The following is a 141,873-nucleotide window of genomic DNA, read 5'->3' on the forward strand; positions in this document are numbered from 1 at the left end:
TTTCAACAAAATAAACCTCCTTCATAAAAGCCAATCTATTTCTGCTATTTTGCATAATGGCAGCATTAGCAAACTGGAACAGTATGGTATTTGTTTTAGCAGCTAGGAAACTAATTCACCAGCAGCGATGGGTGAAAAGCTTTGTCCTTGAGCCTTCAAGGATTTTTCCTTTTTTTGAATTTTAAATCGAGGTATAATTTACTGACAATTATGTGCACATATATTAAATGTACAATTCCACACATTTTGAAAAATGTAGACATCTGTCTAACTGACACCCTGATAAAGTTACAGCCCATTTCCATCACCCATAATCTTCTCTCTTACCCCTTTGCTGGCAATCAATCCACCCCCAGGCACCCACTATTCTCATTTGTATCCCCTAGGTGAGTTTTTCTTGTTCTAGAACTTCCTATAAATGGGTTCATACAGTATGTACACTTTTGTGTGTCTGGCTTCTTCAGCTTAACATAACATTTTCAGGTTTCAGCTTCTTCCCCATCATTCATTGCTCATTTTGGTGATTTGTTGCTTTTCCAGAGAATATTCCATTGTATGAATACATCACCATGTTTATCCATTCACCGCAGACGGATGTTTGAATTGTTTCCAGTTTGGGGCAATTATGAATAAAGCTGCAATAACTTTCTTGTACAAATCTTTTTAATGAAAAGAGAGTGGAATCGCTGGCTCGTGACCCATCTGTCTAACCTCCTGCCAGTTCTGCAGAGCGGCCGTGCCATCGGACACTCCCAGGGTAGGGTGGACGGGTCCCTGCTCTCAGGCCCCTGCTCCTGCAGAAGATCATGGTTTTACAGGGCTCCTTGCTTCTGGTAGCTGGTTTCTCCACAGCTCATTCCAGGCCTGTGCTGGGGAGAAGGTGATTGAGGTTCAGAGGGGCCGAGTTCCCAGGCAAGAACCCCAGGAATTCTGCCCCTTGCCCGCTGGAGCCGAGCCACCTCCCCTCTGTGTTCCTGGGTTGAGTGGTAGGGCTCTCCAGGTTCCTTCCTCAAGAGGGAATTCTCCTTCGGATTCTGCAAAGGGGCCCAACTTGACACTCAGCTCAGAGCCGGGTCTGGGCTGAGGGAGGATCTTGTCAAGCCAAGGAGGGGAGAGGCCAGGGCTGTTTGGGAGCACCCTGAGGTTGGAGCCTGTCCACTCCAAGGTTCTTCAGAAGAGCTGCTAAGCCCGACAGGAAACTGGGGAGACAGGGTATTTGTAAAAGAGTGGGGGAGTTGGGGGAAGGTCAGGGGCTGTGGAAAAGGAGGGACAGACTTTAGCTCGACACGTGGGGACAGCTTGGCAGTGACCTACCTCCTGGGTAGCTTGTGACTTTCTATTGCTGGGCATGCAGGAAGAGGTTACACTTTTTGGCAGATAGACGGGCATCAGGGAAGGTTTGCTCAAGGTGAGCTTAGTACTAAGATTCCAACAACTCTTGTGTGGTAGGAAGTCGGTGAAGGGAGAAACATGCCCCGGTAAGGGCAGCAGGGGAGAGGGCTTCTTTTTGTCCTTAAAGGACAGCTGAGTATGCCTTGAGGTGGTTGGTGGGAGGCAGCAGTTAAAAGGGGCAGGGGTGTCGTCAAGATGCAGCCAGTCTGGGTGGAGAGAGGACCCGTGTGGGGAAATGGTGAAGGCGGGATGGGGCAGAGGGCAGTGGTGGCCAGCAGGGAGGAAGCCACTGTGGTGGTTAGTTGGGGGGAGGGAGAGAGCCGTGAAGGCTGTCTGTGGGGCTGGGCCCCCCTGCGTCCAGGGGTGGGGTGGGGAGGGTTTACTGGGCTGTGGGGCAGAGCCCCAGGTAGGGTACTGCCCTGCCTCGTGGACCCCTCCCTAAACCTCCCCCCTGGTCCCTGGTGAGATTTCTAAACTGTGGACTTCACAGGCTAGTCATATGTCAAAGTGATTTTGGAGAAAGGAAAGACGAACTTTTGACTGCACCACAGATGAACATTTAAAATCAAAATTGCCTTGCTCTGTACAGGGAGGACAGCCCCCAGCCAAGTGGGGTGCAGAACACACACGATCAGCAGTAAGGGCTTTCTGAACCCTGCCGTCTCATCACCTGGCAGAGGTGGACAATTTGTCCCCGGTCTAGGTTCTATGACTTGGTAACAAATGGCAGCAAATTTGAGCGGTTTCAAATGGCCCTCCTCATTTGTTATCTCTCACACTTCCTGGGGCCTGGGATGTTGGGAAATCTCAGCTGGGTGGTCCTGGATTAGGGGCTTTGCAGGATGGTGGCAGCCAGATGGTGGCACTGCCCAGATTTACCCCACAGCTTGGTCATGGAGCCACCAGGAACCTCCGAAGGTGACCTTGTTTGGAAATAGCGTCCATTGCAGATGGGATTAAGATGAGGTCACTGAGAGATCCTCAGAATCGGGTGGGCCCTAAATCCGGCGAGAATGTCCTTAAAAGAGTACACAGCTACAAAGACACAGAAGAAAAGTCCATGTAAAGACGGACGGAGAGTTTGGAGTGATGTGTCTGGAAGCCAAGGGACACCTGGGTCCAACGGAAGCTGGGAGAGGCGAGGAAGGATCCAACCCAAGAGCCTTCAGAGGGGGCACGACCCCACTGACCCCTTGACCTCTGACCTCTGGCCTCCAGAACCATGCAAGAATACACTTCTGTCGTTTCAAGGCACCCAAGCTGAGGTACTTTGTTATGTCAGTCCTTGGAGATTAATACACACTTCTGCACTCTCATATTGGGAAAGACCCCGGTGGCAGGGAGCTGACACGGCTGGGGCTCCTGGGACACTCCCCTCCACTTCTCTCTGCACCGACCCCCCACGGGGTTTTTCCATGTTGCATCCTGGTAGCCCCAGTTCTTGCCAACTGGCATGGGCTTACTGGTCTACCAGCTACCTGGCTCTGACCGCAGCCTGTCAAGGCTCACAGTGCCCCTTGGAACTCATTGCCCACCTGCCAGATTTCCTGGATGCCCCCTGCCCTCTGGCCCCTAGCCGAATCAATGGGAGCCTGGAAAAGAGTTGTGGGGGCTGGCCCACGTGTGCCCACCAGCCGCCGGGACGGGCATACTAATTGCCTGTTGCCCCACCTCATCTCAGGTGAATCCTTGGGTGACTCGGCTTTGCAGGGGCCGAGGCTGGGCAGGGAGCTGACCCTGGAGCCTCCTCTTAAGTAGAGACACCCCCCCACACACACTCACCCTACTACCATCACTCATCACCCCCCAACCACTCTGCTTCTGGGAGCAAGCCAGGCGTGGAGAATGTCAGCTCGGCAGCAGGGCTGATTGCAAAACTGCCCTGAAGAAAGACTGGCGGCTGCGGGCTGGGTGCCAGGGGCGGGGCGGGCCAGCACACACCTGGGCCCGTCCCCAGACGCACGTGTGTGGGGACACAGGCTCCCATGCAAGGGCACCTGTGACGGCATCCACACACTCCCACCCTCTGCCCTGACCATCCTGCTTCTCGCGGCCCCTCGCCCTGCTCTCTTCCATTGCACATGGAATCCTTTTATAGAGTGATGTGTTTTACTATTGTTTTCTGTCACCTTCCCCTGCCTAGAGCGAGCACACAGTGAACACTCTATGAATGCTTATTGAACAGTGGGTTGGAGTGGAGCAGGTTGCTCAGTGCAGGTGACAGGTTGCAGGGCTTTGACGGTGAGCAGAGGACAAGGATCACAGGGGTACGGGGAGGGTCTCCCAGCTGGCTGGGCCTGGCGACTGCGTCACCTCTCCCTGAAGCCGAGGCTGCCGGCTGGCCCGGATGCCCTTTGAAGCAGGTCTAGGAAGGAGCCGGTCTGCTGGGGGTTTAATTAAAACCTGCCCCTCTGCCTGACCCTGCTCTGCAGTCACATTCTCCACTTAATTGGGGCTCTTTGGGGCAGCCAAGGTTAATTAAAAAGCCCGGCTGAAGCCATCACAGTGTCCCCAGCCGCTTCCATGGGCACTCCATGCACCCCACCCCCACCCCAAGGGCCCAGGGTGAGCCCTGCCCTGAGAGCTGCCGCCAGCCGGCCTGGGTGGAGCCTGGGAAGCAGACCTGCTGCCCATTGGCTGTGTGTCTTCAGGCGAGTTGCACCGCTCTGGTCTCACCCAGGAGGAGGGCCTGTCTGCATGGGTGCTCTGAGGTTCTGACGGGCCTCTGCAAACCCCACCCTGGGACGTGGCACCAGGAGGCACCCACCCGCCTGCACCAGCTCCCAGTGCAGGAGTGTGGACGCGGCCCCTGGCTCCCCGGCCGTGGGGCGTTGACTGACCCCTGCACTCCCCAGCCCTCCCACCCTTCCCCGAAGGCGCAGCTCAGCCCCCCATCCGGAGAGGCCCTTCCCTAGGCTCTCAGCGATGGCCGGCCGCCTGCCTCCCCCCCACTCGCCGCCTGCTAGGACCGTCTGGGAAAGGAGATGCCCAGTGGCCTGGAGGGCGCTAGGTGATCGGGGACTCCTGGGGTGGGGGCTTGAAGGCCTCCTGTCCCCTGGGTTTGGCCAGAGTGAGGGAGAAGGAGGTAGGTTGAGGCACAGAAGAGAATGGCGGGCTCTCGGCTAGATGAGCCTTGTTCTGCGCCACCTGTCGCTGGCAGGATGGCTGCCCGGCCCGGAGCCCGGCTGCCCGGTGAGTGCAAGGGCCATGGTTCAGTTCCCTGGGGGCCACAGCTGGCCGAGGGTGTGGGAGAGCCCGAGGGGAGAGACGAGAAGCCAGGAGGGCCCAGCCGCTGCCCTCACTTTGCGGTTGCTTCTGATCGTAGAGAGAAACCATCTCACAGGAAAAGGAAAACCTACAGCCAACGATGGGATGAATCATGGAGATGGGCTGGCCTGCATGCTGGGCTTCCTCTGTGTTGGGCCTGCTGCCCGTCCACCACCTGGGGCCCCAGGCTGCAGGGGAGCTCCAGAGTGCAAGGGGATCCCCCAGGTTGCAGGGGACCCCAGAGTACAGGGAGGTCCCCCAGACTGCAGTGGCTGTCCCTGAGCTGCAGGGGGTTCCAGGCTGCAGGGGAGCTCCAGAGTGCAAGGGGAGTCCCAGACTACATGAGGAGTTTCAGGTATATTTGGGGGTGGAGGGGCTGGTCCTGCAGGGTCTGGAGGGCTGTGTCCCCAAAGCACGGGGGGCTGCTGTAGGGCTGGGAGTATTTTCATGCCCCACAACCCAAAGTCGTGCTCTTGGGTCTCCAGGCCCCGCTGGTCTGTGGTCCTCAGAGCTCAGCTGCTCAACTCCCAGCTTCCCCTCCACCCCAGGTCAATCTCCCTGGGTGCCCCAGAGATCCAGGGAGAGGGTCCCACATGCTCAGGTCTGCAGACTGGCGACATGGCAGTGCCCCCAGTGCCCACAAGGTGGGGCTGTGCCCCGTGGCCCAGAGAGCCAGGGGGTAGAAGTTGTACCCACCCCTGGCCGAGCCCACCCTGCCCTCCCCATCCAGGGCTCCCCAGCCTCCCTCCTGCTCGTCTCCCCTGGCTGGGACGCTGGTTTCCGAGTTTGGACAGCCCTGCCCCAGCTCCCCGGCCCGGCCCTCCCCCTGCGGCCACAAGAATGACTTACCACCTGCCTGTGCATAGCCCGCAGATGCCGGGGAAGCCAGACTTAGGAGCGGTGCACAGCCGCCTGGTGTCACTGCAGAGCCCAGGATGGGTCTGGCTGGAGCTGGAGCTGGAGAGACAGCTGGGGCTGGCAGGGCCGCTGGGCCTGGGGACAGGAGGCTCCCTCCTTTTGGCTGGGGTGCTGGTGACCAGCAACTCCATCTGCGGGGCAGAACTTCCCACGCCCCACGCTCTCCCCTTCCCACCAGGACTGGCTGTCAAACAAATTGCCAGGGAATGGAACAAAACACCTGGCAGGCTTGTGGGCAGCTGGGCAACTCAACAGGTCTGCAATCAGGTGGGGGATTTGGGGCTCAGGGGGCTGCAGGGCATGACACTGGGGTCAGCAGAGCTTCTGCTACACAGAACCGCACTGTGTACACACACCACCTCGTCAGCAGCCCTGGTGCCTGCCGTGCAGGTGGAGAGTGAGAGGCTCCAGAATGCAAACAGTGCTGGCCAAGGAACTGGGCTCAGTGCAAGCCACTGAAGTTTCTAGAGCCAGGTCGGTCTGGAAGAGTTGGCATCGCCTCCTCCCACGTCAGAGATATGAGGTTACACTGGAGGAGGCAGCATGGTGGCACGCAGGCTGTGGCAGAGGCCAGGAGAAAGTCTGGGGCTGGAGGGATGCAGCAAGTGTGGAAGAAGGCAAGGGTGAACTGGAGGGGGGATTGGGAAGGTGTGAGATGAAGCCTCTGCTTTCCTTATGACTTTGCCCCAACTTGCTGGGTGCTTTGGAGCATGAGAATCTAGCTCAGAGGCTCCCCTGCAGCCCAGAGTCAGACCGATGCTGAGGGGTGCAAGCTAAGACAATTGAACTCTGTCCTGTGGGCACTGGGGAGCCATCGAAGATTCTTGAGCAGAGGAAAGTGTGGGCTCAGGGCCGTGCAATAGGGAAGGCTGCCTGACCTGCATCTTCTGTCGGTCTCCACTTCTGTGGTACTGGCCCAGGCCTGGGCAATTAAAGAAACACTCTGGGAAGGAGCATGTTTGATTTACAAGACTCATTCCAAACCCCACACATCAAACAGCTTGCCCCAGAGCTCCTGGCCTTGCCTCTCTGCTGGCTGCAGAACTGGCTGGGCTGGGCCAGAGCAAGCCTTGTGTATCAGGGCCTCTGACACGATGGCAGAGATGGAGAGGATGCAGTGTGATGGGGACCCTGGCATCCGGGCTGGGCCGAGCAAGGGCAGGCCAAGGCGACGAACTCTAATGAACTTCAGGCAGTAGCAGAGAGGAGCTGAGAGGCCCGGGGAGGGAGGCTGGGCCCTAGAGCTGCTGGGAGGTGCTGCACGGGCCTGCCTGCCTCTCTACGGGTCCAGGATGACAGGTGAGGGGAGGCAGTTGGGGAAGTCCCCTCCTCTCCAACAACCACCTCTCCATTGCCCCCACCCGCCTGCCCATGCCTGGAATTCCACTATTCACCCTCTTGCGTTAAAGCCTGGGCCTCCCCACATTCCAGTTTTAAACTCTGCAGATGGCCACTGGGGTGGGGACGCAGAGCCCCTGGGGAATGGAGGGCACGAGTGAGCCTCTTTGGAGGAGCCTCCCTGCCAGGAAAGCCTCACCTCCTCCTGGAAGCCCTCTGGGATTACCCCCAACTCCATACACACACATACACACCACGTCTACCCACCCTCGGCACCCATTGCTTAGGTGTCTGATCAGTGCCAGCCAACAGGCCACCTGCAGGCAGAGTCATCAGAGCTGGCACTTCAGGGACAGGCTCCCCCAGAGCTGTGACTCGGTGGGGGTGGCAGAGTGCCCTCTGTCCCTCCCAGCCCAGCACCTCCCGGCCTGTGTTTGTGTGGACAGGAGTCCTGGCACCATAAACACCAATTTGCAGGGCTCTGAGAACCAAATGACTATTTACTGTGTGCTCCAGAGACTCAAATAAAAAAAAAAAAAAGGAAAAGGAAAGGGGAAAAAAAAATGACAGTGAGCCAGGAGCCAGCCTGCAGCTAAACAGCAATTAGCACCTTCTGACTAGCTCCCCTCCCAGCTGCCAAGCAGCTCCCAGCCTCGGTTCCCTGCCCAGGGCTTCCCCAGCCAGCCAGTGGGTACCCACCTGGCTGGATTATGGGAGGTTTGCAGTGCCAGAGCTGGGTTAGAGGAGGGTGGAGCGGTAGAAAGAGTACCTCGATTACTCACCTCCTCCAGGAAGCCCTCCTAGATTACTGCCTTCAGATGGCTGACCCAGGGACCCTGACAGAGGGTGGGGTGGGAGGTTGGGCCCAGGCCCCCTGTCAGGGATGGGTGGTTGGGGGCGAGGGGTGGAGTGTAATCCCTTTAGCTGATCCGCCCTCCCCGGGTTTATGGTGGGAACAGGGAAGGTGGCCAGTATGCATTTGTCCTTCTGGGCCAATGGGGGAGTCTTCTCTGGACCAGACCCCCCGAGGCCAGGGCTGTGTCCCCCCAGAGGCCCTGAGGACATGTGGAAATCAGTCCTGATTCTCTTCCACCCCCAGCACAAGTCAGATGTGAGCCCACAGGCCCTGCTCCCTTCCCTCCCAGCCCCTGAGATAGGAAGGGCAGGAGGGTGGGCTCGGGGTGCCCACAGCCCCTCTCAGCTCTGTCCCCCCAGCAGTCCCCGCTGAGCCCCATCCTCTGCCCAGTGTCTTTTCCGGGACACTCACCACTGGCTCTGCTTTTTATTCCGGACGAGATCCTGTCTACACGGAAAAGGGAGCAGGTTTGCTGTCTGCAGTCTAGCTTCGAGGGTGGGCTGTGACAGGGACAGCAAGCTCTGCGGTCACCTTCAGTGGAGTTTTGTGGCCCAGCCAGTCTTGCCTGGATGTGACAGCCCATGTGGACGAGTGAGGAGCTGGCCTCCCTGGGGGTCGGGCCCTGCAGTAACCCAGAACTGCCCAGTCTCGAAGCATCTTCAAGTTCATGGTCAGATGGGCAAACCAAAGCCCCACAGGCCTTGCCACAGCTCTGGGCTCTGTCCCCTCACAGCGGTCGAGCCCACTGCTCCCGAATGCCCAGCCTTGCGAGCCAATGTCAATGCCTCGTCCTGGGGAGTGAAGGGGGGGTCTCAGACTGTGCAGTCAGCCAAACTAGACCTCATCAGCACCCTGCTCTCCATGCACCCACCACCACTCCCCCTTCCTTGCTCCCACCTGGCTGAGAGCATCTTCCTGCCTGCAGGCTCAGCCAACTGGGCTGACCCACCCAACAGCAGGGGCCGGGGGTGCTGGGTCTGGGGCCTGGCCAGAGGGGCTGTCCCGAGGCATGAGGGGAGGCCCTGCAAACTCTAATTGGCATCTCTTGCCTCCACGGGCCAGCAAGGGAAGCCGGGAGTGGGGGTGAGCTGCTGTACCCAGTGTCTCCCAGGTCCTGCACCTGCCTCAGGCCCCAGTAGACAGTGCACAGGATCAGGCCCGGCAGGCTCAGGACTTCTCAGGGCCTGGGGTCTCGGCCCTCCCTTCCCGTCACCTGGGGAAGGACAAAGCAACTGTTCTTGGCACGGGGACCTGGAACTGGTCCACACCTGCTGCCCAGACATCCCCAGCCTGGAGGTTCTGACCCGGCCCCCCCTTGAGGCCCCAGAAACTGGGAGTCTAGGGGAGGGGTTACTGAGAGAAGGAGTGGGGGTAGGGCCCCCTGGACCCCAAGGGGGCTGGCCCCACCCCCTGCACCACTTCAAAGCCCACTGCCCCCCAGGAGTGTGAGATTGTGGAGGGGGCTGGGGGCAGAGGGGCGCCCTGGGCGGGGCAGGGCCCACCTCCCCGCCTTTTATATGGTTATTCCTCTGCTGTCTCAACTACCTGCGAACAGGCCGGCCAGGCCCATTTCCTCCCTCTTGGGGTGGGGGTGGGGAGGGGGCTGTAAACCCCCTAAGAGGTGGGGGCTGTTTCGGACAGCCGTCCTGCAGGCTCCGTCCTCTCTTAGTGCTGGGGCAGCCTGTGGGGTGCTGGGTGGGGTCCACGGGGAGATGCAACCCCTTGGCAGGCGAGGGTGGGGGGTGGCACAGACCTCGGTTCCGGAAGGGGCGATGGAAGGAACGTTCCAGGCCAGCCAATGTGAGGAGCGGACTGGCCCTGGGGAGACCCCCTCGGCCCATCCTCACTGTACAGAAGGGAAACTGAGCTCCAGACAGGGGAGGGTTCCTCACAATCCATGGGTGAGTTGAGGGGTTTGCTTCCCCACGCAGGCTCTTCCCAAGCCCCTTACCCATAAACGGAGGCCCCTGGGGCTGCAGGAGCCCCAGTTCTTTGGGAACAGCACATCCCAGGGTTCTGCCCCTGCCTCAACTTCCTAGACCAGCCGGGTCCCTGCCTGGCTGTGTGTCCTCAGCCTAGTGTCTCTCTCTCTCTGGGCCCCGACCACCGAGACAGCCAGGGTGACTCAGGGCTGTTTTGCAGCCTCTGTGCCTGAGAGAGCAGGTTGCGGGCTTGTTTTCAAACCCTGCAAGGTGTTCTCACGTTGTCTAAGCTCATCCTCACTCTCCTCTTTGGGTGCAGTGACCTCTGGGGTGTCATGTCCCCAGGCTTCTCTGACTCCTGAGGCTCCACTCTGCCCTGTGATCGTGGGGGTCACTGCACCCCTTCCTGGGCCCACATTGCCCCCACCCCCAGGCACCACCTCCCTCACCCATCCCAGGCCTGCCTCCCCCAACTGGGTCACTCCCCACTTCCTTCCCTGTCCCCCCACTGGGCACTGCCACCCTCCCCCCACTGAGCTCCCCTCCCAGCTCCTTTCATGTGGGGAACCCAGCACTTGGGCACCTACAGGTGCCAATTAGGGTGGCTCCTGCCAAACGCCCTGACTCAGAGACTTGTCTGCGCGCCCACCTGGTGGGGCCAGAGTAGGGCAGGTGTATGATGGGCCTCTGTGACAGGCGTCACCCAGACCCGGCCGGGCAGGGAACACCCACCCAGGGATGCCTGCCCATCGCGGGGCCTCTGTGTACCCGCCAAGGAGCACCACCCACGGCTTCCCGACCTGCCCTCTGCTGACCCCCCGTCCACCGTGCTGTCGGGCACTGAGGCTGGGGGCTCGCCCCACCTGGCCCGGCCTGGCCCTTCAGCAGGTGACTCATCCATGCCCCCCATGGAGCAGACGGGTGCCTTGGCTGCTGCCCTGTGTGTTGGATGACTGGCTCCTGCTTTACGGTGTGTCCGCCACCCAGCTGGCCCAGGCTGACCCCTCAGGACCTCCTGTGAGCCCAGGCCTGCTTGCGTGGCAGTCGCGGCTTGGCCTCACATGGCACAACGGTGCAGGAGAAACTCCCCGGAGCCTCAAGCTCAGCCCCCCTGGGCCAGGGCCCCACTTACCCAGCATTCCTCTCGACTCCCTCCCACACCCACCCCAGGTCTCCCCCAGCCCATGTCCTCGGCCTGGAGCGGTTGTTGCTGGGTCAGACTTCTATGCTGAAACTTCCTTGCCCAGCCAGCCCCAGGAGTCAGCTCCCTGAGCCTTTTCGGGACACCCCAGGTCCCACTATAGAAGACTCCTGTATGGGGGTGAGGGCCGGGGGAGCAGACTGGTCGGGGGATGCGGGAGGTGAGGGGAAGTCAGCAGGCAGCAGGACCAACCAGCCAAGGTGATGAGGGGTGTTCGGTGAGGATGCAGGACAAAATGGGGTGCCTCTGAGATTCTGGGGAGCATGGGAGCCTGGGTGCATGTCAGGAGAGCAGGGAGCTGAGGGGGCTGAGTCAGGGATGCTGTGTGTTTCCCAGGCTCTGGCCCTGGGCCCCCCTAAGCAGATAACCAGGGTGGATCACAGCCAGCTGAGGTCCCCAGAGGGTGCCAAGAAGCCAGCCGGCCGGTACCCGCTGTGGAAATGGGTGCTTGGAGAGCCATGCGTGGGCCTGGGGTGACTACGGAACCATTCGGCAAGAAGCAGAGCAGGGTTCCAGGCCCTGGGCCTTGCTGTGCGCCTGGGACAAGCTGTGTGCCGCTGCTCATGGGGTCTCCAGGTGGGTGTCACATGCACAGTCAGGTCGGCAGCCACCGGGCGCGCCCCCAACCAGACCAGGCCCTGCAGCCCCACGGGGTGCCTGGCCTGGTGGGATGACAGCATGATTTCACAAGGTTGGGGACTTCGTGCTGCAGATAGATGAGCGTGGAGGGCCTTCTCTGGGCTCCTGGGGACTTGGGGGCTCTGTTTCCCTTCCTTCCAGGCTGGAGCTCCCTGCCGGGCTCTGACGGGGATCTGAGGAGGCCCATGCACCTGGGTGGCTGCTGTGATGACGCTGGGCTTGGACTTGTCCCCACTATGCAGCCCCTCAGCCCTGTCCTGGGAGAGCACAGCCAGCCTGCACCCTTGGCGTCCTAACCCCTAGGTTTGCATTCAGGCTCACTACCACCCCCACCTCTACCCCACCCGGCTCCCTCCGGCCAGCGTGAGGTTCCCAATTACAGGGTGCCTGGTTAATCATTACTGCAAACAGACTATCCAAGCAGGGTAGGCGCCTCCTCTGCTCCCTGTGCCCCCACTCCCCCCGACCTCGACCTCTTAGCGCTTTCCTTCCAGCCAACTTGCAAATGGACAAGTGCTTGGAGGCTTTTGAGGGCCTGACCATTTGGGGGAGAGGGGAGGGGCTGGATCTCCTGCCCTGAGCCCCCTCCTCACTTGTGTCTGGCCCCAGCCTGTTCTCCCCACCCCCCACCTTTTCGCCTCCCCCCAGCTTTCTCTCTAGCCTGTGGGCCTGGCAGGGTGTCAGGGCAAGCCCAGAGGTGATCCAAGAAGGGCCATCCCCACCCTCCTCAGGGTCCCTCTCACGGCTAGGGGGAGGGGAGCTGGGGTTTGCCAGGGAGTGGTTTGTGAGACAACAAACCACTGTGCTTCCTGAGGATGGGCTTTCCGGTGCAGCAGGGGTCCCCGTGGGGTGGAGCCTCTCCAGGGTAAACTGGGGTGCAGAGAATACCCCAGCCTGCAGGCCCTGAGGGGGAGGTCGGCCAGGCAGAGTGTGCAGAACTCAAGGTCCAGGGAGCTGGGGATGGGGGTGGTGCATGGATGGGGTCCAGGGCCCTGGGACCTGGGCTGTGGTCCTCTCCCAGCCCGCGGAGGGCAGGGAACCAGCCAGGACTCGGATGTGTGTGGAGGGGAGGTGGGGACTGAGGCTGGGGTTCAGGAGGTCAGCAAGTGTCCTTATCCCAGGAAACTCCAGGGCTACTGCAAAGAGCATGTGCTCAGCTTTCCATGGGGACGGGATCCCCACAGCCAGATGCCAGCAGGGTCAGCATGTCACACCTTGGAGAGAGGGCCTCTCCAGGTCCTGGCTTCAGAAAGACACTCTCCTCCCACCCCCAGGGGACGGCCAGCTCTGCAAGGACCAGCTTGTCTCTGCTCTTCTCGGCCATGCCCCCCAGGGATGGAGAAGAGCTAGCAGTGGGCAAGCTGCACCACCAACCTCCACCAACACCGTGTGGAAGAAACAGGATTTTCAGGCCTTGGGGAGGTCCCCAGCTCCTGGCAGCCTCATTTCCCGGTGCCCCATCCCAGCACTGCCTTCCACACCCATGAGAAGAGGGAACAGGTACAGGGGGCCCAGGCCAGGGGTCCACTTCCAGGCTGACTTGCTCCCCCTCTGGTCTGGCTGAGACTCCTGGGCTGCCTGGGATAGCAGGTCAGGGGAGCCCCTGAAATCCCAGCCCATAGGTGGGGGGTTCGAGATGCCCGTTGGCCAGGCCCACATTGCACTGGAGGTCACCAGGGTGCAGCCCCCAATCCCTGTTCCCCTCAGCTCTGATTGGTGGGGTGGGAGTGGGGAGTTCTGGGGGACAGCTCGGCTTTCTGCAGCAGCTCTCTGCCAGTGGAGGATCCACCGTCCTAGCCCCCAGGGTTTAATTCACTGGTATGAGCCCACGGACTTAGAGGAAACAGGAAGCTAGACCCAGAAGGAAGCAGCCCCCTGATTTCCAGACTCCAGAGCAGGGCCTCTGGTTAAGCAAGCATATCCTGAGCATCTGCCATCCCTCCCAGCTAGATCGGGCTCCTTTGAGGCTCCAGTAGGCCTGATGGGGACACCCACCCAGGGACCACGTCCCCAGAGCCCATCTAGCACTGGGCACATGGCGGACACTCGGCAGCTGGTGCTAAGTGGATGAATGGATTCAAGGTCTGAGCGTTTGGGGTCTGACTTGGGTTTACTGGCCTGTCTGGAGTCCAGGTCTCCTACTTGCCTTCACTCGGGGCACCCACTGGAAGCCTCCTCCCCAGGATAACAGGAGCTAGTTGCCCCTTTCCTTGGTTTGGCTGTCCCCTTTCCTCCTCTCCCACCACGTGAAATTCTGACCTCTGGAGACCACCTCAGCAGTGACCCACTGTGCACACCAGGGACCTCCCTCCCATCTTGGTCCCTGGGTGTCAGCCACCCCCACCCTCGGGAGAGCCAGCCCCTGCCACTGGCACCGTCCCCACCTCCAGTGTGCCACCAATGTGCCAACCGGCCACCACCAATTCTAGCACAGAACACAGGTTTGTTTGGTTGTTTCTTCCTTTTTTTTTTTTTTTTTTTAAACTTTCTCCATTGTTTGAAACTCACAAGCTATGACTAAAATAATTTCTTTCATAGAAAGAAAAGGAAAAAAAAAAAGTCTGTCCATCTAACTCCAGTGTACGGTGGATATAGCAGCAATGGAAATAAAATTAAAACCAAAAAAAATGCAAAATCCAAGGCCTAGCAGGGCCCATCCCTGGGCTGGGGCAGGGTCTTTCGGGGGCTCAGGGCATATCTTTGCCCCACCTAGCTGCCTCGAGGGTGGGGTCCTTGGGGAGACATTTCACAGTGACAGAGGTTGAGACGTTGGATGGAGGGTCCACTTATTCTGAGTTGACCAGCCAAAGGCTCCCAGGACCCTCACCAGGGGCTGGCAGCTGGACCTGGGAGGGGCTCAGAGTCTCCCGGGGTTGGGCTAGGGGGGTTGGGGGTCACTTATCCTGGGATGGCACCACTCCAGCTCAGGGCTTCGTGCCCTCTCTCTGCAGCATGGGCCTGGGTTCGAGAACTCCCAAGCTGTTCCACCTGCGACTGATCCGCTGTCCCCTGAGCCCACCAAGTCCTCCCAAACAACCCAGCCTAAAAGCAAGCCTCAAAGGCAGAAGGGTGGAGCTGGGAGAGGCCCAGCCAGTGGCTCTGGGTAGCCTTGGGGGTCTGCCCCCCTCTACTTGTCTTTCCCTTACAAGGGGCTGTGGGCCAGTTGGAGGGAGAGCTGAGGCAAGGAGGGGAGAAGTGGGCGAGGGGGACGGGTGGGTGGCTGCAGTCTCCAGTCCTCTCTCACGGGGATGTGGCACAGTTGAGGAGACAGGGAGGAGAGAGAGGGCACTTTCTGTTAGCTGCAAAGGGGAGGGTGCAGTTGCAGGGCTGGGGGCTTTGGGACCTGGCCAGGATCCCGGAACCTTCCACCAGGCCTCTTCTCCCTCTCCAGGGGCAGGGCAGTGGTCTGCTCTCCCGGCTGGGGCATAGGAGGGGCAGGGTCCTGACTCCCAGAGGGCGTCAGCAGAGACTTCTGGGGCAGGGGACGGGGAGGGAGGTGATGGCCTCTGGAGGTAGCCCCCCAAATCCCAGGAAGCCTTGGAAGCCCCCAAGATGCCACGGGGAGCCACGGAGACTGCAGGCCACTGGAGCCCCGGGGCCCCCGGGCTAGGAGGGGCGCAGAGGCTGCAGGCGGTGCCCGCCCCCCTGGGCTACTTGCAGGTGTGCACGTCGTAGACGCGCGCGCACTCCTGGCAGCTGACGTAGCAGCACCAGTGGAAGACGCAGTGGCACTTCTCCTTGCGCCTCTCGGTCCGCGTGTTGTGGCCGCGGCCGCAGCACAGCAGGTCGCAGCCGTCGATGCCGTGCGAGCTGACGTTGCAGATGCGGTCGCGCGTGCCGAAGGAGCCCGTCTCCGCGTTGGGCTCGCAGAAGTTGGGGGAGCTCTCGTAGTAGACCAGGTCGCGCTCCGTCGGCACCTTGAAGTAGTGGTAGCGCGGCCGCAGCGTCTCCACCCAGCCGCGGGACTCGCGGTGCTTCTCCACCACCATCTCCGACGCGCTGTCGTACTTGTCCTTGAGGAAGTCCCCGAGGACGCGGAAGTCGGGCTGGGACCACCAGCACGTCTTCACCTCGCAGCTGCCCGACAGCCCGTGGCACTTGCACTTGAGGTGCATGTGGCTGGCGATGGCCTGGCGGAGGGGCGCACAGGGACATCAGCAGGGCCCGCGCCTCCCAGTTCTGGGTCCTCTGGGTGGGGGGTGCACCTGGTCTGCAGCCCCTCCCCCCTCCACGCCCCCTCCCCCTGCTCGCCTGGCAACCCCCCTTTTCTTCTTCCCGCCCCCTGCTCCATGAGCCCCTGTCCCCGGGCCTCCCCGGACAGAGGTGCTACGCTCTCCCTGCGCCCCCAGCGCCACTTGGGCACCTCTGGGATGCCCTTTTTTTGTAAAACTGATTTCACCTGTTTACTTTTTTAACGTGGCTAGGGGAAAACTAAAAAATTACATATGTGGCTCCCATTCTATTTCCACAGGACGGTGCTGCTCTAACGTTCCACCTGAGCTCTCCATCTGTATCTGCCTCCATTCAGCCTCCCTCCCCCTGCTGTTTTTGAACCCCTTCCTCTCATGTTGTTCGTTTCCCAGGGACATCTGTGATGTACACCCCTTCCCCAACGTCCAGTTCTAATCTCCACTTTCTTCTCTCTTTTGTGGCCAGCCTTTTTCGAAGATTTGCTGCCACGTCCCATCTCTGCCTCCTCAGCCTCTTTAGTTTTAGGTTTTAACTTTGATTGAAGTTACATATGCATATAATTTAAAGAGTCCAATAGTTCCCATGACCTGCTAAGAAAAACAGGAGTTCTGTTCCTGCACTCACACAGACAGTGCTTTCTCGATCCCCCCAGACGATCCCTTGCAACTCTTACACCGCTGACAACATGCATGCTTGTTTTACTTCTTGATCTTTCAGTGTTTGGCATTGTCTGCTGACTTCTCACTGTGGAAGACGGGAATTTAGCTGGCTTTCCCCACTCCTCTGCTCTGATGCACACTTCTCAACTCCACATCTTACCCTAAAAACTATAACGTAATTTCAAGTAGAGCAATATTCAGTGCCGACAGAATTCTGGCTACATCAGATGTCATGCTCAGTGGAGTTATGTGACATTATGATTACTTTCTTATGCAATTTGTTATTGTTTTTAGTGTACTTATTGCTCTCCCTTCATTGTCTAAATATTCTCTTCAAGATGTTCAAACACATCGGGTATTCTATCAATTCCATCTTTTTGGAGATATCTTCTTCAGAGGGCTCCTGGTAAATTTTGCAAAATCTGTATGTCTGAGAGCAAATCTTTTCTACTATTGCACTTAATTGATGGGTTACCTGGGTATAAAATTCTTGGTTTGGAATATTTATTTATTTATTTATTTATTTATTTATTTATTTATGCCTCTTTAGAATTCTGAAAGCATGGCTCCATTGTCTTAAAGCTTTCATTATTGTTCCTGAAAAGCCTGCGGCCATATTAATTCCTGACCTTTTGTATGAAACCCAATGTTTCTTCTTGGAAGCTTGGAGGACTTATTTGTGTCATAGGCACTGAATTCCACAGCCTTGTATCTTGATGTGAGGTTTTTTTTCCCTCTGTAGAGGCACTTAGTGGGTCTGTTTGATATAAAACCCATGCTCTTCAGTTTTGGGGAATCTTCCTAAGTATTTGCTGACTTCTTACTCTTTGTGTTCATTGTTATTTGTCACTAGGACAGATCTTCTAACTCTTCTGTTCTCTCCTATTTTTCATCTCTTTGTCTTTTCCCCACACTTTCTGTGAGAGTATCTCAACCATCTTCTAACGTCTCTGCTGAGCTTTTTATTTCTTTATCATATTTTTACTTCTAAGACTTCTCTCTTTTGTTGTCCTCTGATTGTTCTTTTTGAATAACATCCTGTTCTGGTTTCGTGGCTACAATGTGTTCTTTTATCTCTTTGGTGATATTGTGATACGGTTTTTTTGTTTTTTTGGGTTTTTTTTTTTGGCATTTTCATCTCTCTTCGCAGTCACTATTTTCCATAACTTTTATTTTTGCCTTTTCATTCTTGTCTTCATCTTTTCTGTTGTTGCTTTTGGAGTCTTTTCATAGATGTCCAGTGATCTTTGGCTGTCTGCTCATATTTAAAAGTGGGGCTATCTTTGTTGCTCAGATGTGGCCCCCTCTCTCTGGGCCCACTCAGCAGGTGAACTCACTGCCCTACCCCCTATGTGGGACATGACACCCAGAGGTGTAAATCTCCCTGGCAATGTGGGAAATGACTCCTGGAGATGAGCCTGGACCCAGCACTGTGGGATTGAGAGGATCTTCTTGACCAAAAGGGGGAAGAGAGATGAAACAAAATAAGGCTCCAGTGGCTCAGAGATTTCAAATGGAGTCGAGAGGTCACTCTGGAGGGTATACTTATGTGCTATATAGATACCACTTTTTAGTTTTTAGTGTGTTGGAATGGCCAGAGGAAAACACCTGACACTGTCAAACTGCAACCCAGTGACCCTGGTTCTTGAAGATGATTGTATAACTATGTAGCTTGCACAGTGTGACTGTGTGACTGTGAAAACCTTGTGGCTCACACTCCCTTTATCCAGTATATGGACAGATGAGTGGAAAAAATAGGGACAAAAATTAGATGAAGAATAGGGTGGGATGGAGGGGATGGGAAGAGTTAGGGGTTCTTTTTTGCTTTTATTTTTATTTTGGAGTAAGGAAAAGTTTCAAAAATTGATTCTGGTGATGAATGCACAACTGTATGACGGTGCTGTGAATGATTGATTGTACACTTTAGATGACTGTAGGATGTGTGAATATATCTCAATTAAACTGTATTTAAAAAAAATCACTGGACACCCCCCCCCCAAAAAAAAAAGTGGGACTAAAGAGTCTTACTGGAAGCTCTTGTGTATGGGAGGGACCTGTCAACTTTGACCCTCACTATCAAGTGATCTAGCTGTATTGTTTTGTTTGGGGAATCCCCAAGTTAGTATCTTTTTTTTAGCATAATTTTATTGAGATATATTCACACACCATACAATCCATCCAAAGTATACAATCAATGGTTCACAGTATCATCATGTATTTGTATATTCATCACCATGATCATTTTTAGAACATTTGCATTACTCCAGAAAAAGAAATAAGAAGAAAAAAGAAGACCCCAAACATCCCATACCCCCTACCTCTCCCTCTTCTTTATCACACAAGTTAGTCTCTTTACTTCTCTTTTAGGTTAGTCCAATCCCGCAGAGGACAGTTTTCTTTTTTCCTGCCTGGAGGATAATCAAGCTCTTTGTGTCATTGGTTCATGTGAGTTGGTTATCTTTGATTATGTGCTAGACAGTGTGTTTCAAAAATTATTTTTGGAAATATTTTGAAGCCTAGAATAAAGTTATCTTCCAACACAGAGAATTTTGTCTGCTTTTGCCAGGTGCCTGGGGATACCAGCAGTCTGGAATCACCTTAATGCAACTTTATGTCTTGAGATTATTCTAGCCTACACACATGCACAAGGGTTGGTCTACTTCTGGTTCTCCTTTATTCACCAGAGTCGAGCCTAAACTGAGCAGGGATTTACCAGAGAGCACATCATTGGTGGCTCCCTTAGCTGGGTAAGGCTGCCAGAAGTTCAACTCATCTTCTGCCCTCTCTTCCAGATCCACAAAAGCTGCCCCGGATGCCCGACTCATGGTCCTGTCTTCTCCTGGATCCTGGGCCACTAACTCCTCACCATAGAGTTGTTATTCGATATTTTAATACTTGTTATTGAAGTATACTATACATACAAAAAAGTATATATATGTCATAAGTGTAAAATATGACAACATTTCACAAATTGCCAGCCCGGAATACCAGCTCCTTAGAAATTCCTTATACACCCTTAAATTTTGGTGTCATGGCACAGAGATACCACGACACGGTAGAGCCAATTATTTTGACTATTTGGGGGTGTATTAGTTAGGGTTCTCTAGGGAAACAGAATCAATGAGAGTTATCTATAAATATAAGATTTATAAAAGTGTCTCATGCAACTGTGGGTATGCATGAGTCCAAATTCTGTAGAGTAGGCAGCAAACTGGCAACTTCAATGAAGATGTTTGATGATCTCCTTGGGAAATGAACTGGCAACTTCTGCGAACTCCTCGGGAAATGCTTTGCTGGTCAGCTGAAGAAGAAGTGAAGCTCCTCTATCTGTCTCGCTTAAAAGTCTTCAGCTGATTGGATTGAATCCAGCTGACTGCATTCTCTCATTGTGGAAGACACGCCCTTCGTTGATGTCATCAGTCACATCTGCAGCCAATTGACTGAAGATTTAATAAACCAGCCTGTTGGTTTATTAACCAGCCACAAATGTCCTTGCAGCAATGGTTAGGCCAGTGTTTGCTTGACCAGACAGCTGGGTGCCATCACCTGGCCAAGTTGACACATGAACCTAACCATCACAGGGGGGCTGATGTGGGTCACCACAAAGTTGATACAATCAGTTTTATGGTAAATATGGATGTGACTTTGGGCTGTTTTGATGACTGCACGAAGATAGATAGGGTTTCACTGTCACCTCCAGATGGACCATTATGGATGAAGGGTTATCTCAAACCCTATTCTACCGACTCTTTTCTCTTTTTCTTTGTCTACATTTGAGAAAGCAGGGAGCTGATTATTTCTTATTCTCGTTGAGTTTTCAATAACATAAATCTAAAAAAATGGGGAAAGTACCCCTTCCCTTCTCCAGGGCATAGATTCCAACAGTGTGGGTTAGTGTTGCTTGTTTTTCTCTTTTTATAAATTGAATTATGCAGTATGAAATCTTTTGTGTCCAGGTTCTTTCACTCGACATCTTTGTGGGATTCAGTCACACAGTAGTGTGTAGTTGTGGAAAATTCATTTTCATTGCTGTATAGTATTCCATTGCATGATTGTGCCACACTTTTCTGTTCATTTGATATGCATTTGGGTAGTCTCTGGTTTGGGTGTATTACAAAGAGGATGTTCTAGTACACACCATTTGGTAAACATACGTGTGCAACTTTGTTGTGTATATACCTGGAAGTGGAATTGCTCAGCTGTTGAAATACTGCCAAACACTTTTCCTCAGTGGTTGTATCCATTTACATTCTTGCCAGCAGTATGATGAGAGCTCCAGTTGTTCCAAATCCTCACCAACACTTGGCGTCTTCTTTTCATTTTAGCAATTCTGTTGGGTGTGTATTGGAATCACATTGCAGTTTTGTTTTGCATTTCCTTGATCACTAAGGATGTTGAGCATCTTTTCATATATCTATTGGCCATTTTGATATTTTCATTTCTGAAGTGGCTTTCAATTCTTCAGCCAATTTTCCTATTGGGTTATCTGTCTTTTTCTTATTTCTCATTATTTTTATAGTGTAGCTGTTGTATGTTTGTTGTGTATATGCATTGTGAACATCTCCTCCTGTGTGGGTTGCCTTTATGATCTCATAGTGGTGTTCTTTTTTGAGTAGAAGTTCCTAATTTTAACACAGTCCATATTATTACATTTTTTCTTTGTTGGTACTTTTCTTAGCTTAAGAAATCTTTGCCTACTCCAAGGTCACAAAAAATGTTCCCCTAAGTTTTCTTTTAAAAGCTTTATTGTTTTACCTTTTCCATTAGGATTTGTAATTTCATATGGTGTGAGGTAGGGGTCAAGGTTAATTTTTTTTTCCAATCAACTGATCACCATTTATTGAAAAGACCATTTTCTCCTCTGCACTTGCAGTATCTCCTCTGTCATGGTGACTGCATAGGTGTGGGTATCCAACAATTTTAAGAAGGTGCTTTTTGTATGTCATCCTGTGTCTTCAATAGGAGGGTTAGTCTGAATTATCTAGTTCACCATTGTTGGAAGCTGAAGACCCCTATTCACTCTTCCAATGTCTGTGATCTGTGTCTCGCCCCATGACTCCACTGGGCAAGACCAACCACCATTTTGGTGTGGATAAATCTAACAGATCCCCTCTGTCCTTACATGCATCACTTCTCATCAACCATCAGCCCTCCGTTGGCTCCCCACTGACCTTACAGTCAAGTTCTCTTCAACAATACTCACAAAGTCCTTCACAGTCTGGCCTCTGTCTGCCTCTCCATCTCAAAACTCTTATTCCTTTCTGCTGTATATGCTACCCAGACTAAATCACTTGCAGCCTTTCACTCCCAGTCTGTCTGGGAAGCTCTCTCGGCCTCCCTCACCTAGATAACTGCTGATTATCTTTCATGTCTCTAGTCAGAACTTCCACCCCTGCTAGGTCACCTTGCATGCATTTTACTATCATAGCACTGCCCGCACTGCACAAAACGAGAATGTGCAAGAGCTCCTGGAGGGGAGCTTCACCCAATATCCCCTTCCTTGTGATCCACACTTGGAATCACCCTCCTGTGGGGATGCACTTGACTTGACATCCTTGAGCCTCAGACCCCAGCCTGACTAAAATAAACTTCCCTTCCCTATCTGCTGTCCTGCCTCCACTGGGTCACCCCTTGCTCAGGAAGCTTGCAGGGGACCCACAGACATACCTGGCGCCCAGCCTCATTGTTGTGGCGGTTCATGGCCGAGCGGGCGTCAGGCCGGTTCTCCCGGGCATCTGCAAACTCCCGAGACACCATGCCACCGAACTCGATGTCCTCGCTGCAGCCGCCCCACTTCCAGCCCTCGCCCGGCGAGCCCTGATGGCGGCCACTGCAGCCGCAGATAGCAGCGGAGCCCTCCGCACAGGAGCGGGTCACTGCAAAGGCCACGCCGGCCGAGGCGATGGCGTGCACGAAGGCTGACTCCCGGGTGGCTGCGGAGAGAGGGGCAGGCACGGGGGGTTAGTGGGATCAGCAGCTGGGATGGCAGAGACGAGTATGGGCTGGGGAGCAAGAGGAACTGCTTCTGGAGAACCAGCTGCTGTCACTGAGCTGGGCACTGGGCACCACCGACAAGCCACGGTGGCCTCTGGGCACCCCCTGGTTTGGGTGTGGGGGCTGCGAGGCTAGCAAAGAAGTCAGTTGGATTCAGGGACCTGAAGGCTGCTGGGGTGGAGGAGTGGATGTCAGCATAGAATAGGAGAGCTCCCAAATAAAGTAATTTACCCTTCTACATCGTGGGGGTGAGGAGTGCAGCACCCTTGCAATCTGGAAAATCCATGCAAATTGTTTTTCAGGGTTTCAGGAAACTCCCTAGCCACATCTTGATGGGCAGACGCTGCCTCTCCCATTACTTTTTTTTTTTTAAAGCATTGTTACAGAACCTGTGTACAGATGTGCAGCATTATTTTTTTAAATTTGGTTTTATTGAGATATATTCACATACCATACAATCATACATGGTGCATAGTCAACTGTTCACAGTACCATCATATAGTTGTGCATTCATCATCCCAATTTTTGAACTTTTTCCTTTCCCATTATTATTTATATATATATATATTTTTTATCAAATTCAGTTTTATTGAAATACATTCACACACCATACAGTCATCCATGATATACAATCCACTGTCCACAGTATGATAACATAGTTATGCGTTCATCACCACAGTCTATCTCTGAACATTTTCCTTACATCAGAAAGAACCAGAACAAGAATAAAAAATAAAAGGGAAAAAAGAACACCCAAATCATCCCCCCATCCCACCCCATTTGTCCTTTAGTTTTTATCCCCATTTTTCTACTCATCCATACACTAGATAAAGGGGGTGTGATCCACAAGATCTTCACAATCACACTGTCACCCCTTGTAATCTACATTATTATATAATTGTCTTCAGGAGTCCAGACTGCTGGGTTGGAGTTTGGTAGTTTCAGGTATTTACTTCTAGCTATTCCAATACATTAAAGCCTAAGAGGTGTTATCTATATAGTGCGTAAGAATGTCCACCAGAGTGACCTCTCGACTCCATTTGAAATCTCTCAGCCACTGAAACTATTTCATCTCATTTTGCATCCCACTTTTGGTCAAGAAGATACTCTCAGTCCCACGATGCCGGGTCCACATTCATCCCCGGGAGTCACATTCCGCATTGCCAGGGAGATTTACACTCTTGCCTTTCCCATTATTTTTACATTGCATAGGCTAAACCATTTTTTAAAATTTTCAAACCAGCCTGAAAATCCATAGGGGAAGACCCTTCACCTTCATTTTCCTTTAGGGAATCATATAAGGACTTGGCCTTTTCTTGTGTGATGCCAGATTCTACTGGAATGCCTTTTTTTTTTTTTTTTTTAATAACAATCCCGCACATTTCTAGCCTTTTTGTGTCATCTGCTGGCCTTTGTGTGTTGTCTGTGGCTTCCAAAAACCCCAGAAATTCCCATGTAATGTCTTATGCCAAACTGTGATAAATCAAAACCGTGATGGGGAAAGTCGATATGGAAGAGAGAGCTGTATACAAATGGTCAGTGAGCACGTGAAAAGATTTTCAACATCATGTGTCATAGGGAAATGCAAATTAAAACTGCAGTGAGGTCCATCACACATCTATGAGGATGGCCGAACTTCAAAGACCAACGACACCATGAGGTGGTGAGGACGTGGAGGCCCCGAAAATCTGACACTCTACCGGTGGGAATGTGAAATGGTTCAGCCGCTTTGGGGAGCAGTCTGGTAGCTTCTCTTGGGTATTTATGCAAGAGAAAGCACATGGCTCACGGAAAGACTTGTAAGCAAAGCGTTATTTTTGATGACCCCTAACTGGACACACCCAAATGTCCACCAACAGGTGAATACATAAAAAATTTTATGGCACATCCATAAAATGGAGTTCTATTTAATAAAAAGGAACAACATGTGGTAATGATAGCACAACATTGTGAACTTAATTAACAGCACTGAATTGAATATTTGAATGTGGTTAAAGGGGTAACTTTCGATTGTATATATGGTAACTGAATAAAAATTAAAAAAAATTCATGGAACCACACAACACAGAGAATGCTAAGTTAAATCATGGGGTATAGTTAATGAAATAATTACAAAACTGTGCTCTCACCATTGTAATAAGTGTTACACACCAGTGCAAGTTTTCGGTGGTGGGGTGGTATATTGGAATCCTGAATTTCATGCAACATTGTTTTGTAAACCCACAGCTTCTCTAATTCAAAAAATATATATATGGTGGAGTGTCAAAATAATCTTGCTGGTTACAAAAAGGCAGACAAAAACAATAAAAAGAGCAATTACTGTATGATTTCCTTTCTATGAAATTATGAAATTTCTGGACCAATCAAATCTCTAGTGATCTGCCAGAGATTTCCCAAGGCAGGAGGGAGGGATCACCAGGGAGCACAAGGGAACTTTGGCGGGGGGTGTTTTGGGGGTGATAAGTGTTCATTATCTTGATTGTCATGATTTCATCCAGACCCATCAGATTGTGCACTTTAGCTCCATACAGTTTCAGGTACATGTTATATCTCAAGAAGGCTGTGGACAAACAGTAAGATTCCAAGTTCAAAATGAAGAAGAAAAGTCTTGCTCTGAGATGTGCAGGCTGTATAGTAGGAACCGGGGGGCCTGGGGAGACTGTGGGGACTGTTCAGTTAGGAGGTGAAGGAGGAGGGGTCCTTGAGGGTGCTGGGTGGCTGGAAGGCAGGGCGATGCTGGGGGGTGGGGCACGGATACCCTGCTGGAAGCCTGAAGGTCTTGGGGGGTCTCCTAGCCGGGAGTTGGGACTGTAGGCTGAGTATACTTCTCCTGCCTGGACACAGGTACTTCCCAGGGGTACCTCAATTAAAACCCTGCCAAGCAAGTATAGGGACGGTAAGGACTGCAGCTGACCTGGTGGTTGGCCAAAGGCCAGAGATGGTGAGAGGAGGGAGGAGGGGGGAGCCAGGAGGGGTAGGGGAGGGAAATAAAGGGGAGGGAGCTGGGAGGGGAGTGGAGAGGGGTAAAGAAGGTGTTCCAGACAGGAGCTGTTTGGAGCACCGTGAGTCAGCATCTTAAGTGGAGGGGTTATGGGGCCCTGCAGTCCCCAGGGGGAGGAGATGAGCTGGGTGAGAGGCTTCCAGTTCCGAGGCCTGCCATGTGGGTGCATGGGAGAATCAAGCCCCTCGGGTCAGTGTTGGAGACTGCGCAGATGGGGAGGGATGGTGGCCAGGGGGTAAAAGGCAGAGCATTAGCCAGGACCTGGGGTTTTGGTGGGGGGAGTTAGAAGAAAGCCTTGTACAGTGGAGAGGAGGCAGTTGGACCATAAGCTTAAGTGTAAGCATAAGTATGCGGAGAAAGAGTTGGGGGAGAGCAGCTCTGTGTGCATGTGTGTGTGTGTGCACACGCACTGCTCTGGCTCCTCAAGTGACCAAATCCCCCCAGCCTATCCTCCCATCATGCCACTGTGTCTGGCCATGAACAGCTTCCACCTGGACAAGAAGAAGTCCCTAACCGGGAACCCCAGCTTCCCCACCCAGGCTGAGCTCTTGCCTGAGTCATGCCCTTCTGGAATCCTCCAATTCTCCCTGCCCTCCAGCATACAGGGGGCCTTTTGTCCTTCCTGTGGGTTCTTCCCAGCTCACGCTACACTCTCTGCCTTTTTCCTCTCCACTGTGGGGCAGCAGATTTCCGGGTCCTCCCAGGTACTTACTGCTGGCAGCCCCCCACCAGCGTGGCCTTGCTTTGCCCACCTGGCCCTTCCCCAACCTGGAGCTCCCTGAGGACAGGGACTGTGCCTTACTTATCTTTTACTTTCTATCCAGAGAACAAGGGTCTGGGTTACAGGAAAAGGAGGGAGCCCTGAGCTGGGGCAGGGGGCCACTGAAGGCTCTGCTCCTCCAAGGATCTCAGGCCCCCCTCGCGTTGCTAGCTCCCCTTACCGTCCCTTCTGCAAAGCCTAGTCAGGCAGCCTCTTCCCCCCCAAGAAGCTTCAAGCATCCCTACCCACCGCCCATCATTTCCTTTAATCATACAACTGGTCAGTTCAACAAGCGGGCCTGGAGTTGGGTGCCCGAGGGAATAAATGCCAGCTGGATGCTCTACAAATGTCCCTCACATGGACACGATCCATGTCCCCTTGCTGTCTCTCCCTCCAACGAGGCCCACTGCCCTGATTTTGTCTTCTAAAGAACTTGGGCTGACCCTTTCCTACTCATCCGGGTGGTCTTAGCTTCTCCAGAGTCCCAGGCCTGGATGCCCCTGCAGCAATGGGCCTGGGTTGGGGGTTGTGAGTGAGTGGAGCAGCCTGTGAGCTGCCTCCCTGCAAAGCACAGGGTCTAGCTGACTGCACGTGGGGCGTGTCTGGGACATTCCAGGCCAACAAGGTCCCACTTGGCTTGCCTCCCCTACCTCCACCACTCTTGTTCTCAGCTGGCTGAGGCTGTCTTCCATGACCCTTCTCAACGCCCTCTGCATCTCCAGGCACTGAACACTGAGCCTACGGCTTTATACCACCAACCCCAACCCTTGCTTGCCTTTCTCTGGCCCCGGAGCTGACCCAGACAGATAAGGGGAAAGTGGAGCCTGGGGCCAAGCCCTCTTGGGCCTCACCACACCCACGCAGGGTTTGGAGAACCCTGCTTATCAGAACTCAGGCAAACAAGGCCAGGGCAGCCAGACACACTCGAGTGGTAGGGTGTGTGAGGAAGGGAAGGGGGAGCTTGGCCCTTGAATTTGGAGGGAAAAGAGCTCATGCTTGCCCAGCTCTGTCACTGTGTAAGCTTGCACTCGCCTTCTTCCTCTCTGGACCTCAATTTCCCATTCTGTCCAATGAGGAGGTGGGATCCTCTAGGGTCCACAGGATCCACCAGGGCTGAGGGAGCCCTGAAGTGAGCCTTTAATTTGGTCATGAAGAAAAGAAGTCTCTGACAAGAGGCACAAGGCTGCCAGGAGAGAAAATTCTAGTCTCTGGATCCACAACAGAGGTGGGTCAGAAGACCGTGAGATGCTTTGATCTGGTAAAGCTGAGGCCACATTGTTTCGAAGCATTTCCCCCAAGATGTTTGTCAGTTACGCTGGAAAACGTAGTAACTTCACATTGGAGAAACCTGAAAGACACCACCTTAACCAAGTTATAGACGCTGCCATCACCAGGAATGGGACAAACAGACATCATACACCTCACGATATGACGCACCGAGAAGGATATCACATCGCTTTTGAGGTGTTCTTACAAAAAATGCACAACTTGAATCTAATCACAGGAGACATCAGACAAACCCACACTGAGGGATGTTCTACAAAAGAACTGGCCAGTCCTATTCAGAGGTCTCAAAAAGTCTTGAAGGACAAGGAAAGACTGGAGGAGGCAAGAGGACATGGACATCTGCGGAAACTGGTGGAATCCGAGTGAGGACTGGAGTTTAATTAATAGTACATGACAAATGTACTGTGATTATGGATGATGCTAACATTGGGGGAAGCTGAGTGACGGGTAGTCAGGGAGCCCGCACACTTTTCTGGAGAGAAAATCCGTTACATTGATCAGATTTTCCAAGGGGTTTGAAAGAAAAAATGGTTATGAGCCAAGGGTCTAGAGTAATCTCAATTTACAGTGGAAGCAGGGCAGGCACTCCCCTGAGGTCATGGCCAGAAGTGAAGCTCGGTTTGGAGTCCTGGTAGCTGCCTCAATCATAGCAAAGCTGTTGACCAGAAATAGCACCTCAGCCAGAGGTTTCTGCTTTTGATAGCACTGCAGAACCGCTGGAGATAGGGGCGGAAGGAGGCATCCTGCCTCTGGGAGGCTTTGCCCCAGCAAAGGGAATCCCATCTTTGAGATGAAACTGAAGAATCTCAGTCACCAACAACATGCCTTCTTTTGAATGGGCTGTCAGAAATCAAAGGAGGAGGAGGAGACAGGGTTTATAGACTAAAGCTGCTAATTTGGTTAAGTCACCTGGGTGGATCCTGGCTGAACTTTAAGGCCTGCACATTCATGCCAAAGACTCTTACTCCCACACTGAGATCTGGTGCTGGGAAATGGACAGAGAAAAGGAAAATGAGTTTCAAAATGGTTCTGTAAGAGAAGAATCTTCCACCTGAGAAAACCATCTCCCCAGAAACTTGCCATGGTCTCGTTTAGCAATTATTTATTTAGTTCATGCTAAGTATCAATTATCCATCCATCATCCACCCACCCATCCATCATCCATCCACCCATCCACCTACTATCATTCATTTATCATCCATCTACCCAACCATCCATCCATCCATTATTCATCCATCCATTCACCCATCCATTCATCCACTATTATCCACCTGTCCATCCATCCATCTACCCATCCATCTATTCATCCATCTACCCATTCATCCACTACTGTCCATCCATCCATCCATCCACTGTCATCCATCTGTCCATCCATCCATCCATCCATCTACCCATCATCCATCCATCATCCATCCATCCATCTACCCAATTACCCCATCTATTATCTATCCATCCATGCACTATTATCCACATGTCCATCCATTCATCTACCCATCCATCTATTCATCCATCTACCCATTCACCCACTACCATCCATCTACCCATCATCCATCCATCTACCCAATTACCTATCCATCCATCCATCCATCATCCATCCATCCATCCATCCATCCAACCATCCATCCATCCATTCATCCACTACCATCATCACTACCATCAATCCATCCATCCATCCACTATCATCCACGTTTCCACCCATCCATCCCGTCCATCCATCCATCCATCCATGTATCCATGATCTGAGAATCCATAAGAAGTCAGGCACAAGGCTCAGAACTGGGGATTTGAGATGAGTAAGGTGCCCACTCTCGAGAATGGGGTAAGAAATCTGTAAGAAAGCAGATTGCTGTTCGATATGTTGAAATGCCTAACAACCGGGTTGTCTGAAAGTTGAAAGCACTACCTGTCATGGAGGTAACTGAGCAGAGGCTGGTTGACCCACTGTCAGGTGGAGAAAATCCCTACTTGGGGAAGGAGGTGGGTGGACCTTCCCCATGTCACAAGTCAGGATCTTTGCTGTGGAGAGTCATCTGCCTTTGGGAGTTCATAGTTCAGCAAGGGAGAGAGTAGGGGTGACAAGAACATAAAGCAAAGCTTGAAACCTTGAGATCTGAGGCAGGTCTTGAAAAGGTGCCCAGGAAGTTCTGTGAGGCAAGAGTCCTGGGTAGCTGAGGGAGCGCTAGGGAGAACTGCTCGATGGGGGCTCAGGCTGTACCCTGCAGGAGGCTGGGCTTTGGCAAATTACTTCGCCTCTCCCAATCTCAGATCTTTTGAACTAGAAACGATTTCTTTGCAAACTCGGATGTCACAGACTCATTAAGTATCAAGGATCATCTGGGGACTGTAAGAGGGCTGCTGAGTTTTTAAATTTTGTCAAGAGAGGGTAACACATGGGAAAAAAAGGACTATCACAATTATTTGGAAAAGGAACTTTTAGCACTAAAAAGCCCATATATTTCCAAAGTCCTGTATGTTGAAGAAATTTGGCTTTTGGCAAAAAAAAAAAAAACAAAAAAAAAACAAACAAAAAAAAAACACTCCAAGGACCTTATCTTTCGTGTTTCATGAAGCTGATCAGTTGGCATATATTTATTAAACTCCTACTATGTTCTAAGTGGATGAGAAAGCTGCAGCCTCGGTGCTCGTGGAGCTGACCTTCCAGTGGGGAGGTAAATGAAGAAGGCCATTTCAGAATGGACTGGACTGATAAATGCTGAGAAGATGGGTGACAAGTGAGCCATGCCAGGAGGCTGCCCTGCCCTGGGGTGGCAGGGGCGTTAGCGCCACTGATGAGAAAACTGCTCCAGGTGACAGGTCTTGGTTCTGCACTGGATGTGGGGGACGCTGTCAGTCCCCCGCAACACAGGTGCTACCCCCTCTCACGGCTGAGGGAGAGGTAGCTCAGAGAGGGTAAGCACCTGGCCCTGGGCTGCACAGCAGGAAGGCAGGGCCTAGACAGATGGGGTGCTGCCTCCCAGGGGCTCCTGTGGCTCAACCACATCTGTATTTCCATTGCTATGGCCTTGGGGTGGCGGGAGAGCCCCGCCTGCCCCCCACATCCAGTCCGGCATGTGGCTTATAGGACAGAGCTTCTCCCCACCCCTATACATGAGTCAGTGGAGACACTCGTGTGCTCTCTCCTGGGAGGGAAAAGCCTGTGTGGGGCTACCTGTGTAGGTGAAAAGTGAAGCAACAGCCCTAGGGCTCCCCATCTGCTACCCCACACAATCCGTGGGAGTCAGAACCCCCTGTGTATTAGGGGGTTCACACAGGCTGGGCCCACCCTGAGGACCGGGATTTGGTGGTTCTGGGGAGGGGGCTCAAAGGCCCCCAGGTGACTCCGATGCGTCACCCAGTAGAACCACCCAGAAGCTCTGTGACTGGGCCCCAGGTGTCGCGCATTCTCTGGGGCAGGGACTATACCCAGCAGGTAAGTGTGAGGCCACAGGTAAACTGCTGTGACCCCAGAGGGTCCCTGCCAGGAGAGCAGGACGAGGCTAACCGTGGGTGGGTGGGGGTCTGCTGACGCACTGTCACCCCTTCAGTGCGTCACACCTTCTGCTGACCACTGGGTGAAGGCAGGAGCCCTCTCTCCCCTGGCCTCCCAACCTAAGAACTCCTACCAGATGGTGGCCAGGCCAGTTCTCCCACAGCTGGACAGGGTAGGGTGTGGATGGCAGCAGGGGCCCGGGGTGGCACGACCTCCTCCCCTGGTAGTTGCAGGATGCCAACCTGCGATCCCATGGATGGCCTGCATCTACCACACGGGCATGCTGCCCCACAGCGCAGCAATGGAAGGTGAGAAGGCAGGCTGCAAGCTAGCAAATGCACTGGCCCATTTCCAAGCCAGAGCCAAATTCCAGGGGCGTGTGGAGTCGAGCCAGCTCAGTCTGCACGCTCGTGCCTTCTGTGTGCCTCGCTCCCCAGTCCTGGGGCAGGTAAGGGGGGCTCTGTCACTGCAGGGCCAGCCTGAGTGTACGGGAGAGGCTTCTCTACCCTCCTGCCCCCACCACCTCCAGCACTGACCCACGGCTGCTTTCTCTGCTGACCCCCTAAGCTGAGTTTATGGTTGGTGTTTCTTGGGACCTCGTGAAACATGCAGTCCCTCTACACGGCCCCGTGGGATGCCACACGGCCGCCACGGAGTAGCCCGCTTCTGCTGAGCCCATCCTGCCACTTCTCTCCTTCCTGCACCCTGCACATGCCAGCCGAGGGAAAAAGCTTCTGCATCCTTCCCCGTCCACGAGTGCACTTCTCCTTTCCCAAGTCTGCAGGGCAAGCCCTGCCCTTTCCCAAGCCTGGCTCCTGCCCCGGTCTCGGAAGACTTCCGGATGCTCCATGCACCTGGGGTCCTGTCCCCTGTTGCAGATGTTTGTGTGCTGGGAGCTGACCCAGAATGCCTCCTGCAGAGCTAAGCCCCTTCCAGCCTCGCTCTTCAGCTGCAACCCTGGACACCTGCAAAGGGTCCCAGAGAGAAAACAGACCCCTAACCCAGAGGCTCTCTAATGTCTTACCTGCCCTGAGCCCTGAGGGGAAAGTACAGTGAAACCCCTCCCCTCACTCCCTGTGCAGCCCCCGGGGCCTTGAGCAAGGGTGCCTATCTCCCGTGCCTGGTGCTCCACACCTCACTCTGTGTCTGTGGTGGTCCCAGGCCCGGGGGGGTGGGGGGCTAACTGTGGGGCCACCCCACCCAGGGCACAGGGCCAGGCTGGCCGCTGTGAGCCCACTCCCCCAGAAAAAGTCAGTTTGCTGGACATTGTGTGTCTTTTTCTTCCTTTCTGGGTTGCAGCAGTTCTTTGTATATTCTGGGTATTAAATCAGCCGGGCACAAAAGGACAAATAGCATATAGGATCCCACATCTATGCAATGTCTGGAATAAGCAAACTCAGAGAGACAGAAAGTAGATTAGAGATTCCCAGGGGCCTTGGCGAGTGAAACTGGGGAGGTTTTTCTCCTCCACGGGGAGATGGAAAAGCTTTGGCGATGGACGGTGGTGATGGTCTGGCAACTTTGTGATGGCAATGAATTGCACACTTAAAAGTGGATAAAATGGGACGTTGCATGTTACACAGACATCACCACAATTTCACACACACGGGAAAAAAGACGGTTCAGTGCTCCACACTTAAAAATGGTTAAAACAGGACGTTGCATGTTACAGACATCACCACAATTTCATTAAAAAGCAAACAAGGTGGTTCAGACCTCCACACTTAAAAATGGTTAAAATGGGATGTTGCATGTTACATAGACATCACCACAATTTTATTAAAAAACAAACAAGGTGGTTCAGAGCTCCACACTTAAAAATGGTTAAAATGGGACATTGCATGTTACATATATGTCACCACAATGTCATAAAAAAAACAAACAAGCTGGGAGAGCTTGGCTGCTCAGTGCACTCCCTCCCACGGCTGTCAGCCTGCAGAGGGACCCTTCTCTCAGCCACAGCGGTTAACGAGTTGGCACCCCTTTCTCCTTGCCCGTGCCCGGTGCTCTGGGCTCTCCCACCACAAAGCAGGAGGGACGGGAAATGCTTGTTCCCAGAGGACTTGGCCGCCACCATCCGGCCCCACCAACCCCCCTGGCCGAGGGCGCCTGGGGAGGCGGCCGGGGAGGGGGGTGCCACGACGTCCTGCGGTAATCGGGGGAGCCGGGCGGGCACAAAAGGCCGGGAGAGCCACCTGAGAGTGGAATGCAGGCCCCGCGTCCACCGTTGCCACGGCCGCTGACACCACCCGGCCGGCGCGGCCAATCGCCCTGATTACCTGCTGGGGCCGATGAATCCAGCTTTGTGAGGCCACTGTCACGCCGCGTTAGGCTCACAATGGCCCGCGATATTTTATATGAATTTCCCCCTCATCGGTGATTAGGCTATAGCAAGTAAGTCATAGCAACCTGGAGGTATGCATCAGCCCGCTAGGCCATCGGGCGCGAGGGGAAATCCCTATTCAGGAGCTTTAATACAACACTCTGAAGGGCGTGTGAATGGTGAACAGCATTTTCACTTTTGTCTTGTGCTTAATCTTGTCGTCGTCGCGGGACATTGTGCTGGGAGCCAGGCGCCGCGGGGCGGCGGCCGGGGGTCTCCCGAGAGTTAATGATATACTGAGGAGGTGGCTGGAGACGGGGGGAGCCCCCTCCCCAGCTCCCCAGCATATCGTAAATGGCAACACTTTCTGATGGGGGTGGGGTGGTGTCAGGGGTCGTAACCTGGATTCGGGGACACCGGTTTCCTAAAGGCCCCCCGTCTATCCGTCTGTTCCCTTCCCGAGACCTCTGCCTGGCGCCGTGAGCGTTGGACACACAGGAAGGGGGACAGACCACCCCTTGAGGCTTCCTCGGGGGGAGCTGGTGCCAGGCTGACCCCAACAGGCTTGGAAAGGCTGGGCCCGTGTCCTGCTGCTCCTCAGCCGCCCGTCCAGCTCGGTCCAGGCATGGAAAGGAGGGGACGTGGCTGGTCCGGGGGTGCTGGCTCAGGGCACCAAGGCTGAAGGTTCTGTGGGGACGCACTGGGTAGGGGTATGGCTGGGCCAGGGGAGCGGATGCCTGCGTGCCCAGCTTACACTCACGGAGCTCCCAGTGCCTGGTGGACGCCGGCCCAAGGTGGGGAGGCTGAATTCAAGGGCCCGTTCCGAGGGAGAACCCCAGGGTACACTGAGGCTGCAGTTTGCAAGCCAAGGACACCAGCTCCCTGCTGGGGAAGATCTGTGCCTGGCCAGCCTGGCACTGGGCTGCCATCCCCTTGAGCCCCTTCTCTGAAGTGCATGTGCCCCATGCTGCCTGCAGGCCCTGTCCCCAGCCCACTGTGCTTGCCCCGGGCTTTACCACTTAGCTGGCTTCCACATAGCTTTCCAGGGTCCAGTTCGGCCATCCCCCAGGTGCCCGTTGCTGCTTTCCTTCGCTTTCCCACGCCTGCAACCTCCCCAGTCCCCTTCACCTTGCCCAGGGCGTCCAGAGAGGATGTCACCAGCTCTCCAGGGAAAGGAGGCCCTCGGGGGCTTTCTGCCCTAAGGGACAAACAAGGTTCCTTGGTACCTCCAGTCACCACTGCACTCAAAATTCCTCACATGCTTTCTTCCCCAGGCAGGCCACCTGCTACCTGGCTTCACCTCTGCGTCTGAGCCGAACATTCCGTCCACCTTCCCGGAGGCCTCCCACGGGCCCTGGACAGGGTGGAAGGCGGTGAGTTTGGAAACAGGAGGTGAGGACACACTCTCTGTCATTCTTGTTCTCACCACTGTCCACACACACACACACACACACACACACACACACACACACACACACACACACACACACACACGAGCCCGGGCCGCTCTCTTCACACTTGGCTGCGCAGTGTTAGACTCTGATCAACGAGGCAATCTCAGCAGGGGTGGCCAGGCCCCCCGCCGACCCCGCCACAAAGCCCGGGGTGACCTCTGACACGATTAGGGGTCGCGCTGACCCTAATCCAATCAGATTGATTACCGGGAGCATGGCCCGAGGGGCAGGCCCTGCCGGGCGGGCCCCACAATGGCTTCCCCGGGGCCCGGCCTCTCTTTCAGGCACCTGGTGGGCTCCGTCTCCATCCGCGCCCCGGTCACAAGGAATCCGGCCATTTCTCAGTCCCCACAGCGGGCCAGGGCTCGGGGGCTCAGAGGCAAGCCGCCGACCCAGGAGAGGGAGGGAGGAAGGGTTTCCTCTTCTGCATTTGACCCAAACAGTAAAGGGGATACTTTTGTGCAAAAGGAAAGAGAGGAGGGTGGGGGTATTGTAAGAGAAGGAGAAAGGAGAGAGGACACAGAGAGAGAAATAGGAAGGTAAGGGAAGACACGGAAATGAAAGGGAAAGAAAATGCAGAAAGCCAAAGGAGAAAGTGGAGGGAGATGGGGGCCCACGGAGCAGAGACGTGAAACAAGGGCATGTTGACACATGAGGCTGAGGGACAGAGCATCCAAAGTCCTGGGACAGGAAAACATCAGCACTTTTTATGGGGAGAGTGAACTGGAGGGCAGAGGCTGGAGGAGGGTCTCAGATGCCAGAAGGAATTCAGACTTGATCCCCCAGGCTGCAGGAGCCCCAGAAGGCTTTCGAGTAAGTGAGGGGTGCACACAATAGGAGGGCTTCCCCCATCTGCTCCCCAGAACCCCAGCCCAGGAGCCGCTGTGGCCAGCCTCACCCCGCTGCACTTATCAGAGGTCACCCTTCTGAAATGCTCCGTGCCCCTAGCCCCTTTCTAAAGAGCCTGCTCAGTGTGTCCCAGCACCCCTCTGCTTGCCCCGGTCCCACGTCATCTGGGTCCCATCCTTTTGCCATGCTGCCCTCTCTGCTCAGAATCAGGGGAAGCCCACGGACAGGGGAGCCAGCCTGTGAGGGTCGGGTCCCGCTTGGACTTCAGTTTCCTTGTAACACAGAGCAACCCACGTGCCTGCCTCATCCTGCAGGTGTTTGGATTTGATTTGCTACTATACGGAAAACACTTGGGATGTAGCCTGAGCTGAATATGAGCCATATAAATGGGGTTTTAAAGAAAGAAAGAGAATCCTTCAAGAGCCAGCTTGAAGGCCTGTTTTCCATGAGACACTCCTGCAATCCCCAAGCGTGCTTTCTCACCCTTGCAGTCACTCTTTCAACATGCACCCATGAAGCACTGGAAGGATGCGGGCACAGAGAGACCCTGTTCAAACCAGAGTGGTGTCAACCTCTGTCAGCTGTGTCTGATCACTGCTGAGGGGGCCATGCAAACGTGGAGCTGTCAGAGGGGCCTGGATGCTGTCCCCAAGGGAGAGGCATTTAGGCTGAGGTCTGAAGGAAAGGAGGTAGCAAAAATGAAGAAAGACAAAGGCTGTTTCAGAAAGGAAAAAGTTGGTGTCTACTGTTGGAGAGCTTCCATTCTGGTGGGGGAACAGGCGACGAGCAGAGAGCAGCAGATGTCTGACAGTTTGAGGACTGGGTGTGTGGGAAACAGCAGGCATCTGATGTAATTCAACTTTGGCAGTACTGCCAACAGTAATCTACAGAGACAACACAGCCCTGGCCAAAATTCCAGAAAGCCAATCTTCAAATTCATGTGGAATTACAAAGGGACCCCGAGAGCCAAAATAATCTTGAAAAAGAACAAAAGCAGAGGACTCACACTTCCCGATTTCAAATTTTACTACAATGCTATAGTAATCAAAACAGTCTGGTACTGGCTTCAGCTAGATCATTAGGCCAATGGAATATAATTGAGAGTCCAGAAATAAACCTGCACATTTGCAGTCAAATGCTTTTTTGACCAGGATACTAAAACAACTGAATGGGGCACAATTGAATGGTTTTTTGCAGCAAATGGTACTGGGAAAACTGGATGTCCACACACTATATGCAAAAATCAGCTCACAATGGATCATAGACCTAAATGTAAGAGCTAGAACTATAAAACTCTTAAGACAAAAAGCAAAAGAAAAAATAGATAATTTGAACTTCACTGTGCTGATGTGAATGTATTATGTCCCCCAGAAAAAGTCATATTCTTTGATGCAATCTTGTGCAATAGACATATTAGTGGGGATTAAGTTGGAACGTTTGGATTAGGTTGTTTCCATGGAGATGTGCCCCACCCAACTGTGGGTGGTGACTCTGATTGGATAATTTCCACGGAAGTTGTGGCCCCGCCCATTCATGGTAGATCTAAATTAAATCACTGGAGCCATATAAATGGGCTGACAAACAGAAGGAACTCAGTGCAGCTGAGAGTGACAATCTGAAGAGGAGCTACAGTCAAAAGGGACACTTTGAAGAATGCACAGGAGCTGAGAGACTAGATGCAGATGAGAGACATTTTGGAGACAGCCTTTGAAAGCAGACTTTTGCTCCGGAGAAGCTAAGAGAGGAAAAATGCCCCAAGAGCGACTAAGAGTGACATTGTTGAGGAACTAAAGCCTAGAGAGGAATGACCTAGGAGAAAGCCATTTTTTTTTATCTTCATTTTATTGAGATATATTCACATACCACGCACTCATACAAAACAAATCGTACTTTCGATTGTTCACAGTACCATTACATAATTGTACATTCATCACCTAAATCAATCCCTGACACCTTCATTAGCACACACACAAAAATAACAAGAATAATAATTAGAGTGAAAAAGAGCAATTGAAGTAAAAAAGAACACTGGGTACCTTTGTCCGTCTGTTTCCTTCCCCTATTTTTCTACTCATCCATCCATAAACTAGACAAAGTTGAGTGTGGTCCTTATGGCTTTCCCAATCCCATTGTCACCCCTCATAAGCTACGATTATTATACAACTGTCTTTGAGATTCATGGGTTCTGGGTTGTAGTTTGATAGTTTCAGGTATCTACCACCAGCTACCCCAATTCTTTAGAACCTAAAAAGGGTTGTCTAAATTGTGCATAAAGTGCCCACCAGAGTGACCTCTCGGCTCCTTTTGGATTCTCTCTGCCACTGAAGCTTATTTCATTTCCTTTCACATCCCCTTTTGGTCAAGAAGATGTTCTCCGTCCCACGATGCCAGGTCTACATTCCTCCCCGGGAGTCATATTCCACGTTGCCAGGGAGATTCACTCCCCTGGGTGTCTGATCCCACGTAGGGGGAGGGCAGTGATTTCACCTTTCAAGTTGGCTTGCTAGAGAGAGAGGGCCACATCGAGCAACAAAGAGGCATTCAGGAGGAGGCCTTTAGGCACAACCATAGGGAGGCCTAGCCTCTCCTTTGCAGCAACCTTCTTCCCAAGGGTAAAACCTATGGTAGAGGGCTCAACCCATCAAACCAACCAGTCCCCTATGTCTGTGGTCATGTTAGCAACCATGGAGGTGGGGTAGGCAAATACCCCTGCATTCTCCACAGGCTCCTCAAGGGGGCACTGCATCTTTTTTCCTTGTTTTTCTTTTTTTTTTTTTTTAACTTTCCCTTCTTTTTAAATCAACTGTATGAGAAAAAAGTTAAAAAGAAAACAAACATACAATAAAAGAACATTTCAAAGAGACTATACAAGGGAGTAAGAAAAAAAGACAACTAACCTAAGATAACTGCTTAACTTCCAACATGTTCCTACGTTACCCCAAGAAAGTTACCTAATACAGCAACATTTCTCTGAACTTGTTCCTACTATATCCATCAGAAATTAACAGACCATAGTCATTCCTGGCATCCCCAGAACGTTAAATAGCTTATCTGTTCTTCTGGATTATTGTTCCCCTTCTTTAATTGCTCTCTATTGCTAGTTCCCCTACATTCTACATTATAAACCATTTGTTTTACATTTTTCAAAGTTCACATTAGTGGTAGCATATAATATTTCTCTTTTTGCCTGGCTTTTTCGCTCAGCATTATGTCTTCAAGGTTCATCCATGTTGTCATATGTTTCACGAGATCGTTCCTTCTTACTGCCGCATAGTATTCCATCGTGTGTATATACCACATTTTCTTTATCCCTCATCTGTTGAAGGACATTTGGGTTGTTTCCATCTCTTGGCAATTGTAAATAATGCTCTATGAACATTGGCGTGCAGATATCTGATCGTGTCACTGCTTTCCGATCTTCCGGGTATATACCGAGAAGTGCAATCGCTGGATCGAAGGGTAACTCTCTATCTAGTTTTCTAAGGAACTGCCAGACTGACTTCCAGAGCGGCTGAACCATTATACAGTCCCACTGTCCTAGTTTGCTAATGCTGCAGAATGCAAAACACCAGAGATGGCTAGGCTTTTATAAAACGGGGGTTTATTTCACTACACAGTTACAGTCTTAAGGCCACAAAGCGTCCAAGGTAACACCTCAGCAATCAGGTACCTTCACGGAGGATGGCCAATGGCATCCAGAAAACCTCTGCTAGCTAGGAAGGGCAGCTGGCATCTGCTCCAAAGCTCCGGCCTCAAAACGGCTTTCTCCGGACGTTCCTTTCTAGCAAGCTTGCTTCTCTTCAAAACATCACTCACAGCTGCACTCTGTTCAGTCTCTTTGAGTCAGCACGTTTATTGGCTCCACTGATCAAGGCCCACCCTGAATGGGTGGGGTCCACCTCCGTGGGAGTATCCCACCAAAGTCCCACCCACAGCTGGGTGGGGCACATTCCAAGCAAATCTAACCAGCACCAAAACGTCTGTCCCACAAGACCACAAAGATAATGGCATTTGGGGGACACAATACATTCAAACCGGCACCCCACCAACAATGAATAAGAGTTCCAATTTCCACATCCCCTCCAGCATTTGTAGTTTCCTGTTTGTTTAATGGCAGCCATTCTAATCGGTGTGAGATGGTATCTCATTGTGGTCTTAATTTGCATCTCTCTAATAGCTAGTGAAGCTGAACATTTTTTTCATGTGTTTCTTGGCCATTTGTATTTCCTCTTCAGAGAACTGTCTTTTCATATCTTTTGCCCATTTTATAATTGGGCTGTCTGTACTCTTGTCATTGAGTTGTAGGATTTCTTTTATATGCAAGATATCAGTCTTTTGTCAGATACATGGTTTCCAAAAATTTTTTCCCATTGAGTTGGCTGCCTCTTTACCTTTTTGAGAAATTCCTTTGAGGTGCAGAAACTTCTAAGCTTGAGGAGTTCCCATTTATCTATTTTTCTTTTGTTGCTTGTGCTTTGGGTGTAAAGTCTAGGAAGTGGCCGCCTAATACAAGGTCTTGAAGATGTTTTCCTACATTATCTTCTAGGAGTTTTATGGTACTTTCTTTTATATTGAGATCTTTCGTCCATTTTGAGTTAATTTTTGTGTAGGGGTGAGGTAGGGGTCCTCTTTCATTCTTTTGGATATGGATATCCAACTCTCCCAGCCCCATTTGTTGAAAAGACCATTATGATTCAGTTCAGTGACTTTGGGGGCCTTATCAAAGATCAGTTGGCCATAGATCTGGGGGTCTATCTCTGAATTCTCAATTCGATTCCATTGATCTATATGTCTATCTTTGTGCCAGTACCATGCTGTTTTGGCAACTGTGGCTTTATAATAAGCTTCAAAGTCAGGGAGTGTAAGTCCTCCCACTTTGTTTTTCTTTTTTAGAGTGTCTTTAGCAATTCGAGGCATCTTCCCTTTCCAAATAAATTTGATAACTAGCTTTTCCAAGTCTGCAAAGTAGGTTGATGGAATTTTGATTGGGATTGCATTGAATCTGTAGATGAGTTTGGGTAGAATTGACATCTTAATGACATTTAGTCTTCCTATCCATGAACATGGAATATTTTTCCATCTTTTAAGGTCCCCTTCTATTTCTTTTAGTAGAGTTATGTAGTTTTCTTTGTATAGGTCTTTTACATCTTTGGTTAAGTTTATTCCTAGGTACTTGATTTTTTTAGTTGCTATTGAAAATGGTATCTTTTTCTTGAGTGTCTCTTCAGTTTGTTCATTTCTAGCATATGAAACATTACTGACTTATGTGCATTAATCTCGTATCCCGCTACTTTGCTAAATTTGTTTATTAGCTCTAGTAGCTGTATCGTCGATTTCTCAGGGTTTTCTAGATATAAGATCATATCATCTGCAAACAATGACAGTTTTACTTCTTCTTTTCCAATTTGGATGCCTTTTATTTCTTTGTCTTGCCGGATTGCCCTGGCTAGCACTTCCAGCACAATGTTGAATAACAGTGGTGACAGCGGGCATCCTTGTCTTGTTCCTGATCTTAGAGGGAAGGCTTTCTGTCTCTCACCATTGAGTAGTATGCTGGCTGTGCGTTTTTCATATATGCTCTTTATCATATTGAGGAAGTTTCCTTCAATTGCTACCTTTTGAAGTGTTTTTATCAAAAACGGATGTTTGATGGCAAAAACTGGAGTGGCCAATGACTGTTACTAAATATACAAATATAAAAATGTTTTTGCATGTGGGAAAGCAAATGAATGTCAACCATGTAGAAATTTGAAAAAGGGATGGTATACAGGAAAAAACGTAATCAAAGCAAACCGGAGTTTATGGTCAACAGTAACATTATAATATACCTCCATTAAATGTAACAAAGGCAATACGCCAACACTAAATGTGTATGAGAAGGGGATATAGGGGAGTAATATGGGATTCTTGGTAGTGGTGTTATTTGCTGTCCTTAGTAGTATATTGTATTGTATGACATGTTATTTTTCTTTTTATCATTTTTCTTATTGCTAAAAAAAAAAACAATTTTTCTTGTAGTAATCAGTATGTTCAAATGCTGATTGTGGTGATAAATGTACAATTTTATGATGATACCATGAACAACTGATTGTACACTGTGGATAAAGGTATGGTATGTGAATATAACTCTATAAAATTGTAGGAAAATATATGTATAGGAGTAAAAGTGTTGGAGAAAACATGGTGAGAGGGATGATGCCTCACCAATATGAACTAACTACAATGTATAAACTCAGAATTGAATCTTAGAACATAGCCTAACATGGACACAATAATTGTAATAGTCCCTAGATTGTAAGCTCTTACAGCAGTTAACTCTATCCCTGAATTGTAAGGCCTATCTCTAAACTTTGAGATGCTGATCCCCTACCGTATGTTGTCACAAACATTGGGACTGGCGGTTTGATGTGCTGAGCCCTCGAGCATGGGACTTGCCCTTATGAAGCTCATTACCATAAAGGAGAGTCTAAAGTTGTATGTAATGGTGCCTAAGAGTCTCTCCCTGAGTACCTCTTTGTTGCTCAGGTGTTGCCCTCTCTCTCTCTCTTACTGAGCCATCTCGACAGGTGAACTCGCTGCCCTCCCCTCTATGTGGGACCCAACTCCCAGGGGTGTAAATCTCCCTGGCAACGCAGAGTATGACTTCCGGGAATGAATGTGGACCCGGCATCGTGGGACTGAGAGTATCTTCTTGACCAAAAGGGGGATGCAAAATGAGACGAAATGGTTTCAGTGGCTGAGAGATTCCAAATGAGAGGTCACTCTGGTGGACATTCTTATGCACTATATAGATAACACCTCTTAGGCTTTAATGTATTGGAATAGCTTTAAGTAAATAGCTGAAACTACCAAACTCCAACCTAGCAGTCTGGACTCCTGAAGACAGTTATACAATAATGTAGATTACAAGGGGTGACAGTGTGATTGTGAAGACCTTGTGGATCACACCCCCTTTATCTAGTGTATGGATGAGTGGAGGAATGGGGACAAAAACTAAAGGACAAATGGGGTAGGCTGGGGGGATGATTTGGGTGTTTTTTTTCACTTTTATTTTTTATTCTTGCTCTGGTTCTTTCTAATGTAAGGAAAATGTTCAGAGATAGATTGTGGTGATGAACGCATAACTATGTTATCATACTGTGGACAGTGGATTGTATATCATGGATGATTGTATGGTGTGTGAATGTATTTCAATAAAACTGAATTTAATTAAAAAAAAACAGATGTTGGATTTTTCAAATGCTTTTCAGCATCTATTGAGATGATCAATTGATTTTTCCCTTTTGACTTGTTAATGTTTGTAATACATTGATTGTTTTTCTTATGTTGAACCATCCTTGCATGCCTGGAATGAACCCCACTTGGTCATGGTGTATGATTTTTTTAATGTCTTTGGATTCGATTTGCAAGTATTTTGTTGAGGATTTTTGCATCTATATTCATTAGGGAGATTGGCCGGTAGTTTTCCTTTTTTGTAGCATCTTTGCCTGGTTTTGGTATAGATTGATGTTAGCTTCATAAAATGAGTTAGGTAGTGTTCCATTTTCTTCAATGTTTTGAAAGAGTTTGAGTAAGATTGGTGTCAGTTCTTTTTGGAAAGTTTGGTAGAATTCCCCTGTGAAGCCATCTGGCCCTGGGCATTTATTTGTGGGAAGATTTTTGATGACTGATTGGATCTCTTTGCTTGTGATGGGTTGGTTGAGGTCTTCTATTTCTTCTCTGGTCAGTCTAGGTTGTTCATATGTTTCCAGGAAATTGTCCATTTCTTCTACATTATCCCGTTTGTTGCCATACAGTTGTTCATAATATCCTCTTATAATTTTTTTAATTTCTTCAGGATCTGCAGTTATGTCACCTTTTTCATTCATTATTTTGTTTATATGGGTCTTCTCTCTTTTTGATTTTGTCAGTCTAGCTAGGGGCTTGTCAATCTTGTTGATCTCTCAAAGAACCAACTTTTGGTGATATTTATCATCTCTATTGTTTTTTTGTTCTCTATGTCATTTATTTCTGCTTTAATCCTTGTTATTTCTTTTCTTCTACTTGGTTTAGGATTGGTTTGCTGTTCATTTTCTAGCTTCTTCAGTTGATCCATTAGTTCTTTGATTTTGGCTCTTTCTTCCTTTTTAATATATGCGTTTAGTGCTATAAATTTCCCCCTTAGCACTGCTTTTGCTGCATCCCATAGGTTTTGGTATGTTGTGTTCTCATTTTCATTCATCTCTATATATTTAGCAATTTCTCTTGCTATTTCTTTCGTTAACCCACTGATTGTTTAGGAGTGTGTTGTTTAACCTCCAAGTATTTGTGAATTTTAAGTCTCTGATGGTTATTGACTTCTAATTGTATTCCATTGTGGTCAGAGAATGTGCTTTGAATCATTTCAATCTTTTTAAATTTCTTGAGGCTTGTTTTATGTCCCAGCATATGATCTATTCTGGAGAAAGTTCCATGAGCACTAGAAAAGTATGTGTATCCTGGTGATTTGGGATGTAATGTCCTGTATATGTCTGTTAAATCTAATTCATTTATCAGATTGTTTAGGTTTTCAATTTCCTTATTGGTCTTCTGTCTGGTTGATCTATCTATAGGAGAGAGTGATGTGTTGAAGTCTCCCACAATTATTGTGGAAACATCAATTGCTTCCTTTAGTTTTGCCAGTGTTTCTCTCATGTATTTTGTGGCACCTTGATTGGGTGCATAGACATTTTTTTTTTTTTTAGAGTATTTGCAATATTTTTAATATAGTTCGGCATGCAATCTCACAGTATTACAAAGGCATGCACACATAGTGATTATATCTGGGTAGCAGATTTGGAGCAATTTTTATTTCTTTATTTTTCTTTGACTATTTTCTTTATTCACCTTCTGGGTGAATTCTACAAAACATTTAAGAAGAAATAAATAACAATTCTATACAAACTCATCTACAAAACAGAAGAGGAAAGAATACTTCCAAACTCATTTTACAAGGTCATCATAACTGGATACCAAAACAGAGCAAAGACATTACAAGAAAGAAAATTATAAACTAGGATACCTCATGAACATAGATGCAAAAATTCTAAACCAAGTTTTTAGAAAAATTGAATCCATGTGTCCTTGTTTTTCTCGCCTCGGTGTCTTCAGGCTTCCCTGAGAGCTCCTATTATATAGAGTCTGCATCTTGCAGCTCTTCTTAGCTATAATACGCTCTATTTAGAGTGACTTCTCTGGTTATGCTGCTAAGGTATTGGGGAGGGGTAATCATTCTGTAATCCATGATTAAATGTTAGCCTTTTGGTGGCTTGTGTCCCAGGGCTGTGACCTTAACAAATGTTTTTAGTCTTATTTTCTCTCTTATGTGAGGTCAGGAAGACTAGAAGAGGCTGGAATCAAGAGAATGCCAATCTCCCTGGTGGGACAAAGCTCCAATGAGTTCTTTTTGCCTGGAAAGTATGGCCTTTGTTAGGGTGCATAGACATTTACAATTGTTATTTCTTCTTGTTGAATTGCCCCTTTTATTGTATGTAGTGGCCTTCTTTGTCTCTCTCAAAACATCCCTGCATTTAAAGTCTATTTTATCTGAGATTAATATTGCTACTCCTGCTTTCTTTTGGGCTGTAGCTTGCATGAAATATTTTTTTCCATCCTTTCATTTCAGTTTCTTTGTGTCCCTGTGTCTAAGAAGAGTCTCTTGTATGCAACATATTGATGGTTCATTTTTTTTGATCCATTCTGTGAATCTGTATCTTTTAATTGGGGGAGTTATAATCCATTTACATTCAACGTTATAACCGTGAGGCATTTCTTGAATCAGCCATCTTATCCTTTGGTTTATGTTGTCATATATATTTTTCCCCTCTCTCTATTAATATCCTTTATTGTACCCATACCGAATCTCTTTAGTACTGAACCTTTCTCCAGTCTCTCTGTCCTTTCTTTGTTTCTCTGTCTGTAGGGCCTCCATTTAGTATCTCCAGTAGGGCAGGTCTCTTGTTAGCAAATTCTCTCAGCATTTGTTGGTCTGTGAAAAATTTAGCTCTCCTTCAAATTTGAGGGAGAGCTTTGCTGGATAAAGTATTCTTGGTTGGAAATTTTTCTCACTCAGAATTTTAAATATATCATGCCACTGCCTTCTCGCCTCCATGGTGGCTGCGGAGTAGTCACTACTTAGTCTTATGCTGTTTCCTTTGTATGTGGTGAATTGCTTTTCTCTTGCTGCTTTCAGAACTTGCTCCTTCTCTTCTGTGTTTGACAGTGTGATCAGAATATGTCTCAGAGTGGGTTTATTTGGATTTATTCTATTTGGAGTTCGCTGAGCATTTATGATTTGTGTATTTATGTTGTTTAGAAGATTTGGGAAGTTTTCCCCAACAATTTCTTTGAATACTCTTCCTAGACCTTTACCCTTTTCTTTCCCTTCTGGAACACCAATGAGTCTTATATTCGGAGGTTTCATATTATCTATCAAATCCCTGAGGTCCATTTCGATTTTTTCAATTTTTTTTCCCATTCTTTCTTTTATGCTTTCATTTTCCATTGTGTCATCTTCCAGGTCATTGATTCTTTGTTCAACTTCCTCTAGTCTTGTACTATGAGTGTCCAGAATCTTTTTAATGTGGTCAACAGTTTCTTTAATTTCCATAAGATCATCCATTTTTTTTATTTAGTCTTGCAATGTCTTCTTTATGCTCTTCTAGGGTCTTCTTGATCTCCTTTGTATCCCGTACTATGGTCTCATTGTTCATCTTTAGTTCTTTGAGTAGCTGCTCTAGGTGCTGTGTCTCTTCTGATCTTTTGATTTGGGTGCTTGGGCTTGGGTTATCCATATTGTCTGGTTTTTTCATATGCTTTATAATTTTCTGTTGTTTTTGGCCTCTTGGCATTTGCTGAACTTGATAGGGTTCTTTTGGGATTTGCAGACCAATTGAAGTCCTTATCTCTAATTTAACAGATCTACAGCTTCGTGGAGTACACTTTCTCTAACTAACCAGCAGGTGGCGTCCACGAGCCACCTGTTCTCCACAAGCCAGTTCTCCCCTGCTGTGCCTTTGTGGTGAGTGGGGGAGTGAGTCTTGTGGGGTCCAATTGGTGTACCAAGCTTGCGTGTGTAGTTGGTGTTGCCTGCCCTGTATGTGGGGCGTGTTTCTGGGCAGTCAGGGAGGGGGGGGTGGCTCTAACAATCAAATCTCCCTGGTGATCCTAGAGTTTTAAAGCTGCTGCAGTAGTCTAATCCTTCAGTTCAGTCTTGCCACAGTTTGTCTCTGCCACTGACCCACAAGTCCTTGGTATTGGCGTATGGCTCCTGAGACTTGCAAGTGGGCCCCTCTTCCAGGCTGTGCACCCCGGGTCCTCTGTTGAGGGATGACTGTGCTATGTCACAGGTGAGTGCCGTCCCCCCAGGCAGTTCTGGGCTGCTGGGCTGTGTAGGGGAGGCTCCCAGTCTGCTGAAATGATGGCTGAATGGGGCTTTGTTAATTCACACTGCTCTACCTTCCCAACTCTGGGACAATCAGCTGAGGTTGCAGGGAAGGCTAATGTCCACGCCCAGTTTTGTGGTGTGTGCCTGTTATTTGAAGCACTTCCGTCACACTGGGTTGTCTGGGGCAGCTCTGGGCTATGGGGCTGGCAATGGGCAGGAGTGTTTCCTGTCCACCAGGATGATGGCTGTGAGCAGACACCCCCCTTTCTTGATAAGTTGTGGTGTTTAGTGAATTTTCTCAGCCACTGGATTATTGCCTTTTGTCTCAGAGCTCTCTTAGTTCTGCTCTTGTCTTGACCTGCCCAAATTGCAAGTCTTTGAAGCTTTCTGTATTGGGCTTCTTAGAGTAATTGTTTTAGAAAAGGAAAAAAGGGTTAAAAAAAGGGCCCTCCTCAGAGATCTAATGGGTTATTGAAATGCTAAGAGACAAAGCAATTAGAGCCATTAAGGAAAGGTCCACAGGGCAGAGAGATCAGCTTTTCTTCGGGATTTGCATATGAGCCTCAGGCCTGAGCTCTGCCCTTCCCCCTTTCTATGTTCACCAGAACTCCAAAAATTCCTCCGCTTTTATTTTGAGTTTTTCGTGTTGTTTTTTTCTATGCCTGTCTCCTCTCTGCTGGGCTGGCTGCTCTCAGATTCTCTGGTGTCTGGTCTCAGTCTATCTATGGTTGGAGTTTGGATCAGTAGAATGAGTTTCTGATAAGGGCTGCCACTGCAGTTCTCCCTTCTCCTTCCCGGAGCTGACAGCCCCTCCTCCCACGGGACTGAGCCTGGCAGGGAGGGGCGTGGGTCCCCTGGCTGCAAAAACTTACAGATTTCGCTGATCTCAGCAGTTCCACGTTTTCATGAGTGTTGTATGAAGTATGCCCAAAGTCAGATTTCTCTGTGGTGTCCAGTCCACGCAGTTCCTGGCTTTCTACCTACTTTCCTGGAGGAGTAACCTGCCACATGGCCATCTTGATCCTATCTTCTCCCCCATACTGGGTTTACAGGCTCAGAGTTTCCCAGAGCACCCCAGTTTTGTAGGGAGACTTGAATGGGGTATAGACAGAACAGCAGCTATGTGGTTACTGCTTTCTGGAAGATGCTAAAGCCCCAAACCTGTCGCTGAGATTGGGAGCGACTGGGTCGGTGTCTGCCTTGGAGGACACAGCGCTCAGTCCGCTCCGGCGTGTTGGACACCAAGTTGAGCTAGCGCCCGACATAGCTCGCAGAGCTTCATTCACAGAACCCAGCCAGGGAGGAGAGGGAGCGGAGCGGGCGCGCGGCTCACGTGACAGGCGCCTCACAAGTCTCGGCTAAGCACATCCGCTGTCTGCGCGTGTGCCAAGAAAGCCATTTTGAAAGCAGAACTCTAGAGCAGATGCCATCCACGTGCCTTCCAAGCTAACAGAGGTTTTCCGGACACCATTGGCCATCCTCCAGCGAAGGCACTGGATTGTTGATGTGTTACCTTGGACACTTTATGGCCTTAAGACTGTAACTGTGTAACCAAATAAACCCCTTTTTATAATAGCCAATTCATCTCTGGGGTTTTGCATCTGGCAGCACTAGCAAACTAGAACACATTTTGGTACCAGGAGTGGGGTGCTGCTGAGTTTGCAAATACCAAATATGTTGGAACAGCTTTTTAAATGGATAAGGGGAAGATTCTGGAAGAATTGTGAGGAGCTTGATAGAAAAAGCCTAAACTGCTTTGAAGAGACTGTTTGTGGAAATATGGACTCTAAAGATACTTCTGATGAGGACTTGAACAGAAACGATGAATGTGTTGTTGTGAACTGAAAGAAAGGTGATATTTGTTTTAAAGTGGCAGAGAATTAGGCAAAATTGATTCCTGGTGCCAGAAGGAAGGAAGAATTTGAAAGAGACAACCTGGAATACTTAGCTGAGGAGATCCCCAGACTATGTGTGGAGGATGTACCCTGGCTTCTCCTTGCATCTTATAGTAAAATGTGAGCAGAGAGAGAATAAACTTAGAACTGAACTCTTAGGTTCAAAGAAACCAGAAGCTGATGGCTTGGAAAATTACAGGCTTCCAGGGGGTGGAATCCCAGAACCTACAGCCCAACATGAGGTTGTAACCAAATATGGAACCCAGACGCCATTTCAGTACAAGCCAAGATTGGAAAAGGAGTTAAGCAGAAAGGATTTGTGAAAAGTCCTACTGTCTGATGGCTTTGACCCCTGTGTGCTTCATGCAAAGCCAACAGAATTTTTGTGAGATCTTTATAGACAGAGCCATTGCCGGTCTGGACTGGAGGAGACAGACAAGGAACAAACTGAAGGAAAAATTTCTTCAAAGACAGAGCCATGGAGGTTGAGGTCTGGAGTCAAGAGGCCTTGGAATGGGAGAGTGGAGAGGCCCACATGCATGGAAAGGTGAGTTTGCCCTGGAGGTCAAGGGTGGGCATTCCGCCTCGATGCTCTGGAAGAGTTTTGCCACCCCAGGTCCCAAAGAGGGTGGAGCACATTCCCAGGGAATTGGGGAGATCCTGGCTGCCACCCCACTGTTCTGAAGGGGTTGAGCATGTGCCCTGGAGATGAAAGGGAATCCAGGTGCTGCCCCGATGTTTGAGGAGGGTGAGGCCGAGAAGGTGGTCTCCCCAATGTGTGGATATGTTGGAGAACTCATCCCAGCATTTGGAGAGGAAAGGGCTGCCACAAAGGCCCTTAGGAAGGGTTAGACTCCCACTCTCTCAAGCCCCAAGGATGCAACGTTGTTCTGTTAATGACTCTCAGACTTTGAAATCTAATGAAGTTTGTCCTGTGGGTTTTAGGAACTGTTTTGGTCCTGTGAACCCTGTTTTCCTTTCAATTTCTCCTTATGGCAATGGGAATGTTTATCCTATGAATGTCCCTCCTTTGTATATTGGAAGCACATAACTTGTTCTAAGTTCACAGATTCACAGCTAAAGGGGAATTATGCCTTAGGACTGACCAATCCTATAATTGATTTTGATGGAATCTTGTACTTAACTATTGTTACTGAAATGATTTACATTTCTGTGATGTTGTGGGATGAATGTATTTTGTATATGGAAAGATAATGTCATTTTGGGGTCCAGGGGGTGGAATGTGCCAGTTTGAATGTATTATGTCCCCCAAAGGCCATTATCTTTGATGTAATCTTGTGTGGGCAGACTATCAGTGTTAATTAGATTATAATTCTTTGAGTGTTTCCATGGAGATGCGTCCCACCCAACTGTGTGTGATGATTCTGATTGGATAATTTCCATGGAGGTGTTGGTCTGCCCATTCAGAGTGGGTCTGAATTAAATTACTGGAGCACTATATAAGATCAGACAGAAGGAGCAAGCTGCTACAGCCAAGAGGGACACTTTGAAGAAAGCACAGGAGCTGCAGATGAGAGACAGTTTGAAGATGGCTGTTGAAAGCACACTATTGCTCTGGAGAAGCTAAGAGAGGACAAACATCCCAAGTGCAACTAAGAGTGACATTTTTGAGGAACTGCAGCCTAGAGAGGAACGTCCTGGGAGAAAGCCATTTTGAAACCAGAACTTTGGAGCAGATGCCAGCCACGTGGCTTCCCAGCTAACAGAGGTTTTCTGGACGCCATTGGCCATCCTCCAGTGAAGGTACCTGATTGCTGATGTGTTATCTTGGACACTTTATGGCCTTAAGACTGTAACTGTGTAACCAAATAAACCTTTTATAAAAGCGAATCCAACTCTGGTGTTTTGCATCCTGACAGCATTAGCAAACTAGAACATTCACCAAAATGAAAAACTTTATGATTCAAAGGATTCAAGAAAGTGATTACAATTCAATAAAGTGAAAAGACAACCCATGAAATAAGACAAAATGTTTGCAATTCATACATAAGGTACTTGTATGCAGAATATATAAAGAATTCTTACAATCAAAAATAAAGACTAATAATTAAAAAATGTGCCAAGAAGCTGAATAGACGTTTTTGGAAGGAAGATATACAAATGACCAATAAGGACAGGAAAACATATTCAACATCATTAGTCATCAGGGAAGTGAAAATCAAAACTACAATGAGACGCTAGCTCACACCAACTGTGATGGATAAAAGATAAAGATAGACCATAACAAATATTGTCCAGGATATGGAGAAATTGGAACCTTCATACACTGTTGGTGGGAATGTAAAATGGAGCGTCCACTTTGGAGAACAATTTGGCATTTCCTCAAAATGTAAATGTAGAGTTATATGTGATCCAGTAATTCCATTCCTAGGTATATAACCAAGAGAACTGAAAACATGTGTCCACACAAAAAGAAGCATTATTCATAACAGCTGAAGAGTGAGAAGTGTAAAGTGAAAGTCAAATGTCCATCAGCTGATGAATGGATAAACAAATGTGATAAATCCACACAGTGGAATATTATTCAGCTATAAAAAGGGATGAAATTCTGATACATGCAACAACGTGGATGAACCTTGAAGACATCCTGCTAAGGGAAAGAAGCCAGACCCAACAGGTCATGTGTTGTATGCTTGCATTTATATGACTTTTATAGATCAATGGTTGTCAGGGGCTCAGGGTGAGGAAAAGAATGGGGTGTGTCTTAATGAGTATAGAGTTTCTTTTGGGGGTGATAAGAATGTTCTGAAATTAAATAGTGGTGATGGTTGTACAATTCTGTGAATATACTAAGAACCACTGAACTGTAGACTTCAAAAGGATGAATTTTATGGTATGTGAATTATATCTCAATTAAGCTGTAATTTCATAAAAGATCAGGATGGCTATTTCTAGTTGATTTGGAAAACATCAGCAATATCCATCTCACTACAAAATAATTTCAAGTAACAGTTTACTTTGTTTGACAATGATCAAAATCTGATATCTTTATGACATTTTGCTTTATAATGTGTTACTACTAATTATAATAACCCAAAAGACATTTTAAAATACTTAACCCTTATTGACACATGATATAACAAAGTTCATTTTCAGTTTATCTACTTATTCCTGTTGCACAGATGAATATAGGATGATTAACCAGAGTGGATAAGATGAATGGAAATAAGAGCACCAGAAAATAGAAAATGTGAAATTTCTGACTGTTACTTTAGATTTTCAGTGGCTCATGGTGATTATCAAATTGCTATGTTATTTACACCGAGCGATCTAAGAATTTTTTTTATCTTCATTTTATTGAGATATATTCACATACCACGCAGTCATACAAAACAAATCGTACATTCGATTGTTCACAGTACCATTACTTAGTTGTACATTCATCACCTAAATCAATCCCTGACACCTTCATTAGCACACACACAAAAATAACAAGAATAATAATTAAAGTGAAAAAGAGCAATTGAAGTAAAAAAGAACACTGGGTACCTTTGTCTGTTTGTTTGTTTGTTTCCTTCCCCTATTTTTCTCCTCATCCATCCATAAACTAGACAAAGGGGAGTGTGGTCCTTATGGCTTTCCCAATCCCATTGTCACCCCTCATAAGCTACATTATTATACAATTGTCTTTGAGATTCATGGGTTCTGGGTTGTAGTTTGATAGTTTCAGGTATCCATCACCAGCTACCCCAATTCTTTAGAACCTAAAAAAGGTTGTCTAAAGTGTGCGTAAGAGTGCCCACCAGAGTGACTTCTCGGCTCCTTTTGGAATCTCTCTGCCACTGAAGCTTATTTCATTTCCTTTCACATCCCCCTTTTGGTCAAGAAGATGTTCTCTGTCCCACGATGCCGGGTCTACATTCCTCCCCGGGAGTCATATTCCACGTTGCCAGGGAGATTCACTCCCCTGGGTGTCTGATCCCACGTAGGGGGGAGGGCAGTGATTTCACCTTTCAAGTTGGCTTAGCCAGAGAGAGAGGGCCACATCTGAGCAACAAAGAGGCATTCGGCAGAAGGCTCTTAGGCACAATTATAGGGAGGCCTAGCTTCTCCTTTGCAGCAACCGTCTTCCCAAGGGTAAAACCTATGGTAGAGGGCTCAACCCATCAAACCACCAGTCCCCTATGTCTGTGGTCATGTTAGCAACCATCGAGGCGGGGTACACCAATACCCCTGCATTCTCCACAGCCTCCTCAAGGGGGCACTACATATTTTTTTCCTTGTTTTTTTTTTTACTTTTTTTTTCTTTTTTAAATCAACATTGCAGTTATGCTAAAAAGTACATCTTTTACAATTCATGTTTAGATGGCAACTTAAAAATGAGCAGTGGTACAATACTTTAAAAAACTCTTTTAGAAGATGTTCTGGATTGAATTGTGGACTTTCAGCCTTCAGAACTCTGAGAGAATACATTTCTGTGGTTTTAAGCCACCCCGTTTGTGGGGCTTTGTTATGTGGTCCTGGGGATCTAAGACGGAGGCAATGCATATGTGTAAGTTTGAAGACCAATAGTTTTGATCCTGGTTTGGTTTCCTTCGGCTGCTCAAGCAAATCCCACAAAAAGGGGCAGTTTAAATAATGGGAATTTAATGCTCATGATTTTGAGGTTAGGAAATGTGATGGTTTGTAGGCATAAGGTAACCCTAGAAAAGAATGTTCTTCAGTTAATCCATTCCTGTGGGTGTAGAGCTATTGTGGGTCGGACCTTTCGGTTACGTTATTTCAGTTGAGATGTGACCACCTCATTCAAGTTGGGTTTTAATCCCCTTACTAGATGCCATTATCATTGATGTAACCTTGTGTGGACAGAGGTTATCAGTGTTGATTAGATTGCAATTCTTTGAGTGTTTCTGTGGAGATGTGCCCCACCCAGCTGTGGGTGATGACTCGGTGTGGCCCCACCCATTCAGGGTGGGTCTAAATTAAATCACTGGAGCCATATATGAGCTGACAAGCAGAAGGAACTCAGTGCAGCTGAGAGTGATGTTTTGAGGAGGAGCTACAGCCAAGACGGACACTTTGAAGAAAGCACAGGAGCTGCAGATGAGAGACAGTTTGAAGACAGCTGCTGAAAGCAGACTCTTGCTCCAGAGAAGCTAAGAGAGGGCAAATACCCCAGGTGCAACTAAGAGAGACATTTTTGGGGATCTGCAGCCTAGAAAGGAACGTCCTGGGAGAAAGGCATTTTGAAACCAGAACTTTGGAGCAGACGCCAGCCACATGCTGATGTGTTACCTTGGACACTTTATGGCCTTAAGACTGTAACTGTGTAACCAAATAAACCCCCTTTTATAAAAGCCAATCCATCTCTGGTGTTTTGCATTCTGGCAGCATTAGCAAACTAGAACACTGGAGTACTTTATAAGAGGATAAAAAACATACAGAAGCTAAGAGATGAAATTAAGGGAAGCTCACAGAAAAAGCCCCAGAGAAGCTGAGAGAAACACCCAGAGAAATTTAGAGAAAAAGCCACAAACAGAGAAGCCAGAACCTAAAGCAACAAAACCCGGGAGAGAAGGACCAGCAGACGTCACCATGTGCCTGGCCATGTGACAGAGGAGCCCAGATGCCAGCAGCCTTTCTTCGGAGGAGGTATCATCTTAATTTGGACATGTTCATGGCCTTAGCACTGCAAACTTGTAAGCTAATAAATCCCCATTCTTAAAAGCCAATCCATTTCTGGTTTATTGCCTTTCGTCAGCTTGAGCAAACCAAAACGGGAAAAAAGACTGTGGCATTCTGGGCTGGCTGCTGGTGATACTGGCAATGCATATGGTATACTTGTCAATGGCAATGCATATGGCAGCCTGTCCTGGGCTCTCCGTTCTCTTCCAGGTTCCACAGACGTTCAGCTTCTAGCTGTTCCTTCTGTGGCTTTCTCTCTCTGTGTGTCTGAATTTTATTCTCTGATAAAGGCCTCCAGTAATAGGATTATGGCCCATTGTGACTGAGGTGTGTCACACCTTAACTGAAGTAACCCCATCAAAAAGTCCTACTTCCAATGGGCCCACACCAACACTAATGGAGTAGGTTTAAGAACACGTTTTTCTGGGGGTGGTACATGAAGCTTCAAACCACCACAGATCCCCAGGGCTGTGGAGCACACTGAGCCAAGAAGGGTTTGTCATTCCATCTACTCAGCCCAGGCCCTGTCTTGGAGGGAAGTCCCATCCCACCATGTTGGAGGCCCTTCTCAGTGGCTGGTCGCAGCCTGAGTCCATAGCTCTTTGGACACTCTTGGACTCAGAGCCTGGGAGCCTGTGGATGGGACACAAGCCCCATCTTCTATCCTCCCAGCGCTCTCCTGACCCCACACAGGGCCCACACGCTTGGCTCACTAGGCTGTTGAGCATGCAAACTCACACAATAACAGAAGCAGATGCCTTTCCCCCATGAGACAGTCCTCTGTGTCTCATCTGACCTTCACACCACCTTGCAGGGAAAGCAAGAAAGGAAGGGCCTTCTTCCCCTTTGAAGGGGAACACACAGAGGCCCAGAAAGGGTCCCTGAGACATCTCAGACTTCATTGTACCAGCAGACAACCGTGCTCAAGCTTCCCGTCCAGGAAAGTTCTCTTGCTCCTTGGAGGGTTTTCCTGGAGGAGACAAAGTCCTCAGCTGGCTCCCCTGCACTCCAGCAAGGCCCCTGAACCCTGCCCCCAGGACCAGGGCTTCAGGAGTGATCCAGAGCCCAGAAAGGGCCCTTCCTGTGTGGCTGGTGAGACCCAGAGACCTCCTACTCACTGCTTGCTGGTTGGCCCAGCACTCGGAACCCTGAGCTATGGGCTCCCTTTGAGCAATCTCTGCTCGGGACTCAGGGCGGCTCTGACCCAGGCCCACCCCGGGCCTTGGAGGAACTGGCAGGTCCATGACCTGGGAGGGCCTGGAGAGCCCAGACAGGGCTTGAGACATCTGTCTGTCTCTCTGTCGGCGGGATGCTTCAGGACCCTGGGCCGAACAGGACTATCTGGTCCGGGACCCTCATTACAGGTAGGGAGACTGAGGCTCGGGAATGGGCCCCGATTTCCTCAAGATCACCCTACAAGCTCTATCCCTGGTGGAAGCATCTTTGGAGATCGCCCAGGGCTTTGGTTCTCAACACCTGAGACTCACATGGGGATATATATATATATATGTATAATACGGTTTTACTGAGGTATATTCACATACCCTACAATCATCCACAGTGTACAATCAGTTGTTCACAGTATCATCATATAGTTGTGCATTCATCACCAGAATCAATTTTTGAACATTATCCTTATTCCAAAAGAAATAAAAATAAAAGTAAAAAAGAACACTTAGAACATTCCATCCCCCCATCCCTCCCTATTTGTCATTTAGTTTTTCTCCCCATTTTTCTACTCATCCACCCATACACTGGATAAAGGGAGTGTGATCCACAAGGTTTTCACAATCACACTGTCAGCCCTTGTAAGCTACATAGTTATACAATCATCTCCAAGAATCAAGGCTACTGGATTGTAGTTTGGCAGTTTCAGGTATTTCATTCTAGCTATTCCAATGCATTAAAACCTAAAAAGTGTTATCTATATAGTGCATAAGAATGCCCAGCAGAGTGACCTCTCAACTCCATTTGCAATCTCTCAGCCACTGAAAATTTATATTGTTTCATTTCATTTCCCCTCTTTGGTCAAGAAGATGTTCTCAATCCCATGATGCCAGGTCCAGGCTCATCCCCGGGAGTCATATCCTGTGTTGCCAGGGAGATTTACACTCCTGGGAGTCAGGTCCTACATAGTGGGGAGGGCAGTGAGATCACCTGCTGAGTTGGCTTAGTTAGAGAGAGAGGCCACATCTGAGCAACAAAAGAGGTTCTCTGGGGGAGACTCAGGCACAATTATAAGGAGGCTCAACCTCGTCTTTGCAGTAACAAGCTTCACAAGGGCCAGTCCCAACCCTGAGAGCTCAGCCTGCTAACTTGTTTGTCCTCAATGTTTGTGAGAATATCACAAACTCCTAAATCACCTGAGGATATTTTAAGAGTCCCCTGAGCTCAGGTCACAACCCAGAGCAATTAGATCAGAATCTTGGGGGGTGGGGCCCAGGCCTCAGGATTCTTTTTTTTTTTTTTTTTTTTTTTTAACCTCTCCCCAGGTGGCTTTAATCAGCAGCCAAGTCTGAAACCCGGTGGCCTGGTGGGGGTCTGACAGGTAAGGAGAGGGCTGCACAGCTGCCTATTACAGCATCGTAGCCTCACTCCCTGAAGGCAGAGGTTAGGGTTCTCATCCCCCCACCCCTCCCTTGGCCATTATTTATGATCTGGGAAATATCCATTCTCCAAACAATGGGTTTTTCTGGAGAAAATGCCCTGTCTACATGGATGGATGGTCTAACTTCTCCAGCACCACCAATATCTTCTGGAAAGGAGACATGGGATGCCAGTATTAATTCAGGTATAATAAATCCTAGGAGCTGTCACCAGCGTGTGCCTTTCCGTGCGTGTTGGTCCAATCCCACAAGCCGGCGTTTCTCCAAAGGGAGCTGGCCACGTCCTCTGGCCTAGCCCCAGCAGGCAACGTGTGAATTAAACACCAGTGTGAGGGACAGAAGAACAGACAGCTAGCTGCCGGCAGAGCCCAGAGCCGAACTCGCACCCCAGCTCCGCTTTCAAAGTGGGCTCCGGAGCAAGCTCAACTCTCCCCCCTGGTTCGTGGAATGAAGCACTTACATTAGCTGTGAACGCTTATGTGACTCTTGGAGCTAGCATTATCCCAGCCTGCAGCCAGGCCTCCACCCCGTCCTTCCTGTCCCCATTTCCACTGAGCATCCGTGAAGCTGGGGTGCTGATGAGTGGCAGCCCGATGCACCCCACCAGCGTCTCCCAGGATGACGGCAGGACCTTCTGGGAATCCTCACGTCCTTCCCACGTCTAGATAAGCCGTCCTCCAACATGTCTTCCCTCCGCTATCTGAGTGGGGCAGCCCTCTCCAATGGGGACAGGCTTCCTGCCATCTCAAAATCCCTCCCGTTTCCTTCTTGTTCAGGAGGAAAGGAAAGCCCCAGGCAGCCCTCCTGCACCGTGGCACTGGAACCAGGAGCTCATGGCCACGGTATACACACTGGCCACCTCTCCACCACTTCGCCCCACTGACCACGCCAGAACAAGGACCATGTCACGTGCTGGCGTAACTGCCCTCCCTGCCACCACGTCTCCACGGGGAAGGTGCTGTGTGATTGATGCCATGCAGCCTGCTGTGTGAAGTGGGCTCAGCTGCAGTTACAGTCCCACTTCATGGGCCCAGATGCTGACACGCCGAGAAATGAGTGAGTTGTCATTGAAGGTCACTCCAAAGTCAACTCTGGAAGCTTTCCTCTCTCTGTTCCAGTTTCTTCCTACACAAGGGACCCCTGACATGCTCCCTCCTCTCTGTGCTCTGCCCCAGGGACCCATCCCAGGCTCCAAGCTGGACTTCCACCTGGAATCCATCGCCCTTGGTGTGCTCACCTCTAAAGGACATGGCGTGGCCATGACCCCTGATATCCAAGGAGCTCCGGTCCTTGACGCGACCCCAGTCTGGAGTCAGGTCCCACTGACTCTCCTTCCAGTGCTTAACTCCACATTAGGCATCTCCTTCATCATCTGGCCTCCTCCCCACACTCCAGCCGACCCCAGGGGCCTGTGCATCTCTTTTCAGACAGCTCTTGAGTTCCTTGCTTCCTGTGCATTCTGGCTGTTGGCCTGAGCAAGGCCATTTGTTCACCCCATGCATTGTGACTGAGCGCCTGCAAGGCATGCAGGAGCTCACAGAGCTCACCATCTAGCAGGGAGGCAGACTCTCACATACAGAAAATCACCCACAGAGCAGGTGGTGAGATATGAAGCAGAGTGAGGACACTGGGAGGGCCAGCTGTGGGCAAGGGTGGGCTGTGTCATACAAGGTGATAGGTGGCATTCAGAACAGAAACCTGAAGAAAACCTCAAGTGAGCCGTGGAGATGGCAGGGGAGAGAGCATCTCAGGCAGAGGGTACTGGCAAGTGTGTGTTGCAGAAACAGCAAGGAGGTTGGCAGGGCTGGAGATGGGGGCGAAAGGGAGAATAGAGAGGCTGATGGAGAAGACACAGCCAGAGGCTGGGGGACTCTGGGAGAGTTGGGAATCTGACTCGGGCACCAGGAAAGGATCAGCGTGACTGTGTGAGAGCCCCTGCCATCACTCAGGAAGTTAGGATGGCAGCTTAATAACTGGGGGTACAGGGCTGGATTCTGGATTTGGGTTGAAGACAGAGCCAGTGGGAGTTGTAAGTAGGAAGTGATGATGGGGAAGCCAGGAGATCCCCTTCAGGACTGCATGGTCCCTCTAGCAGGATTTTTCCAAAGCAACCTGCCTTCCCCCAACCCCACCCCTGTAGCCAAGCAGCTTTTTTACAGCAGAACTTCTTTCCCAGGTCTTCACCAGCCCACCTGAGGTTGGTGGCACTTTCCAGAGCTAGCCATATCAATACACATACCATCCTCCACGTTCATCTCACAGAGCAACCTCTGTACCCCATCGAGTGGAGGGGCCTGTGGGTGGACCTTGGTAACGGCCTCGACCAGTAGAATGTTCTGGAAGTGGCCCTGCCTGGCCTCCAAGACTAGGTCTTAAAAGGTGACACAGTGTCATCAGTGAGGGATGGAGCAGGGAGCGCCTCCACCAAAACGCTGAGAAAATGAACAAAAACTCTCAGAATCAACCCTTCTCGGTTATTACCTTACATGGCAATAATTAAATTAGTCTAGTAAAAGGCAAAGGCTGGTGGATTGGATGAAAAACCATGATCCATCTTTACGCTGTTTACAGGAGCCTCACTTTAGGCACAAAGACAAAAGAGGTTGAAAGTAAAAAGGGGGAAGATTCCGTGTAAGCAGATGGATCTACAATAATAGTTGGAGACTTCAATACACCACTTTCAATAATTGATAGAACATCTATGCAGAAGATCAATAAGGACACAGAGGGCTTGAACAACACTATTAAACAATTAGACCTAATGGACATATATAAAACACTCCACCCAACAGTAGCAGAAAACACAGTTCTCTTAAGTGCACATGGAACATTTTCCAGGATAGACCATATGTTAAGCCACAAATCAAGCCTCAATAAATTTTGAAATGTTGTAATCATACCAAGTATCTTCTCAGACCACAATGGAATAAAGCTAGGAATCAATGGCAGAAGGAAAACTGGGAAATTTACAAATATGTGGAAATTAAACAACATATTATTAAATAAACAATGTGCCAAAGAAGAAATCACAAAGAAAATTAGGAAATATCTTGAGATGAACAAGTATGAAAATGCAACGTATGAAAACTATGGCAGTGCTCAGAGGGAAATTTAAACCTCTAAAAGCCTACATTAAAAAAAAAAAGATCACAAATCAGTAAGCTAACCTAACACCTAAAGAAACTAGAACAAGAACAAACTAAATCCAAAGTTAGTATAAAGGAGGAAATAGTAAAGATGAGAGTGGAGATAAATGAACTGGAGAACAGAAAAACAATAGAGAGAATCAACAAAACCAAAAGTTGGTTTTTTGAAACGATCAATAAAATTGACAAGTCTTTAGCCAGACTGATAAAGAAAAAGAGAGAGAAGACACAAACAACTAACATCAGGAATGCAAGTGGGGACATGACTGCCAACAAAAATAAAAGCATTATAAGAGGGTATTATGAACAATTATATGCCAACAAATGAGGACACTTAGATGAAATGGACAAATTGCTACAAGCATACAAATGACCTAAACTGATGCAAGAAGAAATAGAAAATCTCAACAGACCTTTAACAAGAAAATAAACTGAATCTGTCATCAGAAACTTCCCAACAAAGAAAAGCCCAAGACCACGTGGTTTCACTGGTGAATTCTACCAAATGTTTAAAAAAGAATTAGCACCAATACTTTTCAATCTCTTCCAAAAAATAGAAGAAGAAGGAAAACTTTTTAATACACTTCATGAAGCCTGTATTACTATGATACCAAAGCCAGACAAAGACACTGCAAGAAAAGAAAACTACAGACCGATATCCATTATGAATGTAGATGCAAAAATCTCAACAAAATATTAGCAAATCAAATCCAGCAGCACATAAAAGGATTACTTGCAATCATTGAGGAGGGTTTATCCAGGAATGCAAGGGTGTCTCAGTATATGAACATCAATCAATGTAAAACTCCACATTAATAGAATGAAGGAACAAAACCATATGATCATCTTAATTGATGCAGAAAAGGCTTTTGATAAACTCCAACACCCTTTCATGATAAAAACACTCAACAAACTAGGAATAGAAGGGAACTTCCTTAACTTGGTGAAGGGCATATGTGAAAAACTCACGGCTAACATTATATTCAATGGTGATGTGAAATCAGGAAGAAGGCAAGGATGCTAACTTTTGCCACTTCCATTTAACATTGTAATAGACGTTCTACCCAGAGCAATCAGGCAAGAAAGGGAAAGAAAAGACATCCAAACTGGAAAGGAAGAAGTAAAACTATCTCTAGTCATAGATGACATGACTGTATGATCAGAAAATCCTAAAGAATCCACAAAACCACCTCTCAGAGCTAAGAAATGAATTCAGTGAAGTTTCAGGATACAAGATAAAAGTACAAAAATATGTTGGATTTTTTTGCATTGGCAATGAACAATCCAAAAAGAAATTAAGAAAACAATTCCAAACTTACTTCAGCATCAAAAAGAATAAACTACTTAGAGATCCATTTAACCAACGAGGTGCAGGACTTATACACTAAAAACTATAAAACATTGCTGAAAGAAATTAAAGAAGACCTAAATAAATGGAAAGACATTCTGTGTTCAGGATTGGAACACTTATTATGTTAAGATGTCAATATTACCCAAGATGATCTACAGGTTCAATGAAATCCCTATCAAAATCCCAGCAACATTTTTTTTTTCTTTTTGCAGAAATGGAAAAACCAATCCTAAAATTCATATGAAATGGCAAGGGACCCCAAATTGCCCAAACAAAATTGAAAAAGAGCAAAGTTGGAGGACTCATGCTTCCCTATTTCAAAACTTACTACCAAACTACAGTAATCATAACAGTGTGGTACGAGCATAAGGATCATCATCTAGACCAATGGAATTGATTTGAGAGTCCAGAATTAAACTCGTATTTCTATGGTCAACTGATGTTTGACAGGGATGCCATGCCCATACAATGGGGAAAACAGAGTCTCTTCATCTGGTGCTGGGAAAACTGCACTTCCACATGCAAAAGAATCAAGTCAGAACTTTCCCCCCTTTTACAGAAATTAATTCAAAATGGATCAAAGATCTAAATGTCAGAGCTAAAACTCTCAAAATCTTTGAAGAAAACATAGTAGCAAATCTTCATTCCCTCGGATATGACAACAGATTTTTAGATTTGACATCAAAAGCATGAGCAAAAAAGGAAAAATAGATAAATCAGACTTCATCAAGATCAAAACTTTTGTGCATTAAAGGAGACATTCATGAAAGTGAAAAGATAAACTACAAAATGGGAGAAAATATTTGCAAATCATATATCTGATAAGGGACTTGTATGAAGAATATATAAAGAACTCCTATAACTCAAGAACAAAAAGATGAACAGTGCAATTGAAAAATAGGCAAAGGACACGAATAGACATTTCTCTAAAGAAGATATACGAATGACCAACAAGTCAATGAAAATATTCTCTTAGGGAAATGCAAATCACCAAAACCACAATAAGAAATTAATTCATACCCACTAGAATGGCTGAAAGAAAAAAGACAGACAATAACAAGTATTGGTAAGGATATAGACAAATTGGAACCCTTGTACACTGCTGGTGGGGATATAACATGGTACAGCCACTGTGGAAACAGTTTGGTGGTTTCTCAAAAAATTAAGCAGAATTATATATGACCCAGCAATTCCACTCCTAGGTATACACCCAAGAAAACTGAGAACAGGTTTTCAAACAAATACTTGTACCCAAATGTTCATAGTAGCACTATTCACAATAGCGAAGAGGTGACAACAACCCAATTGTCCCTCAATAGATGAACAGATGAACAAAATCTGGTATATTCATACAATGGAATATTATTCATCATTGAAGGGACTGAAGGACTGATACATGATGCAACATGAATGAGCCTGGAAAACATTATGCTAAATGAAAGAAACAAGACACAAAAAGTCACATATTGTAGGATTCTATTTTTATGAAATGCCCAAAATAGGCAAATCCATAGATACAGAAAGCAGATTATTGGTTGCTAAGACCCTGGGGTTGGGTGGGGATGAGAGTGGCTGCTAATGGGTAAGGGGCTTCCTTTGGGGAATGATGAAGGTATTTCGGAGTTAGATAGAGGTGGTAGTTTCCCAACACCGTCAATGTACTAAATGCCACTGGAGTGTATGCTTTAAAATGGTTCATTTTGTATTATGTGATTTTTCATCACAATGAAATAGACAGGTGATGAAACTTCCACCTACCTCTCTCCCCCCACCCTCTCTCTCTCTCAGTTCTTGCCCTTGGTCCAGCCATCATATTATAAGAAACTCCAGATGTGGAGAAGCCATTTGTGCATGCTCTGGGTGACAGAATCAGCAGCTGTGCCTGCCGGGCTGCTTTTCTCTCGAGGTACAACACATGATTACTATCATCTTAAACTACCTAGTTTTGCGATAGTTCGCTCTTCAGCAATAGATAACCAATACCCAGCTATTCTCATTTACCTTTCCTTCCCCAATAACCCATGGCTCCAGGACCCTGGATAGCTCCTGCCCGTATGTCTTTGCGCATATTGCTTAATGCCACGTTGCCCCCCAAACCACTTTCTTCCTGTGTTTACTTTGCATTTTCTCTCCCTCCGAAGGCTCGCCTCCTCTGAGAAGCCTTCCGAGACTCGCCTTGCAACCCCTAGGAGAGTCTGCTTTCATTCTGGGGGAGCGGGAAGGAGGAGGAATATCTGGGGATCTGGTTGATTCTACAGATCATCGTTGTTCCTAACCTCCAGAAGCCCCACTCGAGAGCTGGCTCCTCAAAGAAGTTAAACGTAGAATTACTGCATGACCCAGGAATTCCACTCCTCGGTACCCACCCAAGAGAAATGAAAACAGGTCTTCAAACAAACACTTGTACCTGCTCACAAGTGTGGGAAAGGAAACTCAGAGATGCCAGTGGTCACGATAGTCTGTGGAGCACTCCCCACATGCTCGAGGAGCCGTTTTCACCCCCACTCGCTGAGGAGCACACGGGGGGCAGAACAAGATGAAACAAACGGTCCTGCGTTCCACCAGAGACCCAGACCCAGGCCCTCGGCTCGGGACCCCACCTCACCCACAGCCAAGAGGGAGCCGAGGAGCAATTCCCTCCTGCCCGCCCTTCCGGACTGCCCCACATACCTTTGTCCAGCACGGGCCCAAAGATGGCCAGGCTGTCATGGACGGTGGTGCAGTTCCAGCGGCGGCCGCGGAACTGGTACTGGCACTCATGGATGCCAACCTTGACGCCTTCTGCCACACTGGGCATGATCTCCACGTAGTTCCGGCAGAAGCGCAGCTGCTTGGGCACCAGGCCAGGGATGCTGGCACAGAGGATGGGCTGCGTGCCCAGGGAGGAGTACTGGTGCCCGATGGCCAAGGACCTGGAGGAGGGGGACGAGGGGGCTGGTTAACATGGGAGCCGGTCCGGCCCATCCTGCACGACAAATGCAGCAGGAGACGAGCCCCTTCCTGGGGCAATGCTTTGTCTGGGGGAGGGGACAAGGCCCTTTTCTTTGGGGCACAATGATAGTCAAGTATAAAACGTAGTTTGTGCCATTAAGGAAACTTGATTTTATGGAGAATCCAGGATCCCTACTACCTGTGTGGTACAAATGACCCGAGACTTAACGCAAAGCAGAATGTCAAGATGTGCAACATGAAAGAGTAAAATATTAATCAAAGAAATGCTGAGGGTCTAAACTGCTGCATTAATTGGAGGAGCCTCTGTGCACCTTTGGGAAGCTCTGGAGAATAGAACCTGCAAACACAATGTGGAAGGCAGCTGCTGAGTGTTGGGGTCTCGGGCTTGAGAAGGGGAGCACTGGCTTCCTGGCAGGGCGGGAGGGGGTTGTTATGCAGGCAAAAGTACAGCTAAACTCCCACTTACCATATGAGCCAGCAAGTCAGCTTTGGGTTGTTTACCCAGAAGGTATAAAAACACATATCCACTATAAGACATGTTCAAGAATGTTCACTGAGCTTCATTCGTGAGTGCCAAACATTGGAAACAACACAAATATTCATCCATAGGGGAGTGGGTAAACAAAGAGTGGTTTGCTCATGGAGTGGAATGCTACTCAGCAGTGTAAAGAAATGCACTGCGGATCCACACCATAGCATGGGTGAGCCTCAGCTGACAATGAGCTGAGTGAAGGAAGCCTGACACGAAGGAGCACATGCTCTGTGAGTCCTCTAATGTAAGGTTATGTGAAATTGTGGATAGTGGACAGGCAAAACTCAACTATGGGGTCAGAAATCAGAACAGGGGTTACCTCTAAAAACGGCGGGATAGCAGAACTGTAAAACAGCCACCACCAGCCACATAGGGCTATTTAAATTTAAATGAATTAAAATAACAAAAAAAATGGAAATTCAGTTTCTCAGTCACATTAGTGATATTCAGGCACTCTGTGGTCAGTGGCTACCATCTTGTACATTCAGATATGGGCCATCTCCCTCCTTACAAGAAAGTTCTATTGGAACACACCGGTCTAGGTTGATGAAAAGGTTCTATGTTTTGACTGGGGTGTTGATTACACAGGTGTTTCCATGTCAAAATGAACTGAATTGTGCACTGAAGATCCGTCCATTTTACTATGTGTAATTATGCTTCAATTAATAAAAAAAAAAAAGAATTGCCAGGTCCTTTTGGGGACTGGTGGGAGCAGGCAAAGGGGAAAGAACACAAATTCCATCCAGACACCTGTTCTGCAGACACAAGCTCAGGGGTAGGGCTCTCCAACCCCTGACTCAGACCTCATCTTCCCTACTCTTTAATAGCTGTACTGTGGTCTAATATATGGATAGACACATTCCATATCAGAGGACATTTAGGTTGTTTCCAGTGTAAAGAAAATTTTAAAAATTACAATGTTGCAATGAGTGTCCCAGTGTACATAATTAATAAGTGACTGCAAAACACCCATCGATTGAATTACTGAAGTAAAAATTTTAGGGCAAATGTGATGGGCACTTTACGTTTAAATAGATGTTTCCAAATTCACTTCTAAATTCCCCTCAAGAATGGTGCACAAGGGTGCCATTTACCCACCCTTGCCAATTTAGCCATTACCTAATTCAGAAATGCTTCTAATCCCATGGATGACACATGGCTACATCTGCCTGTTTGCGTGTCTACCCAGTCCCATGGGTGACACGTGGTTATGTCTACCTGTTGATGTGTCTACCCAGTCTGATGGGTGACGTATGGTTACATCAGCTTGTTGATGTGTCTACCCAATCTGATGGGTGACACGTGGTTACATCTACCTGTTGATGTGTCTACCCAGTCCAATGGGTGACACGTGGTTATGTCTACCTGTTGGTGTGTCTACCCAATCTGATGGGTGACACGTGGTTACATCTACCTGTTGATGTGTCTACGCAGTCCGATGGGTGACACATGGTTATATCTACCTGTTGATGTGTTTATCCAGTCCTGTGGGTGACACGTGGTTACATTTGCTTGTTGATGTGTCCACCCAGTCCCGTGGGAACAGATGGTTATGGCTGCCTATTGATGTGTCTATACCCAATCTGATGGGTCACATGTGGTTGACATCTGCCTGTTTATGTGTCTACCTGGTCCAATGGATGACACATGGTTACATCTGCCTGTTGATGTGTCTACCCAGTCCTGTGGGTGTCACGTGGTTACATCTGCTTGTTGTTGTGTACACCCAGTCCCGTGGGGACAGATGGTTATGGCTGCCTATTGGTGTGTCTACCCAATCTCCTGGGTGACAAGTGGCTATGAATCCCCATGGATGCATCTTTCTTCCCTACTAAGAAGGTGGGTTCTAGAAGGCTGAACTCTGCCTAAAGGCTCTTCACATCTCAATGCTTAGGACACCCCTGGTGGATATTCTATGTGAGTGAGGGAGTGGCTGCTGCTGTTTTACAGCGCTGAGCTGGGGACCTGATTCCCATCTTTTGCTTATAGGGCAACTACTGATGTCACAAGGGGTCTTCACAGTTCTCTGGGATGGAGGAGTGCAGAGACCCTCAGTGTAGTCATGGGAGAAGACCCAGGCATCAGAGGCTCCACAGATAGAGAAGAGACAGCTGGATGGGTAATGAGTTCTTGGGGATGGTCATCCACAGCTTCTGAGCAAAAGGTCCTCAGAAATCTGGGGGCACCTGCTTCCACAGAGAGGTAAACAGACTCCAACTGAGCTCACATAGGTCACCACCCACCAGCTCTTCTCTGGTGAAGACAGTCCCTCCTCTCTCCCCTCTTCCTCCTCAGTATCCGATCTCCCTCCACCTCTCTGGGCTCCCCTGTGTGGTCCATCCCAGGGCCCGGTGTGGAGCTCTTCAGCATCATTCCACCTGGCTGTGACCCTTGGGCTGCAGGATGGTGCATTGCTTATTTGTAGCTTTCTCCTGTGGACTCCAGGAAAGGAAAACTTTCCTCCTTTGGTGGGGAAACTGAGGCACGGCGCTCTTATTGATGCCTTGACTGGAAACCATCCTCCCCCCTGCGGGGTTTACTCTTAGTCAGCACATCCTGTCCCCCTGGGAGGATTAAACCCCCATCCAAGAGGTTGGAAAGAAAGGCTTCTACGTTCCTCAGTAACCCATGCATATGCATTATGATACTGATATTTAGTAAGTCCTGTTTTGAGTCTAACTCAGTTCCATCTAGCTGCAGTGAGAGCAGCATGAAATGGTGAATCACTGTCTCTCAGTCTCAGAAAAACAAACCTACCCTCTAGAAATACAAATTAGATCCCATAACCCTTCTCTCCAAACCCCTTAGACCCTGGAGTGGCTGGGGACTGCTCTACTAGGCAGTGCTGCTATACTCTAGATCTGTCAGTTGGCTTTCCTCTTGCACCCTGCAGGGCACACTGGCCTCTAGGCCACACCTTCCCACCTCTGTCTCTACCAGCTCCTCAATGGAAAGGTCTTTGCTCCATTCTCAGCCCACGGAAATTCTCTCAACCTCCGCATCCATGCCAAATGCCCTTTCTTCCTTGCAGCCTTCCTGATCTCTTACTCAGGGCAACCCCTCTCTGCTCCTCTTGGCCACCCCTTGCACAGCTCCATCCCCAACCAACTGGAGCTTCTGCATGACAAATGGAAAGGCTAGGGGACATGGGTAATTCTCCCTGGAAAACCTGACTCTGGAGCCCTCCACGTCCTTGCTCCTCAGGGCTCCCACCTCCCTGGACATGCCACATTATTTCTGCCTCTGGAATTTTCTTTCTCTCCTCTCCTCCTTGCTGAATCACAGCCCTTGAGAGTTAAACCCTATCCTCCTCCAGGACAGCTTTGTGTGACTGTCCACAGGACCCATGCACTCAGCATAACCAAGGGGAGCTCAGCCCTCCTCTGAATGGGCTGCCTGTCCCCATCCTCTCTCCTGACTAGACACCAGGCATCCTTTGGGTTACCTCACACATTCATGCCCTGGAGACCTGATCCTCCTAAGTCTCTCATCCCGCAGCTAGAATGCTGCATAAGTCTTGCAGCTGGTCTCCCTTCCTCCCAGGACGGCCTCTCCAGTCTGTCCTCCACATGAAGGTCTTGAGGAGCTGGCAGACTGAATCCTGCAGTCCTTTGGCTCAGACCCAACAGGAATCACACGTCCCAGAGCTGAAATTTGTTTCCCTGATATGGGATGTGACTGTGAGGGCTTGTCTGTTCATCCATTCATTTGTTCATTTGTTTGTTCATCCATCCATCCATCCATATACATACATCTATCCATTCATTCATTCATTTGTTCACCCATCCTTCTATCCATCTTTCCATGCATGCATGCATTCATCCATTCACCCATCCATTCATTCACTCATTCATCTATCCATTGATCCATCTATTCATCTATCTATCCATTCATCTGTCCATTCATTCATTCATCCATGTATCCATCCATTCATTCATTTGCTCATTCATCCATCCATCATCCATCTACCCATCCATTCATCATTCATCTGTCCATCCTTCCATTCATTCATCCATTCATTTGTTCATCCTTCCATATATGCATGCATTCATCCATTTGTCTATCCATTCATTCATCCATTCATTGGTCCATCTATCCATTCATCCATCAATTCATCATCCATTCATTCATTCATCCATCTATCCATCCATTTATTCACTTGTCCTTCCATCCATCCATCCATCTACCCATCCATCCATCCATCCCCCCACCCATTAACCCAGCCATCCATTAGCTCATTCATGTGTGCATTCCTTCATTCACCATCATGGAGCACCTACTAAGTACCAGTGACCCAGCCAGGCCTGACTTCCCCCAGGTTTCTCCCATGCCTGCCAAAAGCCCCACAGATCCTGATGTCTCTGAAGGTGGCCAGCCCTGGCACAGGTGTGTGAAGGGCCTTCACTCCCTCCGCCTGGAGTGCGTGCCCTGCCCCCAATGTCCTGCCCTCTCTGCTTGAGCTCGGCCCTCTGATCACTCTCAGGAAGCTTTCCCTGTGATTTCTGACCCTCACTTGCCTTTGCACCCTGTTCTGCAGAGAATGACATACTTCTCTTTGGGTGGAGACCACAAAGATTGTGACCAATAACCTCTCGGGGACCCTGTGTGTGGATTGGGGTACTTGGTTTATAGTTTCTCAATGGAACAGTACATGGAAGTCTCAGGGGTGGTGAATGGTCAGCCAAGTGGAAGGAAAATTCCTTATGCAGGGCCTTGGGCACAGTAGGATCCAGCAGAGCGGCTGTGTCTGTGTCTGGAGGGCGTCAGGCCAGTGGAAAGGGGGGGCTGGGTCAGGAGTCCCAGAACACAGAAGGGGAGTGGACCCAGGGGAGGCAAATGGGGTAATGGAGGCAAAAGACAGGTGATGGGCAGTGCATGGGCTTTCCTCTTGACCAGGCCACCCCACCAGCACCCACATTTGCACTGTGAGCCTCCCAGCTGTAAAGAACAAAGAGCAAAATCTCTCCTTCACCTCAATCCTCCATCTAGCGAATGCCCATTTATCTGCTTTCTTTCGCGGCTAACCTTTTCAGAAGAATTGGAGCTTTCCATTTGCTGCTCCATCCACTTCAGTTTGGCATCTCTGTCCACTGTGACACTGAAACATCTCTGGTAAGGTCTCCAACGATCACCCGGGGCCACTTTTTGTCCCATTAGACCACTCAGCTTGCCTTGATGTGGCTGACCTCCCCGTCTGGGCTTGGGTGATGTCATTCTCTCCAACTCTCCACCACCCTCTCTGGACCCCTTCTGCTCCTTTGCTGGGTGGGTCCTGGACCCTCCTCTCCCCTCTCCCTGTCCTCTCTTGGAGATGCGTCCTATCATCTGTGTGCAGAAAACTCCCCCTGCTCCTGGACTGTGATGACAACTCCTCCACTAGACACCACTTAGCACAGCATGCTATAACCTCATATGTCTGCTGAATGCAAGTTTCTCAAGTGGTAGCCATGGCTCTGTCTTGTTCGTCACGGGTCCCCAGCTCGTAACAAGTGCCTGGCATGGGGCAGGTGTTTGGGTTACAGCTGCTGAACCAGCTGACCCTAGAGGCATGAGGCTCCACTCACTCTTTGTGCTCTGGGAGGACGATGTGACCCACCTCAGTGGTAGCACAGCCCACAATATGGACCTACACATGCCCTACGCCCCAACTTTCCACACAAGTCCATGACTTGCTGGCTTTAGTCCCAGCTCAGCCACTAATGTCATGGGACTTGAATGAGGAGCTTTTCCTCCAGGGGCCTCCGTCTGTGCTGGCAACACCATGGGCTTGGATGACATCCTCTCTAATGAGTGAGAGAGAGGTACAGTGGGAGTGTGGGGAGGATGGGGTCCCTGGAGACAGAGGAGCTGGTGGCCTCAAGAGGCTGGGGGGTGGGGAAGCAGGAGGTTGGTTCAGACTCAGTCAGCTCAGGCCTGAAGCCCACCCCTGGCCTGCTCGCCTGGCCCGTTCTGTCCCAGAACAAGAAAGAGCCAGTGTGGCTCAGGTTCTGGAAGGTCTCGATGGTTGCCAAAGTGGGACAATGGTAGTCAGGCTAGTGTCTTTCCAACTATGCTCCTGGGAGCTCCTGGAGCCCCAATAGGGGGTGCCCCAGGGGCTAGGATCTGGAGTGAAGCCCTGACAGTCCACTGCCCCAGTTTGCCTGGGAATGAGGAGATTTCAGTTCTAAAACCAGGAAAGTTGCTCCCCCTGCCCCAGGTGGAGCTGACCTGGCTTGCTTTGGCTTCTGCATCCATTTTATCACCACAGCTTCCCATCCACCCTTCTGCATTTTGACTTTCCGCAAAAGATTTTCTTTGCAGAAGGACTGCAAGCAAATGTTGAACTCTAATCAATGTTGAACATGCTGAGATGTTTAGAGGCAGAATTGCTGATGTCTGCAAAACTTTTTTGAAATGCAAAAAAAAGAAAATCAGATGAACTGATGGATGGTGTGGTGGCCTGGAGTTATGTACTCCAGAAAAACATGTTTTTAATCTTAATCCATTCCTGTGGGTGTGAACCCACGGTAAATAGGAGGTTTTGAAGTTGTTAATTTTAGCTGAGGTGTGGCTCAGCTGAATCAGGATGGGCCTTAATCCTATTACTGGAGACCTTATAGAAAAGGCCAGAGACGAGAAGCCTCGGGAACCATCCAGAAGCTGGAAATCAACGGGACCCGGAAGAGAAAGGAGAAGTCACCGCCACGTGCATTGCCATGCGATACAAAAGCCAAGGAGCCCCAAGGATTATGGGTCAGCCAGAAGTACCGACCGTGGGAGACAGCCAGCCTTCTAGCCTCTGAAACCATGAGCCAATAAATTCCTGTCATTAAGCCAACCCATTGTATGGCATCTGTTTTAGCAGCTGGGAAACTAAAGCAGAGGGATAGAGGGAAACGGTTAGGTATGATAAACCAGGTGGGGTAGAATGTGAATTGTGGGTACACTGTATTCACTGTAAAAGCCTCTCGTCTTCTCTACATGCTTGAAAATGTTCATTAGTGAGAAGTTGGGGGAAAACGCTTGAAAGTCACGCCTCCGGTCTCTGAGTGTTTCTGAGCAATGCTAGGTTCGGAGGTTAATGGGGCCATTTGCTTCCTCCTTCTTCTCTCTCTTACTGGGGAGCTGGGGAGGGGCAAGAGTGCATCCCTACCAAGGAAACTCGACTCTGGGTTGACTTCACTTTACTGATTAAATGGGCTTGTTTATTGGAGACTCGGAACAAGGGGGAAGAAAGGGGTCATGTAGTTGAGACTGAAAGCAAGTCATTTTCTGCAATCTTTAGTCACAGCCCAATGCCCAAGTTTCTAAACCCAACTCCGGACCCAGCCTCTCTCTGTGCTCAAAATGGGAACTTGACCGGGGCACCCAGCCAGCTGTGGTGTGCCCATCCCCACTGCCGCCTGCTTCCGAGGCCAGGATGCGCTCTGGGTGGGGTGGGGACACGTGCCAACAGAGAGTCCTCTCTGCCAACCCTTGGAACCCTGCAGCCCCCTGCAGAGGGGTGGACAGAGCCTGGGTGAGGGGAGCAGTGGCCGTGTCCTGTGCCTCCCCCGTGACACCGCAGGCCCACGTCTCCCAGGAAAGCAGAGCTGGGCTCCCGCGTTCCCAGTCTCTCGGCAGCCTAGGGGTTCTCAGGAGCGTGCTGAGTCAGCGTGCTCTGGCCCGCAGCCTCTGCACCCCCCCCCAGCCCTCCTCCCAGGACAGGCCCCAGCACGCTGCCTCCTGAGCGTTGCCAGGGCGCAGCCAGCCAGAGACACAGCCCAGATGGGGCTGCAGCTGTTCTGTCTACCACCAGCACCCACCGGGCTTGGGGGCACCCCCCTTAGCATGCCTCAGCCTCCTCAACCCATCCCTGGGCCAAGGGGCCCCATTAGCCTTTGAGTTACTTCCAGAAAGGCCTGTCCTGGAGACCCTGGAGACCCTGCCCCAGGAGGCAGGAACTCACAGTCTATATAAACATTGTATAAAATATCCAAACTAGATATGCAACTCCCACCCTGGATCCAAATTTCTACTTCAAGGAAAATGTAGATGCTCTGATGAATCAATACTTGGAGAAGCACAAAGCGCAACTCCTTTCCCCCACATTTCTGGGAGGAAGTGGGGCGAGCACGGGTGTGGGGCCAGAGGTGGGCGCCTGGGAGAGGGAAAGGGGGGGAGGGGAGTCTCCAAAGAGAGCTGCGGCTGTGGGTGGGGGGACGGCACCCCTTCTGGGCCACGGCCCTGGAGCCTCAGGGAGACCTTCCACCCTTTTGCCCCAGAAGCCCAGAGCCTGCTGGCGGGGAGGGTAGAGACTGCATTTGCTCAGTATGGGGCCGCTGGGGGGCAGACCCGGAGCTGCAAGGAGAGGGCACCTCTAATCGCGCCTGGAAGCTGTGCGGCCTTCATCCCGGGTGACCTTCATCCCATCTGCATCTCCCCAGTACCCCCAGACCCGTTCCCAGAACTGGGGTTTTGCGCGATAAAATGCAATGACACTCAGTGCAACATTGGCTCCCGGATTGGATCTCGGAACAGGAAAAGGACATTACTGGAAAGACAGGTCAAATCAGCCCAGCGTTTAGTCAATCGTAACATGCCAGTGTTAATCTCTTCGCTGCGATTAAGAACACCATCCACCATCGTTACGTAACAAGTTACCATGAGGGCAAACTGGGTGAAAGGTGTCTGAGAACTCTCTGTTCTATCTTCAGCAGACGATTCCAAACAAGAAATGTCTTTTAAAAAAAAGGTGGTGGAGAAGGAAAAAAAGATAGTTACAAGGAACCGAGTATATTGATATACAGTCACAAAAATATTAAATTTGTGATTTAGCGAGATACGTTTCTTCACGAGTGCATTCAGCCACAGGTGGTCACCGCAGGTCTAATTACTGTAGTGATTTTGACGCGCGTAAAGGCATTTTGTAATCTCTGCAGCAACTGGCACGGGATATGAAAAAGATCGGATTTCTCCCCATGACAAAGTCACAGCTACTGCTAGAGCTGCCTCCATTCATTGTTGAAAGCAATGTCAGATGTCAGGGCGTGGCTGGTGGAAATGAAGATGTCGTTTTCCTATCCTGTTTTGGAGTCCTGAGGGGTGTGGAGGGCCCTGCTCTGGGGCCTGACACCAAGGGGGTGCTGGGGAGCATTTGCTGGGAAAGCTCCCCTGCTTCTGGTGGGATCAGAGTAGGGGCAGGGCTTCTCCACTCCAGGTAGCCAGACGCAGCTGCTCTCTCCCTGCTAGGAGCCATCTCCGTACCTCATCCCCGCCCTGTACTTCTCTGAGCCCAGAGTTCTGTCCAGACCCCCAAGAGATCCCATCCCCAACCTCAGGACTAGAAATATGACAGGGACATATCACAGCCTGTTGTGGCTTTGTCGGTGTAAATAAGGCCACTAATCTGTCATCTCTGAGTTAATTTAACTACACATGTTCTTTAAAAGCAGAATTTTCAGCTGGTAGCAAAAGAGAAAGTTGGGGAGATGCAAAGCACGAGAAGGATTTGACGTGCCTTGCTGCATCTGATATGTGGCCCTTAGGAGCCGAGCGGTCCCCGGCCGTCAGTCAGCAAGGAAACGGGGACTCAGTCCTACAGCCTTGTGGAAATGGTTTCGGCTGGCAACCTGAGTGAGCCTGGAAGCCAATGCTTCCCCAGAGCCTCTGCATGAGAGCCTGGCTCTGTGACGCTTTGATTTTACCCTTGTGAGACCTGGAGCTGAGAACCCAGCAGAGCTCTTGCAGTTCACATGGTGTTTTGTTTTAAGACACTAAGTTTGCAGTAATTCATTACTCTGTGATGGGCGATGAACATATTTACCATCTCCCTCCCTGTCCTTTGCACACACTGGCTTTTTTTCTGCCTCCCCTGAGCTCCAGGGGATAGCACCCCCAGGGAAGAAAGGAAACCCTGGAGGAAGCCGCCTCCGTCACAGGCAGCCCCCTCAATGGGCTAGCGTCGAGAAACCTGCCACTTGCACCTTCACCAAGCTGTCCTACCTGCTGTGTCACAACCACCACACTCCCCCTCCTACAGCGCCGTTCCTTCAGTGGACTCTCCTCCTGCTGCAGCAGACCCTTACTTCCCTCACAGCTCCTGCACTGGCTCACTGCACACCCCCTGCCCACCCTGCCCAGGGACCTGGGGGCACTGCTTAGCAAGGCTTGTTGCAGAGGGAGCTGGCCCAGGCCTCTGCTGCAGAGGTGGTGCCACACCAACCCTCGTCCAGGAAGCCGAGGCTCGGCGTCCGGAAACGTTGCCAAGGTCAAACTGTTAGCAGAACAGGGAATTCCAGCATAGGTCAACTTGCAGAGGCCTTCCCCTTTATTGCACAGTGCTATTAAACAGCAGCGCCCATAAAATAACACTTATAAACCAGCAAGACATAAATTATAATAATAAAACAAAACCTGTGCAGCCAGCACACAGCCTACGAAACAGAACATTCCAGATGCCTCCTTAACCCTAGACAGACCCTGTTTTCACCATGGAAAGGTTACCAAATAGGGGGCGTGGGTAGAGACCCCTGAGAAATGTCAGCCACCGTCACCACTGGGCACCACCACTTTCTTGGGTAACATTGGCCTGTGGCTTCAGAACACTCTGAGCCTCAGTCCTCCCGGCTGAAACTTGAGGTCACTGTATTGAAAGAGGGCCCCCCAAAGTGCGGTCCCTGGGCCAGCAGCATTGGCATTGCCCGGAGCTGGTGAGAAGGCGCACTGTCAGGCTCTATTCAGACCTCCTGAGTGGAAACGCTGAGGGTGCACCCAGCAGGCTCCATCTCAACCAGCCTGCAGGTGCTCTACGTGCGCCATGTTGGAGGACGACCAGGGTTGCAGAGGGTGCTTCCACATTGGACACTCGAGGGCTTCAGTGTCACCCAGCAGTGAGGAACTCTCTGTGGCATTATTTAAAATTTTTTACTTTTTATTTTTAGATAATTTCAAACTCACAGGACAGTTGCAAAAATAAAGCAAACTCATGCAAAGAATTCCAAAATGCACCAATTTTAATTTTTTCCCACATTTATTATATGGATCCATCTTATCAATCCATCTTCATCCGTCCATCCATCCATCCATCCATTTTCTCAGTCTATCAACCTATTCATCCATCCGTCCTTTCATCCATCCATCCATCCATTTTCTCAGTCTATCAACCTATCTATCCATCCATCCATCCATCCATCCATTTTGTCAATCTACCAACCTATCCATCCATCCATCCATCCATCCATCCATCCATCTTCTCAATCTACCAACCTTTCTATCCATCCATCCATCCATCTTATCAATCCATCATCTATCTATCTATCTATCTATCTATCTATCTATCTATCTATGTACCCACCTACCTATCTATTTATCTACCTATCTAATTTATCCATCAATCCATCCTTCCATCTTATCAATCCATCTATAATCTATCCTCTATTCATCTACCTATCCAAACATCCATCCATCCATCCATTCATCCATTTATCTACCAGTTTTCTAAACATTCGAGAGTAGGTTGCATACATCATGCTCCTTGAACACTTAAAAATACTTCCACGTACATTTCCTAAGAACAATGACATTCACTTAACTGCCTTAACATGAACTTTAACATGGATATAAAACATTCAATCTATATTCAATTCTTTCATATGTCCCAATAATATCCTTTTTTCTGTGGCTTCTTAAAGCCTGGCAGTCAAGGGCTCTCCTCTAGCTTCTCCTTCCTGAAGCTCCCAGCCACCCAAAAGGAGAGAGTGCTTTCTTGGTGGCAAGAGGGTGTCTCAGAGTTAAAGGGCGAGAGAAGGGAGGGGCTTCCATCACTGTGAGTCAGGTAAGGGGGGTTCTCCAAGGCCATGTCATCAAAGGGGCACTGAGGACCCTTGGGCGTATCCGGCTGCCCAGGGCCTCCCTGCTGGTCCTTCCTGACCACCTCTCCTGCACTTCCAGCCCAACGGTGTCAGAAACCCACACCTCACCTTGGAGGAGGTGAAAACCCTAAGAAGAACAAGTTCTTCCTGGGAGAACGAAGCATGAATGGTGAGCATTCCCAGAGAGGAAGGAACCGAGAGGGTTCAAATGAGATGAGAGGTCCAAAGCGGGGAGTGGGGCGACAATGGTGGTCCGTTCAAGGTCCATGAGAGATGCTGCAAGCTGTAAGTCCTCACTCCCATCCTGGGGACAGGGCTTCCAGAAATGTCCTTATTCATTCCACACCCAGGAGCCTGCTCTGGCTTGCCACACCTGAGGGGATGCACTGAGGAGCCCCCAGCCCAGCTGTTTGGCCGTCATGGGCCTCCTCCCCTCCACCTCCAAAGAAGGTTCCAGCACACGGCGACCTCAGGGATTGGCCATCCCTGTCCCAATACACAGTGAGTAAACTGAGGCCCAGAGAGGCTGTGCCCTTGGCCAAAGTCACAGAGCCATGCATTAGTGGACCCAGCGAGTGGGCACCTTTCTCTGTCTCTTGGCCTCAGGGAGAGCATGAGGGGAGAGGGTCATGGGGCTTGGTGAGGAGGAGCCCCTCAGACTGACACACCCCTCGCTGCACCCACGTCCCAGAGCCGTTTCCCTGCAGGCTTGCACCTGGTGCCATGATTCACCGACGAGGAGCTCATTGCACTTCCTTCTGCTCCCCTCCACCCCTCCAACGGAGGACTGTGTCCCAGGAGGCACCCATACACCCTGCCGCCATCTGCCACCCATCTGGAGATGACTCCCTGGGCTACAAGTTTAACTGTGCAACTGGTCGCTCCACCCTGATGTCTCACAGGTCCCTCAAAACTGGAGTGTGCAAACCTTCCCTAAGATATGGCCTCGTTCCTCCCTCTGAGCCTTTTTCCCTGGAATCCCAGCTCTGGAGAGATCTTTCTTTGGGGCCATCAGACAGCAGAAGGGTCCAGGAGTGGGAGGTCAGGTGAAATGCACGATGGAGCCCAAAAGGACGATCGAAATCACACTTGAGAAGATGCTGGGAATGCGGAAAAAAATGGGATGGTTGGTGTTGGTGTTTCAAAAGCCGAACATAGCCTGCTGCACACATTGCTCTTGTCCTTATGAAGAAGTGTACGTCTGGGAAGACAACCGAAAGGAGCACTACCAACGAAAACGCTTGAATTAGGTTGGGTAGAGTTACAGATTTGATTTCCTTCCAGATTTTCATTAATGGTTATTTTTTTTTTTTTTTTTAGTAATTGCTTGTTTGGAGGTTGAGCCTGTCACGTGAGCATGCACGAATGAGTTTTTGGAAACCGGCCTCCATTTGGTCTCCCAAGCCCCAGACTCCTGGGTTGTTCCAGCCCCTGTGGTGTTGGTGGCTGTGAAAGCCACACCTCCAGCCTGCAAGCCCTAATGATTTTTCCTCCCTCCCTCTGCCCCACTGGAGGGGAGGTGCTGTTGAAAGGCCGGGCACCCGGCCAGACCATCGTGCTCCGGAGAGAGCAGGGATACCGGCTGTGACATGCTTGGGAAGGGGAGGTAGGGTGCAGCTCCCGCCTCCCCGGATTTGCGGGCCTGCAGCCACCGAGTATGGTGGGGTTGCAGAAGACAGGTTGCAACCAGGAATGGGCCCCGTCGTGCGCTCCTTCCTCCACTTTGCGGCCCTGGACCCAGCCTTTGCCTTAGGTAGCCACAGGATTTGCAGTCAAGAGAGGTCCTCGGAGCTCAAAGCAAGGAGCGGTGGGGCGAGGAGCCGGGCGTCCGGTGCTCCGTGTGGGCTTCGCAGCTGCACCTGCACCCTGCACACAATGGACTGCCCCCGCCCCAGCCCTGCTCATCCCCCTTCTGGGAACCTCTGACACTCACCCCGGCACTTACTCATCCTGCCTGCCCCGGGACTCCTGCAGGGCAAGGCTCTGTCTCCTCTTGTACTGCCTTGGCACGGGGCTGGGCACTGTGAGCCATCGCTGACTCTGGGCAGGCCAGCAGGAAACCGCTCTCTAGACCCCGGGGCTTGGGGAGGAAGTGGGGGGCACTCTTGAGGAGGTCTCTGTGTGCTGGCTGGCCCCATCATGAGCTCTGCCCTTGCTGATGCTGTGGTCCCCAGCAGTGGCTGGCTAAGGTAGTCAAGCCCCCCACCCTAACGTGTCCTGAATTGGGGTCTCCAGAGATTGGGGCCTCTCTCCTGCAGGGCAAAGCTGCCACCCTGAGGCCCCCGAGTGTGAGGCTGTTTTCCAAGCATGTGACATGGATGTGCCTGGGAACTTGACTTTCCGCTGCTCCGAGATGCCCACCCCCAAATGAGCTGGTCCTGAGAAGTTCTCCTCTGAGGTTTTGCTTCCTCTTACCCATCCACCCGGTGGGGTCCCCACATCTGCACTTGCACTCTCCTGTAAGGGACTTGCCCCAAGCACACTTCCATCTGCCTGGAAGACCCCTCTTTGGAGCTGGAGGTCCCCTGGCCCTGGAAAGGCCCCGTTCTGGGACAGCCAACCACTGCTTCCCTGCCCCCAGGCCTCCCCATCCCCCCCTACCCCTGCCCAGAGCCCTCCCTGCACCTCCTCTTCCCGAGCCAGGCCTGCGCCGGGATTACTGACACATACTTTGAGCAAGTCCCAGCAGGTGGGCAGAGGCTCTCGTGCCCGCGGCCACGCATTTGCCCGCTCCCCTGACAGCGGTGGCGACACGTTTTGCTCGGGAAGGAATGTGGAAGCCCGACACCTCCAGCCGGCTCACCTGGGCAGGCAGGAGGGATACTGATGCACAGTGTGCATCCTTGAACAGCCAGCCTCAGGGGTCAGAGGAACTCAGGGAGGCAGGGGTGGGGTGGGGACGTGCTCGTGAAAACATGACATCTGCATCCGCATGGCTCCCCAAGTCCCAGCCACAGAGTACAGTTCTTGCTTCTCCTAGGAAAGGTTTCATTCATGTGTGGTTTGCCCATTCAGAAACTTTTACGGAGCAGCTATGGGAGGCAGGGAGGACGAAGACAAGCATCGAGAAGGGAGGAAGGAGAACGGCAGAGCTTCCCTCACTGAGTTTCACGGCCTCCAAGTGACGCAGGCCCCATAAGTGTCCCTGCTTTGCAAAGTAGGGCACCGGGCGAAAGCCATGAAGGACGGGATCCCACTGCCCAGAGGTCATACAGCTGGGTGGGAGCCCAATTCTCTCTGACCCTGAGTCCTGGATCCACCCCCTGCCTGCATGTCTGGTTGGCGGAGAGGAGAAGAGGGCAGCACAAGGGGTAAGTCCAAGAAAAGTGCACTTGGGTGTGGACAGAGTAGGTCCAGCTTGACAAGGGCACGCTGGGAGGTGAGGAACGGTGCAGAGCTGGACCTCCAGATGAAGCGATGGTGCTCTTGTGGCAAAGGCGCCTGTGGCTGAGGGCTCATTGTCACTCACCTTGTGATACAGCGGTCTGTGTCTTCTTCCTGCTTCCCTCTAGCCCTCAGCTCAGGACCATCTGTGCATACGGCACAGTTCTGATGACTAACAGATAAACCGAGTCAGCGATAACCGCACCTTAGTGGGGTTTACTAACACTTGACAAGGGGACTCTTAGCTGCGGCAGGTGGCCTTGGGGAAGGAGTGGGAAAGGACATTCTCCTTTATAAAACATAGATTCTCAGGGCTGGCGGAGCCCTTAGGCAGAGACGTCAGATAGACCATCTGTCTGGGGCAGGGACATCGGATGGACCTCCTGTCTGGGCAGGGACATCAGATGGACCTCCCTTCTGGGCGGAAATGTCAGATGGACCTCCTGTCTGGGGCAGGGATGTCAGATGGACCTCCCATCTGGGAAGAGACGTCAGACGGACCTCCTATCTGGGCAGGGATGACAGATAAACCATCTTTCTGGGCAGGGATGTCAGATGCACCTCCCGTCTGGGAAGAGACGTCAGACGGACCTCCCGTCTGGGTAAGGATGACAGATGGACCATCTGTCTGGGCAGGGATGTCAGATGGACCTCCCATCTGGGAAGAGATGTCAGATGGACCTCCCGTCTGGGCAGGGACGTCAGATGGACATCCTGTCTGGTGTAGGAATGTCAGATGGACCTCCTGTCTGGGCAGGGACGTCAGATGGACCTCCCATCTGGGGCAGGGATGTCAGATGGACCTCCGTCTGGGGCAGGGATGTCAGACAGACCATCTGTCTGGGCAGGGGCAACAGGTGGACCTCCCGTCTGGTGTAGAAATGTCAGATGGACCTCCTTTCTGGGAAGGGATGTCAGATGGACCTCCAATCTTGGCAGGGACATCAGATGGACCTCCCGTCTGGGCAGGGACATCAGATAGACCGTCTGTCTGGGCAGGGGAGTCAGATGGACCTCCCGTCTGGTGTAGTAATGTCAGATGGACCTCCTTTCTGGGAAGGGACGTCAGATGGACCTCCCGTCTGGGCAGGGACGTCAGATGGACCTCCTGTCTGGGCAGGGATGTCAGATAGACCTCCTGTCTGGGCAGGGACATCAGATGGACCTCCTGTCTGGTGTGGGAACATCAGATGGACCTCCCGTCTGGGGCAGGGGCATTGGATAGACCTCCTGTCTAGGACACTCTTTCGTCCACAGCCCTGATGGTGCTCAATCAACCTCTGTTTCTTTGCCTTCCAGGACGGGCAGCTCACCATGTCCCAAGTGTCATTATTGGCAACCTCTCTCATTTTCAGGAAGCTTTTCCTACACTGAACCAAAATCTGCTTCCCTGTCACCTACAGCCTTTGATCATTGTCCTGCCCTAGGGAATCAGGCGGAAGAAGTCTAATCTCCTCCCCGACCGCCTTTCGGATCCACAGGATGCAGTTATGTGTTCTCCAACGACTTTACAAAATGGGCAGCCCCAGTCCTTCAACTACTCTGAAAAGGGACGAAAGTAAAGTCTTGCACTTGGTTCAAAAATCCAGATGACATGTGTGGATGGGGAAGAACGTCTGGGATGGTAGTTTGCACGGAAAGGCCTGACTGACTTGAGGACAGTGCGCACTGCCCAAGATGGCGGGCTTTAGTCTTGCATGGCAGGTGGGGAAAACGCTTCCCAAACTAGTCAGAAAAGGACTTTTAAAAAAATTTCCAACCGATCATTGTAAAATACAGTGAAAATGTTACAGCATGGTGAAACAGCTCTAACGTTTCTAAGCACTTATTCTCTGTTCTCCTTTCTTCATGGGCAGGTAACTGATGGTACCTGGGCTGGCGCTGGTTGATGGCCACACTTCGGGTGATACCAAAGAAATTACACAGACAAAAGAGATAAAGTACAGACTGCTCTGCAGGAATGTCACCTGTACAGACAGACCTTGCTACAGCTTGGTCTCTGTCCACAAAATCGCACAGGGGACTCAGCTACTGGAGGGGACATGCCCTGCCTCTTGTCACCAGTAAGGTTCAGACAAAAGCTGGTGATTTTATACAATGGACTTATTCTGCAAGAAGAGGTTATCTGAGGCAATTCTTATAGCTCCTCTTTACCCTAAGACTGAATTCATTTATCAATTATGTTTCTTCAAGGTTTATGCAAATCACATATGGCAAGCCATTCTTTAAAAAATGGTAACAAATCAAATGCAATGAGGGGCAGCCAGCCTCAGAGAATCCACTACACCTGAGCACCAAAATAATTCTGAGTTTTAAAACAGCCAGACACGAGAGATGAGAGATTCTCTCCTGGGCTTTAAGGTTGGGAAGAATTTCCCACAGTGGGCTTCCAAAAGGAGTGTTCTGATGCTTACCAGTCCTTGAGGTATCTGACCACATCCATTGTACGTTTGGCTATTTCTGATGTTGATCAGAGATGATACATTCTAATTCATTTCCCATTTCCAGTATTTCTGATATTGCCCTTGCAACATGCAAAGTACAGTGATCTCGGGTTCTGTGAAGGTGACTCTCCCAGTGCCCCTGATGTTCCACACTTCTGGGAGTCAACCTTGTGTCTCAATTTCTCTGGTTTTGTAAGTTGGCCGCAACCTCAGCAGCCTTGGGGAGGGAAATGTGGAAGAGGGCGAAGGGCAAGGAAGGGGAGAAAGTAAAGGCAGGGGAGCTGGGAGGGCAGAGCTGACAAGGAGCCCACCCCCTGGACGGCCCCTCAGCTCTAGGATAGGGCTGCCCTGGAAAGGAGAACAATGCGGGGAGGAGGCTCTAGACCTCGTGCTGTGGCAGGCTGGAAGCACCAAGGCCCCCTGTCTGGGATGTCTCAGACCGCTTGGTCATGCCCCACGCCCCCACCATGGATCTGCTCCGCTCTGCTGCTCCCCTGCCCACGCTGCACAGAGCCCTCCCTGTGACCTTCTGCCCCTCCTGAGATCCTCCCCACCTCTACCTGGTTCCTCCCCAGCCTGCCAAGGGCCAGGGCAAGTGCAGTTGGTTGCTCTCCCTTACCTACCCCACCCTGCACCTGGACGATGCATCTCCACAACTCCGGAGCCCACCGCCTAGACGACCTGTTTCCATAGCCATCAGAGGGGACTCCGAGCAGAGATGGCCTGAGGTCCGGCCCCAGGTCTGCTCTGCCGGCAGGAAGGAGTTCTCTTGGCAGGGAAGAGTGGACAGGTATGTGCACGAGAAAGTGCGTATGTGCTAACGCATAGAGGGGGTGGCCAGAGAGGGGAGTGGAAGGACCCTGATGGCCCCAAAGGCTTTGCAAAGCAATCTGCAGCTCATCTTGTAGAGATCGGGGACCAGTGACGGTTTCACCGGCAGTGAGGTGGAATTAGAGGGGTTCCCAGGGAGTGGGCAAGAGGTGAGGGGACAGAGAGCAGGGAAGAGAGCCCTCTGCTTCAGAAGGCAGCGGCAGCAGGCTGGAAATTGGGCACGACGGAGACACCACGGCTGTTGGACTAGAAGGGAGGGCCCCGGGGCAACCCCGGGAGTGCGCAGGGCGGAGGGAAAGGAAGGAGGGAAGTCAGCGGTCTGAGAGGTTAGCTAGGCAGTCTTGGCGCTGGCTTGCGCGCTGGGAACACCAGCTAGAGACAAGCGCCAATAACCAGATGCAAAGAGTAACAGTGAAATGTGCTCCAAAGCACATGTCCGGCGCCCATGCCACGTGGAGTTTTGTTCTCTCCTTGTTCCATGTGACAAGGACTGGAACCTCCTCTGAACGTGCATGCCTACCCGGTGATTTTAATTCACAAATAATTCCGCTCGGAAAAGGGGCGCGGGGCGCGTCTGTGCTTCCCGTCTGGCACAGCGGGAGCCCAGAAAACGCGCTCCTGGAGGTCTCTCCAGCTCTAAGCCGTTCCGATCGTAGGACGGAGCTGGTCTGGGGCATCCCTGGGAGCGCCCGGCATCGTCGGGTAACACACTTCCAAGCAGGTCTTGGGGGGGGGGGCAGCGGGGGGCCGCTCGGATTCCCACACGGTGCTGCCAGCGACACCTCTCCTCTCTCCCTCCACCCTCCCACCAAGAGCCACACCAACTTCAAAAGCCTAATTGCCCCTGATTTGGGCTGTTTCCTGGTTTTGTTTCTCCAGGTGAGGAAATCCTGGTCGGTTTCACTTTCATATGCCATCGGCCACAATAATGGCCCGGCTGCAAGCGGCGGCTGCGGTGCAATAGCGTTTGGGAAGAAGCGACGGGGGCGTGTGCCTTTATTTCAGGGAGGGAGGGAGGAAATAAAAGAGCCAATTAGGACGGCGAGTGTGAAGGTGAGAAGTTATAAAGAAAAGCCCGGTAGGTCGGGGAAGCTCCAGCTGTCCGAAAAGCTGGCCCTTGCTCCCCACACCCAAGCCCTCTGCCGGGGTTGGGGGAGTCTCCGTCTGGGGGCAGGAGAGAGGACCCGGGAGACCTTTGGGGAAGCGCTCTCAGGTAGAGGGGACAGGCTAACATAGAAACCACTTCTCCCACCCCCGCTATTAAATTCTATAACGTTACAGGCCATCTGCTTTGTCAGCGTTTATTCTCTCTAGCTCTTTATCACTGCTTTCTGTTTCTTTCTTCTCTCTGTGGAGGACACTGGCAGGTCTCCTCTCTATTCTGCATGTGTTAGGAGAGCAGTTCATCCCCTGTCCAGCGTGCCCGGGGGAGACAGGGGGAAGGAGACAGGGGGACTGAGGGGCTGAATGCTCCTGTCCTCAGGGAGCCAGCCTCCCATGAGGTGGGGGAGACAGTGTCTGCCCCAGAAGCATATTCTCAGGAAACCGAGAATCACCGAGTGAGAATCCTACTGAGAACGAAGGGGGGTGGGGTGGGGTGAGGAGACAGGTGGTCCCTGCTATACCCACCCCTATCAGTATTCGATGGGGTTCCAGACCAAAGGGCTGCTCTAAGGCTCTTTTGATGGGGTTGAGGTTGCTGAGAGGAGATGGGGGAGAAAAAGAACAGAGGGGTCCCCTCTCCTCTGCCCCTCCCGCCTCACCTGGAGAGTGTCCCTTGGACCTGAAGGGGGTCCATTCCGACTGAACCGTATTATAGCCCGGGTGTAAAGGGTGGGATGGGGGCGTCAAGACCAGGGAGCCTCAGGGATGACAGTGCCCATCTGTCCCTGCCACCAGGACAAAGATCCCACGGAGCGGAGTAGCCAGGAGGCTGGTGGCAGGCCCCCCCCCCCTTTTTTATGGGAGGAGTGCGGGGGCGAAAGGCGCTTCCTTTTGGGCGCAGGAATGCGGTGGTGGCGGCGGGTCCTAATGAGCCGCCTGGGCCAGGGACAGCGAGGCCGGCCCACCCGGCTCTCCCAGACGCGCTTCCCCCACTCCCGACCAGCTCCCTGCGGCAAGGCGACAAACCCGGGCGCCGCTAGTGCCGCGCGGTGGCTGTGGCGGCGCGGGGCGCGCGGGGTGCGCGGGGCCGGGAGCTTACGGGGATCTCCGAAGCGCTTCCCCGCGGCTTCTTCCAGGACGATCGGCGAGAGCGCGGGGCCTCCCGACTCTCGGCCCAGCCGGCCCACCCCATAGGGGCTGCGGACAGACCATGCGCTCCCCCCATCGGGGCGCGTCGGCTCCTGAACCATCTCAACGAAGAGAAAAATTATTATCGGATTAAACGTACTCGGCTCGCTCAGTCTCTCACCCACTTTCCCCTCGGCGTAATTATTGTAATTCCAGGCAAGCGGACGGAGCGGGCTCCTGGAGGGGGCTTGCGTGTGTTTGCGGGGAGATTTCTCTCCAACGGCGGCCCGCCCGGCACCTCGGCGCCCTTATTTCCCCCAGTTTTTTTCCTAAAATCCTGGGCATCTTAGACTGCCCCACTCCTGGAGCCGGCTTTGCCGAACTGGATGCCCTAGAAGGAGGGTGACCCGCCCCCCCTACCCCCATATGTGCAGTTGGCGGCTGGGGGTGGGAGAGCTGGCGCCCTGTGAGACCCTTCCTGTGGCTTATCTATACTTGCTCTGCCAGACTTAGGAGAGTGTTGATGTGGGGTATTGGAGCCCCTTACTCAGGAGCCCTCAGACCGGATGCTATTCTCCTGTCTTACCTCTCCAGCAGCCCCCTCCTTGTCGTCGCGGTCCGGGCCGGGGGCTAGCAGAGAGGGCCTCTCGCAACACCCGGGGCCGGGCTCAGCAGTGAGACCCCGGGAGAGGCGCCGAAGTGATAGCCGGAGCGCTCCCCCCTAACTCCCCGCGGGTCCCGGCTGTCTTTACGTAACTTCACTGCTCCGAGCTGTTCGGTCTTGTCTCCCCGACTTTGTTTTAATGTGTATAGTGTGTGTGTGTGTGTGTGTGTGTGTGTGTGTGTGTGTGTCCTTAAAGATATGGTCCTTAAAGAACGTCTCCAGCTACCAACCTCCTTTCCCCACCTCGCTGCTTCCTGCTCGCCCTCCCATCTTTTTTTGCTGTCTCTTGGCCTCTGCGTCAGTGTCGCTGCCTCCCCCTAGCCCGCCGCTGACCCGCCCGACGCCGGGGCAGCTGAGACTGCAGGTCCTTAACTAGCCCTCCAAGCCCGGGGAATGAAAGCCCCCGGAAGCTCCGCTACCCGCGTCCCAGTCGCGGCCCGAGCAGGTCGAAAGTGGCCGCCAAGGAAACAACAAGCCCGCGGTCCGAGCGGAGCGGGAGGAGCAGATCGCGGGCTCCGGGCCACCGTGGGGGACCTGCGGGAGGGGACTGCGGTTCGGGGGCGGGTCAGGGACGGGACAAACGCGTGGAAGGCTCACTCACCACCAGATCGGGTAGCTGCCCAATGCCTGCTTCAGACCGCAGAGAAATAAGAAGTATCCCAGCGGGGCCATCGCCGGGCGGGGAGCGCGGAGGGCCAGGAGTCCGCCCCGAGAGCGCGGGCGCCCGGGCAGGCTGGGCCCTGGAAGCTGGCGCGGCGGCCGCGGGGTGGGTGCGCGGGTGTGCACGGATGTGCGCGGGTGTGCGCGGGTGCGCGGGCTCCAAGGGCGGCGCTGCGCCAGGTGGGCCGGCGGCCGGGCGGCGGGCCGGGGCCCGGGGCGGCGCGGGGCGGCGGGGGCGTGGCAGCGCCGCGGGGGGCGCCCGCCGGGGCTGGGGCGGGGCGGGCCGGGGGCGGGCCAGGTCCTGAGAGCTGGCGCGGCTGCGGCGCTGGCCCCTCCTGCGGCCGCGGGGTGTGCGGGTGTACGCTGGGTGCGCGGGGCGCACGGGCTCGGAAGGAGGCGCTGCGCCCAATGGACCGGCGGCAGGGAGGCTGGCGGGGGCCCTGGGCAGTGAGGGGCGACGAGGGCGGGACAGAGGCGCGGGGAGTGGGTGGGGGCGTCCACCCCGGCCCGGGAGGGGCGGCGTTGTAGGCAGGCAGCGCCCAAGGGTGACCGGGGCCCGCGTCCCCTCGGGGATCCCGGGTGGCGCACTGCGTTTCCAGCACCTTGCGCCCTCCGCTCGCGACGGGAGGCGCAGTCCCACCTCTCAATCCCCGTGTTGCACCTCCCTGGCCTGTCTGCCCCTTGGCCTCGGGGACCCTTTGTCCGTTTGTCTGCTCGCGGCCCGACCCCCTGCGCTGGACCTGGGCTGCCCTGGCGGCTCGGTGGATAAGAAGGGGCCGAGCCAGGCGCGGCTTGCCCCAAGGACAGCACCTGAGTGGGCGTCCAGCCGCGAGTCTGCAGATCACGGTTGGGAACGAGTCGAGCTCTGGAACCCAGGTGTTGATCCCTTGCAGGGAAGAGACTCTCTGGGTGGCGCGGCCTCCACGGAAGCCCTGGAGCCGGCGAGGCTGCTGCGCCTTCGCTCTGTGATCACCGACCGTCCGCAGACTCTGTCCACCGGGGTCTGGTAGTGAGGGTTGACTGGCTGGTTACAGCCGTAGCCTCTTCAGCCAGAGGGATTTCTGAGAATTTTGGTGAGCGGGATGATTTCGCTAATGTGGAAGGGGAACGCAGTGAGGGGAAGTGACTTATTCAAAGTGACACCGGGCAGAGAGCCACTTCTCCAGCTTGTGGTCCAATGCTCCTTCCTTCCGCCACCCTGCCTTCTATTTGCATATTCAGTTGCAGCCCCGGACGGTGGGGAGGTTCCTTATTTGAGGAGGAACAGATCCACCTTAGGAAGTGTCCTTCAGCATTACCTTCTGGCTATCTGATGACAAAAACGGGTCCCCAGAGGCTTTCCCACCCCAGACTGGGGATTCCCATGGTCCTTTTAGAGTTGGGATGAAAGGCTCAGAGAAGCCTTGCAGAGCCCAACTGGGTCTGGGAGTCAAAATTTTAGAACATTCTATGGGGTCTTTTTTGGCTACAGACTCTTCCCCTCCTCCAGAGTCCCAGGAGCTTGGCCTCACGGTGTGGCTTGCAGACTGGGGGCAGCAGGGAGAAGCCCTGGGCAGGCCATGCAGCCGCCCTGTGTTTCCTGAGGGCAGGGAGGGGAGGGGAGGTGTGGCAGTGCCTGGCTTGGCCCACCCCTCCAAACTGAGCAAAAGCAAGAGGCAGGCTGCAAACTCACAGCATGCTGCATGCCTCCCCCTCCCCACTGCCTTGGTTTCCCCACCTGCAAAGGGAGCCTGTGGGGTTGGGCATGTCTCAGAGAGCTGTTCTTGTTTAAGAGAAGTCTCCTTCCCTCTTGCACAGCCCTTGGGATCCAGTTAAGTCCATGCATGCCCTGTTCCCTCTACCCCCTTCTTTGAGTCACTGCATGCCCCCCCTTCAGAGGGAAGGGGGGCAGAATTCTGGAATGAAGGGTGGGGAGGGAGGGTGGCTGGCTCATCCTCCTCCTCTGGACTTTCCCTCTCTCTCAGTGAAAATCCCACCCAATTATAGCATTACTGGGGGAACCCGGACTTGTGGGAGTCGGGTGGGGGCCAAGCCCAAGGCGGGTGGGCAGGCGGGCTCTCGCCTCCTTCCTCCTCAGCTGTGGAGCCTGAAGATTAGAGCCTGTGGGGCAGGGGGTGCAGCAGAGGGAGGCTGAGTCTGCACATACAAAGTGTGTGTGGGGGTAGCTGAGCCCGTCAGGAGGACAGCCCTCCACCCTGCGCCAGGAGCCTCTGCAATGAAGGCAGAGAACTGAGCAGGTGTGCATGGTCTTCCTCATTCTTTCCCTCCCTCCTCTTGCCTGCTCCCTGCTTCTGGCTTCTCTCTGGCTCTCTGCATCATCAGACCTCCTGCCCTCTGCCTGCGCTAAAACGGTGGCGTGGGAGGGCGAGACACCCTTGGAGCGGGCCAGTCCCGCCTCGTTGTGCAGAAGGTGGAAGAAAGTGAGGCAGAGGGAGCTAAAGGCCTGGCCTCCGCGGCCTCCACCGGAGTCCTCTGACAGCCAGCTCCCCAGGTGAGGCTCCCTTTTCTGGAGAGTCCACCCAAGAGCTGGGTGGCAGCCTGTCTTCAGAATGGCAGAGGAAAGAAGGGAGAGAATGCTGGAGGGTGGGAGGGGCTGCCACATGCCAGACCCCTGCAAAGTACTGTTTGTCCCCTGGCAGGTTTCCGGAAAGCCTCAGCCACTGAGAAGCTGAGTGTGGGGGTGGCAGAGGGAAGAGTGCCATGCAGAGGGGCAAGGCAGAAGGCAGGGCCTGGAATGGTATCTTTCCCCCAGAATGGGGGGGGGGGCGGCCAAGCCAGGAGCTCAGGTAGGTGCAACTACCGAGTTCTGCTGGGGACCCCATTTTTGGATATTGTCTAGGTCCCTTGAAGCCTTATTTCACAGGGAAACAGTGGCTGCCCCATACTGCCTGAGCCGAGCTTGCAACAAGCCCCAGAAGATGGAGGCCTGGGAATTTGGGAAAGGGATGTTTCTTTCATACCTGAGTGTGTGAGAGTCTGCAACTTGACTTGAGAATCAAGTCCAAACTCTGTAGCCTGTCTTTGTTCCGTGCCTGTGCTCATTGCGGCTCCAGTTGCAGTGGGTTGGCTGGTACCCATCTCAAGACTGCGGGGCAGGGGCCCTCATGGCAGTGCCCCCTGCCGCTCTTTAGCTGCAACACCGAGCATGTCCCAGATGGACCTGTTGCTGGGCTTCTCAACTGGGAGGGCAGGTGTGCCCTTTTGATATGTTATGTCTCCCCAAAAGCCATATTCTTTAATGCAGTCTTCTGGGGACAGACGTATTAGTGTTGATTATGTTGGAGTCTTTTGATTGAGTCTTTCCGTGGACATATGACTCAATCAGCTGTGGACAAAACTTTTGATTAAATTATTCCCGTAGAGATATGGACCCTGCCCATCCAGGGTGGGTGTTGATTTAATCACTGGAGTCCTATAAAAGAACTCACAAACAGAAGGAGGTCAGAGCAGCTGAGAGGGACATTTTGGAGAGAAGCTAAGAGCTGACACTGACACTTGGAGATGCTTGGAGACGTTTGGAGATGCTAGTCTAGAGATGGCTCCTGAGAAGCTAAGAGAGGACCCCGACGCTTAGATGCACAGGAGCTGAAGAAGCTAAGAGAGACCCAGAGACATTTTGGAGCAAGCCATTTTGCAATGCAGCCCGGGAGCAAAGGACCAGCAGATGCCAGCCACGTGCCTTCCCAGCTGAAAGAGGTGTTCCGGACACCATTGGCCGTTCTCCGGTGAAGGTATCCTCTTGTTGATGCCTAAGTTTGGACATTTTTATGGCCCCATAACTGTAAACTTGTAACTTAATAAATCCCCTTTATAAAAGTCAATCCATTTTTGGTATTTTGCAAAATGGCAGCATTAGGAAACCAGAACACCAGGGCTGAGTGATCACCTGGTTCAGAGGTGGGGGGCTGGCAACTCTGATGAGCAGTTTGCTTTCTGAGGCAGGTGAGTTCCCCATCTCTGGCCATGCTTTCAGGTATGAGGTAGGGTTTGGTGGGGGTCATTCCTGTACTGGGTGGGTGGGGGGAAGGTATGGGAAGCCAGGATTTCAGACACTTGCTGCTTAGTCATTCATTTCCTTCTTTCCCTTCTTTTGAGTTAAAAAAGAAATTGGGGGAGCCACGAAAGGGGTCTTAGCAGCAAGATGCAGGCGGCTCCATGAGTGAGGGTCCCAGAGCTGGATCAGCTGGCAGCCAGCAGGTGGGAGCTCAGGACGGGGTCTCGGCACAGAAGAGACAGCCTCCCTATCCGGTTGAGTTCTTAAGTTCCTTCCAGAAGCTTCCTCTGCCTGTTCACCATTCCCTGGCCAACTGCTGTGGGGGTTTTGATGCCACTCAGTTTATGGGGGGCTGGGGGTGGGGGCTTCCCTTGAGTGCCCCAGTCATTTTTCCACAATATCTTCGATCCAAAGCAATATCCAACAGTTGTGTTTATTAAGTAGTAACAACTTAGAAGCCATTTGAAGAAACGATTCACCTAAGTTAAAATTTGGGAAAGTATTTTCATTTCATTCTCAGATAATTGCAGTTACTTGCCCTGCCGAGTCTGGCAGGCATCTGAAACCTGGGAGTCAGCCCAGGCAGACACCCTTATTTTCTCCTGTGATTTCCTCGCGGTGCTTGCTTTTTATCACGGCAACAGCCCCAAACCCAGCTTCACAAAGGTAGGACATCTCATAAGGAATATAGTGTGGTCCAACGCGGGAGCTTGGGTACCTCAAGTCAGGAGGTGACCACAGATGGGGGGCAGTGCAGGGTTACTCTTGAGCATTTAAAATAGCTTGTGGTACCACAGGGCACCTTGCTCCACAGTTTGGAAACTGCAGCTCTCATGAGAGCAGCTGGGTGGGTCCGAGAGGCATGAGTCAGCAGAAATCACCCAAGGAAAATGTGCCCGGCCACACGCTCCCCCCAAACACAGTGTGCACACAGCTTAGGATGTTGTACCCTCCCAGCCAGATGCTTGTCTGCCTTTCACCCATCTGTTGGCATTTGTGTGTCTGACTGTTTGTTTCTTTTTCCTCATGCATTTTTATCATATATCCATCAAGCCCTCCTGTGCAGTGTAAGTTGCTCCTTTGTGTCTCTATTCCTCTCTTGTCTGCTCCTTCTCCATCATTGCTGGCTCCACAGCACAGCCCCGTATGGCTTTCCCCTCCCTCTAGTCCACTCCTCTCATCCCTCTTTCCTGGTCTCTCCCTTTATAAAGTTCCTGTCCACAAGCCCTCCTCCCAGGCTCAGCTCCTAAAAGAGAATCTGATGGCACCCCTGGGGTTTAAGGGCGTCCTGTACCTGTCCCCTCATCTGCAAAATAAGGGTGTGCCAGTTTGGAAACATTATGTCTCCCCAAAAGCCATATTCTTTAATGCAATCTTGTGGAGGCAGATTGATTAATCTTTCTGATTAGGGTGTGACCTCTTGATTGTCTGTTTCCATGGAGATTTTACCCTGCCCATTCAGGGTAGGTCTTGATTAATTTACTGGAGTCCGTTAAACGGAGCTCTCACAGAGAGTGGGCGGGGGTGGGGAAGACAACACCCCGTGATATGCTAAGCCAACACCCAGATGCTTGCTGACACTTAGAGAAACTTGGAGTTGTGGACAGAAGGATGTTTGGAGATGCTAAGCTAAGAGATGAAGCCCAGAGTTTGCTCTGGAGAAACTAAGAGAGGACCCCCAGATGGTTAGATGCACAGGAACTGAAGAGGCTAAGAGAGACAAGCCCAGAGACATTTTGGAGAAAGTCATTTTGAAGCCAGAACCCAGGAGCAAAGGACCAGCAGACACCAGCCACGTGCCTTTCCAGCTGACAGAGGTGTTCTGGATGCCATCGGCCTTTCTTCAGTGAAGGTATCCTCTTGTTGATGCCTTACCTTGGACACTTTTATGGCCTTTGGACTGTAAGTTTGTGACCTAATAAACCCCCTTTATAAAAGCCAATCCATTTCTGGTATTTTGCGTAAAGGCAGCATTAGCAAACCAGAACAGAGGGTCACTGCCTACTCCTCAGAGTTGAGATAAAAAGAACCACGAAGCCGTGTTGGCCACTGACCCACGTGTACCCAGTGCCCAGTATCTATGATTCCCTTGGGCAGCATTGCAGTCGAGAAGGAAGCTGCAGGAGGGTTAACACATGTGATTCCAGAGCCGACAGAAGCCAGCCTCCAGTGCACGAGCTGAGGTTCGAACTCAGGACTGCCTACCTGCCAGGGGGTCATCCTTTCCCCCCAGGTGATGCAGCTTCTGGGATTTGTGTAGCTGTGGCTTCCCCCCTACGGTTCTGTCTTCCACATGCAGCCTTCTGTCTTCCTGTTTCTTCAGACCTCTATCTGCTAGACCCCTGCTGCTTGCCCTCTGGCCCCTGTTCATGCAGGTGCACATGAGGGTCACTGCTTGGCCCCACCCGGGGTGCATGTGTGTCCTCTCGACCCCCGCCACCCCTGGACACACGTCCCCACAGCTTCCGACTCATGTCAGCGTGTCCTTGGTGAGGATCCACTCTGGCTACCTGTGTCTGGTCCTTACTATTGGTCCATATCGTTCTTTCCTAATTTGTAGTTATATTTCTAAAGCCTCTCCTCTTCTCCAACCTGGAGCCCTTGTCCAAATTTCACTTCCTCTTTGCTCTCCAGAAGGTTCTTGTGGTGAGGACAGGTGGCTGGGTTGGCTGACTTTGGCAGGGTCCTTTGAGAACAGGAACATAGCTACCATGCAGGCCCGGCGCTCGGCTAAGAGCTGTGTGGATGTAGCTCGTTTGGACCCCGGTGGAGAAGCACATGACTCCAAAGTTCCCGGTGAGGAAGCTGGGGTATCATTGAGGGGGAGTGGATTCAGGATGGGAGCCCCAGCCTCTCTGACTCCAAGACGGTCCCCCACAAAGCTGTGTTCAAGCCCCAACCTGGTCCTTCTGGGTGTGAACCTGTTTGTAAATCAGATCTCCGAACATCCTATTCAGATGGGGCCAAACTCAACCAGGGTGGTTTAAGCCAAGTGACTGGAGTCCTTATAAGCAGAGGACATTGGAAGGCAGAGGTGGGAGCCGGGGAGGAGAAAGAAGGGGTCAGATCATCAGCAGGTGACGGGGGCAGGGATGGAGCTGCCAGCAGAGCGTTGCGGACTCTGGAGAAGGCATGGCATGCTGATACCTTGATTCTGGATGTCTAGCCTTCTGGATTTCAGAATCTTAGGGTTATTTTAGGCTTATCAAGGTTTTGCAACCATGATAGAGTAGGATTCTTGGATAAAAGTCACGGAATCCCGGCATTCTGGAACCGTGGGTCCATGAGGCTCTGTGGATTAGTTGTCCTGGCTCATAGCTTTCTTTGGGGCCTGGAATCCTGGCTTTCGGGTCTTGGCTGACACCTGTCAAACGAGGGCTGCCCGTTGAGATCGAAGTGTTTGATTCATGCATTAATTCATGCACTAATCATGCTGAGGTGTTTCCGTTTCATGGTGACAGCGGGCACGTTTGGCCATTTGTGTGTGGACGGCCACCGGCCCGTGAGTTTGGCTTCTTGGCCAACACTGCCACCGTGTGGTGACACTGCTGGGATGGCAGTGGGGCTGAAGTGCCACCTCAGGGGCCCTCCTGGGCCCTCCCAGGGAGGCTGGGGCCGGCGGTGGGTGCAGTAGGCAAAGTCTGGCCCTCCTGGAGTGTCTCTCTCGCAGCCCTCACCCCTTGTGGAGGGTCCATCTCCCAACAGCAGCACGGACTGTGCTGGGCACTGAGGGTGGCCTCGTTAATCCTCAGACCACTCCAAGACACGGTGGGAGACGTCAGGCGTGAGGGCTGCAGGGCTGTCCTGCAAATGTAGGTAGGTGTGTGGTTCCATTATCCCCCATCGCTCCAGGCTCAGACCCTTTGACCTTCTCAGCTCTGGAGACTGTGAGTTCATTCCACACTTCTGGTCCACTTTCTTGTCTTCCACCTTGTTGAACAGTTTACCTGGAAGCCCTTCAACGTCCGAGGCACAGTGGCCTCCCTTGAGAGCAGGACCTGAGACAAAGGCTTTCAGGCAGGGAGTTTACATGGGAAGGTGGAGCGGGGGGAGTTGATACAGGAAGGCACTGTTGGGTTAGCAGTGGTGCTGGTTCCTGCTGGGACCTTCTGAGGAGCTCCTGAGGGCCCTTCCCGGAAGTTCCTGCCCAGTGGACGTCAGGGGGAAGCATGTTTCCATTGGCTTCCATCTACACAGCCCAGGAAGCTCATGGCATAGCCTCTCCACCACCCCTTGTGCAGACAGCAGCTGAGGTGAGACGTTCATTTTCCAGTTGCATTTGTGTGAAGCAGTGGTTGAGGCAAGGGGTGGGGCTGAGAGTGTCCAGGGTTTCCCACCAGCCATTCGCTTCCATTACTCCTGCTCTTTGCTGCAATGAGACTTGATGTTTGTTCCCATGAGGTCACCAGCCCCGTCTTGGGCCTCCTTTATTTCCTTCAACAATTTCAATGCAATTCCTTCCCCCTCGCTCTGAAGAGGTACCCCTACTCTCCTATTTCACTGAGGAAAACCAAGGCCATCAACTTCCCACTGTCACAACGTGCAGATGAGTCTTTATTTCTCTAACCTCAGACGATGAGATTTCCCAGCCAGTCTAGAAGATTCAGTAGAGCATTTCTTCTCATTTCCTCTGATGGCTTAGCAGCCAGCCACTCCCTTTCCTAAATCTTCCACCTTTCGCTCTATGCTAGCTCCTGCCTTCTCATCTAGAAGCTGCCTTGAAAGTTACGCCTGTCCCAGACTAAACACAACTTTCTCTTGACTCGGTTTCCCTGTCTTGCTGCTGTTTCTTCTTGTCTAAGCAGCCTGAAGGAAGGCTCCTTCTCTCATTCTCTTCAAACCTTTGTTTTCATCCTTAACTCCCTGTACTTGAGCTTCTGGTGGTTGAAACTATTCATCCACTTTCTCTTGAGGTTACAGACGCAGCAGGTGCTCTTCACTGCCTCTCCAGTAGCTACTTTCAGCTCTTCCCTTCTTCTCTGCTGGCTGAAAACTCCCACAAGGAAGCCTGAAGATGCCACGTTTCCTTTCCTGGACTTGCTTGGGGCATATTATCCAGTTCCAGACAGAGAGACAATGCACAGGTACTTCTGAGAAAGCTATTCCTTCCTGCTGAGAGAGGTGTGAGGGGAGAGTCTTAGTCCGCCTTTCTGCCTCTGAGCGTGGTTGCGCTGACACACATTTGGAGCTGTGGCTTCCACCTTGAGGGGAAGGTCAGAGTGAAGCTGAAAACCCAATTCCAAACTGATATTGCTGAGATGCCAAACCAATCATAAATCACCAGACTCCAGACTTGTTAGGTAAGAGAAACAAATGCTTATTGCTTAAGACATCCATGCTGGTTTGAAACTCTTATGGACCCCAGAAGTGCCATGATCTTTTAACCCAATCTTGTTGGGTAGAACCTTTTAATTGAGTGTTCCCATGGAGATGTGACCCACCCAACTTGGGGTGAGACCTTTGATTAAATTATTTCCATGGAGGTGTGGGCCCCACCCATTCAGGGTGGGTCTTGATTAATTCACTGTACTACTTAAGGGAGCTCAAGAGCCGACACAGATGCTGACACTTGGAGATGCTTGGAGGTGCAGACAGAAGGACATTTGGAGATGCTAAAAGATGAAGTCCAGAGAAGCTAAGAGAGGACCCTCAGATGCTTAGAAAGAAACACCCCAGGAGAACAAAGCAGAGAGCTGAGAGAAGCTAGGAGAGACAGAAGGCCAGAGACATTTTGGAGAAAGCCATTTTGAAACACAACCAAGGAGCAAAGGACACTGGCCACATGCCTTCCCAGCTGATAGAGGTGTTCCAGATGCCACTGGCCTTTCTTCAGTGAAGGTATCCTCTTGTTGATGCCTTAGTTTGGAAACTTTTATGGCCTGAGGACTGTAAATTTGTAACCTAATAAATCCCCTTTATAAAAGCCAATCCATTTCTGGTATTTTGCATAAAGGCAGCGTTAGCAAACCAGAACATCATTATTTAGGATGTAACCCAAAAAATCTAGACTGACCCACCTTTTATCTTCAGTTTGCAAAATTCAGCGGCTGCCTTTCAGGTCTTCTCTAACAGATCCCTTCACAGAATTTGACCCTCTGGGCCATGTGCTCCCTCCCAAAGCTGCTTCTCGGCTTCCAGGGTCCCTTCACTCCTCTCTGACTCCCCACCCCCGCTGCCTTCTGCATTCTTCTTGAATGCTGCGGTCGCAGTTGACTCGTCTGGGGGGGGGAGGTGGCGGCCGGTTACCAAATTCTAGGCTCTCAGGATTGCTTGGAGGGTACCGGCGGCGGGGGCTCTTTCCCGGAGGCGAGGGCGAGGCGGGGGACTGGGCCCGGTCCCCGGCGTAGGCGTGCAAAGTATGGAGGGCGGCGAGAAAGGAACAAGCGGGACACGGTTCTTTTAGGGTGAAGAAGCCAAGAGAGTTTATTAGGGGAGAGTACAAGCTTATATCGGGCGTTAGAGGGCAGGGTAGCTGTAGAGGTTAAAGGCTTGGATTGGTTCTGAGAGGGCGCGGAGGTTGATTGAAAAGGGGCGAGAGTTGCTCCCGTAACGGTGTCTGGCAACAATGTATGCGCACTGGTGGTAATGGGAGTTGCACTGGCAACGGGGAGTGTCCGGGCAAGATAAGGGGGTGGGGAAAAGGCGGTTCCCTCCGGCAAGCCTCCCCTAACAGTGTTATTTTGGGTGAGGAAATGGGGCCTGCCTCCGGCCTCACTTTCCCAGGCCCGGGGGGCTGCGGAGGGCACTGTCGCCCGTGCCCACCACCCTCCCCAGGGGCTGATCAGGTCCCCCAGCCCAGGCCCGCCAAGTTGAAGCACGTAATCAGTGTCCCGCAGAATGCCCTACTCCTTTTCTCCAAACAACTACTGAACCCCGTCCTCCATGATTCAGACTGACTCCTCCAGGCATCTGGAGTTCACATGTCCAAACCTGGCTTCATATGCCCCCAACACCTGGGTTCTCCACCTCCGACCACCCTTTGTCTCAGTTGGTGGCCCCAGGACCCAGGCAGTCAATACCCTTGATGCCAAGGAGGCCTCCTGGATCCCCCATGTCCCCTGTGCCTCATGTTCAGTCAGCTGGCACGTCCTGCCCACTGCATTCCTGTGGGAGGTCCCTGTCTCTGCTGCCTGCTCTGGCTTTACCCACCCTTCTCAGTTCCTAACCATGCCCCTGCACCCAGCCTTCTCCAGTGCAAGCCCCTCTGTGGTGGATTGAATTCTCTACCGTCATTTAGACTTGTTATTTCTTTTCCATTTTTTAAATTTATTCACATACCCCACAATCATCCAAAATATACAATCAATTGATCACATTACTGTCATATAGTTGCTCATTCATCACCCCGATCTACTTTTTTAACATTTTCCTTATACCAGAAAAAGTAATAAGAAGAATAAAAAAAATAGTGAAAAAGGAACACCCAAATTTTCCCCACCTTCTGCCCTATTTTTCCTTTAGATTTTTTGTCCCATTTTTCTACTCATCCATCCATACACTGGATAAAGGGAGTGCAATCCACAGGGTTTTCACAATCACAGTGTCACACCTTGTAATCTATATTGGTATACAATTGTCTTCAAGAGTCAAGGCTACTGGGTTGGAGTTTGATAGTTTCAGATATTTACTTCTAGGTATTCCAATATATTACAACCTAAAAAGGGATATCTATATACTGCGTAAGAATGTCCACCAGAGTGACCTCTCAACTCCATTTGGAATCTCTCAACCATTGAAAATTTGTTTCATTTCACATCCCTCTTTTGGTCAAGAAGATGTTCTCAATCCCATGATGCTGGGTCCAGATTCATCCCTGGGAGTCATATCCTGCATTGCCAGGGAGATTTACACCCCTGGGAGTCGGGTCCCATGTGGGGGGAGGGCAGTGAGTTCACCTGCTGAGGTGGCTTAGGGAGAGAGAGAGAGAAGGCCACATCTGAGCAACTCAGGGAGACTCAGGGGGAGAGTCTTAGGCACAATTATATGCAGGTTTAGCCTCTCCTTTGCAGTAACAAGCTTCATAGGGGCAAGTCCCATGATAAAGGGCTCAGCACATCAAACTGTATGACTGGCACTTTTGACAATTACCTTCAGTTGTTTCACGGAGGTCCTTTGGTTTGGGTTTGTCTGAAGTTACCTCATGATTAGATTCAGGTTATGACTTCTGGCTGCAATATCACAGAGGTGATGCTGGATCCTTATCACTGCATCCTATCATGTGGCACATGATTTGGATTTGTCCCATTATTGGGCTATTAACTTTGATCATGGGTTCACGTGACTGTGAGGTTTTATCCACTGTAAGGTATTTTGTGGGGAGGTACTTTGGAACTATGTAAACATCCTACTCCTCATCAACTTTCAATTTTATTACATACACACACACACACACACACACACACACAGAGAGAGAGAGAGAGAGAGAGAGAGAGAGAGACATTCATGTTGTGTTATTTTGATGCTCAACTTGTCCCTGATCTGACCAGTAGGAGCCCCTTCAAAGTGGCTTCTGCTCCTTTTGACAGGTCCTCGTTATTCTCTAAGCATTCCCTGGCTTTATGATACAACAAAATCAATTGTCTGAACTCATCTTGTAATTTCCCTGCCCCAGCCTTGGAACAATCCATTTCTCCAAGAAGCTCTGGTTCCCCTGAATGGTAGACAGTGGTACTTAGAAGCCAAGATCTGTGTGCCAGGTGTGCTCCTTGCTCTTTGGGGACCATTGTTTCCAGGTACTCTCAATGGTCTAAACTCAGGAATGTATGCATGTATTCCATATACAAATGCACACATTTGCATATGTATTGATTTATGCATCTAGCAATGCATGTTGAGAATCATGAGTTCACAGTGACATACCCAATTGTACCCCCAAAATGCAGGGTTTATTTCCATATTTGTAACTCCCTTCTCCAGCATTTAGAAACTGGCTTCCACTAACCTTAATATATTTATGTATGTGAACATTTGCACATATGGAACCAACCCCCCATGTCTGTCACTATTTACTCTCCTGCACGGATGCCCTCCTTACTCTGTGGTTCTCAATTTGTTGCCTCTCTGCTCCAAATTCATCCTCTGTTGCCCATTCTGTAAAAATGAATCTGGGCCTGTTAAACATCTCTCCTTTGCCAGTTGGTACCATATGCACTTTGAAGAGGGTGCTGGAGAGGCACTGCAGGAGGAAGGGGTTTTCCTACTGGTTCCAGTGGCTTGAAATCTAGGTACTTCAAGAAAATGCTTTTTCCTCCACTTCTCTACTGTTTGTGCTGGTGCTTGGGGCCTTCAGGTTGCAGGTTTTGCTGCATGCTTTCTCCAAGTCTCAATGCAGTGGAGCTGGGAGTCCCAGGCAGAGCAGGTGCTCCAGCCCAGGCAATGCTCCTGGCCCTCTCCTCCATCCCATGCATGCTGGGAACTCCATGGTGGTAACCCGTCCTCTAGAGAGAGGGCTTCCCAGACTTGGTCCCACACAGCCACTTCGAGCCACCCTGATCCAAACCGTACACAGATAGGTGCTGGGTTCCTGCAGCCCCCAACTCCAACCTCCTGTGCATGCTTTACTCTCTCTGCATGCCGACTCCTCCTGCCAGATACAATACAGAGTGCCCGGATAAACTGGAATTTCAGATAAACATCGTGCCAGTTTAGATGTATTATGCTCCCCAAAATGCTATCTTCTTTAATGCAATCTTGTGGGGGCAGACGTATTTAGTCCTGATTAGGTTGGAATCTTTGGATTATGTTGTTTCCATGGAGATGTGACCCACCCAACTGTGGGTAATACTTTTGATTAGATTATTTCCATGGAGCTGTGGCCCTGCCCATTCAATGTGGGTCTTGATTTAATCACTGGAGTCCCATAAAATTGCTCACAAACAGAAGGACCTGGGAGCAGCTGCAGCTACAGAGAGACACTTTGGAGAACACCATTTGGAAACACAACCTGGGAGCGAAGGAAGAAGACGCCAGCCATGTGCCTTCCCAGACAACAGAGTGTTCCAGACACCATTGACCATCCTTCAGTGAAGGCACCCTATTGTTGATGTGTTACCTTGGACACTTTTATGGCCTTACGACTGTAACTGTGTAAGCAAATAAACCCCCTTTATAAAAGCCAATCCATTTCTGGTATGTTGAGTAATGGCAGCATTAGCAAACCGGAACAAACATCAAATACGCTTTTAGTCCAAATATGCCCCAAATATTTCATGGGACATGAAAACTCCCACCACACACCCCACTCCCTCTGCATGTTCATCCACAGCCTCAGCTCACCTCTCCCCCAGAAGACTGACCCTGCTTGCCCAGTGTTCTAGTTTGTTAATGCTGCCAGATTGCAAAACACCAGAAATGGATTGGCTTTTATAAAGGGGGTTTATTTGGTTACAAAGTTACAGTCTTAAGGTCATAAAGGGTCCAAGGTAAGTCATCAACAATCGGGTACCTTCACTGGAGAATGGCCAGTGGTATCCAGAAAATCTCTGTTAGCTGGGAAGGCACATGGCTGGTGTCTGCTCCAAAGTTCTGGTTTCAAAATGGCTTTCTCCCAGGACATTCCTCTCTAGGCTGCAGCTCCTCTTCAAAATGTCACTCGCAGTTGCTCTTGGGACATTTGTCCTCTGTTAGCTTCTCCAGAGCAAAAGTCTGCTTTCAAAGTCCATCTCCAAAATGTCTCTGTAAGCTGAAGCTCCTCTCTCAGCTTCTATGCATTCTTCAAAGTGTCCCTCTTGGCTGTAGCAAGCTTGCGCCTTCTGTCGGAGGTTATATAGTGCTCCAATAAACTAATCAAGGCCCATGCTAAATGGGCGGGGCCACACCTCCATGGAAATCATCCTGTGAAAGATCTCATCCACAGCTGAGTTATCACATCTTCATGGAAACAGCCAATCAAAAGTCTCCAAGTCATTAGGGAATTTCAAATTAAAACAATAACCATATGCCACTGTACACTTATTAGAATGGCTAAAATCCAAAACACTGTCGACACCACACACTGTTGCTGGCGAGGATATGGAGAAAGAGGAATTCCCAATCATTGCTGGTGAATGAGAACGATACATTCACTCTGAAAGACAGCCTGGCAGTTTGTTACAAAGCTAAACATAGGGTTACCAAACAATCCAGCAGCTGCGCTCCTAGGTATTTATCCAAATGAGCTGAAAACTTATGTCCACACAAACTCTGCATGTGAATGTTTATAGTAGGTTTTATTAATAATTGCCCACATTGGAAGCAACCAAGATGTCCTTCAATAGGTGAATGAAAAAACAAACTGGTTCATCCATACAATGGAGTATACTTTAGTGATAAAAAGAAATGGACTATCAAGTCACAAAAAGTCACGGGGGAACCTTAAATGCATATTGATATGTAGAAGGAAACTATGAAAAAGCTACATAAGGTACAATACCAACTATATGAAATTCTTGAAAAGGCAACACGATGGAGAAGGTCAGTGGGAATCAGAGGGGGTGGTGGAGAGGAACGGACAGGTGACACATATGGGATTTTTAACGCAGTGTGACTATTCTGTACAACACGGTTCTGGTGAATACATGACATCGTGCATGTGTCAAAACCCATAGAATTCTACAACACAAAGAGTGAACTTAATATTTTAATGAATACTTTAATTAATAATAATGTATCAGTATTGTTTCATCAATTGTCACAAAAGTACCACATTAATGCAAGATATTACTAATAGGAGAAATTTGTGCAAAGGGGTTGGTTGGAGAGAGGGGTTATATGGGAACTCTTATTTGTATTTCTTGCAAATTTTTGGTAAACTGAAAATGGATCTAAAAAAAAAAGTCTATTAAAAGAATCTGAAAAAATCCAACATCCATTCATGACAAAAACCTTCAGCAAATTAGGAATAGAGAGAACTTCCTGTATCGATGAAGAGCATCTTAAAAAGCCTACAGCTAACATCACCCCTAATAGTGAAAGATGAAAGCTTGCCCTCTAAGATCAGGAACAAGGCAACAATTCAACATGGTTCTGGATGTTACAGCCAGTGTAAAAAGGCATACAAAGGAAATAAAACGTGTATAAATTGGAAAGGAAGAAATAAAATGTTCCCTATTGGCAAATAATATGATTATCTAAGTAAGAAATTCCAAAGAGTCTTAAAAAAATCCAAATTCCTAGAACTAATAAGTGACTTCAGCACGGTTGTAGGACACAAGATCAATACATAAAAATCAACCACTTTTCTAAATACTTTACAATGAGCACATGAAAACCAAAATTAGAAATACAATACCTTCTACGATCACTCCAAAAAAAAAAAATGAAATGCTATTATCAAGTTAAAAAACAGGTACAGGATCTGTATGCTGAAAATTACAAAATGATGGTGAAAGGAGTCAAAGAAAACCTAAATTAATGGAGAGACAAATGGTGTCCATTGATTGGAAGAGTAACATTAGAGGAGATGTCAATTTTCCACTAATTGATCTATTGGTTTAAAGTGATTCCTATCAAAATCCCAGCAAGGCTTTCGTAGACATAGACAAGATTGTCCTAAAATTATATGGAAAGGCACAGATCTCAGACTAGCTGAAACAATTTTGGAAAAGGAGAATGCAATGGGAATAATCACACTACCCGATGTTAAGGCTTACTGTATAGTTACAGTAATCAAATAGTGTGGTGTTGTGAAGGGACAGACACACAGCTCAGTGGGACAGAACAGAAAACCTAGAAATAGACCCACTCAAATACATCCATCTGATTTTTTTTATAAATGCACGAAAGCAATTCAGTGGAGAAGGATAGTCTTTTTAAAATTAAATTCAGTTTTATTGAGCTATATTCACATACCATACAGTATCCATGGTGTACAATCAACTGTTCATAGTTCCATCATATAGTCATGCATTCCTCACCCCAATCTATTTTTGAACATTTTCCCTACACCAGAAAGAATAAGAATAAAAAATAAAAGTAAAAAAGAACACTCAAATCATCCCCCCATCCTACCCTATTTTTCATTTAGTTTTTGTCCCCATTTTTCTACTCATCCATCCATACACTGGATAAAGGGAGTGCGATCCACAGGGTTTTCACAATCACACTGTCACCCCTTGTAAGCTATATTGCTATACAATCGTCCTCAAGAGTCAAGGCTACTGGGTTGGAGTTTGGTAGTTTCAGATATTTACTTCTAGCTATTCCAATACATTTAATCTTAAAAAGGGTTATCTATATAGTGCATAAGAATGTCCACCAGAGTGACCTCTCGACTCCATCTGAAATCTCTCAGCCACTGAAGCTTTATTTTGTTTCATTTCACATCCCCCTTTTGGTCAAGAAGATGTTCTCAATCCCACAATGCCGGGTCCAGATTCATCCCTGGGAGTCATATCCTGCATTGCCAGGGAGATTTACACCCCTGGGAGTGGTTCCCACGTAGCGGGGTGGGCAGTGAGTTCACCTGCCGAGGTGAACTCAGTTAGAGAGAGAGAGGGGCCACATTTGAGCAACAAAGAAGTACTCAGGGGGAGACTCTTGGGCACAATTATAAGCATGTTTAGCCTCTCCTTTGCAGTATGAGAGAAGGGTAGTCTTTTTAACTATCAGGTAAGAAAAAATGCACCCTGACATACATATCACAACTTATACAAAAACTCACATGGGTCATAATGGACTCAAATCTAAAACTACAAAACTTTTATTAAAACAACATAACAGGAAGTCTTCAGGACCCAAGGCAAGGCAGAGTTCTGAGACTTTACATGACCATAAAAGGACAAACGGATAAACTGGACTTCACCAAAATTAAAAACTTTCGCTCTGCAAAAGACTGTGAAGACAATGAAAGGACAAGCTACTTATTGTGAGAAAACATTTGCAAGTCATATATTTGACAAAGGATTTATATCTAGAATGCATAAAGAACTCTCAAAATTCAGCATTAAAAAAACCAAAAAATCCAATTAGAAAATGGGCAAAAGATGAACCAAAGAGGATATATAGATGCCAAGTAAAAATCTTTCATGTTCAACATCATTAGCCATTAGGGAAGTGCAAACTAAAAGCACCATGAGATACTATTACACGCTTATCAGAATGGCTAACACATAAAACAGTGACAACACCAAACACCAGCAAGGATGGAGAGAAACTGGATCACTCAGAAATTGCTGGTGAGAATATAAAGTTGTACAGCCCTCCGGAAAAGAGTATGGCAGCTTCTCGTAAAATTAAAATGCACTTATTTTATGCCCCAGCAATTGCACTCTGGGAGATTTACTCTGATTTACATTCACACAAAAAACTGGCACACAAATGTTCATAGCCCTTTTACTCATAATAGCCCAAGCTGGAAACAGCCCCAGTGGGGTTCAGTGGGTGAAAGGTTAGACACACGGTGGCCCGGCCATACCACGAAATACTACTCAGCAACGAAAAGAAACAAACTGTTGATCCCTGCAACGAGTTGGACGGATCTTAAAGACTTACACAGAATGGAAAAACCCAGTCTCAGAAGGCTACATACCATATGATTCCATTTACACAGCATTCTTGAAATGACAAAACCATAGAGATGGAGAACAGTTTAGCGGCTGCCAGGGGTAGGGAAGGGATTCCTATAAAAAGGTAGCATAGGGTTCCTTGTGGTGATGGAATGGTTCATATTTTCATCATGTTGGTGGACACATAAGCCTACGCTTGCGATCAGATTGCACAGAACTAAATACACGCACGCAGTCAAATGAGTATAAATAAAACTGGGGAAATCTGAATCAGGTTGATGGATTGTCTCAGTGCCAATTTCCTGGCTGTCTGCAAGATGTTATCACTGGAGAAGATGTTATCATTGGAAAAGTTGTGCAAGATGTTACCACTGGAGAACACTGGGTGAAGGGTAGGCTCTCTCTGTATCATTCCTTTTTCTTTTTTAAATTTTTATTAGAGAAGCTGTGGGTTTAAAAACATTCAAAAAACACAGGATTCCCATATACCACCCTATTATTAACACTTTGCATTGGTGCGGTACATTTGTTATGACTGATGGAAGCATAGTTTTATAATTGTACTATTATCTATAGCCCATGGTTTAACTTAGGGTTTGCTGTTTGTATTGCACAGTTCTACGGATTTCTTTTTTTTTTTTTTTGTTCTAGTACCATACATACAACCTAAAATTATCCTTTTAACCACATTCACACATATAATTCAGTGCCATTAATTACATTCACAATGTTGAGTCACCATCACCACCTAACATCATAAAAAGCATTTCCATCATCCAAAATAGAAACCGTATATTTTAAGCCTAATTCCCTATTCCCTACCCCCACCTCATTCCTGGGAACCTAGATTCTAGATTTGGACTCTATGAGTTTCCTTATTCTAATTATTTCACATCAGTGAGATCACATAATATTTGTCCTTCTGTGTCTGGCTTATTTCACTCAACACGATGTCTCCAAGATTCACCCATGTTGTCGCGTGCATCAGAACTTCACTCCTTTTTAGGGCTGAATAATATTCCATTGTGTGTATATACCACATTCTCTATATTATTTTTAAAAATTGCATGTGAATCTACAGTTCTCTCAAAACACAGAATTTGAAAACTTTAAAAAATGCTTAGAATACACCCAAGTCTCACACATGCATCCCCCAGGAGGACACAGTGGGGAGAGCATAGGTTTGTCACACATTAGTCTCTCTGGCACCTGACTCTCCGTGCCAAAGGGGGCTCGCCAAGGTGTGAGGGTGCAGACGCTCGTGCTGGCTGGTCAGGGAGGCCAGTTCCTTCCTCTCCCTACTGCCAACCTGCATGGGGACAGGGCTGCAGCGGAGGCCCGGGTTGAGCTCAACTTTCAGGTCCCATTGCTGCAGGAGCTCTGTGGTCCCTCTCTCTCTCTCTCTCTCTCTCTCTCTCTCTCACACTCACACACACTCACTCTCACACATACATTCTCACATACACACTCCCAGATGCACATTACCCACTCACACTCAGTCCCACATACACTGACACATACATTCAAATATTTGCACACACATATGCATACAAATACTTGCACACACACACAAATGCATGCTCTTTTTTATACACTCCCAGATGCACTTTCTCACACATGCATGCACACACCCTCACTCTCACGCTCTCTCTCACACCATTCCCTCACCCCCCCCACTCTCTCTCTCACACACGCCCCACAGCCCATGAGGTCATTCCATCCACGGCTGGCAGGCTGAGTGGGATTGTTTGTCCTTGAGCTCTTAGTCCAGCTCCATTTCAAATGACTCATGAGTGGGCTTTTGCCTTGTCCCCCAGGGAGACCCTCTTCCTGGCCTCATAAACCTTCCCAATTAGGCCATATTTCCTGATAATCGGCTGCTCCCCCGCTACTCCCGGACCACCCAGAAGCCCGCCGCTGCCTGCCTTCCTCCCTCCCCATCCCTGTGCTCCTCACTCCTTGGCCACCTCCTGGCCCCCAAGAGCACCGAGTAGAGAAGGCTTAGGGTGCCCTGCAGCCTGGGAGACCATCTCCACCCGTTCCATTGGCTAGAAACGGAGGCCAGCAAGGGGGAGAGGCCGATCTGTGGCTGAGGTCCCTTTCCACCTGCCCAGCCTTAGCTGAGATATCCCTGGAGCTTCTCTTCTCCCTCCCAAGGAGGCAGAAGGGGGTCGAGGAGGTAGAGCGTGCTGGACAGACTGCAGCTGGCATGTTCCAAACCCACCCTTGGCTTCGAAGATGGGTCCAGGGAAACAGGCCGTCCTCTACTCTCCCGGGGCTATGTCCGGCACCTTTGACATCCGAGAGCTCGTGGCACTTTGCTGTGTGAAGCTCACCATGAGCTGTGTGTGTCCAGCCAGGGTGGGCCGGCTCCGAGTGAGAGATTTCCAGCCCCTGGTGCTCTGCAGCCCAGCCTTCTCCAGTGTAAACTCCTGGAACATCTTCGCCATCAGCCAGAGCAAAATATGCCAGCAAGGAAAGTCTGCTCCTCCACGCACAGGGCATCTGAGGCCCCCGATTATCTGCGATTTTGCTTAGTGGAGTTAAAGCAGGAGGCTGGCTCAGGTCAGCCATCTCCCACCCCAGCCCCCTCAACCTGAGACCCTCAGCAAGTTAATTGTCCTCTCTGGGGCTCGGTTTACCAGTCAAGGAGAAGCCACGGCTCTCCAACGCTTTTCCACCATGAATTCATTTTCCTTCTTCAAACCCTTATCGAGGGTTCAGCATCACAAAGATGCCAGGAGCTAACTTCATTGGTGTGTGTGTGTGTGTGTGCGTGTGTGTGTGTGTGCGTGTGCACACCTTGTTCCTGGAGCTGGCATGGCACTGGGCAGGGCGGGTGCCAGTGTTTGCGGAAGGAAGCGAGGACTCTGTCTCAGCGGGCCTTGTCCAGCTGCAGGTCTCCCTAAAGCTGAAGATCACAGCCAAGTTTCATCGTGGGGGGCTGTTTTCAATAGCGTGGCAAAAACTGATCACTGCCCAGGAGCTGCTGCAGTCAGTATAGATATTTAAGACCATGTGGCCATGCAGTGCTCCTGGAACACACGCTTAGAAACCATTTGCTGGATGCCATGGATTCCCAGATGAGCAGGGCTCAGGCCTTACTCCTCAAAGGCGTGGCTCAGCGCTGGGACAGCAAGCACGTTTCCACCAGATGCCCACTCCGATGACCAGTGACCTTTCCAGGGCCGTGTTTGGGCTGAGCAGATGCTGAGGGCACGCGGTAGCGTGGAGTGGTGGTGGTCTAACGGAGAGGCACGTGATGGAGAGGTGGGCGCTGCCCACGGGGAGTGGCTGCCGTTGACCTGAGCTAGCACTGCCCAGGTGGGGAGATGTCCCCGGCAGCAGGTGTGGACTGAGTGAGAGCAGGACAGGACAGGGAGACAGAACCTGGACTGCATGGGAGCCCTGATGGTGTATAGAGCAAGGAGGGAAGCCAGAGGGTACCTGCTGCCTAAGAAGATCACAGAGCTGCTGCAGGGGACCCACCAGTATGAGCCTGAGGCCCCTGTGCAAGCAGCAGGGTGAGAGACAGAGGGCACTTCTCAGGGTTTAGCTTGGTTGGGTGAGTAACTGGTGGCACCATCCACATCCACTCCCCTCTTATCAGATGTCGGGGGGCAGGTGAAGGGGGGAGGGTTAGGTGCCCTGTGCCAGGCAGCAGGCTGTCCCACCAACAGACCCCAGCCCCATATTTGCAATGAGGCATCCAGATGGACATTCACCGGTGATTCTGGCAAGGGCTTGCTCCTTCTCTAAGCTTTGGTTCCCAGGTCCCTAAAATGAGGATCTGGAGGAAAACTTGAGTCCTTTCTCGTGCTGATGCTTGGGGCTTTTAGCTGGGGCTTTGTGGGGCATCATGGGGTGCGGTCGCAGTTGATCCGTCTGTGTGGGGGGGTGGCGGCCGGTTGCTAAATCCTAGGCTCCCAGGATTGCTCCGAGGGTACCGGCGGCGGGGGCTCTTTCCCGGAGGCGAGTGCGAGGCGGGGGACTTGGCCAGGTCCCCGGCGGGGGCGTGCAAAGTATGGAGGGCGGCGAGAAAGGAACAGGCGGGACACAGTTCTTTTAGGGTGAAGAAACCAAGAGAGAGAGTTTATTAGGGGAGAGTACAAGCTTATATCGGGCGGTTTAGAGGGCGGGGTAGCTGTAGGGGTTAAAGGCTTGGATTGGTTCTGAGAGAGTGCGGAGGTTGATTGAAAAGGGGCGAGAGTTGCTCCCGTAACGGTGTCCGGCAACAATGTATGCGCACCGGTGGTGATGGGAGTTGTGCTGGCAACGGGGAGTGTGCGGGCAAGATAAGGGGGTGGGGAAAAGGCGGTTCCCTCCGGCAAGCCTCCCCTAACAGTGGTATTTTGGGTGAGGAAATGGGGCCTGCCTCCGGCCTCACTTTCCCAGGCCCGGGGGGCTGTAGAGGGCGCTGTCGCCCGTGCCCACTACCCTCCCCAGGGGTGGATCCGGTCCCCCAGCCCAGGCCCGCCAAGTTGAAGCACGTAATCAGTGTCCCGCAGTGGGGCATAGTGGGTGCCAGTTTGTGTTTGGGAAAGGAAGCAAGGACTCTGTCTCAGCATGCCTTGTTCAGCTGCAGGTCTCCCTAAAGCTGCTTCCGGCTGCTTTCCCTTTCCAGAGCCAATAAACTGCCCAGCTTGGGGGGACCCGACTGGAGCCCCGTGATTTCTGGGCTGGGACAAGAGCTTTCTCAAAACCGCTTGAGCCGCGCTGCCAACGAGCCTTGTCCTCGGGGACTCGCAGGGCGGCTGCCGTGCAAGGGAGCTTTGTAACGCCGGCAGCGCCTTCCAGACACACATTCACAATCTCACACATCATTTTTCTTGGAAGCTGTCTCCCTGCTTTTAAACATGTCATCGCGGTGCACCTCCCCACCCCTGCCTCTCCGGGCTGCCTCCCACTTCCCAGGTGCATGGGCAGCCTTCCGGCTGGACCTCAGCAGTGGGGTGGGCAGGGTCCCCTGGGCCATGCAGTCTGGGGGGTCTGGGCAAGGGGACTGCAGGAGCTGGGGCTGATGGTCCCGTTGGTGGGGACGGCCAGAATGAGGCCACCCTGTGACAACACTGAAACTAGTCACACCATGGAGAGGAAGCATCACGGGGGTGAGGGAGGTCACCGTGCACTGGATTTGCACGGGTCTTCGGTGGGGAAACAGGTCCAGAGAAGAAGAGACATGTCCAAGATCACGGAGCTGGCAGCAGAGGCCAAGCCAGGCTTGCAGGAGCCCAGGCTGCTTCTCATTTCCCTTTTCCACTGCACCCCAGCCTGCATCCTGGTGAGCTTCCCAAGCTCACCCTTGCAGAGGTGGGGTCAGGCAGCCACGATGAGTGCTGGGGGGTGCCCCAGCACTGGTGGGAGGGGGCTGGCATTGTGAGGCATGTCCTCAGCCTGCTGACAGCCATCCCTCTTATGTTCTGTGCTCTGTCTCTCCAAGCAGCCCTCCATCTATTTGCTAACCACTAGTGTTTCCCACCTCTTTCCTGGAACAGGTGACTGATGCTCAATTTCCAGTCCACTCACCCAGCCTTTTGGAGGCCATTCAATCCTTCCGGGCCGGGCAGCTCCCTCTCTTGGGGACAGCTCTTCCAAGCTTGGCCAGCATTGGGGGACTGAGAGACCCTCCTCCTGCTGACCCTTGTGGCTCAGCCGAGGCAATGGCCAGTCCCTGGGCATCAAGTAACGTTTGTTCTGGCTCCCTGTGAGGGGTGATTGTCCCACACTGATGTTGTTTCCGGTGCAGGGAGCGTCCACAGACCTAAGAAGCACTATTTGTGAGTCTCTCCCGCCCCACACCCAGCCTGGGGCAAGGAGCCTGTGTGTGCCTCTGGCTGTGTTGTGTGATTCCTGCCAGATGACTCTTTGATGCCACCTTCCATGTTTAGGTCTCCCAACTCATGTATCGCTGGTGTTGTAGCTTGGATTTTGGATCCTCTCACAGCACCTTGCTTCAAAAGCAGATTCTGTTTGCCATTAGTGGGATGCGAGGATTGGGGGCCCCGTGCCCAGTTCCTTCTCTCTAGATTCTGCTGGAGATGGGCTGCACAAGTTGCCCTGATAACCCGTGCTGCTGGGGTCTTTAGACCCCAGTTCACCTCCCTCAATTTAAGGATGGGGAAACTGAGATCCCAAAAGCTGGGACGCTCCCCGGGCACCCAGCGGGTCAAGCTGCCTCATTCCCAGGCCCAAAGCAGCCAAAGCGCCATGCGAGGCAAGGACTATTTTGGCCTTAATCCTTGAGCGTCCAAACTTTGCAAAGGGGTATGGGGATCACCTGCGGACCGGTCCCGCCTTTCCAGACCCATCCCTCCCTTACTCCTCACCCCAGGGAACAGCGGTGCAGCGATTCAGCTCCCGGCAGACAGCGGGTGTCCCCTGTGGCACCACCCCTGTGCGTCCCGTACTCGAGCCCCGCCCCGCCGTCTTGCCTGGGCCGCCACCACCCGGGTCCCCGCCCCGGGTCCCCCAACACCCCGCCCTCCCCGGCTACCCCGGTCTCCTCCGTACCCCGACAACGCCGGCCGCCCCGGCCCGGGCCTCCGGGACGTTGAGTTCCCACCCGCTCTGGCGCACGGTCTCCCCTTCCCACAGGGCGGGGCCCACCCCGAGACCCCGCCCCTGGAGCGGCGCCCCTGGCCTCGAGTGGCCGCGCGGTGGCGCGGGCGGGGCCCCGGCGCGCCCGGCTCGGGTTTCGGCCCCGCCTCCCCGGCGCCGGCGTGACCCCCCTCGGGCGCGGGGCGGGACCGATCCCAGCTGGCCGGGCGGGCCCCGCCTCCCGGGCTGCCCCCGGCGCTCCGGGCGCTATAAGAGGGCGGCGGCCGGCGGCGCGCCCTGCGCGGAGCCGGGTGGGGAGCGAGATGGTCAGCTGCCGCGGCGCAGCAAGATGCTTGATGGGCTCCTCCTGGCGCGCTGGCTCGCCGCGTCCTTCGCGCTGACGCTGCTGCTCGCCGCGCTGCGCCCCTCGGCCGCCTACTTCGGGTAGGTGGCCCTCGGCGACCCGGGCTGGGCGGGAGGCGGGCGCGACGGGGATCTGGCGCCCCGAGCCCTTTGGAGGGGGTTAGCGACTGGGCTAGGTGCCCGGTGTCGGGACTCGGCTGGGGCGACGGGGTTGCCTGGAGCTGTTTGTTTGCAGCGCGCGCGCGTCGGTCAGTGCGCCGGCCGGTGCCCTGCGGCGCGGCGGCGGGGGTAGAGGCGTCCGGCAGTGCCCGCTGTTCTTGCCACGGGCAGCGGTTCTTCGGGACCTCGGAGTCGTCGTCGCCGCGCCTGCGGCCGTGCGCGGGGCTGCCTGGAGTTCAGAGACCAGGACCTGGTTTCGGCTCCCTTAGGCCGCCGCGCTCTTGCCAAAAGGCTCGAGCCTCCCCAGCTCCTACCCACCCCTCCTCTCTCTTCTCGCGAAGTTAATTTAACAACAACAAAAAAATACGTACAAAATCCAGATGTTCCTTGCACTGAGCCCCAAAGGGAACAAAAAATAACTCCAAGCTGGAGGAATTTATTTTTCTTGCGCTTTGCTTCTGACGCCCGGCCCCGGCCCTGCGGGCGCGGGTCTGTCGGATCCGTCCCGATTGCGCGCCCTGCAGCCTGCTCCGTGGGGCCCGGCACTCGGCCGAGCCCGCAAACGACTCCACCGCCTCCCCGCCGTCTCACCGGGTCTCCTCCCGCAGTCCCATTTCTCGTGCCAGAGTAGTTTGCGGCCGACTGTGGTTTGGGCGCGTCTCTCCGCCTTTCCTTCCTCCCTTTCCTTTCCCCTCCTCCCTCTCTCCCAGATACGGGATGTCGGAGCCCGACGACTTTGGGGGAGCCTCGCTGCGCTTTGCAGATGGGCACACAGGTCCAGGGTGGCGTCGAGGCGGGACTCCGACTCTCCCCAGCCCTCCGTGCCTCCCGCCCGGGGCGCCGTCCCTGGGGGCCGAGACCCCCTCTCTCCCCGCTCCAGCCCCTGTCCTGGGCTTGGAGACCCGGCAGGCGCTCCGAGGGCCGCCGCCCTCCGCCTGCCGGTCACCTGTTCCTCGCCCTTGGCCCTCGGCGCCGCGATCAGCGGCCTGGCCGGCAGAGGGCCCCGTTGGCCCAGTAATCTGGCGCAAGCCAGGGCAGGGAGAGGCCGGCGGGGCCGAGGAGCCTGCAGGTGTATCCTGTTCTCAAAGAAAATAAAATATTTTCATGGGAAACTTTCCTTTTGTGTTTTTCTTTCTCCCCCTTTCTTATTCTGCTCCTTTCTCCTGGGTCGTCTTCCAGGGTCAGCTACGTGTCTGCTCTCCCTGGAGACACCCCCACCCCACAGCCCTCCCCTGGCTCCTGGACCAGGGCCTGCTGGATGCCCGGCCTTCAGGGTCCAGTTTGTGCTGAAGCTGGCAAGCCCCTGTGAGACCATCTCTGCAGGGCTGGAGGGAGGGTCAGAGGATGGACGTCTGGCTGCAGGTCCAAAGTGAGTCACTGAGTAGCCTTGTCAGCCAGCCGTGCCTTTCCGCTCTCCTAGGCTCCAGCCACACGGGACAGCACCCTGTGCCTGGGACACACCCTGGGCTTGTCTGCGCCGCTGCTTTGCTCAGGCTGCTGTCTCTGCCCGGAGTCTCCCTGCCACTGATCCCACTGCCTGGGGGATCTGGGCCTGGGCCACCTGTCACACCAGGGTTCTTTTCTCTCCCCGGGCTGTCTCAGCATTCTGCTCCTCTGGGGAAGTCATGGGGCCTGCTGCGTATGCATTAAGCAGCCTGCTTGCAGGAGATCAACCTGGGTGCGTTGGCTGTCGCACATGCTTCCGAGCTGTGTATGGCTCCTACAGTCAGTCCTCGGCCGGGCCTTCTGGTCCCAAAGGATCCACTGAGCGGGGTCCCCTTCAGTCCTGTGCTGTGGGTGCAGCTCTCTTTGTAGTTGTGCCATGCAAGGAGGAATAAGGGGGCAGGCATGCTGCCCTGAGGAGGTGAGCAGCTCTCCAAACCTGAGGGAGGGGGCAGGCCAGATTGCAACTGGATGGGAACAGACAGGGATCCCCTTGAGTTTGGTTGTCAAGGTGGCACTGGGGGAGGGGAAGCTGGGGTCCGGGGGCCTGTGCTCCCAGCCAGGCGGTGACCTTCCTGGGCCAGGATCTGGGGTTCCTTTGCCGGGTGCCAGAAGGAGTTGTAGAGGGGGGGAGGAGGAGGCAGTAAGGGCCAGGCAGGGGCTGGAGCTGGAGGGGGATCGAGGGGGCAGGGGCCCTCTCTGTGGGGGCGGCTGGGGCTGTGAGGCCCTGCCCGATCCAGTGCAGAAGGAGTAGGAGGAAAAGAGCTGGGCTGCAGGTTTCTGCCCCCCTTCCCCCTCTCGGAAAGCTCTGCCTGGCACCGAGGCTTCCAGGCAAGAACGCAGCTCCAGTTACAGCCCAGAAAACCCTGAGAGGCTGGCCTGGGGAGGCGTCACGGGCGGGAAGAGGGGGGCCCTCTCCGCCCCTCCCCCAGCCTGCAACCCAACCCCAGGCTGTGCTGCTCCCTCCTGCCCTCTTCTGCAGCAGGCAGGTGGGACCCCCTTCTCAGGCCCAGCCACCCTGGGGAAGAGGATCCTCTCTTCTCCCTCCCTGTCCCTCCGCCGGGCCCGGCACCTCCTTGGCCTGCTAGGACATTTTGGCTTGATTTAGCAGGTGGCGTTTCCATCTGGTTCTTCCGAGCACTACGGCGATGTCTGCCCCAGGGGCCGGCGATGGCTTGGCTCCATGCCTTTCTTTTGATGGAGGGGTGTGCCTGAGTCCGGAGCTGCAAGGGGCTGGCCCCAGGTCACGTGGCGAGTTTGGGACACAGACCTGCACCCAGATTTGCTGCTTTCTCTCCCTGGACCGGGGTGGGTTTTAAACTTTGGTTTCGTTTTCTGTGGGATGGGCGCCTTCGGGCCCTGCCCCTCGCCTGGCATTTGAGGTCAGGTGAGATAGTGGATCTGGAAGGGCGGCATGCTCTGAAATCCAGAACAGATTCCTATGGGAAGGGGATTGAGAGGGAGGTCCCGGACCCTGGGGTGAGCCTTCTGCGTATTCTCCGGGGAGGTGGAGTTGGAGCTCGGGGAGACGTCTGCAGGGACTGGTTGGGATCCAGCTCCGGCTACTCCCTGGCCCTCCATTCCGCAGTGGGGGACAGGACCCCGAGATAGGGGCTGAGTACGGCTCGTGGCAGAGCGGGGCCTGGAACCCCCGCTCCCAGGTTTTGGGCTGTCTTGCTCCCCGGGACCTTGCTGCCCTGTTCTTAGAGATCCTGAGAAGCCTGCCAGCTCCCTGCCGGGGCCCTCTGGGAGGCTGGGAAGGAGCAAGCTGGCCGGGCTGCTAGTGTTGCATCACAGAGTCTGCCTGGACGAGCTGCGGCCTGAGGCTTCCAACACGGGCTCTTCTTTAAAAGAAGAAGGAAAAAGTGTCTTAAGCCCCAAGGCTCTGTTCCTTCATGTTGGCCTGGCAGAGTGTCCCTTCATGAAGAATCCTTTGAGAAAGCAGCCGGAGACTCGATTCCAGGCTGTGAGGCCGCTCTGGGTCTGTGGCTGGTCCCAGTGGCAACCTGGAGGCCTGCATGGAGGAGGCAGACCCAAGCGAGACACCCTAAGGGTGAACCCCCACCCAGGGCCAAAAGCATACCAGACATCTGTAGTAGGTGGGTCTCGGGGAGATGGTTTGGATGTCCACTAGGCCAGGGAGGGCGGGCTCACTCTGGATCTCGTGGCTTAGGACCAAGTGGGCACTAGAGCTTGGTGTCTTTATTTTTTATTGGGATATATGACATACCATAAAATTCAGCCTTTTAAATGGTTTTTAGTACATTCACGATGCTGTGAATTCCAGAATATTTTCATCACCCCGAAAGAAACTCTGTATCCAGCAGTCACTCCCCATTCTGTCTCCCCTAACCCCTAGTGACCATGAATCTACTTTCCGTCTTTATAGATCTGCTTGTTGTGGGGATTTCAGATAAATGGAAGCAAATGATATGTGGCTTTTTGAGCCTGGCTTCTTTCACTGAGCATAGTGTGTTCAGGGTTCATGGAAGTTGTAGAATGCATCCCATCCTTCATCTCTTTTTATTGCCAAATAATTTCCCGTTGTTTGGATAAACTGTATTTTGTTTACCCACCCATCCGTTGATGGATGCTTGGGGTGTTTCCACTTTGGGGCTGTTAGGAACAACGCTCCTGTGAGCATTTGTGTGCGAGCTTTTGCATGGGCGTATGTTGTCAATTCTTTGGGGCCTCTACCTGTCAGTGGAATGGTTGGGTCATATGGTAGCTCTGTTTTAAGTTTTTGAGGAACCGCCAGACTGTTTTCCAAAGTTGGGTGCATTGTTTTACATCCCCCCCAACAACGTATGAGGGTTTGTATTTCTCTACGTCCAAGTCAATGTCCGTTATTGTCTGTCTTTTTTATTACAGCCATCCCGCTGGGGTGAGGTGGCACCTCATTGTGGTTTTGATTTGCCTTTTCCTAACGACCGATGAGGTTGAGCATCATCTGGACATTTGTGTGTCTTTTCCTTTGGCCATGTTTAAATTGGGCTGTGTGTCTTTTTTGGTGTTGAGTTGTAGGAGCTCTTTGTGTTTTCTAGATATGTTCTTGGACCAAAGAGAACCTCATCCCTTGGCCTGTAACCCAGAATTCTCTCAGTTCTCTCCCTCTTTCTCCCTCCCTCCCTCCCCTCCCTTCTCCAGTGCCTCACAGGCCCTCTCGGCAACCTGGGCAGCCAGTGTGGAGGTGGCTGTTCCCTGCTCACTAGCTTCTGGGGTGCGAGCCCTCTCTGGAGGCTGGCACAGCCCCTGATCTCAGCTGCACCCCCATACCCCCAGGGGCTGCTGTAGTGGGGTGCTTTGCTTCAGGCATCAGTCAGGTCCCCTGGGTCCTTCCTTCCTGTCCCCGACTGCACGGTCATGGCGTGGCCACACCGGTCCCCTCTGCACCACGCTGGGCCCAGCCCCCATCCATGCTCCGGGCTGCATGCACAGCTGCCAGCTGCCTGGAGGGGGGTACTCAGCTGCCCTCCTGGAGGGGAGTGGAAAGGGAGCAGGCCAATTCCCAGGTGGCAGAAGGGGCGCACCCAACGGTGTAGACAGCACGGCTCTGTGGAGGGGCCTGTGGGGTGGCTGCTTGTGACAACACAGCGGGCCGTCGAGGGAGTGGTGATGGCACTCAGGGGGCTAGGACAAAGGGCTGAGGGGCTCAGCTTGCCCTGTGAGTGGGTGCTGGGAGCTCAGGGGGCTCCTCTGGGCTTCATGTCATAGGAGGTTTCAGAGCCAGGCCGAGCAGTGTGCAGACCTGGGGTCAGGGGGGGCCCGGTGGAAAGCAAAGTGTCCAGGACCACTGCCCGGCTGGGAGACCTTTGGAGACCCCTGGGAAGTGGCACTAGTGGGTGAGAGCTCAGAGCAGACCGGAGAAGAGCAGAAAGCACCCACCAGGGGAGGAGAGTTCCTGGGCCCGAAGGTCAGCGGGATCAAACGGGGCAGGGTGGGCCAGGGGGTTGTGGTCAGTGAAGGCACACAGAGGGCAGGGAGAACGAACTGTGGCTGGGGCTGGGGCCAGCCTGGCTCTGTCCAGCTGTGGCCTCGATATGACCCTCTGTCCCCTGGGGCCTAGGCTTTCTTCCAGGACTCCTGGCCCGGGAGCCCCTTCCTAGCCAGTGGGATGGGAGTGGGTCAGTGGAAGCCAAGCAGAGGGGCAGGTGGGTAGGGGTGCAGCCGGCGGCCACAGGGAGCTCTCAGAGCTGGCCCCTCACCCCCTGCGGTCTCTTGCGGGGTTGGGGGGGGCATCTCGAGGCTCACCCTTTGCAGAGTCCCCACCCCAGGCCTGCCTGCCTTCGACTGCCTGTCTTCCGAGACCACGTGTGGGCGTGTGCTGGCGGGGTGCCGGAGGGTTCCCCTGTCACTTGCATGTCCTAACTCCTCCAACAGGTGCCCTGGGTGGCGAGGGGACTTCTGCTCTCTCACCACCCCCAAGTCAGACACCCCACCCCGATGGAGTGGGCGCAGAGCAGGTGCTTAGCCCGGGCCTGGGGGTCAGCCACACACCACCCCGGTCCTCGGACAGCGGCCTGAGCCCCGAGTGCAGAGGTGTATCCTTGCTTTACTCAAGAGTCAGAGTTGCCTCGGCCGGCGTCCTGGTGGGATTTGGGGTGAGGGCAGAGCTGCCAGCAACCTGGCTCCCCTCAGCTGTGTGAACAGATGTCCTGCCCGCAGCCGCCTGTCCGTCCTTCTGCCGGCGGCCGTCTGGACGGGGGGACAGCTGGGCTAATCTCGCCTCCGTCCCTCTCCACAAACTCTTCCTTCCCTGCGCTGCAGCTTTGGGGCCCCGCCCTGGGCCAGGCCCCGGCTTCAGAGCCCCCTGGGTGGTGGGCTCCAGCCAGGCACGTGGACATACCCCCTACCCCCCACTCGCCAGCTTCCAGGGGAGTTCAGCCTGACAGCGTACGGACACAATAGGAGAAGTGTGTGATGGATTTTTTTCTCCCAGGAAAGAATGCACACACACAGATTCCTTCTGGAGAAGGCCCTGGCTCCGTGGCTGCTGGAACCCCCGGGGTGGGGGGGATGAGAGATGAGCTGATAAAGGGTTGGCGGGCTGGCTGGCACGGAGAGTGGGCAGGAGGCGGGCTTGGCTTCTCTTTCCTGGCTGCAGAAAAACGACACCTGTTGAGCGGGGGCTCAGGCATGGAGCTGCTTCTTAATCCTTGGCCCATGGGGGCGCCCTGGTCCCCTTTGTGCATTGTTATGGGCGGTGGGGGGTGCCCGCTTAGGCGTGCCCACCCTGGCTAGGCCGGGGCAGGGAATGTTCAGGAAGAGACGCAGTTGTCAGGGAAGCTGGGGGGTGGGGGGGGCTGCTTGGGCAGAGGAGGCTGCTGGCCAGTGGGTGTGCCCTGGGGAGTGGAGGGGAGACAGGGGACTCCCCCCATCCATCCTGTCTGGCCTGCACATGTCCCTGAAGGCCTCCTGGATCCTGTAGGGTTTATTTCACCTGTCACCTCCTCCAGGAAGCCTGACGGGATAGCTCCCAGGGCTATCACTCATTATTCTGGCAGTTTCGTTCTGGAGATGGGAGAGGTAAGAGGTCTCTTGGACGGTCTTCTCTTAAAGGCATGCTGTGCTTCTTCCCTGCCCAGAGCTCCCTAAAGCTGTGGGGGATTTGGACGGCACCCCTGCTCCTGCATGTTGCCCTCTGTAGCCTTCTTGGGCTGGCTGTTGAGCCGGGGTAGGGGTCCCAGGTTGCCCTGAGGCCAGCTGGGCAGGTGGGCAGACACTGCACAGAGGACCTGCGGTCCCCTCTGAGCCCAGGCCTTCCTGCTCCATCCCACCATCTTGCCTTCCACGGGTGGGCCACCAGGAGGCTCGGGAACTTCGGGTATTGGGATGCATGGGAGCTTTGCAGGCCGGGCACAGCAGGGGGCCCCACACTGGGTGCTGGCTCCCACGGGCACCCCTTTGCCGGACCCTGGCCCTGGACACAGCAGCCTGTGTTGTAGCAGTGAGCTGGTGGGTTGTTTCCTGACGAACTTGGTGTGACACCATCAGGCTGCAGGTTCGGGGACGAGCCTCTGAGCTCAGTTCTGGCTGGGTCAGCAGGGGCTTCCAGGGAGACGAGGTCTCGGGGCGCCGTGAGTAAGCAGGTGTGGGGAGCCATGAGCCAGGACTCAGCGGCAAGGCTGTTTTTCCTGTAGGGGTTAATGATTCCGGAATATCTGTTCCACAGGGACAGACGGGGCAGGCGGGTGGCCGAGCAGCAGCCTCTGTTCCCGCGCTGGGCGGCGCCACCTGGGCCGGGCAGCCCCTGCTCTGTGACCCGCAGGACCTCGGGTCTCGGGCAGGCCCCCAGCCCGCCTCCCGGGCCGTGGTTCCCGGGCTGGGCTCTGGCCTCTCCCCATGGGCGGAAACGCTGTGGCTGGGCTGGCAGCTGCTCGGCCTCAGGACTGGCAGCCCGGACGAGGGAATGGAAAAAGTCAGACCTCAGGCTGCATTTGTTTTTCTTAGCGATACCTGAGGTAGAAGGAGCCAGGGGAAGTGGGCTGGAGGTCTGGCCCAGGAGCAGCAGCTGCCAGAGGCTCCCAGAAGCAGAGGACATCAGAGCTGGCTTGTCCGGGGGCCTCGTTGCCAGACCCCGTCTCCCCTGCTCGCCACCACCACACACACAGATGCAGAGGCCGCAGCCCTGAGCGGCGGCCCCAGGTCACCCCACCGTGGGGAGTGGGGCTGAGCTGCTCTCTCATCTCGCAGCTTCTGCTGCTTTCCTCGTCTGCACCTGGCCGGCACTGGGCACGCTGTGGGAGCATGAAGCAAAGCAGTCAGTGCTCCAGGGAAGAGGATGCTGTTGCCAGGTCCTTGCAGAGGGGCACGGGGAAGGTGGTCTTCATGAACTGGGGCAATGCCAGGCCTGGGAGCACTCCCTGGCTCAGCCCTCCAATGATGGGTGGATGTACCTGGCCTTCTGCCAAAGCAGCGCTGGGGTTGGAGCACCAACTCGGGGATGAGGACATCTCGGCTCGGTGGGTGTTGGCAGTCCCTAGAGGGTTACGTGGGACGGCGGCCAGGTACATACGTGCACCAAGGCCCTTGCCACGAGGGTGAGTAGGCACACCGCCCCATGTCAGGACACAGCCCAAGTGGCCTCAGCTTGGAACCAAGGCCCCTCCGCCGTCTAGTTCTGTAGTGTTCCCCTGTGGGATGTGTCCCCTGGGCTGGGCACAGCCTGTCCCCTGAGCGTTGAGTGGTCTTGGGGCAGAATGGACTCGGCCTGGGCACGACACCAGCTCCCGCTCTCCTCCACCTCTCCAGGGGCAGGATCCCGGCCACTTCTGCAGCTCCGTGCTTACCTGGCCCAGACCCTGCTGGTGTCGAGCCACACTGATGGCGAACGGAGCCGAAATTGGAGCTCACCGGGAGGACGGGGGGTTAATCTCAAAACCGGTTTCCCAGTGTTGGAATTTATTTTGATTTTGTTACACGCAGAAATTAAACGCCGTCTGGTGGGGCTGAGGTTTCCTTGGCAGGGAGCTGTGGCTTCTGAAACCCCAGCCTCTTCTGCTCCGCCACCCCTGAGGGCTGGGTTCATGGATGAGGCGGCCGTTTGGGTGGCCGGGGCTTGGCCGGCAGAGAAGGGAGGTGGGTATTGGGGACCCCCCTGCACACCCTCCCCAACCCTCCGCAGGAGCTGCTTTGGGGCCTCGCTCAGCTAAGGGTGGAGTGGACCCCGTAGCTGCCCCCACCCACAGGGTCGTGACCCTTGGGCTCTTGGGCACTTGCCAGAGGATCGGGGAGAAGACTTCAGAATCCAGATGATCCTGGACCCCACACCACCAGGGGTCTGGGATCTGAGCTGCACTGCCCAGTGCCAGTGTCCCCGAGCCCAGAGGGGCAGGTGTGAACCGTGCTCTCCCTTCCCACCGTCCAGGGCCTCCGGCCAGCTGGGGGTCAAAGGGCGTGAACTCTGGCCCCCAGTAGCCACTGCGCCAAGCAGATTTTGTGCCTGTCTGGGGCTGCTGTGTCCTAAGGCCGTTCTGGCCCCACGAGGGACCAGGTTTGGCAAAGAGGCACTTGATGGCCACAAGCCAGAGACAAGGTCTCCATCACCCACCGAGTGACACCTGAGTGTTTGTCAGATGGACCCCCATGGGGTGGGCTGACTGTCAGAGCCCAGGGGCCCCTGTTCAGGATGAGAAAACTGAGGCTGGGAAATAAAGCAAAGAGCAAATGGTGCGAAGCTGGGTTTTCGCTCTGCTGTGCCCAGGTGGCTGAGGGCAGCAGGCCTTCTGGGGCGGGCTGGCACCTGGGAACATTTCAGGAGAGGAAGGAAAGGATTTGGGGCCAGGAGCCATCCCCAAGGGGAGGGGAGCAGGCAAGGGAAGTCTCTTGGGGGGCACCTTTTGCAGGAGGGTTCCCATGGATCCAGTGGGATAGTTCCCACTGTCCCCCTGCCTGGCCATGCACCAGCCCCTCGTGGGGGCCTCGGGTGGAACAGAGCTGGCCTAGTAGCTCTGTTTCCCTGTCTGGCCTGGGGGCTTTATCACAGGCATGGCTGGCTGTGGAAGGACATTGCCCCCCAGGCTGGTCTGAGAACACTGTGGAAGCTGTGGTCCTTTCCCGAGTGTGGCAGCCCTCCCTGGCGTGGCCCTGTCCAGCATGACGCATGTGTCTGTCTGCGTCTTGGCATGGGCCAGTGGAGAGTTTGCTGTGATCAAAGTTGCTCTACCTCTCGCTCTGTGCTCCAGACTTGGGGAGGGCTGCTTTAGACCCTCCCCAAAGTGTTCCAGCACTGGAGGTGACCCTCTGCCCTCCCGTGGCCCTTCACTTGTGCCACCTTCCCCCCACCATACATTAGACTGATGCTGTCTGGTGGAACTTTCTGCAGTGATGGAAGTGTTTTACATCTGTGCTGTCTGGTGTGGCAGCTGCTGGCTGAGCATTGGGCATACCATTCTAGAACTTTCTTCCATCCTTTTGGAAGGCCTTATGTCTTTCTGCATGTGTGCTACTCACCTGGATAACAGGGGAGGGCTTGGAGGCGGACTATGGCAACCTCGGATGCCTTAGTCAAGGAGCCTGACGTCTTGGTGGAAAAGGGCAGCCGTGAGCATTCCAGGTGCAGAGGAGCCTGGGAGCTGGCCTGGAGCCTCTCTCAGAGCATGGTGGGGGCAGCGGCCAGCGAGGAGGCTGTTTGTAGGATTAGGACCCAGTTCTGGTCTTTGTTCTACTCTTAGGAACAAGACACCCTTGGCCAAGTCATGTAAGCCCTCAGAACCTCAGCCTCCTACCTATGCAGTGGAGGTAACCTGCAGGTTGTTCAGGATTACAAGAAAATACAGACTTCCTGTTCTCGTAACAGTGGCCAGTTGTCACTTCAGCCAGCAGTTTTGCTGAAAACAGCTGGACCTGGATTTACATGTGTGTTTAATTTTAAAAGTGTCAAAGAGCCAATACAAATGAAGGGATGATGGGAGTCTGGAGAAATAAATGATAATGGAGATAGCTTTTGCCCTGAGAATATATGCTGAACAAGAAAATTTGACTCTTTGTGTCGATGGGCTCACAGGCCAACCCCAAGTGGGAAAACTCGAAGAGGATCCTCTCCACAGCCAGCTGGGACCCCCAAGGCCAAGCCCCAGAGTGCCCTCCAGGAGGTGAAAGGAAATCTGCCCTCTGCAGTGAGGGAGCCTGGGCTTGGAGGACCTTGGAGCCAACTGGAACACACACAAAGATATCCTTTTTGAAATCTGTATTAGTTTCCTGTGGGTGCCATAACAAATTACCCCAATGTGAGTGCCTTAAGACAACAGAAATTTATTCTCTTACAGCTCTGGAGGTCAGAGGTCTGAAATTAAGGGGTGACAGGGCCACGGTTCCTCCAAAACCCCTGTGGAGAATAGTCTGTCTTTGCCCCTTCCAGCTTCGGGTGACTCCAGACACGCCTTGGCCTGTGGCAACACAACCCTGGTCTCAGCGTCCATCGTCATGTGACCTTCTTCTCTCCATGTCTCTGTGTCTTCTCCTTTTCTGACTCTTATCAGGACACAGATCATTGAGCTCGGGGCCTCTCCTAATCCAGGATGATCTCATCTTGAGAGCCTTACCATAATTATATCTTCAAATACCATATTTGTGTATAAGATCACATTCTGAGAATCCAGGTAGACACATATTTTGGGGAGACACCAGTCAGCCACTGCAGTGATTCAAATTCTTCCTGAAAATAATTTCTCAAATGCAATGACCAGCACACAATCGAAGATAACTAGGCACCCATGGAAATGAGTCTACTGAGTGAGGACGTGCAGGGACAATAGCAACAGACTGTTAAGCAGAGCATCACACGTCTAATAAAACAATTCTACTTGCTAGACTTGAAGAAGTAAAACACTCTTGGGATATCTGTGAGGAACTAGAAACCACAGAAACTGACCCACCAATTTGGAAAAACCAAGTAGAATTAGAAAAAAAGTTTTAAAGTAATGGGCTGATGTAAAAGCAGATTAGAAACAGCTAGAGAGAGTTATCAAAGTAGAAGACAGATCAGAAGAAAGTATCACAAGGAAAACAGAGAGAGAGATCAAGAGATCTAGATGGCATAATCAGAAGGTCTAGCATGTTAAACAGAATTCCAGAGGGAGAAGAGAGAGTGGGAAGGAGACGTAGGGGGAATGCTTGAAGAGAATGGCTGAGAATTTTTTGTAACTGATTAAAGCGATGAAGAAGACTCGAGAAGCCCAGTGTCTTCCCAAGCAGGGGCTAAAAATAAATTCGCACCAGAACATATCAAATTAGAACTGCAAAACATCAAAAACAAAGAACCGAAAAGGTAGTCATAGAAAAAAATACAGACTACCTTCCTAAGAGTGTCAGGCCGGATTGTGGCAGTGAAGCCAGAAGGCACTGGGACAACATATTCAGTGTGAAAGTAAATAACTGCCACCTGAGGCTTTGGCACTGTGTGAAAGTTTTTCTAAGAAGGTGAAATGGAGACCTTTTCAGATAAGCTGAGAATTCACATCCACAGATCCACACTGAAGGGGATTTTAAAGGCTGCAGCAGATGATCGCTGCTTTGCTCCATGATCAGGAAGGTGTGTGTAACGGAACACTGACCGTACAGAAGGGAACACTGGCTGTATAGAGCTCCTTGCAGGGTCCTAAATATTAGAACTAAAGTACATGCTAGCATATAATTCAGAAGGGGTCAGCGGAGTCATATTCTCCGGGCCTTGTATCACCCAGAGAGGGAAGGTCTTGGCCAATGTTAGACTGATTCATAATGTCATTTCAAGGATAACCATAAAATACTAGAAAAGATGATAAAACCTTAAGTAGCAGAGGGCAAAAATGAAGACTAAAAGATAATCCAGAAAGAGGGAAAAAGAGAACAGCTGTGATGAATAGAAGGAATGAAACAAGAAGGCAAACCAAAACCCAGCAGTGTTAGTGACAGTAATTGAAAATGGACAAAATGTCCCAGGCAAAAGACTAAAATGATTAAGATTGTTGTTAGGTTTTAGATCTAACTATTGGCTGTGTCTAAGAGACATACCTAAAACAAATGAGGATGTAGACAGTAAACAGGTGGAAGTCTAAGAATATATTGAACATTTATTTACCAGTGGACCTTCTCCTCGAGAGAAGAGGGTCTTGCTACAATGAGAGACTCAGAATTGATAACCTGGGGCTTTTGTAGTGACTAGAGTGGTGACATCGATAGCCTTATGTGCATATTTTGGGAGAGGAGAGAAGCTAAAAATCACGGAACAAATACTCATCTCAGAAGCCAGGAAAAGAAGAGCAAGAGAAATCCAAAGAAGGCAAAAGGAGAAAAACGAAGATAATGAAGAAATTAATGAAATAAAAAATAAACATGTCATAGAGATAAACAGATCCTCTCTTGCAAGAAAGAACTGGTAAAATATCTGAGATTAATCGAGGAGAAAGAACAGGTTCAAATCACCAGCATCCTCTCTAGAAAAGACACCTTAGAATATATGTCATCACTTTCTCTGCTATATCACTACAGCTTTTGGAGATAAAAATAAGAGGATATTATGCACAATTTCATGCCGCTAAATTGGAAAGTTCAGATGAAGTGGATGAAACCAGAAAAACAACAACAGACTCAGGTTATAGAAATGCAGACTAATCCTGTAGTGATTAAAGAAATTGGGTCAGTGGGAATGTAAAATGATACACCACTTTGGAAAACAGTCTCGCAGTTGCTTAAATAATTAAATAGAGTGTTACTTGATGACCCAGCAATTCCTCTCCTAGGTATGTACCCAAGAGGAATGCAAACATAATGTCCGCACAAAATCTTGTGTACAGATGTTCATAATAGCATTATTCCTAGTAGCCCCAAAGTAGAAACAACCCAAATATCCATACACTGATGAATGGATAAACAATATCTGGTATGGCAATGTGTTTTAGTTTTCTCATTGCTAAAGCAAATACCATACAATAGGTTGTCGTAAACAGCAGGAATGTATTGGCTCACGGTTATAAGACTAAGAGAAGCCCAAATTCAAGGCTTTATCAAGGCAATGCTTTCTCCCTGAAGACTGTGGCGTTCTGGGCTGGCTGCCAGTGATCCTCGTTCCTTGGCTTTTCTCTCACATGGCAATGCATATGGCGGCCTCTTTGGCCTCTCCCTCCTCTTCCAGGTTCCGTGGCTGTTGAGTTTCTGGGTGCGCCCTCTGTGTGACCTTCCCTATAAAGAGGGTTAAGGCCCATCTCAACTCAGCTGGGCCACAGCTTAAACCAAAGTAACCATCTCAAAAGGTCCCATTTACAAGAGCTCACACCCACAGGAATGGACTAAGTCTGAGAAAACACGTTTTTCTGGGGCACATAGCTCCCAACATCCACGTCAGATGATGGAATATTACTCAGCAATAAAAAAGGAATGGAGTCCAGATACTTATTACATTCTGGATGAGCTTTGAAAATGTTTTGTTAAGGGGAAGAAGCAATATACAAAAGTCCATATGTTGTATAATTCTGTTCACATGAAATACCTATGGAAAGCACAGTAGTTTCCAGGGGCTGGGGAGGAGAATAATAGCTATAGGGTAGAAGATTTCTTTTTCTGGGTGATGAAAATGTTTTACAATTGAATGTAGTGATGGTTTGTAAATCTCTGTGAATATACTAAAAACCATTGAATTGTACACTTGAAATGAGTGGATGTTATGGTATGTCAATTGTATCTCAAGTCGTTTAAAGAAAAAGAGAAAAAAAATTGCATCAGAAAGAAAATCTTCCCTCAAAGAAGGCTTCATGGCAAGTTCTACCAAACAGTCCAAGACATGATTCTAATCTTACACAAACTCTTCCAGGGAATTTTGAAAAAAGAATACTTGCTAATGCACCAAAATTCTACAGGAAGAGCACAAGAGAAGAAAATTACAAACACAGATGCAAAAATCCTAGACTAAATATTATCAAATTACATCCAGCAACGTGGAAAAAGGATAAAGCCCATCGTGACTAAGTTGGGTTTATTCCAGGAATTCAGAGTTTGGTTTAACATTAGAAAATCAATTATTGTAATTCCTCATGTTAGCAGATTAAAGGAGAAAAAAGAAAAATCATGTTTCAAAACATGCAGGGATGGTATTTGATAAAATTCCATATCCATTTATGATGAAAAAAAAGACTTTTAATATACTAAGAACAGAAAGGAACTTCCTTAACCTGATGCTCGGTGTCAAGAGAAAAAAGGTGCAACGGACATCGTGCTTAACGGTGAAATATCGGAAGCTTTCCTTGTAAGATCAGAAATGAGTCATGGGTGTGTACTCTCACCCTTGAATAAATTGGGAGTGATGCTAGCTGTTTTAACACCCCCAGACGTAATGGTTCAAACATGATGGAGGTTTGTTTCTCTCCGGTTTTGGCTCAGTGGGCACATTTATTCTGGAGCTGGGTCTCTGCCATTCTCTCCTGAAATACGCACATGAGGCTGTAATTATTGCAAGTTATTGCAAGGCCCATCCTCTTCTCCTGTGTGGGTGAGTCTGGGCTTGGGCTTGTGGAAGGGACACGAGCAAAGGACAGGGGTGGCTCCCATTCGGAAGTGGTGTTCAGGACTCTCTAATGTCCACTGGTGAGGGCTCAGCCACACAGCAACCCATGGGGCATGGCATGGAGGATGGTTAGCAGGCTCGGTTGCAGCTTTCTGGTGATCTGAGCCATCCGGATAAGGCAAGAGAGACGGGATACAGATGGAGAAGCAAGAAACCAAAGTCACCCTTTTTGCAGACCACAGATTGTACACCTAGAACATCCAAAAAGATTTAGAAATGAGTTCTGAGAAATAGCAGGTTTGCTGAAAGCTAAATCAATAGAGTGTTTGATTGCATTTTTGTATATCAGCCACAGATAGAAAATGATGTTTTATAAACCTATTTTATTTTTTGACGTTGTTATACACGGAATCCAGGGCTAAATGTCACAAATAGCTTAAGATCGCTGGGTGGGGGACCCTATAAAACTTCAGTCGGTAATTCCTAAGGAACAATTGGGCAAGTCTGTGAGAAGGTGACGTCGGACCTCCACGTAACATCACATGCAGAAATGAGTATAGCAGGATGGGAGAATGCAGTGTGTGGGGCAAAAACAGACAGCTTTTGGAAGGTGATTTAGAGGAACACTTTTATGATGTTAGAATACATTTGTCCTACATGTTTTCCTGCACAGATCTTTAAAAAATGTTAAAGGCAATAAGAAGATACCTGAGTATCGTGCTGTGCCAACATTCTGATCTCGTTATTTGTTTCCAGGGAGGGGATCTCGGACCAGGTGAGCCAGTGACCCTGTCTCAGTCTCGCACAGAGGTGGTTTCTGCTGCTTGGCCTCTGGCTCTGCCCCCCTCCCAGCTATCTTGTACCTGTGTGCCAGTGGGTTTCCGTGGAATAGTTTTCTGGATCTATGTGCTTGCCCTCTGGCTTCACCCCTGCAGGTCCCAGCTGCAGGGTTGCATTCCCACGGGGCCTGGCAGCCAGGCCTGCAGCTCCGTGCCCACTGCTCCCACCCCTATCTGGGGCCAGACGCCCACTGGGGGCAGCAGCAGCTGCTCTGAGCCTGGGTGGCAGGTGCACGGGCTGGCATGGGCAGCTGGGCTGGCCCAGTTGCCTGAGGTCCCGGGGGCTGGAGGGCTGAACTCACTTCATGCTCCGTCCGTAATGAACCCTTTTCTCTGCTGTCCTCCCCTGCCCGGCAAGTCTCATCAGCCCAGGTCCTGAGAGCTCAAGAGAGGCCCAAGAGGGCACACATGCCATCTTGCTTGCTTTATGTTCAATCATGTCATATTTGAACGGGTTGTCCACGCTCAGGTACGATATGCACAGAGTTCACAGGAACCCAGAGGGGAAGGGCACATTTCTTCTAAAATGCACACAGACTTAGTTTACAGAACCCCTTCCTACACGCAGTTCAGTGCCTGCGTTTTCACTTAGCACACGAGGGGATCATTCGGTATCAGCGTGTGCAGAACTGAACGTTCCACCAAATGGATGGATCTGGCCCATCTACTCTCGTTTGTTTCCGGTATATTTATGTAACAATTCTGCACTGAATAACTGTGAAGGGCATATACATATCTGTACCATATTACCCGGGAAGTCGATTTCTAGGTATATGCCCCACGAGAGTGAAAACAGGGTCTCACAAACCCTCGTATGCCACGGTTCATCACAGCAGTATCCACAAATGCCAAAAGGTGGAAAAAAACAAAGCATCCGTCAACAAAGTGAATGGCTAAACAAAATGTGGTACCCACACACAATGGAGTATTATTTGGCCATATGAGACAAGCTGCAACACAGAAGAACCTAGAAAACATTATGCTTGATGAAATAAGCAAAGCTTGTAAGGATGGATATTGTATGATAACGCTTAAAAGAAGTGACCAGAACTCACAAGTTCGCGGAGATAGGAAGTAGATTTGAGATTACTGGGAGATACGGGGATGGAGCAAGCGGGGAGTGCTTGGGGGAAAAAAACAACGGAAACATATGCTTGTCCATTTTAAGATAATAAATCTGTAGGCTGTATTTCTAGGCAGAGAATTTGTTGGCTAAATCCTGGTTAAATCCTGGCAGTGTAGAATGTCACACTTTCCCTGTGTCCTTGGTGACAATTTCCTCAAATGCTTTGATTTATGCTGATGTGATAGATGAAAAATAACATGAGTATAGTTTTCATTTGTATTTCTTTGAGGATGGTTGAGCCTCTTTCCATAAATTTTTTAAAAACCAGCTACATTTCCTTTCCTTGAATTGTATATTCATATCCTCCATCCATTTTTGATAGATTCTTTTTGTTATTGATATGTTGATTTATATGAAAAAAAAAATAAGTCCACGCATGCACACTTACACACACAGAGTTGGCTGTTGATCTGGAATATGAGTTCCAGACGTTTCTGCAATATGCCATTTGCCTATTAGTCTTTCAACTCTGCTGTTTCTTTGCCATGCAAAACTTTTTGTATTTTTAGGTAGTCAAATTTGAATGCCTTCTGGATTTGGAGTCATGGTGAGAAAAGCTTTCCCTGTGCTCGGATGATTTTAAAGGCCTCTTGTGTTTGCTTGCAGCACGCCTGTGGTTTCATCTTATGTTTAGGGTTTCTGTCCATCTGATGTAGGAGCCATGCACCTTCCGAACAGCCTCTCCGAGGACAGCGTGCATCCCCTGTCTTTCCACCCCTAGCTGATGCCCCCCACTCCCCAGGCTGGCCACGCATGGAGGTGACTGCAGACAGTGGTGACGGAGCTGGAGGCTGGGGTCCTCTGAGGGCCTGTGTGTGTGGTGGGCTCGGGGACCCCATGTGGCTGTTGAACTCAGGGTGACAGCTCAGGCCAGGGCCAAATTTTCCCCAATTGCTGCCCCAGCCCAAGAGCAGACCCGTGGGCCTCACCTGGCTGGAGAACGGGGTGTCTGCTCCCCGCTGCGGTGGTCGCTGTGGCTGCCGAGTTGGCCACGTTGGCTGTGGCAGGCTGTCACTCCACGTAAGTCTGCGGACCTCACGGGGAATGCCATTTCTTTACCACCCCGAGAGAGCTCAGGTTTCTTACTCTGGTGTTCTGATAATGCGGTGGGCATTTTGCAAAAAGGATTTGGGGAGGCTGCTCCGTCACCCTGAAACCCGCTCTCTTGGCCGAGGCTGCAAGCTCTGACCCTGCCCTGTCTGGGGACAGAGCGAGCACAGCCGGCAATGGGTGGCTGGCCCCGTTTGGGGGTGACAGAGGGACCTTGGCTTTCTCGCCCCCCATGTTCCAAGTGCCTCCAGCTGGGGGGAAGTTCGGGGAAGGTGGCAAGGAAGCTTTTGGGGCCACCCGGCCATGTCACCTGCCTTCGCCTGTGCTCCCAGTGGGGCCTGACGTCCCCCGGAACCAGCCTTGCCGTAGGGCATTCTCTTGTGGCACATTGGAATTTTTGGCACTGGCCTTGGAGCTCAATTAATCTTGAAGAATCCAGGCTGGGGGTTTGCACAGGTTCGAGACGGTGGCCCAAGCTCTCCACACAGCTGTCAGCATTCCTGTCTGGGGACGGAGGTCTCCGCCGAGTGGGCCAGCTTTTGTTTGGTGGTGGTGGTGGTGGGGGGGTACCCGGGGGGGGCTCCCCTCTTCCCTCCAGCCCTCCACCGCCTGGCTCTTTGGCCTGGCCTCCTGCCGATGGGCCCTCTGTCCCCGCGGACTCCTGGCACGGCTCTGGGCAGCTGTCGTGGGGCCTCGGCCTCCGGGACGTGGGAGGGGCCCTGGCATTGGAGACCCTTACCCCTTGTGCTTAGCCCCTTCCCTGGGTCCCCAGGGCCCTAGGGTTGACGTCCGGAAACCTTGGCAGGGCTTCTCAGTCCCACATGATTGCATTCTGGCCCCTGCCTGCCCCTGGGTCCCTTCCTAAGCCCCAGCCCGCGTCTGCACAGTGGCGGATTTGGTGTCCCACTGAGTGTTCACGCACACATCATTGCACTGTTTTCGTTCCTCTCACCCCCATTTCCTTCCCGAGCCTCGCTTCCCTAAATTCCAACCCTGCCTCCAAGTGGCAGCTTCCCAGGCCTCTCCCTCTGCAGCTTTGGCTGCCCTTTTACCATACGTGGAATGGCCACTGCGTCTGCACTGGCCAGCCTCCCCAGGCTCTGCCCCACTGCCGTCCCCAGAGCCCAGCACGGGGGCTGCGGACGCTGACGGGGAATTCACAGGAGCTCCGGGCCCTGCTGCCCTCCCAGTGACTCCCGACACAGACAGTCTGAGGAGCCAGCCCTTGTCTCTGGACTCTGCATCCACTCCCCAGTGGGGAGCAGGGTGGAGACCCTGGATGGACACCTTCCCTGGGCTCTTCCCAGCCCCGGGGAGTGCTTCTCAGGCACTTTGGAGCAGGAAGAAGCTTTGATGGCAGTGCAGGCAGGGCTAGCGCATGAGGGATCAGGGAAGGGGGACCCCAGGCCTCCTAGGAGTGATCTCTGAGGGCCCTTCTCTGCTGCATGGTCCTCTACCTGGATTTGTGCAGGTAGGTGGGTGGGCGGGCCAGCCAGGGTCCCCAGGCCCCCTGTTTGGCTCCCCCAGGGTGTAAGTGCAGGGCCTGTCATCCTGCCTCTCTGAGCGGGCATTGCTGTGGCCTCGTGCCCAGGCTGGACCTCCTGGGGACCTTGACCCTGGGGACAGCTTTGCAACCCCTGAGCAGACTGGAGTGCACGTGGGGAGGGCCTTGGAAGCCCCGAGCCTCAGTGCCGTGCCCAAGGAGTCTTGGTGCCTGCCTTTCAGTGCCACGTCTGCCCTCCGGGTAGGTGGCTGCTCTTGGCAGGCCGTGGGGTGGAGCGTGTCTACCTGTGGGTCTGCTCAGTTGCCACTGGGTGGCTGCTAGGCACCACGAGGGTCTCCAGCCTGCTCCGCAGCCTGCCCGCCTGTTTCTGGGGCTAGGCTGGTGTTGTGTGGGATGGGGGATGCTTGTTTTCAGAGATGCCTCAATAGCAGGCCCCTAGTCCTGTCCCTTTTCGCTGCATTTGAAGATCTGGGTGTCTCCTGGGGTGGCATTCTGCCTGGCTGTGGACCTCACGTACCTGTGGGGCTCTGGGCACAGGCAGAGCAGGTGACGTGGCTGGGGGTGAGTGGAGGTGTCTGGTGTGGGTGACGATGGTGCTGGGCAGGGCTGTGGAGTAGACTGGGGGTCTGGGCTCAGCACAGATCATGCTGGGAAGGGTGGGGAGCAGGAAGAGCCCCACTCTGTCCCCAAGGAGCCCTCCTGGCTGCAGAGAGGCCCATGGGAGAGTCCTAGAGCTGGTGGATGGGGCACGCAGACCAAGTGCACAGGGCAGGAGGAGACTGGAGACTCTGGCTGTAAACTCTGCAGCTCCCATGGAGCACCAGGCCCTGGGAGCATGGAGAGAGGCCGGCAGGGGGCAGGTGGCCTGGAGCTGGTAGTGGCCAAGGGCACCAGGGAGTGCCCCACAGTGCCAGGGCCTGAGGGTCAGTGGGGCCGAACGAGGCTGAGGACTGGGCAGGAGGCCTCCGCCCTGCCTGCCCCTCTCTGTGTGCAGTCATGGAGCTGGCTCCTGCCTCTCCACCCTGCGTGCTCCTGATGGGGCCTGGCTGCACGGGGGTGGGGCAAGGAGAGTCTGCAGCTGTCCGTCCCTGCTCCACCATCAGGCCCTGTGGCTCAGGTGTGACCCCTTAAACACAGTTGTCGGGGCACAGGCAGCCCAGTAAACAGGCATGCGAGGGCTTGCGGCCTTCTGGGGGTGGGGGGCATGCAGGAACTGGCAAGACAGCCTTCCAGAAGGAAGGTGGCCAAGCCAAGCCCATGGGCGTGGAAGGTGGACATGGGTGGGCCCGGGTCAATGGGTCCAGGAGCCAGCTGAGGCCCTCCTCCCCTGCATGCTGGCCGTCCCACGTCTCCCTCGTCTTGTTTTTTTCCGGACAGCCACTGACATCTTCTCCCCTTCTCCTTGTGCCCACAAGCCCCCAACCCCCCTTCTTCTGCAGCTCCTGGGATGCCCATCCTTGCCACAGTGCTGTCCCCTGCTGCCCGGTGGGCTCAGCAGCCCAGCTCAGCTCCTGTCCTGGCCCTGTCCGGTTGGTTCTGTTGCTCCCCAAAGTGGGTTCCTCCTCTCGCCTCGCAGCCATCACCCTGCCCTCGTGTGCCGGCACTGCATCCCCAGGCAGTGGTAACTCTCTCTTCTGTGCACCAGGCTGACCGGCAGCGAGCCCCTGACCGTCCTGCCGCTGGCCCTGGAGCCGGAGGCCGCGGCCGCCAAGGCGCACTACAAGGCCTGCGACCGGCTGAAGCTGGAGCGGAAGCAGCGGCGCATGTGCCGCCGGGACCCCGGGGTAGCCGAGACGCTGGTGGAGGCCATCAGCATGAGCGCCCTCGAGTGCCAGTACCAGTTCCGCTTCGAGCGCTGGAACTGCACCCTGGAGGGCCGCTACCGGGCCAGCCTGCTCAAGCGAGGTCAGTGCAGCGGAGCACGGGCTGGCCGGGTCTCTGGCCGCGGCGGGGTGGTGACCACGGTGGCTCCCAAGCTCCAGACCCCGTGGGGAGGTCCCCCGCTGCCAGCAGAGGGAGGCAGGAAGGGGTTCCCTCTGTGAACCCCAGGGCGAGTGGCAAAGGGGCCCTGGAAACAAGCCCCTTCTCCATTTGGGGTCTCTGTTCTCCGTTGTCCAACACCCCGGGGCTTGCACTCGGTGGTTGCTTGCCCTGGAGGGAAGGGCAGGCGGGAAGAGATGGGGTGCTTGGTCACCCACCTCCGGCCATGCTGGGCCCGTCCTTCCAGAGCCATGGCTCTGCAGAGGAGGACAAAGGGAGGGAAACCACAAAGCCCAGAGCAGCGCCTACTGAGCAAGTCTTGGGGCCTGGGCCCGGTTGAAGACCAAGAGCTTCTCCGAGGATGTTCCAAGAGGGGCTGGCGAGTGGGGACAAGACTGGTCCTCGAGGGCCGCTGGCCAGGGCTGATGAGTCTCCAGTCGGAGCCCAGAGGAAGGCTTTCTAAGCAGGGGCTCTGCACAGCTTTGCAGGCTGCTGGGAAAGGAGCAGGGTCTGCGGTTGGGGATGTCTGCCTGCTCCAAGCCCGTGGGGGACCTTGAGACTGGAAGGCTGGGGCCTGGCCAGCGTGGGGGATGCCCGGGGCTGAGCTCTGATGTCTCCGCCAACCGCCCCAGCCCCAGATGCGTGCTCCTGGCTGACTCTGTGTCGAGGCCCCGTCCGAGCCCCTCTCCCGGCCTCGCTTGGCATGGTCAGCCCAGTGTCGGTGGTCACAGCGGGGACCCCTCTCTGCAGGCTTCAAGGAGACGGCCTTCCTGTACGCCATCTCCTCGGCGGGCCTGACGCACGCGCTGGCCAAGGCCTGCAGTGCCGGCCGCATGGAGCGCTGTACCTGCGACGAGGCGCCGGACCTGGAGAACCGCGAGGCTTGGCAGTGGGGCGGCTGCGGGGACAACCTCAAGTACAGCAGCAAGTTCGTCAAGGAGTTCCTGGGACGGAGGTCGAGCAAGGACCTGCGTGCTCGGGTGGATTTCCATAACAACCTCGTGGGCGTGAAGGCAAGGCGGCCGGGGGTCTGGGAGGGCGGGCGCGGGAGGGGCAGGGAGGGGCCTCACCCGGGGAGGTGGACGTGGACGCGGGCCTCACTCGGGGAGGTGGACGTGGGCCTCACACAGGGGAGGTGGGTGCAGGCCTCATTGGGGTGGTGGACATGGGCCTCACTCAGGGGAGGTGGATGTGGACCTCGGGGAGGTGGACACGGGCTCCAGTCCAGTCCAGCACACTCCCAGCGGTCACTGTAAGGGGCCTGGCTCCCTGAATGAGGGTTGGGGTATCCAGGCCACTGGCACCTCCAGGATCCTCCTGGGCCTTGTCCGTCTCATCAGGGCCATCCTGGAGGGTCTCCCTGTTGGCTGCATCTGACCAGGAGCATGGCAGCACAGAACAAAAGTGGTTTCCCAAGCTTGGTGTCAGGCCCTGGGGCAAAGGGGTTCTGGAGAAGGGTTGGGGGGTTCCGAACCCACTGAGCACAGTCAGGGTTGGCCGAATCTGCTCAGCAGCCAGGACCTCGAGGGACACAGGCTCGACTCACACTACCTGGAGCTTCCTGCAGGGCTGGGCCTGGGGCTCCACCTGGAAGTCTGGCCCTCCTTTGCCCGACCTGACTGTGCTTCGTTTTACCTGCAGCCACTCAGCTCCCAGGCCCACCCCCGCTGGACCTCCCAGACCCAGGAAGGAGGGTGTCCGGGGCTTGGGACAGGCCTCGCCAGCACCCCTTGCTTTGGCCCCTGGAGAACAAAACAATGCCTGCCTGGGGGCTGGCTTCTCGCAAGGAGCCAGGAGGCATGCCCTCTTTCTCTCTGTTCTCTGTCATGTCTGCTCTGGAAGGGTCTCCTCCAGTGCCAGCCTGGTGCTCTGGGTGCTCGCTGGGCAGCTCGGGGCCTGGAGCAGCCCGCCTTGAGGACGAGATAATTAGAGCCAGCTCTGCTCTGAGGGCCTCTTCTATTGAGAAGTGGGAGCCCTGAATCGTCCACTTATTAAAAAATCAATTTCCCCTCTTCAGCCCTTTCGGGGAGGTGGCTGAGGGGCAGGGGTGAGGTGGGGCGTGGGCCTGGAGTGCAGATTAAATCCCCAAGGCAGAGTCCCCTCTTTTCTTCTGCGTCTGCCCCCTCCTACCGCACTTCACCCCTTTGTAAGCGATTAATGAAAAGTCAGAATATTAAAAGTGCTCGATTAGTTCCGCCGGGCCTGGGTAAGCGACGTTTTAATTAAATTTGTCCGGGTTTCTCGGCAAAGTGTCATTAACTGTGACTCTTCTGTTCCCTGGCTGGAGGGTTGCTAAATTTCTTAATCTCCTTTGCACCGGACTTTCCCTGGGGCTGGCGTGGGAGCTCGGCCACCTGGCTCAGTGGGGGTCCCCCTGTTGGGGAGGGGAGCTCCTTTCCCTTCCCCCTCCTTTCCCTTCCCCCTACAGGGACCTCGGGTGTAGGTTGACAGGGCATCTCCCTGGCTTTGTACACGGGACCCCAAATCTGGGGAGGGCAGTGAGCCAACCAGCTCCCCAAATGCAGAGGTGATGTTCAGCTGTTCTTACTTCCTTCCCTCTGGGCTGGCCTTGGAAGTCTCGGGCCCTGGGTGATGCCCCTGCCTTCCCTCTCCACATCCCCTGGGCTGCCTCGGACCCTGGAGATCTGGAAGGGGACAGGCGTGTGAGCAGAGAGCCTGCCATGGCTCCAGGGGGTGGCTGTGGGGTCGTGTCTCGTCCGTCCGAGGAAGGTCTCCATGGGGCTGCTCTGCAGAGCTGTGCCAGGCATGGCACTATTCCTGACCCCCTACCCTACCCTGCAGGTTATCAAGGCTGGAGTGGAGACGACGTGCAAATGCCACGGTGTGTCAGGCTCGTGCACGGTGCGCACCTGCTGGCGGCAGCTGGCGCCCTTCCACGAGGTGGGCAAGCACCTGAAGCACAAGTACGAGACGGCACTCAAGGTGGGCAGCACCACCAACGAGGCGGCGGGCGAGGCGGGCGACATCGCGGTGCCCCGGGGCCGGGCGGCCGGCACGGGGGGCGGGGACCCGCTACCCCGCACGCCTGAGCTGGTGCACCTGGACGACTCGCCCAGCTTCTGCCTGGCCGGCCGCTTCTCTCCGGGCACCGCTGGCCGCAAGTGCCACCGCGAGAAGAACTGCGAGAGCATCTGCTGCGGGCGCGGCCACAACACGCAGAGCCGGGCGGTCACACGGCCATGCCAGTGCCAGGTGCGCTGGTGCTGCTACGTGGAGTGCAAGCAGTGCACGCAGCGCGAGGAGGTGTACACCTGCAAGGGCTAAGCCCGCGGGAGGTGGGAGGCCTGCTGTGCTCTCTTCTCCAGGGCCCCTACTCTCCAGGGCGCCGGGGGGCCGTGCTCCGGCCTCTGCAACCACTTGGCTTCGTGTGCCACACCCCCACCTCCCCTTGTCCCCGAAAAGCCCCTCCTGCAGATCCCCATCTCTGCTGACCGGCCCGTCTTGCCCCCCCTCTCCCCACGGAGCAGCTCAGAGCACCCTCCCTGGCTACTCAGGGCTCCCATGACGGCCCAAGGGTGCCACCTTGGAGATTGAAACCACTAGAGGAGAAAGCCGCCCGCTGCCCACACTGCTGTCCCTTCGTCGACGTCGAGCACTTCGCTTTGGAGTGCATGTCAGTGACTTTTAAATTATTGTTATTTAATTAATATAATTATTATTTTCCCCACCCCCAGCATCACCCCGGGCTTGTGGCTCTTCCTTCTGGGGTTGGAATCGAGTCGCTCGGCTCTCAGGTGCCCAAGTCCCGCCTGGAAGGTTCCTCTCGCCCGCCTCCCGCCGCCGTTTCTCTCCTTCCCTTCTTTGCCTAACTCTGCTTTGTCGTTTGAAACCACTAAGTCAAGATAGATGTTCTTGTGTTTTTGTGTGTTTTGTTTTTAAAGAAATACAGCAAAGCTGTAACTGACCACAAGCCCCCAGGGCTTCCGGAAGCCAGGGCATGCCACATCCCGGGCCCTGGAGTTGCCTTCCCCCTGGACCCCTGCCACGCACCCCATAGGCAGATGACCTTGTACTCCGGCCCCCTCAACACAGATTCCAGTGCCGGGGGTGGCGTGCTGTGCCCCAGGGGCCGGCTGGGCAGAAGTGCAGGGCTCCCTGCCTGAGGAAGCCACAGCTTGCTGTGTGTCCTTGCAGGGGATGCAAGGTAGGGACACGTGAGGTGGAGAGAGTCTTGGGCTAGGATTTGGCAAATGGAATGCTGTTCTCCTTGCAAGGAAGGGGAGAAGATGGCTTACACTGACCTGGCTTGGTTTGTGCACGCATGTGTGCAAGTGTGTCTGTGTGAGGCATGTGCACTGTGTACATGTGTGAGTGTGTGTGTGGATGTGCTTGTGTGCAAATGTGAGCCTGTGTGCATGTAAGTGTGTGCATGTGCATGCCTATGACTGTGTGTGTGCATGCAGGTGTGTGCACTGCATGAAGTGGTCAGTGGCCACCAGGGCATAGCTGCCACCTGTGAGCCCCTTCGTCTGAGCGCCATGCTGTGGCCCTCTTCCCCAAGGTGGTCGAGAAGCAGCCTGGGCTCCCCAGTGTCCTGAGGCAGGGGCCTGGTCTGTGTGAGTGTGGCCGGGGGCACCAGACCCGTGCCCTTTGGTGCACTGGGTAGGGGTCTATGGGTGCCGAGCTGGGCGTGCAGCTGGGCACGGGAACTACTGAGTGAGCGGGCTGCCCTGAGTCCCAGGGTCTTGGGGAGCCCAGGGGTGACTGTTTTTACAGGAAAACCTATTTATGTTGCTATGGGTCTCTTGCCCCCGTTTGATGGTGTAAATAGTAAAGTTTATTGCCCTGTGGTTCAGAAAGCATCGCCGTGAAGCACCTGTGTGCAAGGAGGTGCTGGAGCTGACGGTGCGGTGCAGGGTGTGAGGGTCTGAGCGGCTCTCTGCAGGAGGAGCGTGGGTGAGCCCGGGGAGGAGCAGATCTGCCCGCGGAAGGTGCTGGTGTGTCCCTCCGTCTCCAGCAGACCTGGCTGGAGAGCGCTGGTGTGAGGTTCAGTGGGGCCGTCCCCTCTGCTCCCCAGACACCTGCACTGCTGCCAGCGAGACTGTGCGCTGTCACTTTTGGGTCTGTGGAAAGGTGGCAAGTCAGAGGAAGAATATTTTTTTATCAAATACCGCATTTAGCTCTATGTCACAAATATTAAAACTATTTTTTTTTTTAAAAAAAAAAAAAACAAGGCAGACTGAAAACGTTTGCTGGTTGGTTTGTTTATATATAAATATATATTGGAGTGTCTGGCTAAATGAAGAAGCAATTCCCAACTGCTGGAGCCTCTTATTTAATGTGCTTCTCTTCGGTGTGACAGAGTATTTCTGGAAGAAAGAGCGAAGCAGGGTGTGAGGGTGCACAGCCAGCTGGGGGTCCCCCACAGTGTCCTCCCTGGCAGAGTTGGGGGCTTACCCGGGGTCTGTGCCTCTGTGGGGCCAGGGGGAGCTCGGGCAGCCAGGTGGGTGGTGCCCGGCGACTCCCCCAGCCCAGCCCTGTCAGGGGCTGTGCAGGGGTCTGGAACTCTTAGCCGGGTTGGGGGGTGCAGGACTGGGAAGCAGGGATGCCCCACACATGGAAACTTCTCATCTTTGTGTTCAGTCTTGTGCGAGCCTGTCAAATTTCTCTACCTCATCTGTATAGCGAGTAGGTGTGTACCTGAGTGACTGCGGAGAATGTATTTAAATTATTTAACACCTTTGTATAACGAAAACCAGAAACGAGATGGAAACAGTAAATAAATGTATTTTAAATTATAGCCGTTCTCAGCCTGTCTTTGCAGGGGTTCAGTGAGCCTGGGGAGAGGGGTGCAGGCATCGGCTGTGGGTTGAAGTTAGGGGGGAGGGAGCAGAGGGACTTTGCCTGCCAAGGGCTCTCACTGGAGGCAGGCTGGGAATCCTGAATTACATCTGCAAAGACCTTATTTCCAAATATGAGTCCGCTTCCGAGGTTCTGGGTGGCTGTGGATGTTTGGGGAGGGGGTTGCCATTCAGTAAAGCAAGGCCCCCAAGACGGGGTGTCAGGAGCTGGCAGCTGGGGTGGTGAGGGGAGGAGTGTGTGTTCTGGACCCTGTCGGCTCTGCCGGGGCTGGGGGCAACCATCAGGCCCCCCTCTGACGGCCCCGGGGTGCAGCCCACTCGCTCCCGCCAAGCCCAGAGCCAGAAATGTTAGGTATCTCTCTTTCCTGGGAAATTGTCCGCATGTCACTTTGCAGGGGCCTCAGGCTGCTGGGGGTGCAGCCCCGGCTCTCCAAGGCTTGACGTTCCCCAGACCCCAGCCTGTGGAGAGGCCACGGCTGCCTGGGCAGGTGGATGCCCGGGGATGATGTGTGTGATAGCTGCCTGCCTGCAGGGGAAGGGGGCCTCTGTGTTTTCACTGCCACCTCAGTTTATTTGGGGGGGGGGGATGTGGCCTCCAGGGGCTAAGTCCTGCCCAGTCCTGGGCCCCGCTGGGGACACTGTGCTCTGAGCCCCTAGCTCCCAGCTCTCAGCCTGCAGCCCCTTCCTGACAGTCCTGTCTCCGGGCTTCCCAGCCAGCTGCAATTTGAGTCTGGGGTCCTAGAGTGGGCCCACTGCCCTCCCGGCCCCACCGCCCCAGCCCACCCTGGCTATTCCCTGCTGTGTGGCCCTTGGGTCTCCCGATGGCCCCACTTTGGGAGGACCCAGCTCATCAATGCCCCTGAGACCCCCAGGTTGCTCCCCTCCAAACGCCGGGGCAGGGAGGCTCCCCGCCTGAGGAATGTGGGATTACCTACCTAATCCCACCACTCAGACAGACAGGTCATGGCACCCGCTTCCAAACCCCTTTCGGGCCCCACGGACATCTCTAATAAGAAGAGGCAGGGAGGGGAGGGGGCTCTCCTGATGCCAGGAGCCTCGCCCTCAGGCTTTGTTGTCCCCCAGGACTGAGGCTGATTTGTCTGTGGGCGCAGGCTCCACGAGGCCCGGTGGGGTGAAGACTCAGCAGCTCAGGTTGGTGGGCTCAGGGTGGCGCTGTGTGCCCCCACCCTGGGTGCCAGTGTCTCTCGGAGAGGGGAGCAGGCAGGCTCCGCTGTCCCCCAGGGGTGGTGGGTGGTCCTGCACGGCTGACAGCCCTCTGGCCGGCCTCTCCTCACCGTGGCCCTGTGGGGAAACCGAGGCCGGGGTGGGGCTGCTGGCACTCCCAGGCCCGGCTGCCTTGCAGGAGGAGCTCAGGCCTCTGTCTGGGGCAGGAAGAGGCTGTGAGCTGCTGGGCCAGGGAGCTGGACAGCCTGAATGAGGCCGTTCTTCCTCGGTGACGGTGACCGACACTGGCTG

At 51.9% G+C, this 141,873-nt stretch overlaps 2 protein-coding genes across 4 annotated transcripts; one reads left to right on the top strand and one right to left on the bottom strand.

Moving 5' to 3' along the window:
* Positions 1-14,034: 14,034 nt before the first annotated feature.
* On the bottom strand, positions 14,035-87,307 carry WNT3A (Wnt family member 3A). 3 transcript variants are annotated; one of them, XM_037823272.1, is made up of 4 exons: positions 87,061-87,307; positions 64,260-64,501; positions 22,051-22,316; positions 14,035-15,663 (listed from the first exon to the last, which is right to left on the bottom strand). In XM_037823272.1, exons 1-4 carry the CDS (start codon positions 87,129-87,131, stop codon positions 15,184-15,186), a joined length of 1,059 nt encoding a protein of 352 aa, XP_037679200.1. In that variant the 5' UTR covers positions 87,132-87,307; the 3' UTR covers positions 14,035-15,183. The 3 variants fall into 3 exon arrangements, with proteins under 3 accessions (XP_037679200.1, XP_037679202.1, XP_037679201.1); XM_037823274.1 differs by lacking the exon at positions 87,061-87,307 and adding an exon at positions 86,382-86,450; XM_037823273.1 differs by lacking the exon at positions 87,061-87,307 and adding an exon at positions 70,099-70,152.
* A 25,144-nt stretch (positions 87,308-112,451) lies between these two features.
* WNT9A (Wnt family member 9A) lies at positions 112,452-140,334 on the top strand. Its single transcript, XM_037823259.1, has 4 exons — positions 112,452-112,577; positions 134,241-134,500; positions 135,326-135,588; positions 137,378-140,334. Exons 1-4 carry the CDS (start codon positions 112,483-112,485, stop codon positions 137,858-137,860), a joined length of 1,101 nt encoding a protein of 366 aa, XP_037679187.1. The 5' UTR covers positions 112,452-112,482; the 3' UTR covers positions 137,861-140,334.
* Positions 140,335-141,873: the final 1,539 nt, after the last annotated feature.

The sequence above is a fragment of the Choloepus didactylus genome (genome assembly GCF_015220235.1).
Source record: "Choloepus didactylus isolate mChoDid1 chromosome 11 unlocalized genomic scaffold, mChoDid1.pri SUPER_11_unloc2, whole genome shotgun sequence".
NCBI lineage: Eukaryota > Metazoa > Chordata > Mammalia > Pilosa > Megalonychidae > Choloepus > Choloepus didactylus.

Bases quoted from the DNA above. Each gene is read 5' to 3' on its own strand.
- WNT3A (XM_037823272.1), bottom strand. From the start codon at position 87,131: ATGGCCCCGCTGGGATACTTCTTATTTCTCTGCGGTCTGAAGCAGGCA. The intron at 22,317-64,259 runs GTATGTGGGGCA...CTCTCTCCGCAG, and splicing joins TGGGCCCGTGCTGGACAAAG to CCACCCGGGAGTCAGCCTTC. The intron at 15,664-22,050 runs GTATGTCTGTGG...CCCCTCCGCCAG, and splicing joins ACAATGAGGCTGGGCGCCAG to GCCATCGCCAGCCACATGCA.
- WNT9A (XM_037823259.1), top strand. From the start codon at position 112,483: ATGCTTGATGGGCTCCTCCTGGCGCGCTGGCTCGCCGCGTCCTTCGCG. The intron at 112,578-134,240 runs GTAGGTGGCCCT...TCTGTGCACCAG, and splicing joins CCCTCGGCCGCCTACTTCGG to GCTGACCGGCAGCGAGCCCC. The intron at 134,501-135,325 runs GTCAGTGCAGCG...CCCTCTCTGCAG, and splicing joins GGCCAGCCTGCTCAAGCGAG to GCTTCAAGGAGACGGCCTTC.